The sequence below is a fragment of the Mus caroli genome, unplaced genomic scaffold (genome assembly GCF_978045245.1).
Source record: "Mus caroli unplaced genomic scaffold, Mus_caroli_1 scaffold_4, whole genome shotgun sequence".
Lineage (NCBI taxonomy): Eukaryota > Metazoa > Chordata > Mammalia > Rodentia > Muridae > Mus > Mus caroli.
In genome coordinates, this window is record NW_028227259.1 from 35792685 (window position 1) to 35935003 (window position 142319).

Below are 142319 nucleotides of genomic sequence, written 5' to 3' on the forward strand. Positions count from 1 at the left end.
GACTTATTACAATTGGTTTTAATGGCAACCTGCCACAATTTATATTCACCAATTGCCTTTATTGGTATGGGTGGCACCTTCTGGTAGGAGCCCTGATTTTTTTTTTCTTTTCTTTTCTTTTCTTTTCTTTTCTTTTCTTTTCTTTTCAAAAAGTGGTTATTTCAGAAGGAAGTTTGTTCTGCCTTCTTGCTGCCAAGCTGATTTGCCCATTGTTTCTGCTGGTGGTTCCTTCATTAACTGGAGAACTGGTGATTCCAGGCTTTTATTGTGGGATAGGGACTAGTGGCTCTCCAGAGCCCTTAGGCTCCCAGCACCTGATTAGGACTCACGAGGCTTCCTGTCTTGTGGACTGAGTGACTACTGATCATAGCCTTCAGTGAGGGACAATTACTCTGGAACTACTACAGTTGTTGAGGTTCTAAGACTAAAGGACTGAGTACCAGATTCTTTGTGTCCCAGGTGTAATTTGGCCACTGTTTATCCTGAGACATTGTATGTTGAAAGCATGCAACTTGGTTAGGTTTTCCACAGGAGGTCATAGCTAAGAGTTTGCTTTGACGATTACAGGACTTTGGACTTTTAAGCAATGTTGGGACCATTTGGATATTTGTGGAGATAGGTCAAACGCACTGTGACAGATGTAAGTCTTCAGGAGGCAGAGGCAGAATTCTACTATTTGCCTATTGTATTAGTCAGGGTTCTCTCACAGAACTTATGAATAGTTTCTATATAATAAATGAATTTATTGATGACTTATAGTCTGCAGCCCAATTCTCAACAATGGTTCAGTAGTAGCTGTGAATGGAAGTCCAAGGATCTAGCAGTTACTCAGTCTCACACAGCAAGCAGGCGAAGGAGCAAGAGCAAGACTCCCTTCCTCCAATGTCCTTATATTGTCTCCAGCAGAAGATGTAGCCTAGATTAAAGGTGTGTTCCACCACACCTTTAATCCCAGATGACCTTGAACTCAGAGATTTAATCTTCTGGAATCCATAGGCGCTATGCCTCAAGATCTCCATACCAAGATCCAGATCAGAAACTTCTATCTTCAAGCCTCCAGATAAGGGTAACTGGTGAGCCTTCCAATTCTGGATTGTAGTTCATTCCAAATATAGTCAAGTTGACAACCAGGAATAGCCACTACACCTATGCAGTAGCCTGCCCCCACTTAAAGGTTTTCACTGGTGCCCCCTTGAAGACCTGGTTTTCACTGGTGGCACTCTTGAGAAAAGACTGGATCCTGAGGGTATTAAACAGGAGCCCTAAATGAGTAACTAGGAGGTGGGGTTTAGTTGAAGGAAGGGGGTACAGAGACTATGCTTTTAAAGAACATACCTTGTTCTTGAACCTTTCTTCTCTTGGTCTCTGTAAGAAATAATTCTTTATAGTCCATTTTAGTCTTAGATCACTCAAAGCTCATCAGAGAGAGTCATAGGATGATAAGCTGCAGGCATTAGGTCCTTCCCAGCTGCAGCTGGCCCTGCTTTTCTACTTGCTCCCAGTCCATCCTAGGGTTGAAAAGTCACAGGCAGTCTCCTACGTGACAGATCCCAGGATCACAATCATCCCAAGCTCCAGTATACTCATTAACTAAGGCCTTGTGCCCTGACTCAGAAGGATACAGATTTGGAGAGGGTGCTATGGTAGACAAGTGCAAAGATTATAACTCTCTGGTGTACTAGCCTATGGGAATAAGAGGCAGGAAGTTTTCATGATCAGAGACTTAAAAAAACAAAACCATTATCTCATGTCAAACTAGGGCACCAGCCATCTTATTCTTTTTTCTAAGCTGATGTCCACTGTTTCTGCAAAATCAAGAGCACCAGCCATCTTATCCTTTTTTCTAAGTTGATGTCCACTGTTTCTGCAAAATCAAGAAAGTAAAACCTATTCATCTTTCTGCAGTCTCTTGAATGCATTACAATTGAGGGCTCTTGTTTCTCAGCCTCTACACAGCCACAGAGAGACACCTTACTTCCCCACGTATTCCCTGCCACGATGTTCTGACTCACCACACTGAAGCCCAGGAGCAGAGGAGCCAGGTGGCCATGGCCATAGATTAAAACTTCTGCAAACCATGGGCCAAACTAAATCTCTCCTTCCTTTTAAAGTCCCCCCCCCCCGCCTCAAACATTTTGTCACCCAGAGAAAAATAGTTCCAATGGTTTTATCTCCAAATACAAGAAACTCTAAAAGAGTGATTCTCAGCCCATGGGTTGCAACCCTTTGGGGAGTTGCCTAGCAGATATCATGCATGTTGGATATTTACTACTGTTTTAGAGAGAAGGATCCAATCAGATTGTGTAAGGTCTACAGCTTCAGTGTACAAACTGTTACTTTACTGTTGCTGAACATTCTCGATTAAGTTCAATGACTCTAAACATGATTGCTTGGTGTGCAGATGAGCAACTAGGAGTCCGGAGACAAACGGGAAAGAGGCTCTAATTAGATCAGTGTGCTTTTTACTTAAGATGGTTTCACGCTACAATTTAAGATGGCTGACTTCTTGGGTTCTCTCTCTTCAAGACAAAGACTTGGTGGGCTTTCCCTGACTCCCACTGTTCCAGAGGGAACTGTTGAGTGAGACTTTCAGTGCCCTCACTGGAGGACTCCTGTGATGGGAACCAATCAGTTGCCCTATGTATGGATCATACAATTCCCTGCCAGAGCCCAAACCAACTAAAGGAGAGAGGGGACTCACCCCATGCCCAAACATAAAATCTCCCTACCATCTGAGCAGACTCTGGTGCCATCTTTTGGTTCCCTCCCTACTGAGGAGACCATCATCTTTTTGTGTTTTGTCATGCCTTTGTGTATGTGCTTCTGCTTTCAACAAAACATGGTTGAATGGTAAGGCTTTGTTTTTCCTGTCTTTTTATTCTTTAAATCAACAGAATAAGAATTCATTCCTACAACCCTAGACATACCATCCTGACAGCATCAGAGACGAAATATGTTTCTCTCTTTGGGTTAGTTTTGAATCCAGGAAGCCACAAAGTTGGCCTCTAAGGGGGCCAACTTCATATATTACAGCCCTGGACATAAGAGTCAGACAGAATAGCTACAGAGGGGGATATGTAATACCACTGTGCAAATGTGGACTGGAGGACTCACAGTCACTGATTTCTTCATCTAATTCTATAAGACTAAAGACTAACTAGGGGGAGGGAGGCATGGAACCTGCATGGGAGATGGTACCATCTGAGAAGGGGCACAGAAGATCTGTGAAACAGGAGAATCGCTGTTGAGTTCGAGGCTAGCCTGGTCTACATAGAGTTCCAAGATAGAAAAACAAAACAAAGATCCAGTTCTGTAAAATACAAAAGACAACTTAATCTAGAAGTCGTTTCCTAAGGAATGAAATGTAATTCCATTTTTAATTTTAAAAGCAGGTGAGGGGGGCTGGAGAGATGGCTCATGGGTTAAGAGCACAATGCTGGTCTTGTAGAAAACCCAGCACCCATGTGCTTCTCTCACAACAATCTGTAACTCTAGTTCCTGGGGATCTAACGCTCTCTTCTGGCTTCTGCAGAAATCATGCAAACGTGAGGTAGGCTCAATTCACAGAGGAAAAAAAAGCCATTCAGTTCAGATAAAGGGTTTCAGTGACCCCCAAGTTTATTGTCTGACTACCAACAAACGGCCAACTTGAGTTCAAAATAGAAGAATTAGAATGTAGGTAAGAGGTATGATAACTAAGCAATCTCAGTCAAGGTGTGATCTGGTTGATAGTCACTTCAATTCTGTTTTTTCAGGTGGTTTTTTGCTGTAGGGTGAAGCCTACATCACAGATAATTGCTTTCACTTGGGAGCCCTGGAAGATCAACGTTGCTTAGTTTATCAGAAAGATGTTAACTGATCTTATTATTGTTCCAGGAATCCAACTTGACTACAAGTTTAGGTCAGGGACTGGACACCTTCAGACGCCTTTTGGACCCCAAATCAAGGATTCATCGCTTTTTCACAAATGCAGTTCCCAAGTGTTCCTTATGTTATTTCTGGCAGGAAAGCCCAGCTGCTCGGTGGCCCCTCCCCGTCTTATTCTATTGTAAACATTCTTTATCTTTTATTGGGAAGCCCGCTCTTGGACTCCAGAGCTGTTAATCGGCGAAAATGGAGATGAAGGAAAGTAGTTCCCGGATGGCAAAAACCGCACCCCTAAGTGACCACTCAGAGATAACGGCCACCGAGCGCTGAGGCAGGGCCTGTGACCACTACGGGAGGCGACTTCGGAGGTGTGTGTGTGGGGGGGAGGGGGTGCGACCACAACGTGAGTCGTCTCAGCCCCAACTCTCGGAACGTCCATGGCGTCGGGATCCCCGCTCTACTAAATCCTTATCTGCGGCCTACGCCAGCGGACAATTCAATGAGGAAGCCGCTCTCTAGAGCTGCCGGCGATTGGTCGAGTCCGTGAAAGGTGATTGGCTCTGGCCTTCTTCCGCTCGGGAGGCTCAGTGACATGATTGGTGCAGACTCATAGCCGCTCCGCCTGCTCCGGTACGTAGCACGTCACTATCCGGCGTGCCCCGTACCCGCCTCCTCCGCTCGGCCGGCCCAAGATGGCGGTGCAGGAGTCGGCGGCCCAGCTGTCCATGACCCTGAAGGTGCAGGAGTACCCGACCCTCAAGGTGCGTTCTAGGCGCGGTTAGGGTCGCCACCGCATCTTCGGAGGGGTCGCGGTGGTGCAGGGGCTGTGTCGCTGCCGGAGTCGCTTCTGAAGGGACTGCACGGCCGGGGGCGGGGTCGGGGGCGGTGGGGCTGCGGCTCTCCAGCGCGATGGGCACGGGCCGGGGCCTCCCGATGGGGCCAAGGGGGACCTCTCGGTGTACTGTGACCTAGGTGGTGAGGGGCGACAGAGTCAGAGGGCTTCCGAGGCCCTGGCGGCGGGGCCTGAGCCCTGCCTCCCACCCAGCCTTCAAAGCCGAGAGGCTGCGGGCCGTGCGAGTGCGGGCAGCGAGGCCACGGCCCGGGCGGCGGGCACTAAAGAACCAGGGGCCCTGGACGCGGAGGTGGGTCGCGGCGGCCCCCGGGCGTCCTTCCGGAAGCTCGGCCTGGGGCGTGGCGGGCATGCCTCTGGTGCTAATTAGGGGGCCAGTGGGGAGCACTGGCGACCCGGTGGCACCCCGCCTCGCTGGGCGTCCCCCGAACTCCAGCGCAGCTCCTGCCCTTGGTTTCCGGGGCGTGACCTTGGGTGGTCGCTGCGCCAGAGCCTTCCTTTAGGACAAACGTTCATCCCCGCCGGAAGACTGGGAGGCTTCAGTTGCTAGAGGGTTTGATGGTACCGGATGGACTGCGGTGAAGTACCTGGGAAGAAAAGCCTTAAGAGGAAGAAAAAAATTCTTTGGTTCCAAGGAAGGCCGGCAGAGCCTTCGTGTTCTACATTCCTTGGCTGAGGTCTGGGCAGCTTTTCTTCTGGAGTGCTTGGCACCTCATCCATTTCTGTGGTGACTCAGTGGTCGCTTGGTGGTGGGTGGGTCGTTTAGCTAAGGTTGAAGACAACAGGTTCTAGGCGAGACCGCTTTTTCTGTGCTCAGGGAGACCCAGATTGTGTATGGGAGGCACCTGACTTCTGCTGGTGTTCCCTTGTCAGATGTAAGCCCTAGGGAGCACTTGTTTTCCTCCCCGAGGGTGAAGTGAGTGAGCTTATATTGCACATGGAAGTCTTGGCATTCCCTGGAAGGCATCTCTTGTCATTGTCCCTGTGACATCTGACTGCTCTGGAGTAGTTTGTCTTCACAGGAGGGCAGAAGCAAGGCCCAGCTGGCCTTCTTCTATAGTTGGTGAGCAGCCATCTTTGATCAATGTTTTGTATCCTGTGCTTTATTTTACTAAGGAAGGGAGCAAACACCACCAGTCTTTTTTGTCAGATGTTCAAAATGTATGGTTTGGGGGATGGAGTAGGAGGTACTTGTGACAGACCTCGGTCTTGTACGTGCTAGGCCAATGCTCTGCTACTGAGCTACACCCTCAGGCCTTCTTTTCTTTTTTCTTTTTTCTTTTTTGAGACAGGCTTCTGTAGGCCATGAATTCTCAATTCTCTTTCTACTTCCTCCCGAGTGCTGGGATTACAGGCGACTCTTACCAATCCTGTAGTTTCCTGGCACTCTTGGATTTCTGTTGATTGACAGATGGAAACCCTGAAGCTTATCATGGTCATACTTGGGGCCTTCTATCACTAGACCTGTAACCACTGACTTGGGCCTAGCCAGGGCTTCCAGGCCTGTTGCAATGAGGTTGCTTTGGGAGAACGTGGTTATTTGTTCTGGCTTGTGAATCTGGGACCCACAGACAGGAAAGGTTTCAGAGCTCTCTCCCTCTCTGGCTTACTGAATGCATTAGGCAGTGAAATGGATGGTCAGGGTTCCTCCAGTCCGTCCTCTGGTGACCAGAAATGCACTCTGCATTCCAAAGCTATTGCACAGCTCTGACGAAAACGATTCTGTGGATCCCTGTGCAGGTACAGAGAGGTGGTGGTGTCATGTAAACAGAATCACACCTTTTTTTTTTCTTTTTTTCTCTTTGAAGAATGATAATAAGAAAAGTTTTTGTGAGTAGAAATGCTACTCCCTCCAGGTCCTGCAGACCCTTGCCTTATAACTTCTCTGCTTTGTTGACAGTGTATCTTTGCTTTGTTAATGTTTTTCCTTTACATTGTTGTTGTTTGGCTGGTTTTGACTTGTTTTTTTGAGACAGGTCTGTTGTAGCCTTGGCTGGCCTGTAACTCACTGGATAGCTAAGGATGACCTTGAGTTTCTGATCCTTCTCACTGTCTCCTGAATGCTGGGATTCCAGGCAGTGCAGTGAGAGATATCAAATCCAGGACATTCTGCATGATGAGCAAACATTCTGCCAACTGAGATGCATGCCTAGCTGCACTTCCTGTTCTTTCTCAACAGTAATTGATGATGGGTACTTTATACTTTGATTCAGAAGTGTTTGATGACAGAATCAATCAGAATACCAGGAGGGAGGTGTTTGTGGTCGGTCCTTAGGAAGGTCCAGATGCACGTATGGCATGTGAGTTGGGATCCCTCCCGGAAGTGAAGACTGGTGGCTGGAGGGCTCCCCAAAAGCAGTTGGGGCTGCAGTATACTGGACACATTTTTTAAGATTTATTCTTTGAACATTTCATAATTTATATATGTTTATTGACAGATTGTTCACCTGCAGAGCAAGACCTCTTCAGATGTGTAGGCTTGGGATCTGGCAGGTGGCTTAAGCAGTGGACCTAGATGTCTGTATTGCAGTCTCAGGCACCTAGCAGCCATCTCCTTTTCCTGTGAGGGGCTATGGCGGCATCCCCTGACCCTGGGCATGGCTCTTTTCTGTTCCTGTGTTTCCTCCATAGTGGTGGCCTGGCACAGGCTTCTTTATAAGCCTTGGAACCTTTCAGCTTCATTATCCCAGTGGTATCCCTAGCCTCTACCTACCAGGTGTAGGAGTATCCCCAGAATACCTCCAGACATTGCCAGGTTGCCTTGGATACAAAGTCACCAGTATGAGGACCTCTGGACTGAATGTTGCTTTAGGGAACTTGTTTCTGTGTTTTTCAGAGCTCTGGGAATGTGGTTCATGAGACATCCTCTTGTATTCTGACTGTAGCTTTTTTTCCTGTTGAAGTCTGACTGGTGCCAGATTGAAAGTGACAGGTCTTTGAAGCAAGGGGAGACTAGGATTCATGGCCCAGAATCATAAACTTAGATCCCCTGTTTGAATTATTTTTTTAAGCTTTTTGTTGTTGTTGTTATAAAGGGAGATTTTTCTTCTTTAGTCTACTGAAGAGATCATTCCATTAATATTTCTACTATTTTTTTTTTTAAACCCCCCTTCAGATAGCTGTAGCATAGTTTTGTGTCACCTTCTCTACTTGCCACCTAATCAGGTGGCAGCTGTCCAGTGTCAGGACCTGAAGATATTGGGGTAGCCAGCCCTGGACCCCAGCTTCTTTCTGAATCTCACCCTGGTGGTGTACCTTGATCCTCTTTGGAGCCCAGTCAGGTTCCCAGCTTCCAGGGTTCTCTTATACACAAGGACACTCAAGTATACACACACACACACACACACACACACACACACACACACACACACACCACACAAGTATACACACACACACACAGCTGCTGTTGCTGCTGCTTTACAGAAACCTGGGTACAGTATTCTCAAGCATAATCTTTCGTGTCCTTGAAGTTTGTTCTTACAGAAATACTTCCTTGCCTTTCCTGCCTTCCTGATAACAGACCAAATACTGCTTTGGAAATTCACAGCCTGAATTATCACAGAGAATGTGAGTGTGAGTGCCTAGTGCATACCCTGGATTAAACTTCTAGAGCAGTTTTGCAAACCTGATCTTGGCTGCGTTGGGAGGATCATCAAGTATGAGAAATGTTTATAGCCATAAAAGTTTGGCTTGGGACATGCACTTACTGCTAGGTGGTGGCCATAGTGGAATCCTAGAGTAGGCCAGACCTTTTGATATGCAAATTTGAGCCAGCTGTTCTCAGTGTTCAGGCTGTTTGATACTAAGGATGTTTGGTCCACTCTTTGCCCTTAAGTACTTAGAAAACTGTAATTTTATTCATTTACCAAACCCTGCCACCTTTCAACACTCAGTGTGTTCTACTCTGAAGCAGCCTCCTTTCTCTTCCTTTTAGATCCTGCCATTTGTCAGTGGGCCAGTCTGAGTTCCTTTTGTTCTTAAGGACCTGTGCCCTGATGCATGTGTCCTACCCCCTCAATCACCTTGCTTTTGATTTGTTGGACATTTGAGTGATTGTGTGTCCATTTGGCATACCTCTGTCCTTCTGAAAGGCGGATGTCTACTGAGGTTAGAAAGTGCAGACTTGAATACCTGCTGGGTTTGTTTTTTACATGTTATTGTCTTAAACAGATTTTGTGGGTTTTTTTTGTTTGTTTGTTTGTTTGGTTGGTTTTTTGAGACAGGGTTTCTCTGTGTAGCCCTGGCTGTCCTGGAACTCACTCTGTAGACTAGGCTGGCCTCAAACTCAGAAATCCGCCTGCCTCAGCCTCCCAAATGCTGGGATCAAGGGCGTGCGCCACCACTGCCCAGCCTTAAACAGATTTTGAGTTAGGAAAACAAAGTGCTTTGTAATACCTAGTTCTGTGTCGTGGGTGAACCATGTCAGAGGCACTGCTAAGTTGAGGCACAGAGTGGCAAGGGACTTGAGCAGGCCATATCCAGGACAAGCCCTTGGCCTTTGCTGTGATAGTAGTTGTTGATGAATTTCCTATCAGGCCTTTCGAGGGCCCTCAGGTGTTATGAAAGGTACTTGTGCGTGTCCTCTCGGAATTCATACCCTGCCTGAGGGAAGCGTTTAACAAGGGAGTGTTTAGTATATATAGATCTGTTAAAGGTAGCCAGGATGGGCGATATGGCTCAGCAGGTAAAGGCGCCTGCTGACAAACCTGTGACCTGATTTTGATCCCTGGAAGCCTTGTGGTAGAAGAAACCCAATTCCTAAAAGTTGTAATGTGACCTCTACTTACATGACGTCTGCATATACTCTGGCACTCATGTCCTCTCACATGTACAGACATAAAAAATAACTTTTGAAAAAGATACTACTGAAGCCAAAGTGAAGTTGAGTAGTGGAAGGGGACTGGGTTCCTTTGACTGACATGGTCAGCTAGTGATCATGGAAATAGTAGCTGGCGCTCTGAAGCCATGGACTGTGTAGTCTTAGCTGACATTGCCTTAGAAGGCACATAGGCCAGCAGGATGATAATGGCTGGGAAAGACCTAGACAGTGTGTGAGGCTGTAGGCCTAGAAGAAAGAAGACTGACCAGCATCTATACCCAGTGTGTGTCCATCTGTGGAAGTCCCTTGACTACCACTAGTCTCACGGGGCTCAGTGTCACAGAGTTCAGGCTCTGCCAGTGCTGCTGTGTATTGCTACAGAATCTTTAGACATAGGAACCATTCCTTTGAAAATTTGAAAAGAAGTATTCACTGTTGTAATAACTAGTAAGTATCTGCCAGAATGTGACTGAATGGAGAAAACACTGGGCCTGGTTTTACTTTTCTGATTGTGAACTTCTGGTGCTACCCAGTACCTGCCTCCATCTCAGGCTACCTTCCCTCCTATCCTGTTTGTTTGTTTGTTTGGAGGCAATGTCTCTGTAATCCTGGCTGTCCTGTAGCTTGCTATGTAGACCAGGCTGGCTTTGAACTCAGAGATCCACTTCTGACTCCCAAGTGGTGAGGTTTAAGGTGTGCACCATCATGCCCAGCCTCTTCCTGCTGTCCTTTTAGATACTCTTTCCTACTCATCTGTCTTCTACGACCTTTACCAGCTCAGCTGTCAATGCCTATCATGAGTTATGGGTTCCACATGTCCCACTTTAACCTAACTTTAGGGCATTCGCTTGTGTTCCTGCTTTTCTGTTGTGTTGCACTTGCCCAGCTCCCGCCTTACTGGGGTGGTCTGTGAGTATGTAGCCAACAGCTGTTGCTGCTCTCCCCATCTTCTCCTTTCTCTATCATACTGCTCTGCCCCACTTTTCTCCAGGTTTTCTCCATCCTTTTCTGGGTAGTCTATTGGTACCTTTACTGTTTCTCCACAATCAGGAATCATTTTTGCTTGCTCATTGGTGTCACCAATTAACCTTGAGAGGTGAGGTGGCCTTAGTGCTTGATGTCAGGCTTCTGCCTCCAGCTAGGCTTCTCCAGCTCTCAAGCAGTGGCTACTGCAGTGTATGTTTCTTTGGTTATCTGGGAGGTAGGTCAGGAGTGCCACTTGCAAAATGAGCAATAGATACTGGCCTTGAAGCCTCAGACCTACTGCTTACCATCCTAGTTGAAGACAGTGTCTTCTTGACTTGTTCCATGGCGGGCTACAACTCCTAGGTTGTCACTCTACCCTTTCAACACACATGGAGTCACACCTCCAAGTCTCCTGTTCTCTTTAAAATCCTTAGTTAATAGTAGCTGCTGGGAGACAGGCTTCATGTCTAGCTGGGAAGGTTGAGAACACTGCTATGCCACGTGGACCAGTTTCCTGTGGGGCATCTTTCCAGAATCCCTGTGGAACATTTATAAACATAGACTGGCCACATCTATCTAGACTTACATAGCCCATTTGTAGCTTACTGTTGCCTAAATAAAAGAGAGATTTGTGGTCATTTCTTAGCCTGTTTTTGTTTTTAAATTCCCATTTGTTTGTTTTGAGATAACTCTCTATATATATCTCTGGCTGTCCTGGAAGTCACCATGTAGACCAAGCTGGCCTCAAACTCAGAGATCTATTTACCTCTGCCTCCTGAGTGCTGGGATAAAGGGCATACACCTCTGCATCCTCCCTATTTATAATTTATTTAAGTTTATTTATTATTATAAATAAGTACACTGTTGCTGTCTTCAGACATACCAGAAGAGGGCACCAGATCTCATTATGGATGGTTGTGAGCCACCATGTGGTTGCTGGGATTTGAACTCAGGACCTTCAGAAGAGCAGTTAGTGCTCTTACCCACTGAGCCATCTCGCCAACCCTATTTATTAATTTTTAAAGGTTTATTTTTAGTTAAGTGTGTGGGTATGTGCTTTTGAGTGCAGGCTATTTGGGAAGGCCAGAGGTGTCACCTCTGGAGCTAGAGTTGCACTTTGAGCCGCCTGGAGTGGGTGCTGGGAACCAAACCTCAGGTCCTCTGGGGCACCAAGTGCTCTTAACCCTTGAACCATCTCTCTAGCCTCCCACCCCTTCCCTGTTTTGGTTTCTTTTTAGTATTAACAATTCAACAGAATTACCTACACTTGTGGCCTTTTTTCTCCTTCTCTTTCTATTAGACATCTCCTTTAGAATATGTGTTGGTCACTGCTGTATCCCTGCACATCCAAGTACCTGGCACAGAGTCATGATAAACAGCCATTGGCCAAATGAAATTCTCCACTGTCTGGTTGGAAAATTCCTTAAAACTTAGTGTCACTTTTGTTCACTTCTTGAATTCCAGCATGCTTTTCTAGGCAGGCACATCCCTTCTTTGTTTCCTTTAAATTAGTCTTCTAACCTACTTGTGCCTGATTGCAACATCAACCTCCTGTCCATACAGGTCTGGCATTCTTACTGATAAATTCCAGTCTAGAGTTAGCCATCTGTGTGAACTCTGCATTAGCCCAGTAGTTGCTCACTTCTGGGGGCCCTGGGGGCTCACTCAGAGGGTCCCTTGCATCAAAGAGCTGTTTCATGTATTGCTCTTTTCATTCGCCTTAAGTTCCTCGGCTTGTACCATACCCGATGGGCTGTGTTCATGGCTTGCTTTTCATTTGCGACCTGTTTGCCTATACTCATTGCCTTGTTCCAGTGACTTTGAAATAAGTCATCTGTTCTCTACCCCTGCTCATCTTCATCCCTCGCAATTAAAAGATTCGCAAATAATAGCTGCCTTCTAGTTATCCAGTGAACAAAGTGTCCCATTTTCTCTCCTCTTTCCCTCCCTCTCCCTGAGAACTGTCTTTAGAATAGCCTCACTTCTGTTCTTACTCACATTGTCCATGGTCATGCTGTTGCTAGGGCCACTGGGCAACCTTATAGGGCTGCTCAGACCCTTTGACCACATGTCCATTCACAGCAACCTGCTAACAGGTATCCTGGTGTTCATCTTGACCTTTTCAAGCTAGTGACTTCTCTGTAGTCTTGAGGTACATTCCTGTTTGGCTTCCCCAGGCTCACAGCCAACTCTCATTCTTCATGATTGAACTATCTGCAGAATACTGGAACAGCACCCAAGCGTGACCCTGGTAGTTGTGTTCTTGGTGATAAGGAATTCTCTATCCACTTGGCTGATATGCCCTAGATCCCTGCTCCAGGAGCCTGAAAAGCATTACCGTAAACTCTGTAAGTTGCTTAGTTTAGAATGGTTAAAGTGGGTTTTTAAAAATCTTTTATTTTATGTTTATGTGCATTGGTGTTTTGTCTGCATGTATGTCTGTGTGAGGGTGCTGGGGATGGGACCTGGAAGAGCAGCCATTCTCTTAACCGCTGAGCCATCTCTCCAGCCCCAAAAGTGGAACTTGTAAATCTGTTGTGGGGTTACTTTTGAAACAGGGTTTTGCAGTATGGATGAGGGAGGGACTCTTGAGGTCCCATCCCCTTACTGAGGAACTGTTGGCAGTTGATAGCTGCTGCTGGGGGACGTAGAATCATTCTTCTTTATAGGTGTGGCCCAGGCTGGCCCTGAGCTCTTCAATCTTACTGCCTTGGATGTCTGAGTGCTGAGTTCTGCTATCTTGGTTTAGGCTTTAACTTAATTGCCTTCCCCAAATCCATCTCCCACTTTCCTCCTACAGTAAAGGACAGCCAGTGGGGACAGAAATTTGGAGGAAGCTTTGACCCTACACCTGTTCTTGGATGTATTTTATGAGCACCTGAGTGGGAGCCTCCTGCCTAACTCAGGTGCTGCTGCTGAGAATGGGTGGGGCTTCAGCTCTGCAGAGTGCATGTGACTCCAGCTCTGCAGAGTGCATGTGGCTCCAGCTCTGCAGAGTGCATGTGGCTCCCAGGGGGTTGCTTGCTCTATCTCTGCCCATCATATCCTTTTGCAGATAGCTTACAGTTCACAGGCCATATAGTTTGCCGGGTGGTTCCTTAAGTAAAGGTCAAGAGTTTGAAGAGGAGTCAGCCCAGCTCTTCATGATGCCTTTCCTCTACTACCACAGCAGCCTCTCTTCTCAGCCCTCTGTCCTGTCTCCTGGTTTCTCATTCATGTCACCTACTGAAATGGCAATTGTGCTTCTTTCTGCCTTCTCCTACAACCAGTACTTCATCCACTGCACTGTGTTGCTCATGGAAACTCTGCTGAAGGGTAAAGGCAATTCTAAGTATTACTCTGGCCATTCTACCGGTGCAGTGGCATAAGGCTCAGAGGACATCAAGAGGCACTCATCAGCACACACCAGTATAATTGATTACCTGCATAGGACCTGCAGAAGATCAGAGACTCAAACTTCCTGCATGGATAGGAAAGGAACTCTTGAGGTCGTCAGTAGCTCCTGGGGAAGTAGAAGAATTCTTCTTTGTAGGTGTGGCCATTAATAGGTTCCCCACTCTCCTTTGGATGGCCCCATACCCATGCACATAACTGGATTTACTAGGTTATGAGGGATGAAGGAAGAAGAAAAAATAATGAAATTGGGATGAGTGTATTAGGGTGAATATCATATTTCATGTATGCATGTAAAAAGTTCTATAAGAATAATCTTTAAAGCGTAGTCCAGACAGAGTAGGTAGGGGTCATATGCTGAAGGATGAGTATATACTCTAAGTACGCTCAATATGAGTGGAACAAAAAGCGTCTGGAGAAGAGCAGACAAAGCTAGTGAGGTAGGCAGCTGTGAAGGACCTGCAGTAGATGCTGTGCTGTGTTCCTGCTTTTCATATGGGAAGTCAGAACTCCAAACACTCCAGTGCTTCTTAATATCCCCAGTCCAGATAGAAGATAGAGTTCTTTGACTCATCCTAGCTGAGCAGGACCCTGTGGCAGGTTCTGGCCAGTGTGCTATGACTTGGGACCAAGTCTCATTTCCAGGGCCAGGGCCTACGATGGCATGATTCTCAAAGTCTTGCTAGGATGTCAGGCTTTGCAGACCTTGGTTGCAAATGAGAAAACAACCAGAGGTTAAAAAGGCAGAAAGTACATTAATGTTTGCCCAGACTAGAAGAAATAGAATTATAGCAATCTATTCGTGAGATTAAAAGCATGTTTTAAAAAGAGATTGTAATAATAAATGCAGTTCTCTGTAAACAAGAAAAGTTAAAGAATCATAGTCGCTAGATGAGTGAACTTTGAAGTATGAATAATGCCTCAGTAAAGTTGCTGGAAAAACAAAACAAACAAAAAAGTATGAAGTAGAAGTTAGGAACAACTGTTAGGAAAGTTTAGTGGGGAGCTGGAGAGAGGGTTTAACAGGAGCACTTGGTTTTTAGAGGACTGGATTCAATTCTCGGTACCCATATGGCAGCTAAAAACCAGCTGTACCTCCCGTTCTAGGCAGTCTGATGCCCTCTTGTGACCTCCAAGGGCAAGCACACATACTGGCAGGCAGAACACCCATATACATATAAAACAACAACAACACAAAACTTGTAAAATAAAGTTTAGTGGTCAGCTGGCCATGCAGTAGGCACTGAGCCCAGCCACTGCCCTCTGTACTATCAGTGGCCAGTTGTATCATATCCTGAGGAGATGTCTATTCACGACAGCATGCCAATTGGAAGAAGTGGCCAGGGTGAACCTTGGGCTGACAGTGGTGATACTGAAGGAGTTTGAGAAAGAACACAGCTGGTGGAAGACAGGCGTTAACATTGAGTGTCTTGCTTCTGTGCGGAGTTAGTAATGATGCCCGGTGCATGTTGTGCATTGGACAGTGCTTTTTACTTAGAACAAGGGAAACACCAAGAAGAGCAGAACGCTACTGACCCCAAGAGCCCAGGTTACTTGGGACTGCTGGTGGGCTCTGTGTTACCTACAGACTGAGAGTAAGCCTCCCTCACTAGTGTGAGGTGTCACTGGTGCGTTAAGGCTTGCTGTAGGTTGGTTCATTGAATTGTGTCAAGGATGAAGACTTCTGACCACATGAGACTGGCTGTAGTGCCTTTTGGTGTCATGCCATGCCAGCTTTAGCAGAGCATGCTATGCTGCATTGTGCGCTGCCTGTGTGTTACTCTGTTTGGGTTTTCCTCAAATGGACTGCTGGCATAAAACAGGTCTGCATGTGACCAGTGGGTTATAAATGGACATGGTAAGGCACGCCTTTAATCCCAGCACTTGGGGGGGGGGGCAGAGGCAGGTGGATTTCTGAGTTCGAGGCCAGCCTGGTCTACAAAGTGAGTTCCAGGACAGCCAGGGCTATACAAAGAAACCCTGTCTGGAAAAAAACAAACAAAACAAAACAAAAAAATGGATATGAAGGTGGGCCTAGGAAAAAGGAGCGATGATGTGGCAGGCGCTCTTTCCATTTTGATCTTTGTCAGCCACATTGTATTATGGCTTCTTAGAATTAGACTAGAAACATGTAGTTGTTTTTTAAAGAAGTCCACTTGAAGTAGGGGTTTAGGCTGTTGCTGTCTGTCTTCATGGTGTGGCCATACTTGGAGTAACAGCTTTGGGTAGCACAGAACTTCTGTGATTTGCTAGAGATGCTATTTGCATGCTCTCTAGGGCACAGATGATATGGTTGGCTTCTTAGCAAATGCTTGGGATGCTTACGCTGAGGCTTTTTTTTTTAAGGTTTATTGCTATTATGTGAATGAGTGTTTGCCTGCATACATGTATATTCCTATGGAGGTCAGAAAAGGGCCTGGGGCCGGGCGTGGTGGCGCACGCCTTTAATCCCAGCACTCGGGAGGCAGAGGCAGGCGGATTTCCGAGTTCGAGGCCAGCCTGGTCTACAAAGTGAGTTCCAGGACAGCCAGGGCTACACAGAGAAACCCTGTCTCGAAAAACCAAAAAAAAAAAAAAAAAAAAAAAAAAAAAAAAGAAAAGGGCCTGGGACTCCTGGAGTTGACGTTAGAGATGGCTGTGAGCCACCAAATGAGGGATAGGAACTGAACTCAGGTCCTCTGGAAGAAGAGTTAAGTGCTTTTAACCTTTGAGTTATCACTCCAGTACCTTTGAGGTTTCTTAATTGTGAGCAATAAATGCCTCATGTCATCAACAAACAAAACAAAAACAACCCCTTCCTTCCTATACTGGTGGAAATGGCTAGAAACACAATGACAAGCTAAAGCACCTTCTTTTGGCCATGGCAGTGGGGAAGGGGAGTATTCAGCAAATGATGTCAGAAAGCTCAAAGCAGGTATGGGAGACAGCTTGAGGAAAGGAGGCCCTGAAGTAGACAACAGAGTGCTGCTTGGCAGGTGGGAATGCAGCTGCTTCTCTCCAGCCTCAGCAAGTCATGTGTGCATGACTGGGCTTCCATGGTGGAAACAAGGATGTTTGGTAACTCCAACAACAGCTAACTAGAGAGAGCCTGACTTTAAATACCGAGTTATCATATGGGGGCTGGAGTGATGGCCCAGGTTAAGAACAGCTATTCTGACAGAACACCTGAGTTCAGCCTCCAGCACCCACATGGTGGCTCACAGCCATCAGTGGGCAATGCCCATGGTGTAGGCAAACCACTACTGTACATAAATCTTTGATTGTTGTTTGGTTGGTTTTGGGTTTTTTTGTTTGTTTGTTTGTTTGTTTGTTTGTTTTTTAGACAGTATTTCTCTGTAGCCCTGGCTGTCCTAGAACTTGCTATGTAGACCAGGCTGGCTTCCATCTCAGATCCTTCTGCCTCTACCTCCCAAATGCTTAGAATAAGTAAATATTTAAAAAAAAAAGAAAAAAGAAAAATATTGTCACTGACTCCTGCTACACCCAGACACATTGAGAGATATCAAGTATGTGTACTAAGTATAAAATTTTAAATATTGGCACAAGCAGATAAAATAAGACTAAATTGAAACTCAAATATAGTCTTCTAAACAATCCTCCAGACATAAACTAAGAATTGATTCAAATGTATAAGAAAAAGTAGGACCTTTGTTTCTGTACAGAGCTGATGGGGGTACAAACAATGTGTTATCAAAGGAAAAACGTATTGAGTTGAACTATAGAAAGTGCATTTTTATTCGTTAAAAAGCAATAACTAATGACCCTGCAATATGCAAAGGCAGTTGTTTAAAACTTCCCAGTTGCCTGGAAAAGCCCAGTACTGGATAGCTTTATTGGTGAATTCTATTAGACATTTTAAAAGGGAATACATCAACTCTACACAAACTTTTCTAAGAAATAAGGAAGAAAGGGCATTTTTTAAACTTCATTTTTGTGAGCCTAGTATTATTCCTAGCAAAGTCAGACAGTAACACATGGAAACTATAGAACAGTGTTCTTTATGAATAAGTACAAGCTAAAGCCCTGGCAGTTTCCGCATCTAAGCTAGGCTGGTATCCCAAGCACTTGGAAAGTAGAAGTAAGAAAATCAGATCAGGAAGTCTATAGTTAGTCTGGGCTGACACTCCTCAAAATACCAAATGAATATTACCCCAGAAATGCAAAGTTAGTTTAACTTGTGGAAATCAGTATAATGTACATATTATTGGAATAAAGGACAGAGACCGCGTGACCAACTAAAGAAATGCAGAAAAAGCACTTGACAAAGTAACACCTATTAAAGCTAAAAACACCAACTTCCTCAGCCTTATAAAGGGCTTCTAAAAAACCAGCATGTTAACATACTAATTGTGTTAACAGTAAATTAACTTAATTGTGAACAGTAAATGCCTCATGTCATCAAAAAACAAAACAGAAACAACCCCTTTCCTTCCTATACTGGTGGAAATAGCTAGAAACACAATGACAAGCTAAAGCACCTTTTTTTGGCCATGGCAGTGGGGAAGGGGCTAGGGGCATTAACATACTACCTAGCCGGGTGGTGGTGGCGCACGCCTTTAATCCCAGCACTGGGGAGGCAGAGGCAGGCAGATTTCTGAGGTCGAGGCTAGCCTCGTCTACAAAGTGAGTTCAACATACTACCTAACGGTCAGAGTTGAAAGTGCCCCTGAGGTCAGCAACAGCACAGACACTACTCCTTACCCACTTACATTCTACCCTTGGTCTGTAGGTTGTAGCCAGTGCAGACAGACAAGGAGGCCAACACTGCCAGAGCAGAAAGAAAGAAGGAAGATGACATGATCATGGGTGCCTAATGCACGTTATCACACAGTTAGACTTAATAATAGTTCATCGGTGTTGCAGAGTACAGAAGCAGTGTATAAAAATAAGCTGTATTTCTGTACCCTAGAAGTGATCAGCCTAAAACAATTTTTGATTTACTGTAGCACAAAAATAATACAGCATGTAGGAATAAGACAGTATTGTTAGGTTAGCATTACTTCCTGAACTGATGCACAGGGTTAGTGTGAGCTGCATCAAAAGCTCAGCTGGCTTTTCCCCCCTAGAAATTGGCAAGCTGCTTGTAAATCCACAGTATGAGTCAGGAACCCAAACCAGCCAAGATAACTTCATAAATAGTGGTTATAGAACTTGGAGTTTTGGGTTTCAAAACTTCTTATGGAGGTGTGACCAGGTGATATTTGCAAAACAATAGACAAATCTACCCAGATTGAGGGTAGGCATTTATTTATTTTGCATTGCTGAGGTTTGAGCCCAACACTGTACAGTTTGAACTCAACACCTTGCTGAGACAGCTGGGTTTTCACATACAAAGTAAAGTTGGGTCCCTACATCACATCATACACAAAAACTAAAAGTCAAAGAACTAGATGAAAGATCTAAAATTAAAAAACTTGTAGAAAGCTAGAACAATATCAGCAATAGCTCTGACCTTGAGTCTGGATTCTCAACCCCTGAGCACAAGCCTGGGTGGAAGACTGCTCTATGGGGAGCTGTGAACATGAGAAGACTGGTTTTGGAGAGAGTGTCTGTCTCCATCTTGAGATTATACATGCTAAATAAAGGCCCAGGTCTTGAGCTATGGCTTTGAGAGCTGATTGGATTTGGGACAGAGCCCCAGTGATAAAGTTAGGGTTCTTAGGGTTTGTATTTCTGAGAGTCTTCTGCAGCTCAGGCTGATCCTGAAGTATAGTTTATGTCCAAGGATGATGAGGTTTTTACGTTTTGCATTTTTACTTTAAACATACTTCTTTCGAGTTTTATTTTAACCCCTTGTTCCATTTGCCATTTGTTTGTTTAGGATTTTTTTGACACAGGGTTTCTTTGTGTGGCCTTAGCTGCCCTGGAAGTAAGTGTATACCACACATCTGTGCTCCATGTCTGTGGAGTCTAGAAGAGAGTAGGGGATCCTCTACAACTGGATACAGACAGTTGTGAGCTACCACACATTGGTGCAGTAAGTGCTTGTAACTGTTGAGCCATCTCCAGCCCTCCTTTTGAATATAAATATATTTGTTCATTTTCACCTACTACCCTCTTATCCCCTCTTATCCTATCAAATCTATCTTCTTTCAACAAGTCCCCCTACTTACTTTGTTTTATATTTTTGTGAACTAGTAAGTTTAATTTAGAGTTGCTTGCACGAGCATGGGAGGGAATTATCTACTGGAGCATAGGCAGTATACCACTGAAGAAAGAGATACCCACTCCTGCAGCAACCTCTAATTGCCAGCAGCTCCTTGTGGAGTGTAGGGCTTCATGAACTTCTTCCCAATCCATGATGGGATACTAATGGGCCCCATCTTGTGCAGGTAGCCACAGCATTCTTCCCCATCCTGTGACTCTTACATTCTGTCTGCTCCCTCTTCAGTGTTCCTTGAGCTGTGGAGGGGGTGACACACAGATGTCCCATTTAGGGCCCAGTACACAACAGTCATGTACTCTCAGCACGTTGGTCAGTTAAATGAGTCTTTGCATTAACTCTTGCTAGCTACAAAGAGAAGCTTCTCTGACCAGGACTGAGAACTATAGTTATAGTTCTATAGTTATAGTTAGAAGGCAGTGTGACAGCATGGCCATTTAGCAAAGCAGCTATAGTAAGTTTCCCACTAGGGAACCAGCCATAAACTTTTGACCAGGTTTAGAGTACCGACTGTCAGTTCCTGCTGTGTTGTGGGTCCAAAACCCAGTCAGAAAATGGTTAGTTATCCCAGCGAATTCCACACCACTATTGCAACAGTGCTCAGGTCTTTCCTGGAAGGGTGGTAGTGTAGCACATGGGTTCCACAGCTGAGTAAGTCTACCAATGACTAATTTTCCTCTCTAGCAAGCAGGCTATGTAGCACCTTCCAGCACTCTATGAAAGCTAGCCAGCAAGAAGGAAGCTTCCAGCTCAGTTCCATCTTGATTTTCTATTTCTGCCACCAGAGTGTGCGGTATTTTCAGCATTGGGGTCTTAACCATCCAATTCTGATTCACAAACCATGAGCAATGGCAGTAGAGCCTGTATTATTTTGGGGACAACTGGGGAGGGATCCCACATCTGGCACTGGAATTTTCATTTACTAACCTATGGCTTTGGGAGCAATATTATTCACCAGTGCAAAGTGACTACATTCAAAGTGTTTTTTAAATTTTTATTTCAGTGTTTAATTAGCTTACAAAATAGGTTTTCACATGACTTTTTAATATACCCTTAGTTTTGGTTAACCCTCCCCCACCCCTACTCTTCCCCATCTCGCCTTAAACCTTTCTGCCCAAATCACTTCCCTGTTTACTGCCATATCACATGTGTTCCACTATCAAGTGATCTTGAAATTCCATTCTCCTGCTTGAGTACAAGCACTCGGGCATATGCCACCATGCTTGGTTCTGTGTGCTGCTGGGGATAGAGCAAAGGGCTTCATGCATGGTTGTCAGACACTGCATTCTTGTGCAGCACTGGTCCTAGCCTGGATTAATGTGGGCTTATGTGTGGCGTGCATGAGTGGAGATCAGAACAGCATTCAGTTCTCTTTCTGTAATATGGGTCCTAGGTATCAAACTCAGATGATCAGGCTTGGGAAAAAAGCCTTTTACCCACTGAGCCGTCTTCCTCTGCGCGCATACCAAAAGAAAATGTGAGATCATGAGATCATAACTAACCACCAACAAGAGTATCTTTGCCAGACTTAGCTCAGCCAGTCTCTCAACCTTGCTCTGAGACTTGCGACCTTTTTAACTTCATGTAGTAAAGACTGTTTGTGTAAGCTTCCTGAGATGACCAAAAGAGCTGCTTACAAAATAGGAAGAAACATTTGCAAATCACCTCTCTCGTAAGAGCTAGTATTTAGAGTATATGAAGAAGTCTTACTGTTGAGTAATAATTTAAATTTCAAAAATGAGCAAGCATAGTAGATAAAGCAAAGATTTCAACAATGCAAGCTAGAAGACCAGAGCTCAGATCCCCAGCACCTCCCCCATAAAGCCATGATGTGGGAGCTTCCTTGTAGCCACCTAGTCCTAGAGGCTGAGACAGGGTATCCCAAGGCAGCTGGCTATGTAGACTAGCCAAATGCCCTGATAAAATAGAGAGGGATTAAGAAGACACCATTAATACCAGTTTCTAGCCTGTACATGCTGGCCCTGGGCACCTACATGCATTCCAAAACCTAAAACAATTCGAAGGCTTTTTCCAGAAAGCCACTGGGACATACTGTTTCCTTCTGCTAGAATGGCTACAGAAGAAAGATGTGGAGAAATTGTAAACCCTTAGACACTGTTGATAGGAGTGAAAAACAGTTGTGCTACCTTTTGAAACAACCTAGGCATTTATTAAGTAGTCCATACAAGGAACAAAAGCCTTACTCATAATGGCCCCAAAGTACATGTGGTCTCAATTTGTGTACATAAACTGAGTTATTAACACAGGATTATGCATCCAGACAGAGCATAGAACACTGTTCATCATGGTAACATCGTGGATCGGTTTCTGAAACAACATTAAGTCAAAGGTCAGGGAACGTCCCTATAACCTAAGGTTTCAGTTGTGTGAAATTCCAAGAACAGAGACAGTCGTGTCTGCGTGCTTGTGTCTTGAGGGATGGCCGTGGCATGTTTATGAAAACACTCTCCGAGTAGATAGTCGTAATGACCTCACAACCTTGCAGTTCCACTGAAACCTTGTAAGTGGTACGTTCTAGGGGGAGTTAGCGTCTGTGAATCATATAAATAAAAATAACAGCATACTCCTTTTTTTTTTTTTTTAATTTGGTAAGGATTAGCTTTACTGACAACAGAAAAAGGTACAGCCTGGCTGATTGGCTGGTGTACACGGCTCTGCATAATGAGCAATTTTCAGAATAGGTCTGTGGATTGATGGGGTCAAGAAACCAGGCATGATCTGTGGCTCACATCACATCTGCTCCACTTGTGGCCCTTGCACATCAGTAATGTGAGTCTTAGACAGTGAAGAGTTACTCAGCACATGTGTGTGTGTGTGTGTGTGTGTGTACTATCCTCAATCAGGGAAGCTATGAACACTGGGAATGTTATTTGCTCTGAGGTAAGAGGACTCTGCTTTTAAAGACATAGTATAAAGAGGGGGAAAACACAATTTGATTGTATATCTAAATTAAAATATCTGGATTCCATTGAATTAAAATATATTAAGAACAGATTTCACTCTCCCACCACGGGGTGTTGGCTCACACCTTTAATATCAGCACTTGGGAGGCAGAGACAGGTTGATGTCTGTGAGTTCAAGGCTAGCCTGGCCTACAAAGCAAATTCTAAGACAGCCGGGGCTACACAAAAAATGCGTGTATGGAAAGAGGAGGGCTTCGCTTCCCTGCCCTGCAGACAGCCTTGCTGTGTAGCCCAGGGTAGCCTCAAATGTATGATTTCCCTGCTCGAGTGCTGTGAGTAGCTGGGATAACAGTCATATGCTGCCTTGCCTGGCTTCATGTAACTTGTATTATGATAACCAAAGCTGTGGGTCTCATGGTGCTTTGCTGTTTATAGATGTCTTACTTTATGATGGAGGGGGGTGGTCAAACCTGGAGCTCAGTTCATGGTAGCTAGTGAGCTATTTTTTTTTTTTATTTCTGATATCCAGCATTGTTTATAAAAAGAAAGAAGTAGTTGTGGTAGTATATGCCTATAATATAAGCACCTAAGATGCCAAGGCACAAGGATTATGAGTTTAGGGCATCTTGGGCTACATGAAATCCTGTCTGGATTTATAATAATGGTAATGCCACAGACTTAGCCATACTGTCTAATTTGTCCCATTTCCTGTGTCTTTTTTCCCCTTCTCCTTCATTTCTTCCCTTTTGGTACATTGATAGGGATGTTCTTTTGTTTGTTTGTTCCTTACAAAACCATAGTTCACAGCCATATTCAGTTGAGGCAAATGAATGCCTAAAACATTGTCAGATGCAGCTGGGTGTGCAGTGCCCAGAGGAGTCCTGCTGTTAGTTGGTCTGTGAGAGAAGAGCTTCCCAGGGAGCTTGCTTCTGTGAGCCTAGTCTCCACTCCTTTATACAACAGTGGTTAGTCCCTTTGACTGACAGTCTAGTTCCTGTGGATGGGGCACCATGGCTTCTTTACTGTCATCCCTGTTGATGAGCATTGAACTGGGCCGTCTCTTCCTTCCTCAAGGATGGGGTTACTGAATCATCTGGTGGGAGTCTCTTTCCATGAGAAACTGCCCAACTTTGCAGAGAATTATTCAAGTGCCAACAGGGGTCAACTGTTTCTCAGCTTGATTGAATTGCTCTTTGAACCAGAGTTCTCTAGAGAACCAGAATCAATGGGATGTGTTTATAGAAATATTAAAAATAGTGAATTGCCTTGTGGGAGTCTGAAGGCAGGGAGATTTCAAGATACCTGGCAAACCAGGGCGTGGTGTATTCTCAGAAAAAGAAGGTCCATGGTAGAGTTCTAATCCAAAGATGTGCAGATCTGAGACCTATGTATGATAGGCCAGAAGACCGACAGCAGCGGCAGCCCAGCTGGGTGCACACGGGGTTTGACTTATGCACTCTGTTTACTTCTTCACCTGGTTGAACACAACCCACAGCTAAGAAGCCATCAGCTCTGCTGAGGACTGGCCTGCTGGCTCATCCAGAAACATGCTCATGAAAAGGTGATACCTAAGGGTAGCCACTGTCCATTTTCTTTTCTATTTCCTGTGACAAGCAGCTATGTAGATCTTCCGTATGTCATGGAAGGCATTTCTTTTGAGCTCTCTGACTTGTTTTGAGAATGGGGTTTTTGCTATCATAATTAATTTTTTTTTGTAGGCATTCCATATTTTCCTTGGAAGGGGTCATGCTAGATGTGTAAATTTCTAATGGCTTCTTTCCGGTGTCTGATTCTACTCTCTTTGCTTAGGTGGTTGTCTGCAGGGCAGAAGCTTGGCTTTGGTGAAGACTGTTAATGATGAATTTTCATTTATAGTTTGTGTGGTTAGTGTCATTTACAACGCTTGTGTCCTCTTCAAGGTCATGACAATGGCTTGTTTCTTCCTTAGATGATTTTCAGGGAGTTTTAGCTTTATGTTTAGATCTGTGATCTGTTTCAGGATGGTCTTGGTAGATAGACTAGGCATGGCTTGGTTTTCACTGCTCTCAGGGAGTTCCTAGCCCTAATATTGTTGCAAAAACTACTGTTTCCTTTGCCTCGTGGTTGGACTTGTATGGGTGGATGTGGAGGTGGGTTTTCCACCTTCATTTGACCCATAGCTAATCTCAGACCAGCACATTGCTAAGGGAATAGAACAACTATTGCTGATAGTTATTTCTTGGCCTTTGAGAGATGAGATGGCTCAGCAGTTAAGAGTACTGACTGCTCGTCTGAAGGTCCTGAGTTCAAATCCCAGCAACCACATGGTGGCTCACAACCATCCGTAATGAGATCTGACGCCCTCTTCTGGTGTGTCTGAAGACTGCTACAGTATACTTAGATATAATAATAAATAAATCTTTTTTTAAAAAATAGTTATTTCCTTATGTTGTGGCGTGGCGTTGCGTGGTGTGGTGATGATGTTGAGATGGAATTACTTTTATGCAGCCCAAGCTCAAATACAGTATCCTCCTGCCTTGGACTCCTGAGTGCTGGGATCACAAAGGTATGTATGCACCGTGCTCAGGAATAATAGTATTGATATCAGGTCCCAGTCTATCAGGTTGTATTCTATCAAAGTCTTAGTTGGTTTCTTTTGCCTCAGACTCATTATATAGTCAGCAAGGATCTGATCTTGAACTTCTGATCCCCCTGCCTCCACCTTTTGAGTGCTGGGATTACAGGTGTACACCACCACTATGCACAATCTGTTTTTGTAATGAGTAGGGATCAAAGTCAGGGCTTACTATTGTGCTGGACAAGCGCTGTCAGCACCAACTGAGCCACATGTCTGTCTGTCTATCTACCTGTCTATCTGTAGTGAAAGCACAGCTTAGAATTGTTACATGTTCAGCTTGTGCTGTTACTTGCGTGTGCCCTCATGGTCTCTGGAACATTCTATTTTGTAGAACTGAAATTCTGCCATTAGAGAGTTTGACCATGCATCCTACTTTTGTTCTCTAAGCGCTTGATCTTTTTAGGAATCGTGTTCAGTGGACTGAAACCTTTGTCATGCTGTGATCAGCTCATTAACACGATACCCTTAGGTCTCATCTGGATCGTGGTGTATGGCAGGCTTTTCCATTGTCAAGCTGGATCATGTGTCTATGCTGCGCTTTCTTGGTTCGTTTGTTGGTGAACACTCAGATGGGGATGTTGCAGTGAGCATGTATGCAAACATCTTGTAGAGATGTGCTCCTAGTTGCATACCAAGAGTAGGCCTGCTACTAGATGTAGTTGTCTGTTCATAGTAATCCTCTGATGGTTCAGCAGCGTTCCATCCTTACCAGCAAGACACTTTGTGGATACATTCTGTGGTTTGAGTGTGATTTTGTTGTTGCTGCTTTGAGATAGGATCAATGTCTGGAATTTTCTGTAGATCAGACTGGGTGTACAGTTAATACTAGCAATACTTGACAGTAGAGATATGAGCTGTGGCTGTAGCTTAGCCTGTCACAGAGGTGGGGCATGGTGTTCAGGCATAGTTTACTTGTGTTGTGCTCACAGTTGGGCCAGGAAATGAGTGAGAAGTGTGGAGAGAGAGTTGTGGCAGTGATTCTCTGGAAAGGCAGAAAATACCTTATTCCTCACATTGATCTCTTCTTTATGTGGGAAATGGGTTGGTTTTGTTTGTTTGTTGCAATCGCAATAAAAACATTTTCATAGAAGAGAAATGTTAATGCTCATATGTAATTCCACATGAAATATGATGACTTCACATCAGCCCTGGATGATATGAAGCTTTTGGACTCATCCTGACTGTCCTGTCCCTCCAGTGTGATCCTCACCTCCAGTTCCCCACTGCCAAATGGGGAGAAGCCCCCTTCTCTTACCTCCTCTTTGGTCACTTTTTAAACTGTTTTTCTAGATGAACTTTGGAGTTATTTTGTCCATGGGGGGGGGGGGGTCTGTCTGTCTGTGTAAAGACTGTGGCCTAGCACTGCTCAAGGGCTAGGGCATCATGTGCCTGTCTTAGGTCAGCCTCCCCTCCAGGCTCTGGACTGCCTCCAGTCATCATACTTGTGGATCCTAGTCAGGGTGCTGTGAGCTGTTTTTTTGAGAGCTGAGAGTTGTAGGCTGCCTGTGCCAGATGTGCAGGGCTGTATCTATGTATTGAATGTGCAGGAGGCCCATGTGCAGGGCTGTATCTATGTATTGAAGGTCAGGGCTGAGGTTCTTTGTGCCTTTTCTTGTCTAGGTGCCCTATGAGACACTGAATAAACGCTTCCGAGCTGCTCAGAAGAACATCGATCGAGAGACTAGCCACGTCACCATGGTGGTAGCTGAGCTTGAGAAGACCTTGAGTAGTTGCCCAGCTGTGGACTCTGTGGTCAGCCTATTGGATGGTGTGGTGGAGAAGCTGAGTGTCCTCAAGAGGAAGGTTTGTCCTCTGGGAGTGGGCCCTGGCTAGGAGATCTGAGACAGGCAAACTGTGGGCAGGATGTCCTGGCCTCATGCTGCTAGAAAGAGAACTGAAAATGTCCTAAGCCTGACCTATGAGGAAGCTAGGACTTGCAGAGACTACTGGTGTTTCACCCTAGAATTTCCTGGAACTGTCAAAATGACCTAGCCCTGAGGATGAAGACATGAATAGATAGTCCTTTAAAACATCGTCCCAAAGGGGTTAGAGAACTCAGACAGCAGAAGAGAATTAGCAGTCTCAGTCACAGATAGGAGTCAGATGTAAGAAAAGGCCAGAGGACTGCAGCTGCCTTGGAGCATTATCTGAACATGGGAAGTGACTTGACAGATGACTTTGGGCACCCAGGATAGTGGGCCAGAAAACAACTTGAAAACCTATAGGAATCAGAAAGTATAAAAGTTTATTTAGAGTTTTAAAAAGAATGAGTGAAAATGCCAGATTTAAAAAAAAGTTAACCAGGGCTGAATACTGTGGCACACACCTTTAATCCCAGCATCTGGGAAGAAGAGACCATCTGTTTGAGTTTAAGGCTAGCTGGTCTATATACTAAGCTCCAGGCTAGCTAGGGCCATATAGTGAGACTCTGTCACAAGCAAATAATAACCAGGCTTAAAGTATTAGCTCAATACCAAGACTTGGAAAGTGGTTCCAAAGAGATTGTGTAGAATACAGTGTACATAGAAGGGCAAAACATATTAGAGATCATGGACTTTGGTGTGGTTGCCCAGAGAAGGGTAGAGACAGGACAGGGTGAATGATAGGGTACTAAAGTCATTGGCTCATAGACCTGTACAACGGGTGGAGATAAACTTACATAGTGTGTTACACAGTGAGACAAAGAGTTCAGACTGAGCAACCTCAACAGTAGCCAAGGAAAGGGCAGAAAGTGATGGTGTTGGAGGAAAGAAAGCCAGTAGGGGCCTGCCTTGTGGTCTCTTGCATTTAGCTATTAGCTATATGACTATTACCCTTAATGACATGAGACCTGGTTCCTTGGTGACACTGGTCTTTGAGAAATTCAGTGACACACAGGGTTATGACAGCCATGTTGGGCAATGGTGCATATTGAAAACATTTTTACCTAGGATTTAACTTAGAACTAAGTTGACTTTTTAAAGTATATATATGATTTAAAAAACAGGCTCCGCACAATGACACATGCTTTTAATCCTAGTATTCAGGAGACAGAGCCAGAAGGAATTTTTGAGTTTGACGACAGCCTGGTTTACATAGCAAGTTCCAGGTTGCCTAGGGCTACAGAGTTGAATCCTATCGCAAAATGAATGAATGAGTGAAGAATCACTTCATAGTAAATAGTAAGAGAGGAAGTACAACAAACTTCCGATTTTAAGCATCTGACAATGCAGCTTAACCAAACAAAATAGATATTTATGGTAAACCTTTCTGAGTGAAGTGAGGCCTCCCATGTGCTTGACAAGCACGTGGTCGGCGGTGTGTCATGCTTCTCTCGGTCATCACTGTCTCATACAAATTCACCCCAAAGAAAGGTAGGACCCGATTTCTTTTATTTCTGTATCTAGTCCAACAACGTCCCCAGCTTTTACTTTTCCTTGCTTATCTTTTCGTGAGCCTTCAGAGGAGAGGCGCATACATATGTTTTCATGGTTGGTAGTGTGGTTCATGGGACAAACCATCTCAACTGTGTCTGCTGTGACTTAGGCAGTAGAGTCCATCCAGGCCGAGGATGAGAGCGCCAAGCTCTGCAAACGTAGGATTGAGCACCTCAAGGAGCACAGCAGTGACCAGCCAGCAGCAGCCAGCATGTGGAAGCGGAAGCGCATGGACCGGATGATGGTGGAACATCTGCTACGCTGTGGCTACTACAACACAGCCGTGAAGCTGGCTCGCCAGAGTGGCATCGAGGTGGGCTTTTCCAACTCCCAGGCCCCTGCCGGGGGGGTGAGGACTATTGCATTCCCTTCTGTTCCTACCTGTGGTGGGTGCCCAACAGTCAGCGACAGTCACAGGATACAATTGACTTGACAGCTTGAACTTGTTAGCTTTGTGGTGGCCAGGAGGTTGGTGCTCTTGACAGAGCTCTCTTGAATCAATGACATGGACATAGCTAGGGAAAGGCCCCTGATCAGACCACTGTTAGGGCCACTGCTGCTAGACACTGAAAACCCAGCCTGTGCTTGGCCACCACAGAGTGCATCACTGAGCCCATGGGTTACCCTATTTTTTTTCTTGTAATCCATTTTTTTAAACTTTTTTATTAAATTTATCATGTCATGATGAATTTCTTGGGAAATTTGCATATCTTTGGGCAATCATGAATATCTTTTGGGAGTCAATTTAATCCTACCATAGAAGTTGTGGAACTTGAACTCAGGTAGTCATGCTTGGTGGCAAGTGTCTACCCAACTGAGCTATCTCACACCATCACTCAAGTCTGCTTATTAAAATTGTTTATCTTGACATGGAAAAAGATAGGAGATTTTTATTATGATTTCTTTTACTTAAAGGCTGTGTCTACACCATGTTGAGCAGATGGATCTGCATGCCCCGCATAGCCATCCTCTGGAAGGAGCGTCCCATAACTTCAGCTCCCTTCCCTCCCCTGGTCATTGTCATGCATGTATAGTGTCCAATGGTGGCATATGATGGTGACATCAGGTCTCTGTAGATCCTAGCCAGAACATACTGCCTATGGCTCAGCTAGAAATTATCAGTTGTTTTGTGCTGGTATTCTCCTTGTTAGTTGAGAAACAGTTTTGTTAGAGTACACCTCAGAAAGAAATTTTGCTTTTGAAATGATGTTTTCAGGCTGGTGACATGGTCTAGGAGGTAAGACACTTGCTGCCAAGAAGTAACTGATCTGGAGCCCTATGGACTACCTGGTAGAAAGAGAGAGCTGGCTCCTGCAGGTGGTCCTCCGTGTGTCTGCCCACCAATAGATACATCAGTGGGATTTTTAAAAATCTGAAGGCATATCCATTTTCTTCAGATAACTTTTCTGCTTTTCCTGTGATGTGCATATATCTCATTAGCCCAGCCCCTCATTTTTGCTAATCTTGATGGACCCTTTGATGTAGAGGGGTCCTGACCTTGGATGAATCCTCCAGAGCTCAGCAGATGATCCATCTTTGGCCCTCTTCAAAGAGCATAGGTACTAGGGAGAGTGTTGTATCACACACACACACACACACACACACACACACACACACACACACACACACACACACTCTCTCACTCACTTTCAAATGTGTTCAGAATAGACAAAGCAGAACATTAGTGTGTAGGCTGTAGAAGCATTGTACACCTTCTGAGGACTTGGAGGAGGTTATACCTTATGTTGGGGACCTGGTGGGGGTGTTAGTTATTTTTGTTGTTGCTACAACAAAATGCCTGACAAAAGCAGGTTAGTGAAGGAAGGGTTAACAGAGTTCCAGGAGATAGTCCATCCTGTCAGAGAAGGCGTGGCAGCAGAATCAGGAGGCAGCTGGTTGTGTGTATACACAGTCAGGAAATGGAGGTAATTATTAGGGCTCAGCCTGCTTTCTCCCTTTTTAGTCTTGAGACTCGTAGCCCTTGGAATGGTACAAACCACATTTTAAGATGAATTTTCCCATCTCAGTTTACCTAATCTACATAATCCCTTAAAGATACGTGCAGAGATTAATTTCCATGGTGATTCTAGATCTCATCAAGTTGACAAGATTAAACCATAGAGAGCCTGAAGCCTGCTGGGAGCCAGTCCTAGTGTGCATAATGCTTGTGTTCCTTGTTGTTCCTTTACTACAGCAGGATGGTTCTGGTTCCCCTAGCCAGTAGGCATCTGCCATATGTCAGCTTCCCAGTCCTCGTGGACCATTTTTCTTCCCTGGAATCTTACTGCCTTGTCTATGAGCAGTGCCCTAGACAGTTTTGACCTAATGTAGGGAGTACTACGGCTGAGCCTAAACTCAGGGTGGGAGGCTGGAGTGAAGATGGTAGAAACTAGTTGCCCCTGCTTGTAGGCCACAGGCACGTTGTGACCTGAGCTGCCCCTTCCTCTAAGGACCTTGTGAATATCGAGATGTTCCTGACAGCCAAAGAAGTGGAGGAGTCCTTGGAGAGGCGTGAGACAGCCACCTGCCTTGCCTGGTGCCATGATAACAAGTCCCGACTCCGGAAGATGAAGGTGTGTGAGCTTTCTGGGCTGGGCCTGGTGGGAATGGATGGGTCTCTATTGGAGGAGGGGCCAAGGTTGGGTGGAAGCTGTGTCACCTACCCAGAACCACCATGGCTTCACCTGCTTGTGGTCTTTTGGGTTGGTTTTAGTTTGGGAGGCAGAGTTGTTGGGTTTGGGGTGGGGTTCGTGGTGTTTGGGTGACGGTGCTTCCTTAGGAGTAGCCTCTTGTATTGGTTTGCAGCCCTGTTAGGTGTACAGCATGTTCACTCCGCTGCACTTAAAGTTGAGGCAGCCTGTGGATTCCCCACACCGTCAGATAAGGGCCGCAGAACTCTGGACTGTGGTGTCTACCGAATATACACTTAAAGCACAGAGCCACAGAACCTAAACCTGCTCTCTGTTTTGTAGCAGAAATGTGTTAGCTTTAATTAGTAGCCCTGCTTCCCCCAGAGGAGCTATGTTTCTTGTGTTCTAAGCTAAGCGTTGCTTTAACCCATCTGGTTAAGGTTGTTGGGGTGCATAGAGTTACGAGCCAAGAATGACACTCTGCCACTCAGGGCTCCATAAAGAAAGGATCTTGGTGTAGAACTCCTAAAAGAAATGCCAGAATTGACACATAAGTCTGGCCTGCTCGGTTCTGCCCGCCCGCCCCTCTGCCCGCCCTCTTCTGTAAGCGATCTTCCTAAGCTTTGTTCTCTTCAGGGAGCACGTCTACAAGCTTGCTAAATTTACTGTAGGTGTTTCATGTGGGCCAGGGATAGACAAAATTGAGGTGCTGAATGAGTGCTGAGAGAAGGGGTGAGCACTGCTTTGGGGTCGAGAGTCAGATATAAGGGGATGTTACCAGTTGTCCAGAAACTCTGTGACGGTGCCTAGGGACAGGCCTGCCATCACAACTGCCTGTATAATCGGAATGTGCACATGCACGTATGCTCTCCTCTCCCATCAGTCAGGGCAGAGAGCCACACTGCATGTACTAAGGTCTTACAGATCAGACACTGATGGATGGGACGAGGAGCATCTCAGACTCAGTTTCACTAAATTGGGAATACCATATAACAGGGCACCAAGAGATGATCTCTAATTTAGCTTAGAACTCTAGATTTGGCAGGACACTAAAGAACAACCTGGCCGGGCGTGGTGGCGCACACCTTTGATCCCAGCACTCGGGAGGTAGAAGCAGGCAGATTTCTGAGTTCGAGGACAGCCAGGGCTACACAGAGAAACCCTGTCTCAAAAATACAAAACAAAACAAAACAAAACAAAAATCTGCTTTTCCTTTAATACCTTTGCTTTTAAACATCGCACTGGTGCCCACCAACTGTAGAAGGAACAGTGTTATTCTGAAGCTTACAGGGCTCTACTGTGCAGACTTGTATGGCTTTCAAGTGAACAGAGAGCCACAAGCACCTCTCCACACATCAGTGGGGCCAGACTGGCCCTGTGGAGCCTTGGAATACCCTGTCTTTTCCTGATCATTTCAAGCTTGCTACCCACCACTCAGGACAGTTCCTGTTCTCTGGGTTAGACTGTGCTGTGCTTCCAGCCTGCTTTGCCTTCAGCCTCGGTGCAGAGGGTACAGTGCAGGGATCAGAAGGAGTCGACATTCCCCTTCATCTTGGTTTCCTCATGCAGAGCAATGTGGGTACGGTTACGTTGTATTGATGGAATACGGTGTCAAAGCAGCTGCCTTGTGTAGCTGTGTGGAGTGTGTTCTGCTGGGGTTACACTGAAATGGGCCATGGTACACAGAGTTGGGTACACAGAGGCAGCTAGATGGGAAAGGATGCAGCACTGGGGGATTGAATTTAAGTCTTATATGTGGTCAAGGACATGATAATTAGTCTTAGACGAGGTTTTATGTCCTCATTCCTGTTCTGGCAGGAAAGTATTTTATGTGTGCTGAAAGTTTTGAGTGGCTTTTAGAGGACATTGCCCAGGCTAACCTCAGATTTCCTGAGGCCTTACCTCCGGCCTCCTAGGTGCTGGATTGATATTGGTTTTGTATATGCTGGGCAAGTGCTCTGCTGCCTGTACCTGAAGATCTTTAGATTCTTGCTTGCTTCTGTGTGAGGTGGTAGCAGCTGAACTTTCTGCTGGCTGGCTTCCTTTGTTAAGGAACTTGTGCTGCACTGGATTGTAGCACTGCTTTCAGAGTCAGCTCGGCTCTGGGCTTCTATATAAACTGCGTCTACCAGTTCACTTGTACTGTCTATCCTTAAGAGTCACTTCAGTGCTGACCTTAGAGCTTCCTCACAACTGCAAATCTTGGAGCTTCTGCCATTCACAGGACCCACCTATTCTGGAGCAGCCACCAGCTCAGGCAGTTACAGGACAGACAAGAAATGTGCTGAGTTGAAGCCTGGTGGTAATGGTGGGGAGGGCACTTCATTTTATTTATTTACTTATTTATTTGAACAAGTCCACTTTACACAGCCATGGCTGTCCTGGAGCTAACTACTCACTATATAAACCAATCTGGCCTTGAAATCACAAGGCTTTGCCTGCCTCTGCCTCTCCTGAGTGCTGTGATTAAAGATGTGCACCACCGTGCCAGCTGGAGGATGTATGTTTAGAGGAGCAGTGCTCTGTAGTATTTGTGCACTATGGGACCTGGAAGACCTCTGGCCTTTGGGGAGTTGGCAGGGTTCCCTTAATGTAGTCAGTCACCTTATCTGATGTACTCTGGGAACTGATTACAGTCCTTGTCTGCTGCCCATTTGAATGCAACATGGCTGCCTCAGGGGACTAGGCTTATCTTCTGCATAATGCATTGGCCCTGCCAGAAGAAAACTTTTGCCACTTCTGTCAGAATAGAGGCTGTGGTAATCACACTTCTTCCCTGCACCCTGAGCTTCAATGGTAGAAATTGTGAGACCTGTGGATCCTAGGCCATGGCAATGCTGACAGGTGGCACCTTCTAACTCTTGTCTTTTCCCTCAGAGCTGCCTAGAGTTCAGCCTCAGGATTCAGGAGTTCATTGAACTTGTCCGGCAGAACAAGCGCCTGGATGCTGTGAGGTAGGTAGGATATGCCATATACAAGGTTTCTATGGTAAGGCAGGATACTACGTGCCATTGCCTCTTCTCCACCCTCATGGTTGGAGTGCTGGACAGGGAAACACATGATGGGCACTTCCAGTTTGATGGCCTCGGTCGTGCATGCCCACTAAATCTCTGTGTTCCCAAGCCAGAGATTAGGTTGAGGTCCCCTGCTCATCAGGCAGTTTCATGTGGCACTGTAGACCCCAATAGCTGCCAAGTGAGTTAGGCTGGCATCCCAACCAACCACCCATGTAAACCTGTGTGATCCTGTGGGTTAGAATGGTGTCCTGCGTCTGGCCCACCATGGGACTAGAGCTGCTCATGGAGGTGGACTCAGGAAGTTTGCATGCACTCCATGCCATTGTAGGGCAGCCATTGTGCTGTGAAAAGCCGTAGAACACAGCTCCAGGGGTGGGGATACGCAGTCTGAGGTCCCCTAGGAATTGCTGGTGTTGGGCTCAGACTCTCGGGTACCACAGACACTGCTGGGTGCCTTGAAAGATCTGGCTCTGGGGCCCCCAGGTTGTACGGAGGCCAGGGACAGCAGGTTCTCATTCTCAGACACTGCTGGATGCTGCAGAAGAGCTGAGAACAGAGTGGGGCCTGCAGGCGGGCTCTAGCCCAGGGCTGAAGGGAGAAGGGTGGGAAAAGAAAACTCTGGCTGATCCCCTCGGGGAGGAGAGAGTGTCCTGGGCTGCTTGGCTTGGTGGAGACTGTGTTTGGGAACACAGGGAGGCCTGGGGGGTTGGGGGATGGGAGATTAGATGCATGGCTCTTTAGAGGAAGACCTTCTCCATTGCTCCAGCACAGTGGTCCCAATGGGAAGAGGCAGTCCATGGTTTTAAGGCATTTATTGTCCTGGTGGGGAAGGAGAGCTAAGAGGGAAGTAGAGGCTGGCCATGGTCACATGGAAAGAGGGGAGGAAGGGCATGTGGAGAGAGGGGGAGCAAGAGGGCAAGAGAGAGAGACAAGAGTAAGAGAGGGAGGAGGGGACAAGAAGCCTCTTCTATAGTAGGTCAGGCCTACCTGGCTGTTGGCAGGTAACTGTGGGGGGTAGAGTCCAGACAGAACACCAGGAGCTTGGGGTGTTGCCCTATGGGACTGATGGCCACAGAATTATGGAGTTGAAGCCTCATGTCAGGAGCCTAGTGTCTGGGAGTGTGGCAAACTTTCTTCCATCCCTTGCAGAGTTATCTTCTGGGTCTCCGGGGTTTAAACCTAGCTCAGCCAGAAAGCAGGCTGCCTTTCACGGTCCCACATGATCTTGGCTCTGTGTCTCATCTTTTCCACTTGGGAAATAGTCTTCAGCTTTAAGTAACAAGTATGCTCCAAGGGAAACTGAACCGGTCAGTTAAAAGTTTCTGTTGTGATGTTTTCTACATGATCATTTGAGAGCATGCTCACAGCAGGAAGATTATCTGAGGGCTTTCTGCAGGCATATCTGAGCTTCTGAGGTCTATTTCTGCCCTAAAGGTACAGGAAAGAGTGGCTGGCTGCCCATGTGGCCTCTACCCTCACAGGTAGTCTCTACCCTCACATGGGTCTCTAGCAGTCATCAAACATAAGGCCAGCTGTCATTCCTGCTTACTCTTGTTTGACTGAAATGTCGCAGAGAGTGCCATGCTCCAGTTTCCATGTGGCAGTTTCCTTCTCCCGACCCACTTGCATTTAGTCAGCTTTTAAAGCCTTCCTAGTGTCTCTACCAGGTGTCTAGTCAGTACATGCCAAAGCTGGAGCAGTAACTTCTGTAGTTGGGGTTCTTCAGTTCTAGCTTTTCCAAGGCTTCTGCTCAGTCCTGGAGTGTGAGCAGGGAAGAACATTCAGGTGGCCATGAATAAAACATCAGACCAAGCAACTGAATTGGTGGGCATACTTGTTACTTAAAGCTGATTACTATTCCTCAGGTGGAGAAGATGGGACACAGCCTGATCACATGGTTTACATGGTTTGGTTGGGATGCCAGCCTAGCTCACTTGATAGCTATTAGTGTTTAGACTGCCACATGAAACTGTGATGAGCAGGGGACCTCATGTGGTTGACCTTGGACTTGTGCTGAACTGGTGACATTTCCACTGTGATTGCTGAGACTCAGCAGTAACATGTCCCACCAGAGAGTCCTGCAGGCCCAGCCCAGGTGTAGCTTTTAGTAAACCCAGGACTGCTCTTTCTTAGGAGCATGGGAGGGTGAGGGTAGGGCAGCTAGAGCTGGCTGTGGGCCTTACTTCACCTTATCTCATGCATTTGTGACTAGGAGAGCATGGCCTACCTACACAGTCAGTGTCCTCCTTTGATCCCCTTCTTTCTGGGCCCTGAGCATGGTAGGCAAGTGTTCTATCACTGAGTTAAAGACTTTGGTCATGCCAGGAATAGTGGTATATATCTCTAATCCTAGCATTTAGAAGGTTGAGGCAAGTGGATCCTGGTGAGGTTGGTGATAGCCTAGCCTGGTCTACATAGCAAGTTCCTCCCATTTAAGGAAGAAAGAAAGAGGCTCGCAGTGAACTGCCCAACCTCAGACTCCTGAGCTGAAGCAGTCCTCTCCTCAGCCTTTGACCTGAGACTTGACCTGTGTCTCCACAGTGGTACAGGGGACTGTCAGTCTCCACAGAGCTTTCAAGGGCTGGCTGGCTGGCTGGTTTGGGTATATCAGTCTCTGGATGTCTCACACTCTGGTATTCAAAGAAAAATTTGACATCACTGTATGTCAGTTGTCAGTTTTACCACTATGATGCATACCTGAGGCAAACACCTTTGTGGGCAAATGGGCTCATGTTGGCTTGTGTTTCCTGTCCATGGTTACTTAGTCCCATTGCACAGGCCTGTGGTGAGAAGGACCTGACGGCAGAAGTTATTCTGCAGCACAGCTGCCTAGTTCACGGCAGTCAGGAAGTACAGAGTGAGAAGGGGCCAGGGAACCACCATTCCTTCAGGAACATACAGGTGACCTAACTCATTCCTAGGCTCTACCTCTTAAACTTTCTGGTACCTCAAATCGTGCCGCAGGCTGGCAACCAAGCCATCAACATGTAACCCCTGGGAAACAATGAAGTGTCAAACAGTATGTTTTGTTTTGTTCTGTTTCGTTTGAGGTTATTTTTTTCCTTATACTGTTTGTGATGTACATTAAAGCAAGGTCAGTTCTTTTGCCTTGAGATTAAGATGTCAGAGTCCTAGGCCTGATATTGGTCTCTGTCCACTGTTTCTGTTGACTGGAAAGTTATATCAACCAGCTGGCTATGTCCTAAACCTGAACATGCCTCCCTCTTCCTCTGGCTTTGTGGCCATCTTGCTACTCCTTGGGGGACTGTTTGGTAACATTTTCTACCAACTTTATTCTCTAAGCATACATACACATACCTCAAGGCTGCCTCAGGTTCCCAGGACCTCTAGCTCTTTTTTTAGCATAGGGCTGATCTCCATTCAGACTTGGTTCCTTGGGTTCTGCTGTGTCACTGGCCACTGTTTAAATGGTCTGGTTCTACAGGAAGGACTGGGGGTGTAGAAGATATGACAGTGGATGAGGCCTTATGGGAAGATGGAAAACCTAAGGCCCTCAGGGTCACTGGCCAGAGAGGAGACTTCTTATATTCCTCCTCCTGGCTGCCCAGTCCTTCCATGCTGGTCAGGAGCCAGCCATATGTGTCACAGTCTGAAAGGTCAGACTGCATTTGTGGGCCTGAGGTGCTTCACACAACTTTTGTTTTTTTGTTTTGTTTTGTTTTGAGACAGGGTATCTCTGTGTAGCCCTGGCTGTCCTGGAACTCACTTTGTAGACCAGGCTGGCCTCAAACTCAGAAATCTGCCTGCCTCTGTCTCCCAAATGCTGGGATTAAAGGCGTGTGCCACCACTGCCCAGTGAGATTTTATTTTTATTTTATGTATGTGAGTACACTTGCTGTTGTTGCCTTCAGACAACCAGGAGAGGGCGTTGGATTCCTTTACAGATGGTTGTGAGCCACCATGTGGTTGCTGGGTATTGAACTCAGGTCATCTGGAAGAGCAGCCAGTGTTCTTAACCACTGAGCCATCTCTCCAGCCCAACAACTTTCTATGGAAAATACTGGACTAGAAGTCCCTGGACATGAAGGGTAAGCACTCAGGGCAATTGGAGTAACTCAAGGCTCAAGCAGTAATTCTAGTCCTAAGTGAACCCATCTCCTGATATCTTGACCATGCACACACACAGCTCCATCCTCACCCCCCAGCACATGGTATTCCTTTGTGTCAGACTCTGAAAAACCTGTTAGTCCAGATCCTTAAAATTGGAGGTTTGAGCCGGGCGTGGTGGCGCACGCCTTTAGTCCCAGTACTCGGGAGGCAGAGGCAGGCGGATTTCTGAGTTCGAGGCCAGCCTGGTCTACAAAGTGAGTGCCAGGACAGCCAGGGCTACACAGAGAAACCCTGTCTCGAAAAACCAAAAAAAAAAAAAAAAATTGGAGGTTTGGACCTTAGAGGGAGGGTTCAGCAGCAGACAGCAGGCTTGCCTCCAAGCCTGACACCCAAGGTTAACCGCTGAGAACTACATGGTAGAAGGAAAGTTCTAACTCTTGACAAGTTGTCTTCTGACCTGAATTGTTTGTTTCATTATTAAAAAGTTGGGAATATAAACCTAAATGTGCCAAAATGTTGATTTTTAGACATGCAAGAAAGCACTTCAGTCAGGCTGAAGGGAGCCAGCTGGATGAGGTCCGCCAGGTCATGGGCATGTTGGCCTTCCCACCAGACACACATATCTCCCCATACAAGGTAATGTTCATGTCCCTATTCATCTGTGTTCCTGCTGGTCCTTGGAGTCAGGAGTCCTGTGGGGTGGGTTAGAGAGTGCTGGCCAGCTCCTGGGGCTGGCCTATCTGCTGCCATAGCTTGTTCTACTCAGCTGTGCTGCTCTCGCTTCCTTCCGATCTAGGTGGTGAGTGAGAACGTTGAGGCAGAGTCCAGAGGCTTCGGCCTGAAAGGGTCTGGGTCTCCTCCCCCTGCCAGCCTTCCTTGGTGTTCTCTTCTTGTAGTCTTTCTGTCATGTCAGCAGCCTGGCCTTCTTGCTTTTTCTGTAAGTCCAGAGTTGTAGGTCTACAGAGCACTAGAGGGTCACAGTGGTGACCTTGCCCTCCTTTGGCTGCTCCTGGTCTCTTTCCTTGGTGCAGGTCTGTTGCTTTCAGCCCCTGTTGTCTGGCCTGTGGTGGAAGAGGTACAAACCGCAGCCCGAGGGAGCAGTGAATGGTGTCTCACCAAGCAGAGACCTCAGAAGGCGTTAAGTGCAGGATTTGCTCATAGAGTTACATACTCTGTTCCCTGAGCCTTGAGACTGGCCTCTGTCAAAGACCTTTGTGTCTGCCCTACAGCCTCATCCACAGTTGGTCCAACTCTAGTAGCCAGCAGAGGAGAGCTATGTGTTCCTTCCCCAGATAATCCAGTTAATACTGCTAGGTTGGCTCTGGGCCCTAGTAAACCCATATAACTTTCCGATGTGGGACATCTTGTATTGAAATATCATCAGGCCAGAGAGTGTCAGAAATACCTAAATTCGTATTTTAAATTAATGTCTTAAATTTCTCTTCACTGCATTGGAGGTTTGATTTGGGCCTGAGGCATCTGAGTTGGAAGATGAACCATCTCTCAGAAGCAAGGTGTTATGGTTCAGGGAGGATTACAGCAGGTACATGGTACATAGACAGACACATGGTACTTATACCTGCTGTCCCACCAGTGAGCACAAGGAGAAGCCTGCTCATGGGGTCAAAGCTAGCAGGGTAACAGGCTTAGCCCATCAAGTCCTGTCAGTGACAGATTTTTGGTGACATGAAAGAGAAAGACCAAGATCACACCAGAAACCCTAGTCTTAGGGGCAGACAGGAAATTTAGGGTACAGAGAGCTAAAAGAGAACTGAAAGAATGGCTTTGATAAGTTAGGGAGGGAAGAACCAGGGCATTAGTGAGGGAGGCAGAGGAAGCTTCCTTTAGAGGAAAGTTGTGTTTGAACCTCAGAAGGGCCCTGAAGGCTGATGCTGTCCCTTTTATTTAGAGCTTGTCAAACTGGGCACCGTCCTCCACTGACGGCATCTATAGAAGTAATGCTGAACAGTGCATTTATAAGAAAGGTGGAGGTGAAGTGTGTTGCTACCCTAATGATCTGGAGGCTTTATCTCTTGCTTTGTACATGTGCATACCGAATCTGCCTAAGTCACAACATTACCCAGGGATAGTTCTGAGCTGAGGTCATTTGTTATTGTCTGTCTAGCATTTCTTCTCTGGAGTGACCTCTCTTTCAGCTTTAATTCTCTGCAATTCTGTTTCATTGTTTCAAGACCACAGGATACAAACCAGGGAGTGTTGTGGAACATTAAGCCAGCAGGTGTCTTGTATGGCTGTTGGGGCATCTGTACTGGCTGGGCCTCCTAGTAACTGCCAGGGGAGGGTCCCAGCACCTCTGCTTTGTCTTTCAGGACCTCCTGGACCCAGCCCGGTGGCGAATGCTGATCCAGCAGTTTCGATATGATAACTACCGGCTGCACCAGCTGGGAAACAGCTCCGTCTTCACCCTCACCCTGCAGGCTGGGCTCTCAGCAATAAAGACACCGTATCCTTCTTGCTCTACCTTATTCTCTGGGGTAAAGCTTGAGAGGGCCTGAGGCCTAGCAGCTTGGTCTTTCTTTGGTCTGTGTGACCTCTGTGGCTTTTCCATTTCAAATGTTGCTGGTATCTGATACTGGCTTCCCAAGAGACCTGCAGACTTGTCTAGCCAGTTTGACTTCTCAGCTTGACTCATAATGGTCAGGACTCCAGAAAGGTGGCAGCCTTCCTCTGCAGGAAAGACAAGAAAGGCTGACCCCTCCTTGTTTATATTTGGCCTACTATACCAGGAAGGTGATTGCATCCCTTGTATGACTCCCCATTGCATAGCTGACCTATTCCTTCCTGTGATGGACACCTCCCAATCCTCCAATCCCCCACTCTGACCCCCCCCCATGGTAGATTTTCATCTTTGGTGTGGCTGATTTTGTTCCTTGTATGGTTGCTTCTTGCTCATATGTTTGATTCCCATCCCTTGTATGGTCCCTATAGTCAGAACTCAGGCTAACCTCTTGGGTAAGACACCACCACCATCATCACCACCACCACTGCCACCAAGGGTGACTCTCCTTTGTATGGCTAAACCTCTCTGACTGAACCTGTCCCTTGTGTGCCTGGCCTGATTGCTACATGTAGCCAAATCCATTCTGTATGATTGTCCCACAAGGTAGTGACTTTTCTGGCATCACAGCTGGTACCTGTTATGCTATGCTCCAAGCTAAGGCTCAGGGACCATCCTTTTCACCATCTCTGGTGGACTTGAGAGTAGGCATGTGCTTGCCTGCCACCTTCTGGCAATTCACCAGAACATCCCTGTCTCACACTTTGCCTGCTCTCTGAAGAAATTTGAGTTGGGTGTTAGGGTGCCACCAAGTGTACTGTTGTGCCACTGGGTGGCAATACCAATGGCTTGTCTTGCGGCAGGTCTCTGTGAACATTGATAGTGAATGACTATGGCATTCTTTTAACGTGGAGGTTAGCTCTGTTTGTTTTTCTGCTTGGTATCCCTGTGGTCATAAGGATGCCCTGTGGCTAGAGTCACAGCATTCCTGCCTTGTTGCTGATTTGTTGGTACAGCCTTTCCTTAATCCTGTGTACAGACAGTGCTACAAGGAGGATGGCAGCTCTAAGAGCCCTGACTGCCCTGTGTGCAGCCGCTCTCTGAACAAACTGGCACAGCCCCTGCCCATGGCTCACTGTGCCAACTCCCGCCTGGTCTGCAAGATCTCTGGTGACGTGATGAATGAGAATAACCCACCCATGATGCTGCCTAATGGCTATGTCTATGGCTACAATGTGAGGGGCCCGAATATCAGGGCTGGGCTGGGCTGGGCTGGGCTGGGCTGGGCAGGGTAGGGCAGGGCAGGGCAGGGCAGGGCAGGGCAGCTGTGTGAGGGTAAGGGCACCAGGGTGGGGCTATGTCACATGTGACAGGTGTACCTTCAAGAAGTGACTTTGTAGGATTAGATGGCTCCATAGTGAAGAGAGTTTGTTGCTCTTGCAGAGGACCTGGGTTTGGTTTCAAATACCTGCTTGGTGGCTCACAACCATCTACAGCTATCTAGTTCCCTGAGTGACTTGAGTTCCATGGGGTCTGACCTGCTGTTCTGATTTTCACAGGCATCAGACACACACATGCATACATGCAGACAAAATACTCAGAAGTAAATACTGTTAGTTGGTTTATTCTATGGTAGCTTACTTTTTGGAATGAACCGTAATTCAGATCTTAGTTTGCATGGCATTTTCTCATTTTAATGTGTAACTGTGCTCTTGTTTTCCAGTCTCTGCTTTCTATTCGTCAAGATGATAAAGTTGTTTGCCCAAGAACCAAAGAAGTCTTCCACTTCTCCCAAGCTGAGAAAGTATACATCATGTAGGCCCTGCGTTGCTATGGGCACGCCCTTGGCCAGAGGCTGTGGTGGGTGGGAGCCATGCCCTCCTGCCCTGACCCCTGACCCCAGACCCCAGCCTGCATCGACATTTGTTTCTTGCGACCAAAGATCAGTGAGCAACGACAAATACTCTTAGAAAAAGAGGAAGTGAGATTTAATAAGTCTGTGCTTGAGAACAGCATTTGATTGGTAGGATTTGTAACATAAGTCGACGATGCCTCTGCAGGGTCTTGCACCTCTCAAAGGAAACTTTCTCCACAGTGTGACCTGGAGGTTCACCCAGGAAATCCAGAGCATCTCAGAAGTAGGAATTGGTTCATCGGTTATTTCCCTGTGTTTCTCCGTTTCCTTCCTTTTGCTAGTGATGGGACTCAGGGGAGCTTGAGGAGCAGGCTGGTCCTTTGCCAACTCCTGTTGGTCACAGCTTGGGCAAGGTGCTGGCCACACCAGGTTGGCTGCAGTGACTTGTGACGTGGTGCCGAGGCCTTTCCTGACTTCACTGTCTAGCTGCTGCCAAAGCGCCGTGCACCACATGCACCTGGGCTGCTACTTGAGGAGGCTCTGCCCACGTGGCCAGAGTGTCTGGGGCTGTGTCTGCACAGGTTCAGTATCTCACCCTCCAGCACCGCCTTATCTCCTGCTTTGAGAATGTATTCACGGGAAAGCCACTGGACTGAGTTTCTGCAGAGGCCTTGCCAGGTGGTTCCGTAGTCCTAGAGTGTACATGCTTTTCATTACAGAAACTGATAGTTCAGCTAAAATAAGTACTGACGGGTTTTCAAAACAAATGAACCATTGTAATTCACACACACCCATATTGTAGAGGTTTGTATCTAGCGCTTATTTTTGCATGTTGATGTTGATTAGCTAATGAACTGTAAATGTAAAGTGTGTTAATAAAATAGCTTTCTATTTCTCATTTGTGTGTGAGGTGTTTGTAAGACCTCAGGTTTCTTTTGCTAACCCTGCCACCCAGTAGGCCATGCAGCACCTCTGTGGGACATGAGTTTGTCTGTCATGACAGGGAAGGGCACTCAGCATACCTATTTTGATCCAGTATACAAAACATTGTCTGCTAACCTCCAAAGGGCTTCTCTAAGGAATGAGGGCATAAATATCTCAAGTCCTAAGGTAACATTTGGCTCCTGCTGGTCTAGCCAGTGCCCACCTGGAGCCAGACAGAGCATTGCAGGCTTTCTTGCAGGACCAAACTGGATCTTGATCTCTGTTCTTGGGATCTTAGGAACCAGGGTTGGAGGCAAGGCTTCAAGCTGTACACAGTGCCAAGCAGGTGCTCTGTGTGTTCTCTTCACTTTCCCTTACCTGGGCGGGTCCTTCTCTGACTCTCTTTAACCCTCTCTTTAACTCTAGCTCTGATTCTTCCTCTATGGCAGCTGCATTGGCCACATCACCTGCTTCTGCCAGTGTGGCCAAACACAGGTACCCCAGTTCAAATTGGTGAGGGTACCCACTGCTTCCCAGTGCTCTCTGGGGCACCTTTTGCCCTATTTTGGGGTCTCTGTGACCTAGCACCAGTTGACACCTATCATTCTGAAGTCACAGCCTGTCTGGGGCCGCCTTCTACCTGTGGTACCAATGAGAGGTGGCAGCAGAATGACCACAGCACTTTTTTTTTTTAAACCTCCTTGCAGTGTAGCTGTCCTTTGGGTTGAGTTTGATTATTATGAAGTTACCTGACACGACATTCATGTGATTACGAATATTAACATTGTCCTGGGGAAAGGGAAGGTTCAGGAGTCGTCTCCCCTCACCGAGGTTCTCCAAGGTAAACGGATAAGTGGGAGAGTTACAGCTGCTTACAAGCGACACAGGGAGGTGGTGGCACATACCACATAATCCCAGCACTCGGGAGGCAGAGGCAGATAGAGCTCTTGTGAGGTCTAGGCCAGTGTGGATTTCCAAGATAGCAAGAGCTACACAGAGAAATCCTGTCTTGAAAAACAACAAACTACACGGGGAGCTTCTTGGTACTGAAGCTGCCTTCATGTTCCTGGACGTAGTGCACGTAAACTCATTGGTTCGTGAACCTGTACTTGAATCCTGTCTCTGGTCTGCTGCTGCCTTGGCTTTTCCTGTAGTGTAAGTTGGCATGTCCCTCTGCTGTAGTGGCAGTTGCAGGATTTCTGCTTTGGGTGAGAAGACATACAGGTGAAGCTGAGCTTTCTGCCTTGCAGGATCCTGCCTGCGTGAAGGACACATGGGAAGGAATATGCAGGTGACATGCTAGCTTCTGAGTTGGCAGGAAGTAGATATTAGGACAAAATTAAGGTACCGACTTGGTTACTTTTTTATTGCCATAAGATACCAATGGAGGCAATCTACAGAAAGCATTTGAGGGCTCGTGATTCCAGAACATTATTAGAGTCCATGACTATCACGGTGGGAGGTATGGCAGCAGGCAAGTGTGCTGGAGCAACACCTGCCTGAGAGGTCACATCTTGTAACCATGAGGCAGAGAACTAGGGATGTTATGGGCTTTTAAAACAAGACTCACCCCCAGTGACACACCTTTTCCAAGAAGGCCACACCTACTAATCCTCCTTGAACAGTTCCACCAAGCATTCAGACTTGAGCCTATGATAGCCATTCTCACTCAGACCACCACAGATTTGTATGAGTATAGGTATGTGTGTCCTCATTGGAGGTTAGAGGATAACGTTATCATTCTTGAGGTATGTTACCATGACTGTGGAGGTAGGAGCTTTCAAGATGGAAATTGCTGCACTCACACTGTGGTCAGTGTTGCCTGCAGGTGAGGATATTGCAGGGTGATCCAAGCTCCCATGTTGAATTACATGTTTGTTGGTCCCTTCTAATTAGCAAAACTTGGGCTTTAGTGGATAGTGGGGCCAACTCTATGGTAATACCCAAAAGCACCAGGAATAAGGGTTATTGATAAAGAGTACTGGTTATTCTTGCAGAGCACCCAGGTTTGGTTCCCAGCATCCACATGGTAGCATCTTTGATGCCAAGTTCCTGGGAGTTTAGTGCCTTCTAACCCAGGGCACCAGGTACATGCGTGGTGTGCACATACTTGCATGTAAAAAAATACATAAAATATTTAAAAATTAAAACAGGAAGGGGATTTACCATGCATACAACCTTTTGACAACCCAGCTTGAGACATGTTTGGGTAAAAAATGTGTATGAGTGTTTCCCTTTATGTGGGAAGCCACATGTGCCGTTGCAGAGTGGCGCAGGCTTCTGCTGGCCACCACGCATAAGTTTGGGCAAACGACCAATGCTTACTTGTAAAGTTTTTTGCCAAAACACTGCCTGGCCCGGGCATGATAATGAGGCTCTGCAAAGTACTGAGAGAATAACCAATCAGATGTGAGACATGCAAATGAGGTATGTTAATGAGGTACTGTGAGATACTGAGAGAGAGAGTAGCCAATCAGATGAGGAACATGCAAATGAGGCATAGTGCATAACCAATCCGGGTGTGAGACACGCCTCTCCTAGGCCTATATAAGCAGCACCAGTTCTGGGCTCGGGGTCTCTTCGCCTCTACAATCAAGCTCTCCCAATAAACGTGTGCGGAAGGATCCTGTTGCAGCGTCATTCTTGCTGGTCGAGACCGACGCGCGCAAGACCTACATGTGTGTATACAGATGTGTGTGTACCACATGCTTACAGTGCCCACAGTTGCCAGAAAAGGGGATCAGATCCCTTGGAACTGGAATTAGATTTGTGAGCCACAATTCCCATGTGCGTGTTGGGTTTGAATTGAACCCAGGTTCTCTGCAAGAGAAGCAAGAGCATTTGAGTGCTGAGCCATTTCTCCAGCCATCCCCCCTCCCTCAGGCCTTTTGAGCTTGAAAGTGTGATTAGGAAGCTAGATGGATCATAGAGGGATAGACTGGTGCCTCCAGTCAGCGGTGCTGCACCCAACGAGACTCTTGACAGAATAACTCATGTACGTGATGGGATATATTATTACTATAGAGCTTGATGGCTTGTTTAGTTTCCTCATTGTCTCAAGACCAATTCTCACTTGCTTTGAGTGAAAGGCAGTGGACCTTCAGAGATCCTGCCCACCCTCTATATAAAGGCCCTATTATTTAATGCTAGCCTTAAAGTGACTTTCGAGTTTGGCAAAGCATCTGGAAGAACAGCAAAAGCAGCCTTTAAAGACATTAAAGGTTGTGTCAGTGGGGAAAGGATTAGGCCTGAGAACAAATAGGGTATTGAAAGAAAATCTCAGTGCCATGGGCAAGCTACCTCATGAACTGTTGGCCTGGGTGCCAGTGAAGCCCCCACATACAGGCCTTTGCCTTTGTTGTTGTTGAAACAGACTCCCTCTGCACTCCCTATTCCCTAATTGCTTTAGCTGTCCTGGAACTCACTATGTAGACCAGGCTGGACTTTAATTGCACCTGCCTCCTGGGTATGAGAATTAAAAGGCAGGTGCCACCATATCTGTCTTTGACTAGTAACTCTTCCTATTAGACTTAAGTCTGTTATCTGCTACTTGTTTCTGATTTGTCCCATCTGTTCTTTGTTCCCTTTTCTGTTTTCACCTGTATCCATTTTGTTTATTTTAAATTAATCTCATGGGGAAGTCGGTGAGACAGAGTTTCTCTATGTTGCTCTGACTGTCCAGAACTCATTCTGTAGACCAAGCTGGCCTCAAACTCACAGAGATCCACCTGCCTCTGCCTCCCGAATGCTGGGATCAAAGGCATGTGCCACCACACCTGGCCTGTCTTTGCAATCTTACAAGTGATGATCCACTTTTCTGCAGGATCAAATCTAGGGCCTCACACAAGCTGTGTAAATAAATGTAAGTAAGCCATTCTCTGCCCTGCTGCATCTAATTAATTTTGTTACTTTAGGGGTTCTCTTGATGATAGTGGTATGTTCTGAGAAATGGGTCATTAGGCAGTTACATCGTTATGTGACCATAGTATGTACTTAAACATCTGCTGTATCATTAGGTGTCTAATTTGGTTTGTCATCAACTGAAATGGCATCATATACTATGTGACTGTTTATCACAATATACCTCCGAGCAGTTAGTATACTGATTTATGTAAGAATACAACTCTTGGAACATATATTACCATTTCCTCCCTCCACATCACTTCAGTAGCTGTTGTCATAATTTTTTCCTCAATATTGAACTTCAAAATCTATTGAACTGTGGCTTATAGAAGAGATTTGCAATCCTTTCATCCGCTTTATCGTTTCCAGTTCTTGAGTTGCTCAGAGTCTGGATCTGCTCTTGTTTCCTTCCCAGGACCCCCTGTGAAGTGCTGGCAGGCCACTTCTTGCTCCTGTCTGCAGCAAGCTCAACTTTTGAAGGATGGCCCCCTCCCCCGCTGCACATATGTACAAGCCTGGCTTGACACAACCTTTTCTTGTGCTTCTTTAAAAGACATTTTACAACTACTGAGATCACGCAGCTGCTAAGCCTGGCAACTTCCGTTTGAGTAGTGGAACCCACATGGTGGAGAGAACCACCTCTCAGAAATTGTCCTAGAAATTGACCCTAGGGAGGGTCCCACCTTCTAACCCCCCAATGAAAAAATGTAATAATATCTTAAAGACATTTCATTCTCTTTAAATTTTGGGGGTGGGGTGGGGGCAATCTGTGCATGTAAAATGAGAAACTACAGTCCACGATCAATCCCACGGGTGTATGAGGACTGGGGCCTGCCACGAAGTGGTGGGAAGAGCTCAGATTCCAAGCACCACAAGTTGAGTTGCCAGATCCTCACATATTGAACACAAATGAAGGGGGGGGGGGGCGTGTCGGGGGAGTCCAGTTGACTTTGTTCACTGGCCCGGATTCAGGGAAGGGTAGGTAAGTGGGTGGGGCAGTAGGCACACCATGCTTTTAACAGTCTAGTCCAGAAGCTCAAGACCGTCCTGCAGGACACACAAACTGGCTGAATGCCTGCTCTGTGGGTGCAGACCCGAACCCCAAACCGGATACACAGGGAGACCGGTGTATGCTTCTCCTTTGCTAAGCGAAGCAGGAGCTGACAGCGGAAAGGCAGAGCGAGTTGTGAGCCGGCTAAGGCGGCAGTGTCCGGGGTCTGTGCGTCCAAGAGTTGGGCTGAAGCAGCGTGAGGTTGGTAGGGGCCAGAGTTCTGAACACTGTGAGGCTGTAGGAAGGGAGCAAGCAGCTCTAGCCGAGAACTGACATATCTTTTACAATCATCTACGTTGAGACTGAACTGACATTTGAAAACATCCAATCAGTGCAACCACCACTACCCCAGGGCAGCCTTGCAACGGTGCCTCCCACCATAGCCTGTCCTGGGGTGGACAACTGACCCGGTCAGGGAGACGGGTCGACCCTTCCCAACCGGACTTGCGCCCAGATTCCCTTCTGAGCTTTCTTAGCAGATATACAGAGGCTGTACATAGGCCGCGAGCCTCCTGGTGGCCAGAGAACTGATCCCCAGATCAAAACTTCTTCCTGCACCTCAGTCTCAGACTCCTGACCCAAAGCCACCGCCCCTTTAAGAACTTGCCGGGCCCTCCCGCCTCCTTTTTCTCGCGCTTAGTTCTTCTCGATCTGCCCCGCCCCCTGGAGGCGCGTTGCGTCACCGCGTTGCCGCGTCCTCGCGCCTGCGCTGTGGAGCCACTCCGAGCAAATGACGGAGACGGGGGCTGCCTCATCTGAAAGGGACTGGACCAGAGCGGGCGCGTCGCGGTGACTTCCGCTCCTGCGCCGCGGGTCTTCGCGAGTGTGTGCCCGCTGCTCTCTGGGGCCTGTAACAGAGCTCTGTCTACACCGGAAGGGGTGGGCGAAACAAGCTGCTGCATCCTGCGGGCCGTGTCACCGGGGCTGCGGGACGCTGGTATTACGTCTCCTGAGGCAGCGAGTGCGGCGGACTGAGGGTCGTGGCTGGTCAGATTCTCGGCCCTTTGGGTCGGATCAGTCGCCCCCGCAGTTGTCCAGAGACTGTCGCTTGCAGAGAGCGAGTTTCTTGTGCGGCCAGTTTTCGTAAAATTTAGTGACATTTCCCCTTAGCCCGCGGTAACGTCACCTACACAGCTGACCGAAAGACTGCCGGAGTTAGTCTCATCTTTAAAACCTTAGCTAATTATCACCGAAGGGCTTGATGGCCTTCCGTGGGAATGTGGTGGCTAGCCTTCTTCGCCTGGGAGACATCCTACAGAGGCACCCTAGGGCCTTTGCCGTAATCCCCAGTATTTGGAGTCCCCCAGAAACTTAAACCTAAGACCGTGAAGTATTTATTGTATGTTAACTCAGCATCTCCGCGTCCCTTGTTTCTAGATATGGATCAGAAACTTTCACAGTTGATAGAGGAGCTCACAACTTCAGGAGAATCCCAACTCAATGCTCAGAAAATGAAGGAACTGAAGAAAATTTGCAAGTATGTATTGAGGGGACATGTGCCAATGTCCCCTGAGCACCCACACCGTGGAGATTGTGGACCCTAGGAAGGAATCGTCTGATCACCAGGGCATGGTGGCATTTGCCTGTTGTGAGGTAGAGTTGGGAGTAGCATGAGTTCCCCGCAGCTTGGGCTACATAGTAAGGCCTTGTCTCAGGAACGACTAAAGGATTTCTGGGGCTGTAATCCTGGTGTACCTAGGTCCAGAATGTCGCGCAAACTCTGAACTTGGTGCCTCTGACGATTTCTGTAAGGTATAAAGCAATCACACTATGTCAGTAAAAGTATATCCTCTTCTTTTCTGTTGGAGTAAAGAGTTCATGATTGGGTCAGTGGCTCTGGCCTCCCCGCCCCCGCCCCACCCCCATGGATGAGCTCAGGAACCCCAAGCATGCTGGACAAACTGTACCACTGAGCTACCTCTATTATTATTTTTTTTCTCCTCCTCCTTCTTTCTCTCTTTCTCTCTCTCTCTGACAAATTCTCATGTAGCCCAGGTTAACCTCTTTACTATGTAGCTAAGGCTGGCTGTGAATTTCTGATCTTCCTGCTTCCACTTAACTGTTCCTTTGGGGTCATAGGCATGTACCATCATAGAACCCAATATTTTTTTTAAAGATTTGTTTATTATTATACATAAGTACACTGTAGCTGTCTTCAGACACCAGAAGAGGACGTCAGATCTTATTACAGATGGTTGTGAGCCGCCGTGTGGTGGCAGAGATTTGAACCTCAGAAGAGTGGTCAGCGTTCTTACCCGCTGAGCCATCTCTGCAGCCCGGACCCAATCTTTAAAGCAGTCATTCTCATCCTTATTAATCCCTCGGAAGGAAGCACCGCGATGCTCCCTGCCTTGCTACTCGAGGCAGTCTTATTTGGTTAGGAAGCAAAATTCCTTCATTGCCTTGGTCACTAGTGAGCCTTTGTTTATAAAATGAGAGAACTTAAATGATTCTTTCTGAAGTGGTAGAGTATTCACATTGCAATAATTCTGGACCTGGTTTAGCTGTACACCCCAGAAAAACCTCCAAGTGTGATTTACATAGGGTATGGAAATGGGAATAGAGGAGCAACCCAGAGGACTTTGAAAACCTTTTGCTCCATTTCCTGTAGAGGATTCTGGTCTATGCACTCAGGCCTGTCTGGCTGACACTGGGGTTCAGAGGGCACCTCTAGAGGGGTTCTAGGCTTTCATGTATCAGAACAAAGATTGTGTAGTAGCAACTAAAGCAAGAAAGTTTCTTAAGAGTGAGTGAGTATCCTTCCAAGGGAGAAAGCTGGCTCAAGCAGGGAAAAGTTTAACAGCTCAGATGTCTCTGCTACACAAAGAGTTGGGCTTATTATATCTTACTGTGAGCATTTGCTGCTCTGTCTGTTGTATTTCTACATTACCACCTCATGCATTCCATGTCTGATAGTTTGAATGAGAATGGTTCGTGTATTTGAGTGCTTGGCTCCAAGATGGGGGAATGGTTTGGAAACGATTAAAAGGTGTGGCCTTGTTGGAGGAGGTCATTCATGGTGGGCTTCAAGATTTTAAAAGCCCACTCTATCTCTAGTTAGCTTTCTACTTCATGTCTCAAGATTTGAGCTCTCGACTATTGCTTCAGCACTGTGCTTGTCTGTCTGCTGTCATGTATTCCCCCATGATGTTCATGGGTTCACCCTCTGAAACCATAAGCCCCAATAAACTCTTCCTTCTCTAAATTGCCTGGATTGTGGTGTCTTATCACAGTAATAGAAAAGTAACCAAGACAATGCCTCATTAGCATCCTGAGCCCCTCCCCTCCCCGGGAGGTACATGTCTTAGTATTCTATTGAGCTATAGATTATTCCATAGATTATTATTATTCTTTTTTTTAATTTTTAATATTTTTTATTACATATTTTCCTCAATTACATTTCCAATGCTATCCCAAAAGTCCCCCATAGCGCCCCCCACTTCCCTACCCACCCATTCCCATTCTTTTGGCCCTGGCATTCCCCTATATTGGGGCATATAAAGTTTGCAAGTCCAATGGGCCTCTCTTTCCATTGATGGCCGACTAGGCCATCTTTCGATACATATGCAGCTAGAGACAAGAGCTCCGGGGTACTGGTTAGTTCATCATGTTGTTCCAACTATAGGGTTGCAGATCCCTTTAGCTCCTTGGGTACTTTCTCTAGCTTCTCCATTGGGAGCCCTGTGATACATCCAATAGCTGATTGTGAGCATCCACTCCTGTGTTTGCTAGGCCCCTGCATAGTCTCACAAGAGACAGCTATATTTGGGTCCTTTCAGCAAAATCTTGCTAGTGTATGCAATGGTGTCCGCGTTTAGAAGCTGATTATGGGATGGATCCCTGGATACGGCAGTCTCTAGATGGTCCATCCTTTCATCACAGCTCCAAACTTTGTCTCTGTAACTCCTTCCATGGGTGTTTTGTTCCCAATTCTAAGAAGGGGCACAGTGTCCACATTTTGGTCTTCATTCTTCTTGAGTTTCATGCATTTAGCAAATTGTATCTTATATCTTGGGTATCCTAAGTTTTGGGTATTATTATTCTATAGATTGCCCTCAAGACACTCGAGAGTGCCTGTGTTAGTGATTCCAGTCAGTTTTAGTTGGTTTTAGGTGAGAGAATTTCAGTTTTCCTCTTTGCCAACTTTTCTTTTTATTCTAATTATGTAAGCTTTGTATAAGCCCTTTTGGACCTCACTTTCCACTTGAGATCTATGGATCTAGGAGTCTTTTAGGGAAGCTAAAGAATGATAGTCTGGTGGCCTGCTAAGATGGCAACCTGAGTTCAATCCTAGAAACCTGTGCAAAGGTAGACAGAAAGGGCTGGCTCCATAGACTTGTTCTATCTTCTTCACACATGTGCTGTGCAGTGCACACCCACACATACAGTCAAACACACAATAATAATTTTTCAAGTTAAAAAAATCCCATCTAGCTTCTATAAGTGCTTCCTTGATAGCTCAGGCCATGTAAGAGGGACCACAAGGCTGCCGTCCAGTGACTAGAGAGAAGAATTTGGATTCTCCAGCTAAAATTGTTATAGCTTAGACCCACAGTGAGCTGGGTCTTCTCACATGACTTGCCTATAGGTCAATCTACTAGAGGCATTTTCTTAATTGAGGTTCCCCCTTCCCAGATTAACTTAGCTTGTGTCAAGTTGACAAAACAAAAACAAAAAACTAACCTAGCCAACATGGGCCTCCAAAGGGAAACCTCCAAAGGGAAACCATGACCGCGTGTTTGCCCAGGAGAGCCATCTTTGTGCTGCTTGTTCCCAGTATATTTGAAATACTGCTTTAATCTTGTCTTAACCTGTTGAACCAAACTGGCATTTCTCTTTGAGCATTAGGTAGGCTTACCTCTGGGCTTTTGTTAGCACATCAAGAGCCATCAACCTTTGGAGGACAGCTGACCTCATCTTAACTTTTGAGTTTAGGAGTGAGATATATCCCTTAGGCTTGGAAAAGAAAAAACTATTGATGATATATTGAAAATTTTACAGGGTGCAAAAGAATAATTTCAAAAAGGAATTCACCGTTAGAATAGAGTAAGGAGAAAATAGCGTGTGGTTATAATCATTGAATTTATACTATACAACAGTATAAAAAATGTAATGAAGGGCAGGAGAGATGTGTTAGTTGGTCAGATACTGTTAAATAAACATGAGAGCCTGAGTTTGATCCCTGCCGTGCATGCAGAAATCTGAGTGTGGTGGCATACATTGTAATGGCAGTGCTGGGAAGACAGGCATGAGGATCAGTGGCATTCGCTGGCCACTCAGCCTGTGTTAATCACTGAACTTCAGATCCCAGTGAAAGACTGTGTGTCAAAAAACAAAGTAGCATCCGAGGAACAACATCTGATGTTGATCTCTGGCCTCCACATGCTGCACACACACATTCATGCATATACACACATATGTGTACATATGCACATGTACATGCACCTACACACATGAACAAGGAAGCCCACCTGCATATATCCACACAAGTAATGAAGAAAAGCATAAGGTTACAACGATTGATGGATTTGTAAATAGGACTTACCCTTATATTTAGGAAGTTAAGACACTTTTTAATTTATTTGTCTGGAGAGATTTTTTTGTTTGTTTGTTTTTTGTTTTTCAAGACAGGGTTTCTCTGTGTAGCCCTGGCTGTCCTGGAACTCACTCTGTAGACCAGGCTGCCTCTGCCTCCCAAGTGCTGTGATTAAAGGTGTGCGCCACCACCGCCTGGCTTGAAGAGAATTTTTACATTTAAAAAACAGTTTGCCTTTGTAAACAAGATTGTCTTTAAGGCATTCTTATTTATTTATTTATTTGTTTGTTTGTTTGTTTGTTTGTTTATTTTTTTGGTTTTTCGAGACAGGGTTTCTCTTTATAGCTCTGGCTGTCCTGGAGCTCACTTTGTAGACCAGGCTGGCCTCGAACTCAGAAATCCGCCTGCCTCTGCCTCCTGAGTGCTGGGATTAAAGGCGTGCGCCACCACGCCCGGCGCTATTTTTTTAAAGATTTACTTATCTACTGTGTATGACTGCTTGGCTCACATGTATGTATGTGTGTATGCACTAAGTGTGTACTTGTTGAATTCCCTGGAATTGGAGTCACAGATGGTAGTAAGCCACTACATAGGTTCTGAGAATTGAACTCAGGTCCTTTGCAAGGGTAAGAAAGGCTCTTAACCACTGAGCAATCTCTCCAGTCCTTCTTTAAGGTATTCAGGAGACTGTGAAGACTCAAAACAGGTTTTATCCTAGAGACTAACTTCTTTCATTAGTTCATTATTAGACATCAAGAGTAAATTCTTAAGTTCTTTAGTCTGGATGGAATAGGCCTCTGTCTACCCTGAGGAGTTATCAGTAAACAATGGAAGGCGTTACATCTTTAGCAGGCTCATGTCTGAGCATTGCTGTGGCTGGTATCGCTTGCAAGTACCCTGGATATCCACATTCTAGCCTAGCTGTAGAAGTAATCTATGGATATAAGAAAGCTCCTAACTTTTAGGCGAGGGCCCCCCAGTGGTGTGCTTGCAAAGGTTATGGCTGAAAACAGTACCTCCTTTGGCTTTCGAGCATTCCCATCAACCCTGGTTATGCACAAGTTTATTTAGTGGGGATCCGGCATTATTGCTTAAAGGCTGTGTTTTACTTTTCTGTTGCTGTCATAAAAACACCATGACCAAAAGCAACTTGCGGCGGGGGGGGGGCGGGGGGGGGCGGGGGGGGGCGGGGGGGTTCATTTCATCTTAAAACTCTCGGGTCACATTCCCCACCGAGGAAAAGCAGAGCAGGAACTGAAGCAGAAGCCATGGAGGAATGCTGCTTACTGGCTTGCTCCCCATGGCTTCCTCTGCCTGCTTGCTTATACAGCTCAGGACCATCTGCCTAGGGATGGGACACCAGCAGTGGGCTGGGCTCTTCCATATCAGTATTAATCAAGAAAATAGCTGCACAGACTTGACTACAGGTAATTGGATGGAGACATTGTTTCAACCTAGGTTTTTTCCAGATAACTCTAGCTTGTGTCAAGCTGACAGAAAACAAACAAACAAACAAAGAATCAGGACAGAAAGAAAACAAAGCAGAATTGGAAATAAAATTAATATCCACATTAGTCATTTCCTGTTAAATGAGGTATGTCACCCAGCAGGTTTTGAGGCTCCCAAAGCACCCTGCCATCCCCAGTGCTCTCTCTGCCTTCTGTTTGTGGTTTAGGATGTGAGTGCTCAGCTAGCACTCCACCATTGTGGACTCTAGCCCCAACTCTAACCCTGACTCTCTAAGTCACCTTTGTTGTTGTATCTTATCACCACCAGAACAGTGACAAAGACATGGAACAACTTCTCTGGTCTGTTATAGTTAACAGGTTTCCTAAGTTTTCATCCCTACAAGGAGGCTTTCTGTCACCAGCCTACATCTGTGGGTCCCTGTTGGAGTATCATGATCCCAATTGGTGGGTTCCTGATCTGGGAGGATATTCACTCAGAATGGACAGACATGAGAGTTTGAATAAATAATTTGTTTCTATACTTCCTCTTTTCTTCCAAGATCCTCTGCTTTTTGTCATGAGTACAAATATAGAGGACCAAGTGGAGATCCTTCCAACCTTTGGCCAAACCTCCCACCAGCCAGCCTGTATTGAGACCAGAAGATGTTACAGTAAAATATTAGCCCCCTTAGGTTCTCATGATCAAATATATTTCTTTATTTACAGTTTTAAAGTTTATTATTTTGTAAATGTATATATGTGTGCACACATGAGTGTATGTGTGCATGCATGCAGGTGTATGCAGATATCACTGTGAACTTGTGGAGGTCAGAGGACAACTATGTGGAGTTGGTTCTTTCTTTCCACCTTTAGGTTTATTCCAGGGATCAAACTCAGATCTTCAGACATACCCAGAAAGCATATCTACCTGTTAAGCCATTTCAGCAGTGTATGATCAAATGTAATCAGTTCTTGAGGATGCACAGTAGCTGGGCATTCAAAGTAACATAGGGTGTGTCCTAAGAGGAGAGACAAGAAATAGGCTCTGGGAGTAGGAAGTGCCTCCCTCTGTATTGTGTAGAATCCACTAGGATGCTTGCCAGATTGGGGTGTCCCCAGTCTATCATACTCTCTGGGGGTTCTGGTGAATTGAGTATAACTTACCCAAGGGTTAGAAACGCTGCTTTGAACCACCAGCTTTTCTGTTTCTCCTTCTCAGCTAGAGTTGGAGCCAGTTGGAGACAGTGATGTCTCTTCAGGAACCTTGTCCTGCTTTAACTTTGCAGGTAATGGAATGCAAGTCCCTGCTACAGGCACATTTCTTTGTACCTCAGTGAAAAGAGGCTTCTCACCAGAGCTTCTACAACGTCCCAGGCAGCTAGGTTTGTCAGAGAAGTTTGCCTGCATGGGTAGCTCTGTGTCTTTCCCGATTGTCATTGAGATTAAAAGTGGAAAGGGGCAAATTTTTTCTTTGTCTTTGGGCTCATGTGTAAGGGGGTATATATAAGATATTTGGGAAACTCAATTAGTGGCCTTAGAGATGGACTGTCTACTGGAAATGACGAGGGAGGACAAGGTGAAAAGGGGTAGAATGTGAGATGGTCTGCAATGGAGGATAAGGCTGGAGAGAAGCAGCCACAGCTTCCATGATGCAGGGACGCACCAGGAGATAGCAACATGCACTAGAGCTCGTGACCAGAAATGTTCCAGACTGGAGCCACAGCACTGTTGCCACTGCCCAAGCGCTCGGGACAGATGCTTGCATGATTGAGTCTCTGAGCATCCTGCCAGCACCCTCTCTACCCTAGGCCCGCCATCAGGAAAGTAATTGCTGAGCTGTGTGTGGGTGTGGCTTAGTTGACTCTTTTGAATTTAACCTTTCCAAGGAGTTGCCACAGGACAAGGTGATATGTGACTTTATTTTATTTTATTTTATATTTTATATTTTGATTCAGAGTCTCACTATGTAGCTTTTGTTGGCTTGGACCAGGCTGGCCTCAGACTCTTAGAGGTGCTGAGATTAAAGGTATGCACCCGCCCCACCCCCACCCCCTGAATGTGACTTTAACAGCACACGTTGATTCATGAAGGGCTAACTCCTAACCTCTGCTGATGTCTAGCCAGACTCTCTTGTGATAGGTGTGGCATGTTAGTGGCTCAGTGGGTAAAGAAACTCACCTTACAAGCTTGACAGCCTAAGTTGGCGCTGGGAATGAGAGAACTGAATCCTGAAAGTTGTCTTCTGACTGCCACATGCATGCCATGGCATGTGTGTGCCTGTACATGTCCTGTCACATACAGTTCTGTATACATCTTCACATAGTAGATGACTCATTAACATCTTAAGTTTCCACCCAGGGTCGTGTATTTTAGTATTCTAATGAACTTTTGGCTATTCTCAGGCATTCTGGAGTGCTTCTGTTCCTGGGCCAGTAGCATCAGCATGTTTCAGTTGGTCTTAGCTGAATTTTTCCAACTTACTTTTTCATATGCTAATCTTGGGAGGCTTTGCACAAGGCCTTATTCCCTTACACTGCCCTATTCTGTCTTATTGCTATCCTGTGAAGGATGTGTGCATGCTGTGGATGTCAGCTGTCAGAGTAGCTGGGGACCATCCAAGGGTAGATGTGTTTCAACAGAAGCCATTGGCATTTTTTTTATTACATTTATTTTATGTGTACAAGTGTTTTACCTACATGTATGTTTGTGTACCATATTTATGCCAGCTCCCTAGGGAGGCCTGAAGAGTATGTCAGATCTCGTGGAACTAGAGGTAGGGATTTATGAGCTGCTGTGTGTGTGCTAGGAATCGAACCCAGGTCTTCTAGGAGAGCAGCTAGGGCTTTTAAGCACTGAGCCATCTCTCCAGCCCCTGACATTTGATTTTTTAAAAAGATTCATTTATTTATTTAATAAATATATATGAGTACACTGTAGCTGTCTTCAGACACACCGGAAGAGAGCATCGGATCCTATTACAGATGGTTGTGAGCCACCATGTGGTTGCTGGGAATTGAACTCAGGACCTCTGGAAGAGCAGTCAGTGCACTTAACTGCTGAGCAGTCTCTCCAGCCCCATTTGATTCTTTTTTTTTTTTTTAAAGATTTATTTATTTATTATATGTAAGTACACTGTAGCTGTCTTCAGACACTCCAGAAGAGGGCGCCAGATCTCATTACAGGTGGTTGTGAGCCACCATGTGGTTGCTGGGATTTGAACTCTGGACCTTCGGAAGAGCAGTCGGGTGCTCTTACCCACCGAGCCATCTCACCAGCCCCCCATTTGATTCTTAATGTAACGTTTGTATTCTTTTGTGTTTTCACCATGTTTATCCTTACAGTGCTGGAGGTCCAGCTGAGAACCTCACATAAGCTAGTCAGATGCTTTACCACTGTGCCACCCCAACAGCTGCCTTAGCCATTTGAAAATGTAGAAAATGCTCTTGGCTCCTGGGCAGTACAGAAACAGGCCAGAAGTGAGCCACACTTGGTGCTGAGACTCTGGTATGTCTACTCAGCTTTAGAAGGGAAGAATGAGGATTGGATACTGAGCGCAGTCCCCCCCTCCACACACACACAGACTTGTGAATGTAGTGTCCCCACCCAAAATGTGACGCTGACTTGTCTCTGCTGAGTGAGTACTCAGTTAGGCTGGCCTGTGTCCCCAGGTCTTCCGAGGAGCAGCTGAGCCATGCCTACCGCCTGCTGATCACACAGCTGACCCAGGGCCATGCTGAGATCCGCCTCTCGGCCTTCCAGGTCGTGGATGAGCTCTTCACCCGCTCTCATCAGTTCAGAGTGCTGCTTGTTTCTGACTTCCAGGAATTCCTCGAGCTCACACTGGGCACAGATAGTGACCGTCCCTTGCCACCCCCTCGGGAGGCAGCTCAGAGGCTAAGGCAGGCAGCCATGCAAGCTGTGGAAGGTTGGAATGAGAAGTTTGGGGAGGCCTATAAGAAGCTAGCCTTGGGCTACCACTTCCTAAAACACACCAAAAAGGTAAGTGGTTCTTGGACAGTAAAGTGCTCTTTGCTGGGGTGAAGGGACAGGCCAGCCAATGAGTGAGAGAGCTCACTTCACTGAGTGTTTGGCTTTGCACAGGCTGGGTATGCAGGGCAGCTGCATCAGCATGTAGAATGGACGAAGCTCCTAAAGGTCAGAGCAGCCTCAGGGTACCTGGCCCCTGCCAGGGAGGAGCTGAGCCTATAGAATCATAATCCTAGATGCCTTCTGCTTTAGGGTGGGCTCCCCCTTTCTGGGACATAGCCTTTTCCTGACAGTAAGCAATGCTCAGTTTTTGCTGCGGGCTCCGACTGGTGCTGTGCTTATTAAAACACCACGTTCTGTTATTTCTTTCACCCCTCCTGTCACTACCCTCATGTGGCCCTGTCCCTGTCAGCAGCACAGGCAAATGGCTGGGCCATTCTGCATGGTTGTGGTCCCTGTATGGTGTTCCCTATTCTCTGGGGTTCACTTCTGGGTGGTGGTTAGCCTCTGGGTCTATCTGGTAACCCTGGAGCACATTGTTTCCTAACATGTTACCCTTGGCACTGGATGTCTGGTGGAAGATGTGGCAAGATGAAGCAGCCTTGTTTGAAGTGCTGTGGACTGACAACCATTGAGATCCTGGCCTTGTGTTGATGACCATGTGTCTTTTTCCCCCTCCTTTGGGTTTGTGTTTGTTGTAGGCAATCCTAAACCTCCTTCTCGATTTCTCAGGTAGATTTTCGGGATATAAATGTTAGGACTGTGGCAGAAAGGAAGCGAGAAGAGGAGAAGCAGAAGCACCTGGACAAAATCCACAGAGAAAGTGCAGACCGGGCTAAGAGGGAAATGGAAGGTAACTTCTGAGGCTAAGCCCTTGATACTGCCCCCATGACCCTGTGTTTGTCTCCTAGTTGTTCTCTAATCTAATCTGAGACCCACACGGGCAGGTTTGCAATTCAAGAGTGGTTGGGGTGGGGTTGAGCCTTCACAGGGTGCCTGTAGTGTTTGTGTTCTCCTTGTGATTTGGTCCGCCTGTAACTATTTGTCTTAAGACTCCCTGAGCAGAGAGGCTGAGTCTAGGTGTGAATCTCAGAAGAAGTCTGCACTAGCAGGAGGCCATCTTGTCCTTCTCATGTCCAGCATCTGTTCTTGCTAGTTCCCTTCCCCAGATCCACATCCTTCCTGGGAGCTAGTCCTTGTGAGATGGGTCAGCTGCTCTCTGTTCTCAGATACAGGTCTTGGGTTCTTTCTGTGTCCAGAGCCTCCTTCACACCTGCCCTAGTTGTCAGCCTCAGAAGCCTCGGCCTTGGAGAGGGCTGCAAGCAGACAGTTGTGCTATGGATGGCTTACAGGCCTCTAGGAGGGGGTACTTTGGAAAGTGTGTGATGGTGATGGTATAGAAGTGTGGCCTCTTTGGAAGGTTGGCCTTCAGTGGTCATGTAGGCTTCTGTGAGCTGCCACACAACCATAATGAGATATCTACTTCAAAGACTAAGTTTCTGTGTTAGATAGTTTATTAAATAGTTGAAAGTATGGTTTATATGCCAGTCCATTTGGCTTTTTTTTTTTTTTTTTTTTTTAAATATCATGACCCCTTGGTGTCTTGGGAAGCAGTCTTGGCCATCTGTTGCTCTTTGACTCAAGATGACAGAGTAAATAGGTATCTCAATGTCTGCAGAAATGTCTGATGAAATTGAATGCTGCCTGACAGAAGTGGAGAACTGCTTTAAGTTGCTGGTGCCCTTGGATTTTGTACCATGCCCAGAGGATAAGTTCTTTGGTGAGGCGTCTAGCATGACAGAGGGCCATGCTCCTTGCACCTTGAGCCCGGACCTGGCCACTCCCCGTGAGTCTGGTCTCTCTGGACCCCAGGATGAAGAGCAGCCATGCTGTAGCAAGGACCTGGTTGCCTCTGCATACCATGTAGGATCTGTTGTTGGTCTGAAGGCACTACCCCAAACAGCCATGAAAGACCCCTCCAGGGACGAGGACGAACCCAGCAACCCGGATGATTTCCTGCGGAGCCATGGACTGGGTTCCCACAAGTACACGCTGGATGTTGAAGTCCCCTCAGGTAACTGGCCACTGCTGCCTGCACCCTCTGCTCTAGTCAGGTCTGTAGCTCTCTCACTACAATAAGCAATGGCTTATCCCATGGTAGAATTGAGATGTACAGACAGCATCTCCTTGGGTTGGACTATGCGGGGTAGAGGGACTTCCATCTAGTTAGCCTTTCCTGCTGGGATTCTCTGCTATTAGAGTCCTAATCCAGTGAGGCTATGATCAGGGTATAAAGTCCCTGGCAGGCTGTATGGGCATCCACCTGGAGGTCCACCAGGGCCACCTGCTAAGAGGAAAATGTGAGCAAAGTATGATTTCTTGCTGTGTTTAGAATGACAGCATGTTACAGACAGCATTGTGTTTGTGTTTGGCTGTGGATTTCAGCCTTGGGCTACAGAGGTGTTCTCTCTCTCTCTCTCTCTCTCTCTCTCTCTCTCTCTCTCTCTCTCTCTTTCTCTCTCTCCCCCTCCCTCCCTCCTTCCCTCCCTCCCTCCCTTTCTCCCTCCCTCCCTCCATCCCTCCTCTCTCTTTCTTTTCCCCTTCCCCTTTCTCTTTCTTTTCTTTTTTTTGGTTTTTCAAGACAGGGTTTCTCTGTATAGCCCTGGCTGTCCTAGAACTCACTCTGTAAACCAGGCTGGTCTCGAACTCAGAAATCTGCCTGCCTCTCCTCCCAAGTGCTGGGATTTAAGGCGTGGGCCACCACTGCCCGGCTACAGAGGTGTTTTCTTGTTCATCCATCCATCGTTGCTGAATCGGGTATCCTCATAGGTGCATGTGTTCACCATGTGGGATATGGTTGGAAGGGCCTGGAGCTCTCCAAGTTCCACAGCTTCAGGTTTGTGTCTCTGAGGCACTGCACCTTGCCTTGTATTCAACCAGGTGCTAGAGAGGTCCTTTCTAGAGGCCCTTCCTAGCAGGGCTTATGAAGGAAATGAAGGACCTGTCAAGGAAAGGCAGAATGGCAGGGGTCACTGAGACCCTGGGACTAAGGTGAGGGCAGTCCTGAGAGAAGAGGCAAGAGAAGGTGGCTCTGAGAGATCTAGCCCTCTGAGTGGGAAGCCATGTCTGCATGGAGCCAGAATGATTGAGATTAAAGACTGTTTTCTCTCAGTGTCTGAGACCAGCTAGGAGTCACGTTTCCAGTGGGTTTAATGGCCTCTGCTATGCGTCCAGCCTCAGCATCCCTCTGTGACTTTCTGTCTTAGTTTGGGGATTACTGCTGTGAGCAGACACGATGACCAAGGCAATTCTTATAAAGGACAACATTTAATTGGGGCTGGGTTACAGGTTCAGAGGTTCATTGTCATCAAGGCAGGAGGCACAGCAGCATCCAGTCAAGCATGGAGCTGGAGGAGCTTAGAGTTCTACATCTTGATCCAAAGGCAGATAAGAGAAGACTGGCTTCCAGGCAGCTTGGAGGAGGGTCTCCAAGCCCACCCCCACAGTGACACACTTCCTCCAACAAGGCCATACCTCCTAATAGTGCCACTCCCTGGGCCAAGCATACTCAAACCATGATACTTACTTTGCCTTGTTTTAGATGGTCTGAAGGTTCAGGAGAATGAAGACAACCTTGCTGTGCTCCATGCTGCTCGAGACTCGCTCAAACTCATCCAGAACAAGTTTCTGCCAACTGTGTGCTCCTGGGTCCAGGTGAGGCAGGGCATTCGGGCTGCAGCAGTGAACTTGGGCTGAAAGCCCAGGCAAGGCAAGGCTGTGGAAGGCGAGAACACTGTCCTGGGTGGAAATGAGCATTCTCCCTCTCCCTGGTACCCTGTCTCTTCCTACAGGAAGGGGCATGGGCTGTCTGGGGACTGTCTGGAACCATTGTGAGTCATCCTTTGTTTTACAGCGGTTTACCCGTGCAGGGACCTACAGTGCACATTTAAAACAGGCCATTGACCTGAAAATGGAACTGGAACTTGCTCTGAAGAAGTATGAAGAACTGAACATTGAGCCTGGGAGAGGACAAAGGAGCAGGGTGAGTTCAGTTCATGGAGCTGAGGCTGAAAGGTCCCAGGACTCTTCACTTGGCCATTTGAACAGTCAGGCGTCATCAGATTCAGAGGATTCTGGCTTTTTCCTTACTAAGTTCTGTGATGGGAGTCTGCTCTTCTTGGCTTGGGATTCTGTCCTGTCCCTCAGCAAGTCTTCCCGTGAAGTCATTCATGCCATGGTCGCTACATTTCTGCTGTTGGTGTCTGTTCAGCCAAGGATACTTTGAAAGTACTGAAAACCCATGTGTCAAGGGCTCCTCCCAAGACCCCCAAAGAATCAGGCTGTGTTTAATAGGTGGGGACTTCTGGGGAGTAGCTAGCAAATAGGGACTCGTGTCTTTGGGCAGGTCGGACAAAATGAAACCTACAGAGTGCTCAGGTGCAGTCAGAGGTGAGCATGAACACCTTGCACTTTGGGTGGAGACCTGAAGACTGCCTGTCTGTTAGGCCAGGTTGTTTGTGAGCAACAACAGGGTACTCTTGTGATTCAGGGGGCTGGCAAGGTACTGTATCTCCCCGAGTGAGGATCTGGCGTTAAAATAGATCAGAGAGGGATACATGGGTCTTTTTGCTGAGGCTAGAGAGATGGGAGTCCAGGCAGGGCCAGAGAGAGGTGAAGAGGTGTAGGCATGTGTTGTGGGTGCCAGTTGTGAGCAAAGACACAGTCCTGTAATGACCTCGGGGTCACAGAGGCCGTCCATGTGAGGTACACTGGAGCTGGCTGGAAGGCAGAGTACATTGCTGCACCTGGAGGAGGCGCTGCCTTTGGAGGAGTAGGAGTAGAGTGCCTGTATCTGGGCTACCTGGGACTGGGATTCTGCATAGGTGACCACAGAGCTGAAGGGATGGCTGGTCTTAGGGGAGTTGGGTCTTGGAATTTAATTGAAAGATACAAAACTGTCACAGTCCAGCCTCTCTGTGTCACCCAATTCTTTCCAGAGCTCCAAGCTCATCATCATCCCATGTTTCTCTCAGCTCTCAGTTTCTCTCAGTTTTAACATGTGTGTGTGTGTGTGTGTGTGTGTGTGTGTGTGTTCTCTCCTTGTACCATGTAGGTCCAGGGACAGGACTCAAGTCCTTAGCAAGTGCCTTTTCCTGCTGAGACATCTCACTGGCTCCTCTCAGCTGGTTTACAGAGAAAACAGACATCAGAGCTGCCACATCCCCATGGACTCCTGTTCTGAACCCAGATCCCAAACCTGAACTGTGAGCTTAGTCCCTGACCTTGCCTTAGTGAAGTGATTTTCAACATCTGGGTTGTGACCATTTGGGGGGTCAAATGGCCCTTTCACAGGGGTCACATATCAGATATCCTGCATATCAGATATTTACATTATGATTCATAAGAGTAGCAAAATTACAGAAGTGAAGTAGTAAGGAAATAATTTTTTGGTTGGGGCCACCACAACACAAGGAACTGTAAATGGCAGCATTAGGAAGGCTGAGAAGCACTACCTTAGAGGTTAGTGGGTCAACTGACCTGGGTAGTCTGACTTATAAATTCTATTTTGGAAAGTAGCTTTGAGGTGGACTTAACTCTGTCTTTACTGAGGGAAAGATCAGATTTGAAGCCATCCATTGCTCCAGCCTAAAATCAAGAGCACTCCATGTCTAGCACCATGTTGACCAGTCTGTGGCAGCCAGTAGGTACATTGAAATAACAGTTCAGGTGCTGGAGCCAGAGGACACAGGAGGGAGCCCTTGACTTTTGCAGCTGTTTGATGGTCCCAGCTTTGCAGAGGGCGTGTGTGATGTGGGCCAGCAGAGGGCGACCTCGGTCCTCTTTCAGTCAGCCAACGCGCTTGAGTTTATGGCAATCATGGGAATACAGTGCCGTAATTGAGGCTGTCTTGGCAGTGTGTGGTATGTGTCGTTAACAGCTTATGAGAGTTACATTTTCTTGTGTTACCTAGCTAAGTCAACTTGTTAATTTTGAGCAATATATTTACAGCGAAGAACATTTCTATAGCCACGAGGAAAGTGACAGCTCTGGCCCTCACTGCAGCTGTCAGGAAGTTTGTTTTCTCTCTAAACTCAGTGTCCGTAGTCATCAGTGATCAGTTTGGCCAAGGCTGCGCCATATGGGGCTACCTTTCAGGGTGACCTAACAACCAGCCTGTGAAGTGAGGCCACCTCATTATGTTGTGTACCCCAATTCCTCCCTGAAGAACTTATTCTGTGGGACAGTCACCTTGCTAGAGGGCCTTGGCAGTGTAGGAACATCCCTGGATAGCTAGTACTCCAGGGAGTGACCACAGAGCTCTGAATACTCTTGGGTAGCACAGAAGGGTTTTGCCAGGCCTAGGTATTGCTAGCCTGCATTTCCTTACTGGGACCAACAGCAGTGTTGGGGCAGGCAGAACTGCAAGCCCTAAGGGTCTTAGCAACCTGGCTGTTCTCCTTGTCTTGCAGCTTTGTCAGGAAGATAAAGCTGGGTGTTGTGTGCTGTTGCCTTACCCTCATCTCTTATCTCCATATTTCCTGACTGCTGAGTGGTTGGCTGCTAGAGGAGACCTGGGCAGTCTTCCTCTGACCTACAGGGCACTCATGAGGCCTTTATGGGTGATGGTGAAGACATGCAACCTCCTGGGTCAGGGTTCTGTGTTTAGTTCAGCCAGCTTCAGGAGCAGCAGCTTGCATTCCCAGAGCCCAGGTTAAAAAAAAATCCATGTTGTGTGCTTATACCACAATGTATGGTAACAGCCATGCATTCAAGGCAGCTGAGTGGAAACTGGATCTGGATATAGAAGCTTGTCTTCCCAATTACTTGAAAGACTGAGGCAGGAGGATCATTACTTCAAGACCAGCCTTAGTTATAGAGTGATTTCAAGGACTGCCTAGGCAATTTAGCAAGCCCTTGTTTCAAAATACAAAGAGTCCTGGGGATTTAGCTCAGTGGTAGAGTGCAGCTTAGCATGTTTGAGGCACTAGGTTTAATCCCTAGTATTACACCAAAAAGGGACTAAGTAGCTTGCCCTGACTCCTCTTAGCTGTCCTAATCCAGCTGCAGTCCTAGATTTCTGTTGTGGCGTAAGGGATACTGGGCTCATAGTAAGTCATCACTGGTCATAGCATGACTATGTCAGGACTGAGGGCAGTTTCACTGGCCATCTCCTAACGCCCATGAGACATAGACATGAGAGTGGACACCCAGCACTGTAACACTGTGAATGCAGTTTTTCTGTGGTACACAGTGGGCATTCAGGTTGATGTGATGATACCCAGGGTCTGCCCTCTTTCCACTGTCCACTCAGTAGCTGCTAGCCTGTTCCTACCCAGATTAGTACCCCTTGTGCATCTCAGCAGATAGGGGCAGCCCTCACAGCTGAAGTCTGGCTACTTCCATTTGTGCCTGCAGGACCTGCTGTGAAGGCAGGCCCTTTACAGTGCTATGGGAGTCCTCTGGTCACATACATAGGTCAGCACATTAGCCCAGGCCATCCTGTGGGTATGTAGAGCTGCCCAGGCCTGAGAAGGTGGTAGCCCTTGGATTGATGATGCCCTCCCTCCCTTCAGGAGGAAGGCAGGTATTGCTCAGCGCTGCTGTCAGTTGAATGGACACTTCCCAGACCTGTCTCTACAAACTGATTTTTAACGAAAGGCACTGTTCTGAAGTCCTTGGAGATTTTGCTTGCCGCAGCTAGAGAGCGAGTGAGTCGCTGTCTGTAGATGAAGTGATTGGCGGCTCCCGGTCTGTGAGTGGCAGCGCCCAGGCTCAGGTGAGCAGTGCTTCCCAGAATAGATACAGCAACTGCCTATCTGCACATCGCCCGCCCTTCCTGCATCTGGTGGGCAGCTCCTTGCAAGGCTGCTGCATCACAGTGTCTTGTGGGGGAAGGGCATGGAGAGGGCTAATGAATGTCTGTGTTAATTAGAGCTGTTTTAATTAGAAATCATGATGAGGTGTTCACTAATTTCCAAATAAAATTTACGGAGGGTTGAAATCATTTCCTAGTGTTTCCCCATTTAGCACGGGATTGGCATCGTTAACTCCTCATGTAGAACAGGCTGAGCAAGGGACACTAATTCAATAATGCATGATTTAAACATCTTAGAACTTCTAACAAATGTGTGAGATTGAAACAAATACAGTACTACCAGTCATAAACAGCAGGTGAGACTTGGTATGGGTGCAGGCTGTCTTTGGAAGGCTGGGTGGGTACAGGCTGCGCTGGTCCGGCCTGTCCCCCCCTGGCATCCCTGGAGTCCAGCCCCTTTGAATGTTGCTATTTGTTTCTGTGCGGTATTGCTTTCCTTTTGACACAGATGGTCTGCCTTCAGAAATACTTAAACCAGTTTAAACACGTCTAAGCATTTGCCTTACAGAGTGTGCTCACTTCAGCTCAGTTTGAAGGCAGGCTGGGGATAAATCTCGAGCGGATCAATGTGCAGGGCCATTTGGTCGAGTTGGTTTCCACTGCTCTGTTACAGAAGAGCTGTAGTAATCCATGGCGGCCTCATTATTTACACTGATAAAAATCCTTTGAAAACTTTTAAATTGCCTGCCTTTTCATTATGTAGCTCTGATCATGGTTACTTTGTATTGTGTAATTAACAAAATACGAATTCCCACCAAGTGGTGCTCAGAGCGGTGACTTCAGACATCAGCTTGTCTGACTTGTCAGCAGCTGGTCTTCCTTCCTGGACTGTTGGTCTACTTGTTCATGTGGTTATAAATGCATCTTTGTGCAAGCCAGTCCCGTGGGCCATGTGGCAGCCACCCTGATGGATCCGTGGTCTCATCTTCGCTCTCTCGCAGCAGTGAGAATCCGTCTGTTTGGTGCACGCTGTGCAGCGTTGCTTGTTTTTCTGGGTTGGGTGCTCGCCAGCCTGCCTTTCAGATCATTCTCACTCCCAGGCTTATGGGTGCTACACTGGGAGCTCCCCAGGCCCAGATCCTTTCCTGCACAGTGTTAAGAAAGCTCCCTGGGCTCTGCAGGATTTGCTTCTTGTAGGTGAAAAGGACAGAAGCAGAAAACCCCAGGGAATGAAATGTTGAACCGTCAGGCACACCCGGGGAAAGCAGGGAAACTAAATCAGCCTGCGGGACCTTGTGCAGCAGCAGGGCCTGTAAACAGCCTCCTCCTCAGAGCTATGCTCCCTCCATCACACTGAAGGCCAAGCACGCCCAACAGCAGAGAGTTGGGAGGGGGTTGAACACAAGTTCTTATGAGGTCAGCTCACAAGGATGGCAGAAAACAGCTCAGCAGCCTCGTACCAGCCCATACCCTCCCACCCCCCACTGTATGAATCTAGTCTTGGTTTCCCTGGCTCCAGTGTCCAGCCCAATCATTTGTCTTTCCAGAATGAGCTAGCTCTCAACACCTTCTCACATGTTACCTCTTTACTCTAGGAGTACCCCTATCAGATTATCTCCTCCATTTTACAGTTGAGAAACCAGGATGTATGAGTCCTGGCCCCTCCTGAAGCCTGAGATGCCTAGTGGAGAGGATGCCTGATGAACATGGCCCAGTATCTTTGAGGCAGGCCACACAGCATAGCATGGCCTCATGTTTCCAGAGGCTAGCCACCTGCTCTCACCTGAGATGGCAACCAAGGCACAGAGAGCGACCTGCTCTAACCTAGAAGGAAGCTGTTAGTTGTAGGCCCACACAAGAGAGGGCACTCTTCTCTCTTGTGTGGTCGGCCATCTCTGCAAACTCCTAGGAAGAACGCTTAGTGCTTTCACATTTCATTGGATGGTAAAGTGTGGAGTTCACATAACCTCATTCAGGATAACTCTCCCTGCCTCTGACCACTCATACAGCCTTGTCATTGAGAGCATGTATATATGGTCCCCAGAACAGGCTAGTTACATTAGAAAACCCAGAGCACCTTGCCAGTGGCCACCTAGGCTACCAGCCCTCAGTTTGATTGACAGCATGTGATTCCCTAGCTGTCTTGCTAACTGCTTGTTTGGATCTAGCCGAGAATTCTAGCCTTAGCCTTGCTCCGGAAATGGACTTCTAGGCATATGTGACCAGGTTTCTTGCCTCATACTATGTAGTAGGCAAACCTCAACCCTTGGGCCCCACTTCTAGGAAGTTCTCTGACAGTGGGGTTCTTCGTCAAACTGAATTCTCAAGGGTAGATTTTTGTGGACTGTTCTAGGAGATTAGGAGAGAGAGGAGGAGGAGGAGAAATGCCTGCCCCTGTGTGTCCTGCAATGCTGTTTGTTGTGAGATCTTTCTTGTGAGTGTGGTCTTTACACATTGAGAGATGGTCATTCCAGAAAATGATGTTTTGCTCCAGCCTAGTTTTTTGGACTTGAGTGTATGCTCTGGTGCCCTGCTTGCATCTGGGCAGATTTGACTCAGTGCTGGCCCTTCTGGCCACCAGGTGCCTGTTCTGTGTTATCACGTGGTCAGCACCACAACGCCCTCTGTCCTCTGAAGGTGCGTCCCTGGCAGCCGAGATGCACATGAGATATTGGCCTGGCCGGGCAATTTGCACGGCCTTCCAGGGAGGGCATTAGCATATAAATAGCAGATGCAATGACGGCCATCACAGCTGAGCACGTTTAATTTTTAGTTTATAAGATAGAATGGGTTTTTAAATGCATAGCCATCAAGCCGCTGAAAGACAAATGCAGTTTGGAACTCACTTGTCTGACGAGGCCTTACATCATTTTTTTTTTAAAAGGGAAATAGACACACATAAAACTGAACAAAAGTGATTTCTTGGGTGAAAAGTAATTGAGATTGCGCACCAAGTTAATTAGATCGCACAAAATTTATTTAATGGTTCCAGCTGTATCTGTAGGCTGTGAGCTCGGCGGCCATGGGTTTCTGGACGTCGAGACGCTCTTCCCATCCCTTCGCAAATAATTAGCACTCACCACCCCACTCCTGTAAACTGATTGCGTTGTATATTTTAGCCGTTTTATTGCTTGTTTAATTATGATCATGACGACTCATTTTTCTAAATCCTTTTAACTGTGGGTGAGAATCAATTTGTATAAAACCAGCAGTACCCCTACCACACAACAGCGGTGGGCGAAAGCTTGTTTCTGTTTTGTGGGTGGATGAGTTGGCCCTCTGTAGGGGTGGGTCTGTTGCTCCCACTTGAGGGCCAGCTTAGGAGAAGTCTTCTGATTGGCTGGAAGGGTTTCTGACCACCTGCCATATCCCTCAAAGGCACCCAAGGATTTCACCCATCAGAAGAGGTCTGAGTGAGAAAGGCAGCCTGTGCTGGTGTGCGGTCCCCTGTGCAGGGCTCACTAAGGCTTGCTCCTCCTGCCTGGTTTCACACAGTTCATTTTGTGTTCTTTCCTCACAGTAGAAAGCTTGGCCCTCGCCTGGGATAAAGGTAGACCCTTCCTGAGAACATTTCAAAAGTCTGGTCTCATTTTGAAGACATCACTAATCCTGATGCCTTTTTAGCAGGTGTGAGCTCTTTCCCAGGACTCTGGCGTCTAGGTACTTTATGCAGACGCCCTCTGGATGCTGGCATCTGTCCAACTTCCCCTGTGACCTTAAAAGCAGGTTCTACCACAATGGTCACGACCTCTTAATTATTTAAATTCCAAAGTAAGTGAGTGGAGGCTAGTCAACTGTGATTCAAGATCACTCCAGGAAAGCCTTCTCTCTGCACTGTGTTACCTTTCCAGGGACTGTCTTTTGTGACAATATTCCTGGTCAAGCTCCTGAGCAGGTCAAAGGAGTGTCCCGACAGCTAGGGCTCAGAACTTTCCCACAGCAGAGTAATTTTCCATCCTTCAGTATGGCTCATCTGTCAGCTGTCCTTGGTAACATCAGCACCAAGAATTTGCAATACTAGTATTTACCAAGTGTGAATTAAAATTTCACTTTAGTTTCACTTAAGTATTAACAGTGACATCTCTAAATTGTAGTTGTTGCAATTGGAGTACTCCATCTCCGAATAGTTGCTAAGTAAAGTATAGGAATGGCTGGTGGCTCTCTCTGTGGCTCCAGAGAGTGCCTGGGTCTCATGGGGGGCAAACACGTGGTGGAAAAGCAGCCAGAGGCCTTTATCAGTGCTAATTTAAGAACAAGGAAGAACCTGGGGCCTCAAATTTAATCTAAAAATAAATGACTGTAGTTGGGAAGAAAGAAGATACAGTTAGAATAGTTAGCAGTTGAATTTTTGTTGTTGTTGTTTATTTGTTTTTTGTTTTTCTTTTTTGAGACAGGGTTTCTCTGTGTAGCCCAGGCTGTCCTGGAACTCACTTTGTAGACCAGGCTGGCCTCGAACTCAAAATCTGCCTGCCTCTGCCTCCCAAGTGCTGGGATTAAAGGTGTGCGCCACCACCGCCCAGCGAGTATTTTTTAGGGAATAAAATTTTGATAAAAAGTCCCCAGCAGAATTCAAGGGTGTGGGCAATAAGCATAATATTTTATGAAAATGACCCCCATATTTAAAACCTGGCACTATATGCTATGCATTGTAGCACCCAGTCCACATCTACCTTTTAGAAAATTAAAACACATAAATTCTGTTTAGTGTTTGATACGCACTGCACTAGCTGAGCCCGTAATGCCCTAAAACCTTGGGCTGCTTTCCACCTTTCATAAATTCCTGGGTAGATTCTATACAAAAATAATTTTCAGGTCCGCGGCTCATTGTTATTCAAACGTGATTGATCGTCGTCATTTGCTCAGCTCGGGAGTTAAGTGCCCCTGTCATTTCCAAAGAGTATAATTGGGACGTTTCACAGGTCAGCGGTGGAGACAGGCTTCCCTTTTGATCAGTGTTAGACTGATAACAAAAATTACAGTTTCCGATGATTAATGTCTCCTGTGCTTCCCAGATGCACGACTGTGGGCTGCACCAAAACAAAGTGCATTTGCATCTGATTATGCTCTCTCTGGGCAGCAGTCTCCCAGGCTGGGGCATGGGGCCAGCAGGCATGACCAGATGTGGCTGCTGATGCTTCCTGCAGCCCCAGGAAGGAGCCCGGCTCTACCTGGGCGGGCAGCATGCTGAGCTGGGGCATAAGTAGGTGATGCACTGTAGTCCCTCCTCCATGGTGACTGTCATCTGCTTGGCGTGGCTTCCAATGCACAGTAGTGCCTGCCCTGTGACTAGAAGCTACTCCTTAGATGGCCTTTCTCCCTTCAGGAAAGTCAGGAACATGAGGGAACATCTGTAATTCAAAATTGCTATTGGGAATGGTTTTAAAATGTACTGTTTAAGTTTTTCAGAGTTTTTCTTATAATCCTATGAAGGTCCCATAAGTTAGCATTCCCTTGACAGGGACCATCCTTGTCTCAATTTTGCCCTGAAGCTGCCTCTGTCTGTCTGTCTGTCTGTCTATCTATCGATTGATCTATCCATCTGCTCTTTGAAACAGGGTCTCTCTATTATCTCTATTATGAAACTATCCAGGAACTTGCTACATACACTGAGCTGGCCTTCTCACCTGCCTCTGCCTCCCAACAGCCCAGTCCACTCTAAGACATTGATGGATACTCAGTACAATGCTCCTGCTGGTCAACCAGGGCTATGTGGATTGCTGTTATAGTAGAATCTTCTCTTTATCTCAACCCTTATACCTTCCCCTTTATTTTGTACACAGACACGCCCTGAGATTAAAGGTGTGTACCACCATGCCCAGCTTTGGAAGCTGCAAGAGCATTGAAACTTAGCAGGGGCACCAAAATTCAAGGGGCCACCACAATCTAAGGGGTATCACATCCCTAAGGGTGTGGACTTCCTTGCCTTAGTGAGCTGAGCCTGTCCCTCATATAATAGGTTGGGTTTCTGGCTTCCTATCCTGGGTGTGGAAGATTCTGGAGAAATAGGTCAGTGGGAAGTAGGGTGGGAGGAAACTTATCAGAGGACATTTCTGCAGTGAGACTGGAGGGCAGTGGGTCTGAGGCATAGCAAGTGTTATGACCTATGAACTTGGTGGCTTCCTTGGGCATGGAAGAGCTGTAGGTAAGATGGCAGCACCATTAACTCATGCTCTGCTGCCTGCCTAATGGGGATGAGGCATCTGTGCAGGTCCTTGGTGATGCCCACTGCAGCAGGCACAAGAGGGTTGGTGGTAGTTAGGGAATAGCTCCAGGTGGGAGCCAGGCCAAGGCACTGTGATTTAAGAATAAGAGCAGCTTTAGAGACATTGTAATTAAAGACTATCAACATCTGTTGTTGAAGTCCTAAACTAAGCCCTGTAAGAAGTGACACCTGTCCTCAGTCCATGGACAGCTGCTGTTGGGTACTACACTGGTGACTTATTTGTATTTGGGATTGTTTCCACAGACAGAAGCACTGGAGGACAGCGAGGATGAGGATCAGGACTTTGTGGAGGTCCCAGAGAAAGAGGGTTATGAGCCTCGAATCCCTGACCATCTACGAGCTGAATATGGTGAGCTGTGAGTCCACAGGGGGTAGGATTGGGCATCAAGGGTACTGGAGAGCCAGGTTCCCACTCTGGACAATGCCTCTAGGTTGTGACATTGACCCAAGGAATTTAGCTGTGAACTTCCCTTGTACAGCTGTTGTGTCAGTAACTGTTGCTTGTATTTAAGTTGTAGAGTTTTTCTTTTGTGCCCTGAGTCCCCCTGTGGCCAGAACATGGCAGGATATCACATAGGGTCTTCTGGGCCATTTGATGCTCTGGCTGTGGGTCAGGGATGAAGTCTGATTGGGATGCCTTTGCCCACATAGGGCCTACACCAGGGTGGAGGGGAGGCAGATATCATGATCAAAGCATCCCTGCTTCGTGTCTTTGAGGTCACAGACATGGCCTCTGACTCAGGAATGTCTGGACCCCATGGCAAGAAGCAGCTTGTCACACATAGAGCACTACTGTGACATACAGGCATTTCCCATCTAGGAGCTTCCCCTTTCCCAAGATAGCTCTAAGCCACACTCTGTACCCTAGATCTGTGCCCTCCAGAGAGCAGGTGTGGACTTAAAGGGGATCCCAGGCCCAGGTCACAGCCTCAGATTACGGAACCACTTATGCCAAAAAGAAGCAAGTAAAATCAAGTTGTCTGGCTTCTGTGGGGTGTACACAGTGGGTTTGAACTGGTATTTATGGGGTGGAATTTGAATTTGTTAAGAGAATTTAGATGATTAGATGACTTGTGTGTAAAGCCATGACCCATTAGGAGTGTCAAGCCAAATTAGCCTAGGCAGACTCACCCCTCACCCCTCAGTCCTCAGCCCTTTGCCTAGTGCCATCTCCTGGGCAGGCCAGGTGCTTGGGAATCAGTGAGTGTGTGATTGTCAGGAGGAACCTCCCACACTCAAGGGCTACTGGTGACCCCTTGGCTGAGCACAGTGGCCTGGTCTGGCCTACTCTGCAGAAGTCCCAATATTCTGATGCCCCATGAAGAGCTCCCTGCCTAGTAGAGCTGTCCTCTTATGCCTGCTTGCCTCACCTGCTGCTTGTGGGCAAGCCTGCCTTGCTGAGTTGTGTATACCATTACAGTTTCTCCAGGCCTCAGTCTCACAGTGCTCTCCTGGGTTCCTCAGCCTACAAATCCCATAACCTTCCAAACCTCTACTCACATGCTTCTTCAAGCACCAGTCTCTACCTGAGGTGGAGTTTATTGTCTCCCACCTGATAGGATATATGTCATGACCAACACCAGGAAGTGCTTCAGGTATAATGGACAACATGGCCATCCTCCTGTGCCCAGGATGGTTTTTGCCTCCTCTTTGTTTTACTCTCACCTGGATGAGATCCTTGTCTAGCAAGATGCTGGTGTGGCTGTGGCTGAATCTGAGGCCACAAGTCTTGAACTGTGGACAGTGAGGGCAGGGATACTCTCAGGGTCCAGACAGTGTGGTTAGCACCCACCTATGTACCTGAGTTCTTAGATGCCATGATGTCCTCTGTCCTCCTTGGAAGCCACACTTTCATCCTTAAGCTGTAGGACTGGCTCTGGCTCTTGGAGTCTTCAGGAGATCTTGGGAGCCAGCACTGACTCAGGGGTCATGGTTGCACTAGAATTTTTTAGCTTGGGCCTCTGCATCCTGTTCTGATGTTCCATATCCTTCCAGCAGACATGGTAAGTCTGACTGTACACAGGTTTTGAGTGGCTCCAGGTCATATGTAGCAGGGCCAAGGATTATCCTCAAAGAACAAAACAGATTCCTTTCATCCCAGGAGAGGATGTCTTTGGCCCATGGCTTAGGAATGTCCAGTGATGGTGCCTATGAGGACAGCAGCCCCTGTTCACAGATGCTTACTTAATGTCACTCTGGACGACAGCAACACACAGTGTTCCCTTTCCAGCCACCAGTGGAAATAGACAGGGCTAGAACAAATCCTTTAGTCCTCCTGATCAGAGATAGCCCCGTGTCTGCCAATATCTAGATGGCTTCTGACTGTTGGCCATTTGAGTCCAGCAAAAGAGGCTTTGAAGCATCTCCCACTGCCACTTGCTGGGACACAGCCATGAACAGCCTGCTGTGAGGCTACACAGAGAAGTCACAAGTTGCTCTGGTTTGGGAGTTACAACCCACATTTACTCATGATCATCCCAGCCTGGCTCAGGCCCCACAACAGAGTTGTGCTGCCCTGCTACCTGTTCCTAATATAGACTAATCCATGGTTTTCAATAGAATACTGCAGGTTCCACTACTGAGTGTGGGGTGATTTCTCACACAGAAGCAATATCTATGTTGTCCAGAACTCCAGCACCCAGTGCCCATCAGCCTGTGTGTCTGTCTTTTCTTCAGAGCCTTCCACGTACACCTGGAAGTGCCTACAAAGCTGCTAAGGGGCTTCCTTCCGCTCAGCTTAACAGAAAGACAGAGACTCTGGTGGCTTGCTTCATTGTCTGTAATTATCTGTTCTTGGAAAGGCTCTAGGCAACTGTTTGAAGCCTAGAAAGTAATGATGGCCAATGTGGTCTGAGCCAGCTGTTGCTTTGTATTTCACAATGACATCAAGTGGAGAACATGATAGTCTGGGAGGGTTGGCAGAGTATACGGATAGACCTGCAGCACCCACATTAAGTACACACAATCTGGCTGATGGTGCCACCATTAGGCTGAGGGCCACAGGAACCCAGGAGGGGTTGGTGAGCCCTTGAGGCCAGGGACATATGACATACCTAGAATTCCTGGAGCATTCATAGGAGGGTTAGGGCAAGAAGGGCACTGGCCCATGGGCAGGACCTGTGGCATGGATAGAAGTGGGATTCCCCCATCATTATACTAAATGGAGGCTCCCTGGAGAACAGTAGCCTAGGCTGGAGGGTCCGGACAGACAGACAGTGTGCAGAGAGCTCAGTTCATAATACTAGTTTATAGTCCATCACTGTTTTTCCAATTAAACACAGGCGAATCTCAAGTGTTAGATTCAGTCTAAATCCACACGGCTGAGGAAATCAGGCTCTTTTTTCTTTCTCATTTCTTTCTCTGAATTTTCACTGAGGGGCTTTTATCTTCCCCTTAATCCTACCATTTCTGTCAGGACATAATCTCTTTCTCAAATTTACATTTTAATTACAAGGCCAGCTGAACTAGGTAAAATCAATAATGTCAGCGCGCGGCAGCCTAACTTTGTGTGGAGCCCCAGCCTCTCCATTTCCTCCTATCGATCCATCTCGCCCGCACTGTCTGCTTTAGTGCTTCAGGCAAATAGGTGCCACTTGGCCAATTTAAACAAAAAGAGGAGCTTTGGACATTTTTATGACTCTTTCTAAAAGCAACTATGGGAGTACATTTTGGCCAAGGGACTACTGGAGTCAGGCCCTGCAAGGCAGCAGGGGCATGGTGGTCAGCAGGGTAATGTCTCATTCTTTCAGGGTCACGCACCCTCCGGCCTGAGGAATGTGCTCTGCTTTTTGGGTTTTAACTTTGAAAATATGTCAGTGAGATTGATTTTCTACGACAGTGTGAAAACAGTGGTGTGTTCAGGCCCTGAGTGTTTGCCTTGCTCTAACACGCTTACCCATCTTCTTAATGGTTTAAAACAACAAATCAATGAAAAATATATTTCATTCTTGTAACTCTTAGGAATTCTCATATTGATCTTTTGGCTGCGATTGTATCTATCTAAATGTCACATTGTTCACTTACCAGCCTCGCCTCCCTGCTGGGTATGCATGTATGCAGGGCTCGGCTAACTGCTGCCTTCCACATTGCCAGTGACATTATGCTGAGAAACACGGGGAGGCATGTGTTTGCCACCAAAACCTGGAACACTGGTTTTTGTTGTTGATTGTTGTTTGTTTGTTTGTTTGTTTGTTCTCTTTGTTTTGTTTTTTTTAAGACAGGGTTTCTCTGTGTATCTATCTGTGGCTGTCCTGGAACTTACTCTGTAGACCAGGAAAGCCTAGAACTCACAGAGATCTACCTGCCTCTGCTGCCTGATTACTAGGATTAAAGGTATGAGCCACCACTGCCTAGCATGGGACACTTTTTTTTACAGTTGGCCTAGAGAAGGATCAGCCTGGTATCTTGTGATACACAGTGCAGACCTTGGGACCCAGAGCTCCAGAGCCTGAAGGTAGCTGTCTGTGACTCCACATCCCTCTCAGAGTGGACCCTGCCCAGGTCCTCTGTTCCCCACCCATGAGAATCCAAGAGCCAGGGACCCTTCCCTATACACAGGGTGATCTAAAGCAGAGACAACAAGTGTTTCCATATAGGGACACAGAGGAAATATTTTGCCTGTCTGGGCTGCATCAGGTCTGTCATAGTTCCACTCTGAAAGTAGCACAGATAAATGGCTGTATCTAGGAACATTAAAACTTGGCATAGAAGAGTAGGCAGTGAAGCAGATTGGGCCCAATGTCTTCAGGGCCCCAGGAATCCCTAAAGAGCAGCTGGTTGCTTCTGTGCCATGCCAGGCTAACCTCTGCTACAGTAAGCCCATGATGAGTCTAGAGCTCCTAGTGGCCTTTCAGAGCTGTAGGATTTTCTTTTTCTTGACAGATCACCTATGCGAAGAATGTTCTTAAAGAATCTGCAGGGAGAGTGTCCATAAGACTCCCTCCTGGACCCGTGATGGGCATGGCAGCTCAGCTGGGTATTCTGCTGTAAGCTTGGTTCATCTTCCTATACACTTCCTTTTTTCCTTTTTCTCTTCTGTGGCACTGAGGATGGGACACAGCCGTACATATACTGGGTACATGCTCTGCCACAGCACTACACCCCAGCCCGTCCCTGTGCCCTTCTAGGTGACTTATTAAGGCCCCGAACTTGCTGCTTGGCTGAAAGTGTGGCTGCCATTTTTCCTTGTTATTGTTAATGTTCTCTAACTTCCTCTTTGAACCACAGCTGCCCCTTCACCTTCTCTAGCATGCAGGAAAACTATCTCATTTCTTCAACTGTTTCCTACGTTCCAGTTGTATTTTTTTTCCCCCTCTGGAATTCCAGAAACAGGCACCCCAGCCAGCACCTGTGTGTCTGCCCTTCACATCACTGCGCTGTGCAGTTTTGCTCATATGCACTCCCACTGCTTCCTCTGCTCTTCAGGCACCCAGCAAGCAACCTCTCCAGCGTTCCTGGCCTCACCTCTGGTTTTGTTTTTGTTTTTTTGTTTTTTTAATTTTTATTTTATGTGGTGGGTGTTTTGCAAGCTTGTATGTTTGTCACCATGTGTGTGCCTAGTGCCTGAGGAGGCCAGAAGAAGACAGCAGGTCCCCTGGGAATGGAATCAGGTAGTTGTAAACTGCTGTGCAGTGCTGGGAACTGGACCTGGGTCTTCTGAAAGAACAGCCAGTACTCTGAAGTGCTGAGCCATCCTTCCAGCCCTCCTGCTCCTCAACTTTGATAGAAGATGTCTTCAACACCCCTTTCCTTTCTGACTGCCAGAATGGTGCTGTGCTGTCTTCCCCAGGTGACTTTTCCTTCTTGCCCAATCTCTGCTGTGAAGTCTGCCCAGTCTCAGAAATGGTGCATCATCTTCTCTGCCTTTGGTGACAGGGTACCCAGAAGTCTGAGCTTTGGTGTCAGTACAGGGCTTGCTGGCAGGCACGGCTAGTGTCCAGCTGAGGTTGCTCCTGCATTGAATGTGAGAAGTCAGGTAACAAGTGGATGGTGCCTCTGGAGTCCCAGTTCCGACAATGCTCTGGGGCCAGCAAGGGTCAGACTTGGCCCTATATGTACCTGCTAGGAGCCAGACCCAAGAGTGGGCAGGAACAAAGTGGCAGGATTCTGCCTCTGGGATGTGAGAATGAAAATGGGCTATGATTGGTGTCATCTGTCATATCCTATAGAAATCCTGGTGTCAACATCACAACCTCCTCTAGCTGGTAGGAGGTAGGGCAGGTATTTCAGGGTGGCATCCTTTAGTCAGGGGCTTGACATCTGCCCTACAGCCACAGAATACATATTGCAGCCACATGACTGAGGCCTGGCTATAGGCATCCTTGTGGCTTTTGAGGTTCGGGGCAGAAGTTAGGAACTGCTGTGGTATGTGTTTCTTCTGAATCGTGTCATCTTCACACAGAGGCTGGGTTGCTCTTTGCCCTGTACCCTACATAAAAGTGTGGCCTGTATCTGACTGGTCAGGATGACAGGCATCTCTTGTGCTGTCATGCATGGAAGCATCTGAGGCCTGACCACATGGTGCTTCTCCAGTCTTCCCTGGGTGATAGAGAGATGTTAGAGTGGACATGTGTCATTTCAGGGCTGGAGCCAAAGGCCCCACTGAAGACTCTGGAGAAAGGTACAGCTGTATGTAGCTTACAGGAGAGGACCAGGATGAGAAGGGAAGAGGAGGCCTCAGACCCCACCTCTGCAGCTGCCCAGATGTTGCGGCTCCAGGACTGCTTGTCATCTCCCTCTCCCTCCTCTACCAGGTGACTCTAGGTGTCCCATGTCACTGGGCCCACAGCCTAGTACTGCCACCACCTGTCAGAAGCACTGGCTGGCCTGAACAGGTTGCCCAAGAACCCTCCTTTGAGAGGTATCCTGGAATGTGTGTAGCCCTAGCCAAGTAGCACCTGCTAACGTGGGGCGTGGTGCTTAGCTGGGACTGTAGCAGCCCTCTGGAGATCCTGTAGCCAAACCATATTCTTGAAGGAAATGTCAGGTGACCTCTAACAGGTTCACATCACAGATCAGAGCCAGTATTCAGCAGGGCCAGGTCATTTGCTGAACATCAGCAGCCAACCTGACAGCTCAGGCCCAATGTAGTATATTAATGCTGATCCCAGGCTTCTGAACTGCACTGGGATGTGGAAGGGAAAGGCAAGTAGCCACACAAGGAATGGGTAGCCCATATGTACTGATCTGTTTTCAGGGTACTTCCTGGGCCAGAGGAAGCCCAGAAGCAAGCAGAGCGAGCCCGAGCACCCATTGTACCCTTCGGAGTGGACCTGTGTTACTGGGGCCAGGAGCAGCTAACAGCTGGAAAGATTCTTAAGTGAGTCTATGGTATCTGGTTCCTAGGACTCAGAGCACAACCTGAGGATGCTGAGACTTGAGCCTTACTATTGCTTCTTTGGGAGGTCCCCATGAAGGTTATCTATTAATCAGTGTGAAGGAATAGCTAAAACTCAGTTCTGAGATCCTCCTAACAAGTGTGGCTCCTCAAGATGCTGGAGGCAGATGGGTCCAGGGTTAACTGGGTCAGAAGCTGGATTCTTGTTCCCAAGAGCCTTCTGAGTGGGTCTACTCCAGCACAAACCAGGCTGCAGATAGCTAGTGGAAGATAGAGGGAGAAAGACACATCTAGGAGTACAGGCGAAAGCTTACCTAGGAGGAGGAGGGAGTCGGGTGGCTGGAAAAGCCCAGGCTGCATTTGTTGGCACTGTACTTAAGAGCTAGCACTGGGAGTCTAAGACCAGTAAAGCTAATGACGTGTGAACCTCAGGCTGGGCTGCCTGGATGCTAAGCTTACAAGGCAGGAATTGGGACCTTGAGACGCCTAAGGAAGAGAGCCAGGTCCCCATGTGAGAGTCCTGGTTCATGGCTTTGCCCTGAGGCTCCATGATGTTAAATATTGGTACAGCTAGGCTAGTTGTGAGGAACTTCCCCAAGTTCAAATCATAGCCAGCCTGTGTTCCCTGGTCAGGGCTGTTTCACCCACCTACAGTTCAGACTGCTCAGGATCTTGGGCCCTATCACTCTCCTGTCTGCATGTGCCCCATCATCTCTGAGCAATCCACAGAGGGCCACTCTTTTTTTTTTTTTTTTTTTTTTTGGTTTTTTCGAGACAGGGTTTCTCTGTGTAGCCCTGGCTGTCCTGGCACTCACTTTGCAGACCAGGCTGGCCTCGAACTCAGAAATCCGCCTGCCTCTGCCTCCCGAGTGCTGGGATTAAAGGCGTGCGCCACCACGCCCGGCGAGGGCCACTCTTGAGGCAGCTGGCATCCATGTGCAGAGCCCAGAGAATATCCAGAGAATATGCTATGTGTTGTTGGATCAGAAGTTGAGCCTTTGCCACACTGTGGCATTCAGAGAAAAGTGGCCTTGGTGATGGACTAACTCGTCCGTAGCTTAGGTATAGTGCTTGCCTAACATCCATGAGGCCCTAAGTTCAATCCCTAGTACTGTCAGGAAAAAAAAAAGGAAACAAGGTTTGGCAGTGGGCACAGAGCAAAAGCAAAGCCATGGTTGCAGGGCCCTGGAGCTGCTGCCCTGCTTTGCAAGGGGAATCTAGCCCTAGGCTAGTAGTTAGACCTACCATCTTTGGCTGGTTCGTGAACATGAGGATTTGAACCCAAGTGTATTGATCATGTTCTTTAGTCTAGGAAGGCCTCAAGGCCACCCTAGGCCAGTGCTTCCCCCAGGATTGAGGGGTAATTGGGGTGCATTGGGATTGGGCCAGTCCCCTTCTTCTAGTCCAGAGGAGCTACTTTGAGGGTTTCTGGTGCACCTTGCAGATCTGACTCTCAACACCGCTTCTGGAAACCCAGCGAGGTGGAGGAAGAGGTGGACAGTGCCCATGTTTCTGAGATGCTCCATAGCCGACACATTACCTTTTCAGGGACGTTTGAGCCTGTGCAGCACAAGTGCCGGGCCCTGAGGCCTAATGGCAGGCTCTGCGAGCGCCAGGATCGACTGAAGGTAAGGCCAGTAGGCAAAGCTATGGACATGAAGTTATACTTACCCAGGGAGAGGCTGGGCCATGACTAGGGGCCTGGGAAGTGCGGCCCTCTTTGCCTCCATTCTAGACCAGGGATATTCGTGAGCCCTGAGGGGCCCTGTAGAGGAAGGTTTATAAGCAGTGTCATAATTGCTTAGCCACTGCCCATCAGAGAATCATGTGTGGGGTTCTTTGTCCTAGTGCCCGACATTGACTTCTGAGAGACCATCTGTTATAGCCAGAGTACTTTTCTTCAGCTAGAGCTGTATGTGGTCTGAGACCTGAGGTTGGGAAAGTACATACATGATGCAGAAGTAGCAGAATAGAGAGAACTTGCTTTGGATAAGCAGACCAGTTCTTAGACTGCTGATGCTGTCTCTCCCCAGATCTCCCCCTCTGTGAGGAGGGCACACAATTAGAGGGCTTGGCTGTACCACCCTCCCCTAGAGCTATTTGTGTGATCTCCTAGCCATCAGCTGCTCTGTGCTTATTGTATAGTGCCCATTCCATGGGAAGATCATCCCCAGAGATGACAAGGGGCAGCCTCTCAACCCAGAAGACAGAGCCCGTGAACAAAGGCAGCAGCTTCAGCAGCAGCAGGCGCATCCAGGTAGGTGTGTGGGAGCAGGAGAGGGGCTGCAGGCATAGCCCTGGAACTTGTGGTCACCAAGTTGCAATTTCTGTTTGTTTGAGTAGCAGGTTGGAGGCTCCCTGGGCAAGGTTGGGTACACATGGCTGGTGAGGTATTTATCTTGAAGGCTCACAACAGGAAGTGGATACTTCTGACTCCATATACCACCCTGTCAACCTCTGCAGGAAGGGACTGGACCCAGAGTTTCATATGGTAGATGAGCACTCGACCTCTGAGCTACAGTCCCCAGGTTCTGATTCTCACGCCTGCTTCCTGAGCAGACGATGAGCAGCAGCTCTCCTGGTACAGTCATCTACTCTAGTTCTTGTGCCTAGACGCTAGGTGGTCTCGTCTGCCGGCTCTGACTCGGCCAGCTCCAGCCCCTCTCCTGCTCCCACACGCCTACATGGGTGCTCAAACTCAGCCTAGTGTCTAAACCTATTTCAGGGGCTGTAGTCAGCCCCTGGAGGGCCCTTCCATAAGGGGATATGTCTGCAGGTCCCTTCATAGACGCAAATACTTGTTTCATCTTGTGCCCAGAGACAAGTCTGGGTTGTATAGCGGTGGGGAGGGCCTGACCTGTTCATCTGCAGGAGAAACCTTCCCTGGTGGCTCACACTCAGGAGCAAATTAAGTGCCTATTTTTGTGTCAACCCTGAAGAGTATCTAGTTTTCCAGCCCTTGGTGGCTTGTTAACAAACAGGTATCAGGCCACGGGCCAAGCCTGGTGCTGGCCAGTCAGATGTGAAATAGCATCTCTTTACTAACTGCAGTATTGATCCCGCCTCCCTCGCACACGGGGCAATTTTCTTTTCCCTGGTGCTAACCTCAGTGACAATGCACACGGTGCTCCAGGGCCCTTCAGCGCCCAGGAAGGCCGCACAGCCCCAGCGTCTATTGATTTTCTTCAAAGGCTTTTAAATTGCTCCTTCATTTTCCTGAGGTGCTCATTCCATCTCCACTGGATGCCAGCATTTTTTCGTTGTGTTTAAACAATTGCTCCATTCACCAGGTTCCTAAACTGTGACGCCTTCTTATTACTGGGAGATAAACTGTTTAGACAGTTTTCCTTAATCTTGGATTAATCGTCCCTGTATCTGAATCGTGCAGTCCTGAGTTCCTTCACTTCAAAAAAATCAGTTTGGAGAGGCCACGCCATCTGTCTGTCTGGTGTGCTTGCTTCTCCCTCAGTGGACGTGCCCCTTACAGTCTGGCTTTGCGGCCACTCTGTTTCCAGGCACGCTGTCCACTCTGCCCCAGCCCATGGGACCTCTTTGGCATTTGGATGCCCTTGTAGTAAAGAATGCCAGGTCTCTGCCTGCTGGGCTCACCCATAGGCCTAAAGGGTTCGGTTTACTTTGCTTTTATCTGATTCACTAGACTGTCTTTCCCAAGCCAGGCTGGACTGGTGTCATCCTAATGGGACTTAGGGGAGCCTGTGGAGGTGAGCCAGCAGACTGAGCAGGGAACTCAGGAGTCCTGGGCGCTGACTCCCAGAAGGGCCTCGTATTTATCTACATGACTAATAATCTCAGCAGCCCTGCACATGAGCAGTGATTACACCAGGGAGCTGGCCCGGGACTCATGAGGCTGCTCAGTGGGCTGCGTGCTGTTCAGTCCCTCTCACTTTCCACCCTTGTGACTACAACAGCCAGTGCCCAGCTTACAGGTGGGATGACTCTGCTCTGCACTCGGAGGCCCAGAATTCACACTTGCTGTGAATCAGAGAACCCATCTGCAGCCTACCATGCACCTCAACTGGATACCCTAGCTTCACATGCCAGTTAGGTACCAGATATGTCTGAAAGCACCACAGTTGGCCTGAGTGGCAGGGAAGTAGCCTGAAGACACTCTGACTCCATGGCCAAAGCCTTGACCACTGTCCTACCTGAATGGTCAGGAATGCCAGGAGTAGTGGCGGTTGGGGTAGGCCTGCCCGGACCCTTCCAGCCTGTTCAAGTTGAGGGGACCCTTGGAATACTAGGGGACTAAGTGACAGAAGGGGATAAGGAAAGAGATGTCTCTGAGTGGATTTCATTCCAAGATTGCTATGTCACTCAGCACAGACCCTCTCAGACTATGGTACCAGGGCATGCAGCAGGCAGGCTCCAGCCCTACATCCAGAAGAAACCCACAAGGGTTACTCCTGGTTGGTGCCAGACATCTTTTGAAATTATCAAGTTGTGCTCAGATTGGCAGGACCCTGAGTTTCTGAAGGACGTGGAAGCAGCCACAGGGGTGGACCTCGGTTCATCCAGGTACAGCAAGAAAGGCAAAGGGAAAAAGAAGAAGCACCCTAACCTCACGGATCTGCGAGAGCGTGCCAACACCGCCCGGGCCCGCCTCGAGAAGAAGGTCTTTGCCAAGTAAGAGCTACTCACTGGTCCAAGGCCTTAGGCTTTAGGATGTGTGGGGGGAGAGCCATTGAGTTGCTAGCCACTTCTGGTGACTGTATTAGTCAAGGTGGGCAGGGACAGGCCATGCCAAGAGCTGGTGGGGAGCAGAGCTGCAGCTGTGTGCCCTGAGCACTCTTCCTAGGAGTCTACAGCCACCTCTCTGTAAGTAGAGCTGGGTACAGCAAAATGGCCCTAAGAGGCCAAGTACTGGCTTTGCTGTGCCATGCTGGGCTAGTGCCATGCTGTCTATAGGAGTAACCTCAGAGAAGACAGGCACGATGTCAGGCACTCCTGGAGCCAGATACTTTATCATAGTACTGGTCGGTAAGCTCCTTGGTCAGCCTTGGGGTGGGGTGGGGGCTGGTCCACATAGGCCTCCTGCTTTTTCCTACAGCCCTTTCTAGGGGCCCTTACCTCTGGACCTGCAACCCATGTTCAGCTGTGCCTTCGCCCTAGAGTGCAGCCTGGGATTAGCAAGCATGGGATCTTGCAACTGCCTTCAGTTGCAAGGAGACATAGCCAAGACCTGTGGTGGGGAACAGACTGGGTTCCCCTGCTCTGTCTGAGCACTACCCTACAGAAGTTCCACTGGAAACCTTTATGAGGTCCAGAAGCAGCAAGCCAAACTAGGACTCCAGAGTCCTGTCAAGTCCTTAGTCACTTCTTACTGTGCTCTCTCCATAGGGCAGCCGTGCAGAGAGTAGTTGCTGCCATGAACCAGATGGACCAGAAGAAACACGAGAAGTTTGCAAACCAATTTAATTATGCGCTGAAGTAAAAGGGTGTGGGTGTGCTGAATATGCTGTAGTCCCCTTTGGCCGTCAGCTCTTCTCCGTCCGTTAGCTTACTAGGATAGGAAGGAGAATAGACTTAGGTCTGAGTAGAATCCGAGCTTGTTTTTTCTGTATGTAACAATGGAGTGATGCATTAAAATACTCTCCAGGAGGCCAGGGGACATGGTTTAGTGGTGAGGCCAGCGTTTGATTCCCAACCATTTTAACCACACATGTGGTACCTCACCTGTAATTCCAGCACTTGGACATAAACAGGACCTGAATCCTAGGCCAGTATGGATTACAGAGCAAGACTGCTTGAGAAACAAGAACAAAAAGCCAGATGAGGCGACGCACACCTGTAGTCCTTACACTTAGCAGGCAGGGCAGGAAGATCAATACAAGTTCAAAGCTAACCTAGTTGCCAGGCATGGTAGGCATATCTTTAATCCCAGCACTGAGAAGGCAAGACAGGTGGATCTCTGAGTTTGAGGCCAGCCTGTTCTACAGAGTGAGTTCCAGGACAGCCAGGGCTACACAGAGAAACCCTGTCTTTAAAACAAACAAACAGCTAAGCTAGTCTAAGTTGTAAATTCTAAGCCAGCCAAACTTACATAAGCAGAGTATGTCTCTGAGGGAAAAAAAAAAATCCCTTCAGGATAACGTACCTGCATTGGAGTCGGATAGGGGCAGGCACTCCATCTGGTCAGCCCTTGGGCAGTGAGTGTGTCCCTAGTGGTGCTATGTATTTTATGATGCCTTCAGCAATCCACCCTTTCATGCATATGCTGTTTAATACACATGTCCAGCTCCTGGCACCACTCTGGACCAGGTGTGTTGAGCCCTAACTCACATACCATGTAGTCACCCAGGTTATGCACAATGTATAACGAGTGACTCCATCCGCTTCCAGAACTTTAGTATTCAGACAAACTGCCTGACCACCTCGAAGCCCTCTTTCTCTTTCCATGCCTGTGCGTTTAGAGTAATTGGGTCTGCAGCTTTTGTTTTTGTTTTGAGATGTGGTCTCTTTATGTAGCTCTGGCAGTCTTAGAGCCCACAGTGTAGACCAGGCTGGTCTCCAACTCAGAGATCCTCCTGCCTCTGCCTCTTCAGTATTGAGATTAAGGGCATGTACCATGACTCCTGGCTGAGTATGCCCTTCTGTTCCAGCTTCTTTGCCTTTGAAGGTTCTTCTGTGTTGTGATACCAGTATTTCAGTCCTGTTTCTTACACATACAGACCACAGCAGAGGACGAGGGAGGTGGCTCAGCAGGTAAAGCACTTGCATGTAATTATGAGGACTGAGTTGGAGTCCTCAACATCCATATAAAAGTCAAGTGGTTATGGTAATCTGCATGTAATCCTGCCCTTGGTGAGAGGAGACAGGATCTCTGGGGCAAACTCAGTAAAGAGACTAGCCAATCAGTGCATTCTGGATTCAGCAAGAGACTCCGCCTCTGTAAATAGAGTGGAGAACAGTCAAGGGAAACACTCAGCTATAACCTCTGGCCTATAATATGAAAATTCACATATGCCCATAGACATCTGCCCACACATAGGCAAACACACACACAAAATCACAGTGAATGGAGTCATATTTTGTCATTGCCACACCCACCCTCTCATTTGAGACATGGTCTCTCTTTGGAACCCTGCCTGTCTGGTAACTCATTTTGTAGATCAGGCTGGCCTCCAATTCAGAGATCTGCCTGCTTCTGCCTCCCAAGCCCTGGGACTAAAGGCGCCACCATGGCCTGTCTCCATGGATTTGTTATTGATGTTTGGTCTGTTCCTACCTTAGGGCTACCGTGAATATCTGTGCTTTGTTTGTGTGGACAACTGTTTCTGTGCATCACTGATGCATATAGTAACTTCCTTGTGAGGGGCTAAGCTGTTGGATGGTGGCTGCATCATTTACACTCACTCTGCTCTGCTTCCTTTATGCCATTACTGGTGTCTTTGTTTCTTTTGCTTTTCTGAGAATTCTATACAAGAGGTCTGTGCTCACATCATTTCCACCTCTCCTGCCTTCTCCAGGTTCTCCCATGCCCTTTTCTCAAATTCATGATCTCTTCTTTGTCATCACATATGAAGACAGTTGCTGTTATCTTTAGCAGTCAGTCTCACCGTCATGTTCTGGGAGTCAGCTAAGGGCAACAACATTCACCTATGTCATTTTGATAGTCTCTTGACTCCCTGGCCACACCTTAGGAGATTTCCTGTTCGTATACATGGACTTTTGTTAAATAGTGTCTACTTAAAGATTTTTTTAAAAAAATCACATGATTATCTCAATAGATGCAGAAAACACCTTTGACAAAATCCAATATAATAAAATAATAAAAGTCCTAGAGAGACTAGGAACAGGGAACATGTAAAGGAAACCCATCAGGACAACAGCTGATTCCCAGTGGAAGTTGTAAAAGGCAGAAGAGTCTGGACCAGGGTACTTCAAGGTCTAAAAGACCATGGATACCAACTTACAGTACTGTACCCAGCATCACTTCCTGCCATAGTTGAAGGAAAGAGGAAACCACTCTGTGGTATAAACACTCCAGAAGAATTCACGTCCACCAAACTGGTCCTAGAGAGGATACCAAAAGCAATTCTTTAGACTGAATAGAGGAAAAAGGACAAGGAAGACAAGTGAAGCTGTAATTGCTGAAGCACAAAAGAGGATGAATGCAAAGAGCAAACCAGGAGCCAGCACACACCTTAAACCAGAACGACGTTTTAATAATATCCTTAGCTCCCCAGTCAAGAAACACTGGTTTGTTGAATGGATTGAGAACAAAGATTTAAAGATTGGGGCCACCTTAAAGCACAAGGATAGAAAAAAAGTATCCCAAGCAAGTGCAAAGAGGAAGGAAGCAGGTGTCACTCACTACCTTATTATTTTATTTTTTGAGACTGTGTCTTCCTACTCAGTCCTAGCCTGCTATATAAACCAGGTGGGCCTTGAACTCACAAAGATCTGCCTGCTTCTGCCTTCCAAATGGTGGAATTAAGGACAAAGAGTCTTTGTTCTAATCAAGAGAACAATTGACCACGAATACATTACAGTTCTGTATGTACCAAGCTCTAGAACACCCAATTTCATAAGAAACATGCCATTGAGCTTAAAGACACAGATTACTCCAGTTCCGTATTAGTGGGTGATTTCTGTACCCCACTTTCTCCAGAATACAGGCCATCTGAACAGCAACAACAAAAAAGAATAGAGATATCAGAATTAAGTGATGTCATACAGCAAATGGAGCTAACAAATATGTACAAAATGTTTGACCCAAACACTAAAGAATATACATTCTACACAGCAGGCCAAATACCCAAAATAGATCATATTGGCCAGGAGGTGGTAGTCCACACCTTTAATTCAAGCACTCAGGAGACAGGGGCAAGCAAATCTTGAGTTTGAGGTCAGACTGGTCTACAGAATGGGTTCTAAGATAGCCAGGGTTACCCAGAAAATCCCTGTCTCAAAAAATGAAAATAATAAACTAGATCACATAATTTGACACAAAACATTATCTTAAGTTCAGATAATTGAAAAAATTTAATATATATCTTATCAAGCCACAACGCAATAACGCTTCAAATCAATAGCAAACAAATTCCTGGTAATTATATAAATTCATGAAGATGGAACAACACATTACTAAATAGTGAATGGGTCAAAAAAGAATCAAGAAAAAATGTTTTAATCCTGAAGTCAAATACAACTAAAAACACAGCAAAACCTCTGGATACATAGAATGGCAACCTATGAGGCACTAACTCTACCTATTAAAAATCAGAAAAAGCACAAATAAATGACTTAATGATGTAATTCAATGATTTGTAAAAACAGGAACAAATCCAAATTGAGTAGAGTGGAATACCTAGTAAAAACAACATAATGAAATTGGAAGAAAAAAGAAACAATGAATCTAAGAGCTGGTTCTTTGACAAGTCATTGGCAGATTCTAGCTAACCAGCTAACCAAATCAAAATAAACAAAAATAAAGACATGATTCAAATGAATAGAATTCAAGTTGAACTGGAACCATCACGGCACCAATGAAATCCAGAGTCCTGTAGAGGAGTACTTTAAAAGCCTAGTCTCCATTAAGTTAGAAACTAGAAAAAGTGCACAAGGCACGCATGTGGTGCACACACATGCAAGCAAAACATTCATGAATTTTAATTTAAAAAAGGAATGGGGGCTGGTGAGATGGCTCAGTGGGTAAGAGCACCTGACTGCTCTTCCAAAGGTCCAGAGTTCAAATCCCAGCAACCACATGGTGGCTCACAACCATCCGCAACGAGATCTGGCGCCCTCTTCTGGAGTGTCTGAAGACAGCTACAGTGTACTTACATATAATAAATAAATCTTAAAAAAAATAAAATAAAATAAAAAAGGAATGGATGAATTTCTAGATTAATCCTAACTACCAAAGTTAAACTAAGAAAGCGACAACCTAAACAGACCTATAAAGCGCCTCCTAAGCAAACCTGTCACAAGGAAGGAGATTGGAACAGTAGTTTAAAAAAAAAAAAAAAAAAAAAAAAGCCCAGGCCCAGATAGATTCACAGGAAAATTCCACCAGATTTTCACAGACCTATAGCCAATTCTAAAAAACAAAACAAAACAAAAACCAGAAGGAACATTTTTAATACCAAAAACCATGTAGGCAACAACAGTATCTCTGATATAGGCAAATATCTCTGATGGACATAGATGCAAAAATCTAATAAAACACTGCAAGCCGAGTGTAGCCATATTAGTAAGTTCACCCAAGAAAGGACTGGATGTAGGTGATGGACACTTCAGTCATGAAAGAAGACAGTTAACTCTTCTTTCTAGTTTTACCTCTTTTGTGTGTGTGGTTAAGTGCATAAAACAATATTTGATGGTGAAAGTGTGGAATCCAGTGTGAAGCTCCACAGCTTTCATTGAGATGGATAAACTTTGGGTCTGGTTAATTTCACTGTGTGATGTTTTTTATAAGTTTTTTTTGTAATAAAACTTTTCCTTTTGTTATTGCTGCTGGTGTTTTGTTATTTTGAGACAGGTTTTCTCTGTGTAGCCCTGATTGTCCTGGAACTCACTCTGTAGACCAGGCTGGCCCCAAACTCGGCGATCTGCTTTCCTGTCTCCCAAGTGCTCAGAATCAAGGCCTGCACCACCACCCAAATGGCTTTGTAATGAAGTATTAATAATAAAAAGATCTATTATGATTATAATAAAAGGTATATATGACAAGCCCACAGCTAAGATCATCCTAGATGAAAAGTATGAAGAAATCCCACATTTCAAGCTGTATTACAGAGATAGAGCAATGAAAATAGTCTTGTACTGGCACAAAAGCAGATGTGCATCCATGGAACAAAACAAACTCAAACATGAGTGCACATGCCAGCTAATATCCAACAGAGGTCCCAAAAATACACACTAGAGAAAGGATAGCATCTTCAGCAGACAAGGACTGGAAAACTGGATGCCCACATGAACAAGAATGAAATTAGACCCATGTCCATCACCGTGCACAAAAATTAACTCCAAATGGATCAAGACCCCAGTACGAAACCTGAAACTTTGAGGTGGCTGAAGAAAGCATAGGCTGCATCCTCCAGGTTAGAGCTGTAGGGGACTCTCTGGATAGGGCTCCTTTTGCTCAGAAATTAAGACCAACAATTTATGAATAGGATCCTATAAAACCACAAAGCTTCTATACTGCAAAGGAAACCAAAAATAAGCTCACAGGATGAGATAAGACCTTTGCTAGCTGCACATCTGGTAGACAATATCCAGTATATACAGAAAAACCAAAATAACCTAGTTTAAAGAGTTATGTAGATCTAGACTTTCTCAGAAAAAAAGAAAAATGGTTTTAAAAAGTATTCAGTATCTTTAGCAATGAGAGAAGTTCACACCCAGAGCACTGGACTCAGCTCCCAAGTCATGAAGACTAGGGTCATTGTTTCCTCCTCTTATCCTATTTTTGTTTGGTTTCCGAGACAAGGGCTCACTGTGCAGCTGTAGTTCTGAATGATCTAGAACTTGATGTGTAGTCTAGGGTGGCCCTGAGCCCAGCATAGACCCACCTGCCTGTATCGATGGCAATGTATGAAATGTGTACGTCACCGTCCTTGGCTCTTTAGGAAAAAGTGTGTATGGGTGTGGGTTTTTTTTAAAGAATTTCAAAAAAATTATGTGTATGGGTGTTTTGCCTGCACATATGTATCTAAACCATGTTTCTATCCGGGTACCTACAGAGGCCAGAAGAGAGGAGTCAAACGGCCTGGAACTGGAGTTACAGTTGGGAGCTGCTTTGTATGTGCTGGGAATTGAACCTGAGACCTCTGGAACTATCTTTCTAGACTCTCATCTTGTTACTTTTTCTTTCTTTCTTTCTTTTTTAATATTAACAATCTTAGTGGAAAGTATTACTTTATGGTTTTGATTTTCATTTTTCTAGTGACTAATGGTAGTGTTTGTGTTTATTAGCCACTTATATGTGTTCAAATAACTTATTTTCAATTAGTTGTCTTGTAAGAGGTTTTATATATGTTCTAAACACCGCATCCTTAAATGACTTGGAGATGTTTTCTCATCTTTTCACCTTGATAGTGTCCTTCAAAGTTGTTAATCTTTTAAAATTACAGTGTGTATGTGTGTGTGTGTGTGTGTGTGTGTGTGTGTATGCGCACGCGCACGTGAGTGTGCCTGTGCGTGCTCATTTAAGGAAGTCAGAAGATAGCCTTCAAGAATCTATTTGCTCTTTCCACCGTACAGGTCCTAGGATTGAACTCAGATGGGAGTTCACTTTTGAACTCAGTTGGGAGTTCACCTTTGCCCACTGAGCCATCTCACTGGCCCCAAAGTTTTTCATTTTAGTAAAGTTCATTTATATTTTTATTTTGTTTCTTGTGCTATTGGTATAATTTCTAATGTATACACTAATTATATAATATACATATAAACACACATATTTCTTAACTTCAAGGCACACTGATTTACTCATAGGGTTGTTTTTTTTTTTTTTTGAAATTTTTGTTTTTGTTGTATTTTTTTTACATAGAGTCTCTATGTAGTCCTAACTGCCTTGGAACTCACTATGTAGGCCAGGCTGGCCTCCAGCTAACAGAGATTCACCTGCCTCTGCTTTCCAAGTGCTATGAGTACAGACATGTGCCACTACAGTCAGCTTTCTTCTGAGAATTGTCTAATTTTAGCTCTGACATGTACAGCTTTGATCCATTTTTAATCAAGTGTGTGTGCTGTGAGGTAACGTCGGCTTCGTTGTTTGCATTTCGAATTTTCATTGTCCTTGAATCTTTTGATTGTTAGCCACTGGGAGCCTTGACCACTGTCATACTAGGTTTACCATAACTGTGGTGAAGCTTGGGGAGGGAAGGGTTTATTCAGGATCCAGATCACAGTTCATCATCAAAGGAAGTCAGGACAAGAACTCAATTCAAGCAGGACAGGAGGAACCTGAAGGCAGGATAGGATTCATGAACTTCTGATAGCATTCTATTTAATTGAGCTGTCATTTATTTTTAGTATTTTACAGTTTTTTATAGGTCACCTATATTAAAAAATGTATTCCTACATGCTTTAATGCTTTTATAAATGTGATGGTTCTCAGAATTCTGTATTTAGATTATTTATTGCTAACTTATAGCAATACAGTTAATTTTTATTTTAATCTTGTATCCTGCAGCTCTGTGAAACTTATCTGTTAGTTAATAGCTTATGTGTTTGTGTATGTTAGAATTTTTTCTGTGCACAATCCTGGTATCCTTAGACAGACATGTCTCCTTTCTCCTTTCCAGATTTGGAGTGTGCTTGCTTCTCCGCACGCACGCACGCACGCACGCACGCACGCACGCACGCACGCACAGCACGATCCACCCCATGCTTAATTGCTCTGGTTAGCATCTCCAGTCCACTGTTGAATGTTGAATCTCCTGTCCTGACCTCCCACATAGACACAGAGTGTGATACCAACTGTGGAGTTTTGTAGATGTCCTTTTTCATGTTTCTTCATTTTCATTTCAATGAAGTCACTTAGTTTTTCTTTTGTTGCTTATAATTTTGGTGTCATTTCAAAGAAACCATTGCCTAAGAACCACAAAGATTTGCCTGTTTTTTTGTTTTTCTGTTTTTGTTTTTTTATTTTATTGTTGTTGCTGGTGGTGGTTTTTTTTTTTGTTTTTGTTTTTGTTTTTTTTTTTTTTGCTTTGTTTTTGAGAGTCGATTTTTTTGTCAATGTTTCTTTTTGGTTTTGTTTTGAAACAGGGTTTCAGTATGTACCCCTGGCTGGCTTGAAACTCAAGAAATTTACCTGCCTCAGTGTCCCAAATGCTGATTAATGACGTGGAGCACTCACTACGCTGGGCCTTGTGAGAGCTGTACAGTTCTAGACCTGTATGTGTAAAGGCTTTCATCTATTTGTAAGTCAGCTTTTATGTGAGAGTTTTGTCTTAAAAGGTTCAATTTTGTAAAATAATTCCCCCCCACACTTCTAAAAGCTTTTTCTGTGTTATTTATTGAGATGGACTCAATTGTGATTGTTTAGAGAGATGTGATCTATTATATTCTAGCCATATGTTGAACTAACTTTGCAGTCCTTGGATAAACTGCCTTTGCTCATGATGTCTAATGATTTCCATATACCCATCACTTGTCCAGTTTTTCTTGGTCACCTGTAGTTTATTTATTTATTTATTTTGAGATAAGGTTTATCTGTCCTAAAACTTGATCTGTAGACCAGGGTGGCCTCAAAGTTAGAGATCCACCTGCCTCTGCCTCCTGAGATTAAAGGTGTGTGCCACCACTACCTGGCTAGGTTTTGGGTTTTGTTTTCTTGTTTTTAAATTATAGTGTTTTAGTTGTGTTTACTAGTCCATGATATTTTTCCATTTTTTTATTCTACAGACTTTAATTATTTCTTTTGGGTTGCTTTGGATATAATTTTTCTCTTTTCCTATTTAAGTTAGAAACAGTTATTGATTTAAAAATCTTCATTTTTAGTAGAGTTATTTATAGCTACAAGTTTTGGTCTTAACATTATTTTATGTTCATCTTTTATGTTTTTTATAGTATATTTTGTCTTTTACATTTTTGCTTTGTTTTTGAGATGGGGCCTTCTGCTACCCAGGCTGTGTTAAACCCTGCTTCTTCTGCCTTCATCTCAAATACTGACATTCCAGGCATGTGGCCCCCACACCCTGGACTTTTTTTATTTTAATTCAAAGAATTTTCTGGTTTTCCAGTTATTATTTTCTCAATTAATTAGGAGTTTGTTGTTTAATTTCCATAAACTTGTGGCAACCCATATTTTAGTGATTTCTTCAAGTCACCCTAAGCACATTGAGCTGTGTGTCAGGGAACCAGCCACTGTTCAGGTCTGTCCTGTTGCTGCTGGGGAGGCTCTGTGATGTCTGCAAACTTCACCTACCTTAGCAGGCTGCCCGGCTTTCCTATCAGTCCACTGATGTGGGGTGTAGTCTTCAGACACCCCTTACTCTGTTCGTTTTGGTTTCATGTATTTGAGGGCCTGTGTTTAGCTCTTCTCTTGTTGCCCTTTCTTCCAAATGGATGGCCCTGGGCTTTGGGCCTAAGTCTCCCTCCTCTGGTAACAATGTAGCCATGCTGCTGGCTCTGGAAGACTGCTAACATGGAGGATATTTTCCCACCCTTTCTTCTTCATTGGGTTGGGGACAGGTGTGGTCTTTGACCTATTGTTTTCTGTATTTCTGTGTTATGTTAAACAAGTTTGTAATTCCTCATGACCTCTCTTTTGGTTGTCAACAGCATAGATGTTTGTTTATCTCCCAAGTCCAAAGCTTCTGCCTCCACAAGATTCTGGAGTTCAGAACCCCAACCAAGTACTTAATACCACAGTCTCCAAACACAAGCTATTGTTCTAGAGTTACAACTTGTCTTGGAGGAGTTACTTTGACATTGACCACACAACACTTAATTTCTGGTGATTGACACTAGCTCCTTGGAAAGTGTGTTTTGTTCCAGCAACTGTGTTCCCAGTAACATAATGGAAGTTTTCAGCTACTAAACATGCCTGGGCCACCTGTCCCTGCCACTCTGCTGAAGGTTGGAGATGCAATGGAGAAGACTGAAGGAGCATCAGAGCCCAAGAGGACCAGGCATTCATGGAAGTCAGACAGAACTGGGCTGGGGGCTTGCTCTGGTTTTCTGGGCTTTAGGTTTGTGAGACAAGGTCCTGGTACATATACTTCACGTTGATCTGGAACTCGAGGGATCTCCTGCCTCAGCTTCTTGAATGCTGGGATCCCAGATGTGTGGTACCAGACATAGTTGTATTTGTGTATGTGTCTGTCTGTCCTTTAAAATTTTTGCTTTGCTTTTGAGACAGGGCCTTCTGCTACCCAGGCTGTGGTAAACCCTGCTTCTCCTGCCTTCATCTCAAATACCGAGATTCCAGGCGTGTGGCCCCCACACCCTGGACTTTTTTTATTTTAATTCAAAGAATTTTCTGGTTTTCCAGTTATTGTTTTCTCAATTGATTAGGAGTTTGTTGTTTAATTTCCATAAACTTGTGGCATCCCTTATTTTAGTGATTTCTTCAAGTCACCCTAAGCACATTGAGCTGTGTGTCAGGGAACCAGCCACTGTTCAGGTCTGTCCTGAACTAAATTGAACCCAGGGCCTTGCACATGCTGAGTGTGTGTTCTGCCACTGACCTGCACCCTACCGGTCACAATAAGCAGCAGGGCCTTGGGGTGGGCAGGTGGGGGTGGGTATCAGAAACCTTGTTGGCTTCTGGAGCTTTGAGGTATGTTTTTGTTGGTTGCTATGGTGCCCAGTGGTCCTCACTCCCGCTTCTTGAAGGATCTCCCTGCAGGACAGTGTTGTGAGGATAAGGCTGTCTTCAGTCTCTGCCTTGCATCTGTCCTTACCCATTTCTGCATGCAGGTGCACACCAATGTGGAATAGGAGCTGCTGAGCCCAGGGGTTTGTGTGATTATTCCTTTTTTTTTTTCCTTTTTTTTTTCTCTTCTATTACTTTTGTGCATCCATATTCACCTTTAAGTCACTGACCTAAAAAATATGAACTAGGAAATACCATTTTTACAATTCAGGTAGCTGGCTGATATAAACCTTTTCCCAGGTTTGAAAGAGCAGCTGCCCTATGTGTTAAACTCCAGGTTGCAGTGGTTCTGGTCTGGCCCTTGAGCTATCTACCTGTGAGATACATGCAGCCTTTTTATTTATGTAGCTTCGTGATGCACTTGTAGGTGAGAGAGCTCTCGTATATTTCTGTCTGAAGGTGAAGTTGCAGCATCAGGGATGGGGTAGAAAGAGAACGTGTAAGGTGTGGCTCAGGACTGACTGGTTACTCTGGCCATTTCTATATTCTGTTTTTCAGTGGATCTCCCGACTCACCTCAGTACAGGGGAACGCCAGGGCCAAGAAGTGGAAGTGGGTGGGTAGGAAAGTGGGGGGGGGTATGGGGGACTTTTGGGATAGCACTGGAGATGTAAATGAAGAAAATACCTAATTAAAAAAAAAAACAAATAAGAAACACTTGATCACTGTTAACTTGACCTATACTATACATTTGCCCTTTACCCAGGAACTCATAATTGGTAATAAAATGCCCATAATTGGGACCCATTAGTGAATAAAAAAAAAAGATTTGCCAGTGTGACTGTCAGGATGAAGCTGCCCTGAGCAGGACAAGGGGAAGGAAGGGTCTGTGCAGCTGGACTCTATACACAGGGCTTCTACCCAGCTCCTCGCTGCCACCACCCTCCCCGCCCCCGGCTCACTGTCATTGCTGTGCTTCATGGCCTCTGAGTCAGGAGAAACAGGTCAGAGTATCTGGGTCCAAGGTGTATGGGGGGTGCTCAGAGCTGGAAGAGAGGCAGCTGCTGACCCTTGGAATTCAACAGCTTCTTCACTCGCTCAAGGCTGTGGGTCCCCAGGGTGGAGTTTGGAGATGGGAAGAGGCAGGACTAGCAGGCTTTTGGGAAGGGCAGAGGGAGCCAGCTGCAGGTTCATAGATAATATCTGTTAGGGTTGTGATTAGGGTTGGCTGGATCCAACCCTCAAGGGCCAGACTGAGCAGCTGTAGGACTGCCATAGGAGAGTGCAGACCTGGAGGTGCTGGGGCTGGTGCAGACCCAACTGGTCAGGCCACAGGGAACGCAAAGCACACAGTTATAAAAGTGAGTATCGGAATGAAATTGAAAACTAAATGGTAGGTTTGAGATGTTTCTGTCAGAGGTAATGCTGGGCTTGAGGAGGCTACATGACACCATTAGGATCTGATCTCTTTCCATACCGTGGGACAGCAGGCAAGCACACAAGCTTTATCTTCCCAAGCTACTCCAACAGCCTGAGGGATCTGGCTTCAGTCATCACATTGTCTACAAAGAGGAGAACAGAGTATCTTATCTGCTTTCTGAGGCTTGCCATGAATCACCTTCTGGTGTCCTATCCAGCACACATCGCTGTGTGGCCGGAACTTAGCCCATGTGCCCCTTCAAAGAAGCAAAACTTAGTCTTGTTTTTGAGGCTGAGTGTCATGTATCTTAGGCTGGCTTCAAACCCACAATGTAGCCAGGGACAATCTGGAACTTTAAATTTGCCTGCCTCCGCCAGGTGAGCCCTAGGGTTTACATGAACCCTAGGGTTACAGACATGTGCTACCACATCCAGGGGCCTCGGGTCTAGTTAAAAACTAGACAAATTGTGCCTGTACAAGACTGATCAAAGCAGAGTTGTAGGACTCTACAGTTAGAGGCCTCCCCAGAAACAGTACAATCTATACCCCAAACTCACCAGATATCACATATGGAGAAAGCCAGCTGAGAGGCCAGAACTGAGCAACCCTCTCAGGCTCCTCCTAAGCCCTGCCCTGGCATCCTCTAACCCTCTAGATTTCGTCTTCTGTCACAGACAGATGACCATAGTTCTGTGCTGAGTAGCACACAGTTTCCGCAGAGACTGAAACATTCCATTCTTCAAGAAGCCATTTAAACAGGAAGGTGAGCAACACAAAATAGCTTCAGGAAGTTCCTATGAGGGACCACCGTCACTAAGCCCCTCCTTCCCACAGTAAGCAATAAAAGATGAGAGCCAGCCTCAGCTGAGCTGCTAAGAGACTCAGATAACCAAGCTACAAATAAGACTCAGACCAGTTCAGCTTCCTGGAAGAAGCCTAAGCCAGCTAAACTTCCTGACGAGGTTTAGACCAACTGCACCTGGAAAAGACATTCTTCAGCCTGTCCAGCTGTCTGCAGGCTGTGCAGTGTGATCCAGGCTCCCACGTTTTGAGAGCAGCCATCCATGCTGGGGTGAACCTTGGTGATACAGCTGTCTTTGAGTCATTTCTGCTCCTGTAAATAACTCCTCTCCCACACTCCTGTAAGTAACCGCAATAAAACGCATTGGCTTACCAGGCGATGACGGCACATGCCTTTAGTCCCAGCACTCATGAGGCAGAGGCAGGTAGATCTCTGAGTTTGAGGCCAACCTGGTCTACAGAGTGAGTTCCAGGATAGCCAGGACTGCACAGAGAAACTGTGTCTACACACACACACACACCTGCCTCACTGGCTCACCAGTTGGCCTTTGGTGGCACCTGTACTTTGCTCTGTCATGGGATCTCTTTCTGTGATGAGTAGATGTGTTTATTGCATCTCTCTAGAAATGTCTTGTCGCACAACATTCTATCACAGGCAAAGGGCTGTATACGGAGGCCAGCAAGCAAGACTACAGGGACTCAGGGAATGCCAGGAAGTAGCCACTACTCCATGTTGTGGCCTGTGGCATTGAACCTGGAGATGGAAGGGAGGTGCTGTGTGTGGTGGGCTCACTGCTTCCCAGCCTCACAGGCCCTGACCCACATTCTCTGCTCAGTTCCAAAGCCTTCTGTAGATGCCAAAGGCACCATGAGTACAAGTAGCCGAATTTGGGACGGAGCCTCGGCAAATGAGCTGACCCCCACTCCCAACCCCCATTTGGATGTTGAAGAGCCCTGTCCAGCCAAAATTCATTACCACCTGCCGGAGTAGCTAGGATCCCGGGAAGCACAGCTACCTGCTCTACCTAGTCATCTTCCCAGGAGAACTGGAGGTTGGACCAGCATCCTCGGCTCAGCTCAGCATGGCTGGCAAAAGGAAACAGGACTGGAAGGGGGCCTTGGGTCTTTTTCTAGGGTCAGCTGGCAGCTGCTTTCCCTCTCATGCACAGGGTCCCCTGAGCACAGACATGGAGGAAACTTGCAGTGAGGCCACTGTCACCCTCACCCCCCACTCACACTCAGTGGTATCTTGCTGTGTGGGCGAGGGTTGCCTGTGTTGGCCTGGGAGAGAAGATCACCATGCGTTTTGGAGGTGGGACAAGATAGGGCAGGACTATGGTATGTCCTCTCCTATTTATGGAGGCTGTGGCTTCTGGCTGGGCAGCCCCTGCACAGGCCAGGCTTCTAGTGATTTAATTCCAAGGGTTTTCTGGAATCTTCTGGGGCCTTTTAGGACTTCCCTGTCGGCAACCTATGTCTTAGAGGCCCAGCCCTCAGCAGCAAGGCTGTGAATATCCTCCAAGCCATCACCTCTCACAGTTAAGCCACTTCATACATGGCTCTCACTCCCTGACCACAGGAATAGTAGTAGTGCACCACTGAACTAGAAGGCTGGACCAGGTGCCCACCTAGGGCTGGCAAATAGCAGGTCAGGACAGGAACCTCTAGGCCTAGAAGGTCTGGAAGTGGAATGTGGGCTGGCTGGAATCTGATACCGGGTCTCTCCTGGTCAGTGAGGGAAGCTACCATTCTTCAAGGGGCAGGTTGGCTTCCTTGCCCCCTCACTGCCAGATGCTGCTCTTACCTGCCTTTGGCTTTCGGTGAGCATGAAGCCAGTTTTGCGCACTCTGACCAGTGCTAGTGACTGCAGTTCACTGTCAGCCTGACTCCCAAAAGCAGCTCGCTTGACTAGGGTCAAGACCCCGCGAAGAGCTCACTGTGCTAGGAAACAGGAGGATGCCTGAAGGAGAAGCCAAGCCCCACAGTGGAGCACAGCAGGCTCTTTCGTTCTTTCTAGGGAGAGTCAGGGACCCTGGAACAGAACAGTTGCCTCCCTGTCCCTCCCCACAGTCAACCCCCTTTTCCTTCTCCAGTCTCCACCCCTACTGATGTACAAAATCTTCCAAAGCTGGAACAGGCTGCCATGTAGTCTCCCTGTAGTCGTAGATGGTTCGGTATCTGCTTTGGGGTGTGTGGGCCACAGCTTCGGGCCACTCCTGGGCTCCTTGCGTTCAGCGCATAGGGACTACATACATACACACACACACACACACACACACACACACACACACACACACACACACAAATTGTTGTGGAAGAGTGATGCACCAGAAAAGGTCAATGGCCTTCCATTCTGGCTATTAGACTATCTGGCAGGTGGTTACACCTCAACCCTCCAGCTGCCTCCTCTAGGAAGGGGGATGTTTTTCCTGCCCACAAGTAGCCTGCTTGGGGGTGGGAGTGGGGGCAGTTGGTGGGACCGGATGTGGAAGACAATGAGCAACAGCCAATCGCTCCATTTGAAGCTCAGCAGTGCCAGGCTGCAAGAAGAGGGGAAAGGGTCTCACTTCGGAGAGAGCGGGAAGGGGACTCAGACCCGTGCTGGACCCAGGGCGATCCCCAAGACAGAAAGGTGTCTGAGTGCAAGCTACTAGAGTGACCATGAGACACTAAACACTGACAGGAAACTATACCTAACCGCTCTTAAGTCCCTGCCCAGGGCGACACACAGATGGATAAGAACCGGAGCGGACAGGAAGGCGGGATCGGCATCCTACGGCGCCAGAGCCTTCGGGAAAACGCCCGCGTGGCTTCCTGTGCTTTATTAAGAGTTCTACAAAGTGCTTGGAGCAGGCCACGGGAGCCTCCCGTTTGGCCCCTGCGCACACTCGTTTATAAATTTCTCTTCTGTAGGAACGGCTATCTATATACAGGACCAACGACTGAAACCTTAGAAAAGAGACGCCCGTGCTCGCCTTGGGTCCTCTGGCTGTGAGGCCGCGTGGTGCGGGCCCCACCGGGGTCCTGGCACCGAGATTCAGAGGTGGGGCGCATAGAAGGCGGGCGCGCCGTACGTCTGCGAGCCCAGCACGAAGGGCGAGAGCACGGCCGGGCTGGACAGGAAGGGCAGCTGCGCAGCACACACCAGCCCTCCGGGGCTGTGCGCCGGGTACCCGGCCGGGCCGTGCAAGGCGAGCGGAGCGCCCATGGGCGGCGAGGGGCTGAGCGGACTGAGGCCGCCGGGCAGCCCCGCGCCGGGCCCCGCTCCCGGGCCGGGGCCCCCGCCGCCGCCGGTCGGCGCGCTGGTGTCAGCGCCTGGGTTTTGCTTCTTCCACTTGGTTCGGCGGTTCTGGAACCAGATCTTCACCTGCGTCTCAGTGAGGCTTAGCGACAGCGCCAGGTTGAGGCGCTCGCACACCGACAGGTAGCGAGTGGCCTTAAACTTGTTCTCCAGCGCCACGAGCTGCTCGTAAGTGAAGGCGGTGCGCGCACGCCGCGGCTTCCCGGACTTCGAGTCCGAGCCCGTGCGCTTCCGCTTGGGCTTGGTGGCCACGGCGGCGCCCTGCGGGGTGCTCCCCGCGCTCCCCGCTCCCGTAGCAGCTGCAGGCGGGCCCGGGGCTCCGGGCGAGTTCCCGCGGGGCCCTGGGGCCGCAGTATCGTCCACAGGGGAAGCCTCGACCTCGGCCGCTCCGGGACAGCCCGACCCGCGGGCCCCGAGACCGCCGCTACCTCCCCGAGGCTCCTCGGTGCCCTGAGCATCCTGCACCTCGGGCGCTTCTTCTTCGTCCTCGTCCTCCGGCGCTTCATCCTCACTGTCCGCGGTCGGGCTGTGACCGCTGCCGCTGCTGTAGCCGTTGGCCTCGGCCTCGTCCGCCCTGTAAGAGTCCCCAGCACCTGCGGGCGGCGAAAAGGAAAAGAACAGAGGGTCAGGCCCGCTGCCAGCCGCCCTGCCCGCTCCCCCCAGGAGAGATTCTCTTTTAACTGTTGTGTTTCTCCTCTTCCTCGTTTGCCCCCTCCCCAAAGATTTTCTTTTCCTTCTTCCTTGCCACAGTTCCTCCTTGATTGCTTGCATTTCCTCTCTGCCTTCCTTCGGAAGGACCCACTCCGTGTCGAGCTGCTTTTGCTGCCCCATCCGCAGTCCTGGCCTCGGACTTTAGGGCTGCGGTGCGCGGGAGGCCCTCGGAGTGTACAGCGGAGAAAGAGCTCCGATCGATTCACGGGGCAGATGCAAACTTAATTAAACTCATTTTGTGTAATGTACAAACTAGTTAAAGTCCATTTAATTTATTTGGGCGTATATTACCTTCCAATTACAGCGGGCGCGGGGCCAGCCAATTACCGCACAGTTAATAGCTGGAGGGGCGCGAAGCCTGGGGTGGGGTCGGCCGTCTGTGAGGAGGCCACTTCTGAAAACCAAAATCGGTCGTCTGGGAGCTGTCCCTACCTCAGGCTTCAGGCCCTGAAAACTAGGCGTCGCAAAGTGCTGACTTCCCTGCAGACCTCTGGGGCCCACCAACCAGCTCCCCAGCGACTCTGTCTTAAGCGGGCTCCAGCTTCTCCTGGGCTGGTGGAGTTTGGAGGCTGGGAAAGCGCATTGTGAACCTCTAAGCAGGGCCCTGGGAGGGAGTATGAGCGCTAATCCCGCTGCATCCAGAGAGACGCAGCCGCCATGACTGCATTTTGCCTCTGAAATTTTGCAAGGCTGTCTGTCTGCTCTGCAGGAATCTGAGGACCGTTCATGCCCCTCACCCACAGGTGGTCTTTAAATGCCAGTGGAGGCCTCCACGTTTTCCGACCCAGGGCCGGTGTTCAGCTCTCAGATCGAGTTGGCTCTGACATACTGGAGCATAAAATCGCAACTCGCAAATAATGACCAGCTCAAAATGACCCAGGTCGCATGAAGAGTGCGGGTGTCCTGTCCTCAACTCCCAGGTCTTAGCAGGACAACTATTCCCTCAGGCGACGTGTAGCCAGTCATCCCTGCCCCAGCCCTGCCTGGCTGCCCTCTCCCAACTGTGCAGCGCTCGCTCCCTCCCTACACAGCTCCAGCAGGCAGCCGCGGGTTCCTCGTAGACAACCCCTTGGCGGAGAGAGGGGTCCAACTGCAGCCTGCATGGCCTGCCCTTCCTCTCTCTAGGAACGGAAGGTCAGTGCAACCGCGCTGGTAGAGCTGGCGGCCCCAGTCCAGTTCTCCCTGAGCGTTCTGGTCCATGAGAGGCGCAGGGGCCAGGAAGTTAGAGGGAGGACGGGGGAGGGGCACAAAAAGCAATCAGGAGCTGGTCGAATGCAATTCGCGATCAATAGCGGCCCCTAATAAGTGTAATAGGTTTTAATCGAGTAATTATCCGAATTTTGACCCTATAATTTAGATGTTCGGGGGGAGTTTGCAAGGTGCTTGAAAGAGATATGCATGCGCCGTAATGGGATATCGACCGCAAAGGGGGCGCGGGCCGCCCCATTACCGGCCGCTTTCCGCCGCTAAGCACATTTCCCTTTAACTGTAATCGAAGGGATTTAATTGTTTTTCCAGAGATAACCAGCGTTTTGTCACAATTAGTCTGATTTGTCCAAAGGGGGAGGGCCGGGAAGGCCACGGTGGGGGTGGGTAAGTCACCAAGCCAGCCGCCGCATGTCCCTTTGCCTCCAGCACCAACTACCCTCCAACACCAAAGATTGACTAGATGAATCCTGGACCGTAGTCGCAACCCCAAAGCCCCAGATTTGGCCCAACAGAACCTTTCCAGAAGCGTGCAGCAGTGAGGGCCCTAGAGTCCGGGTCGGGAGGAGGCCACGGATGCTTGGGGCGGACCCCGCGCTCTGCGAACTTTCCACTGAGCCCGGCGGCGCTGGGTCAGGCCCAGCTCGCCGAGGGATCCCGGGAGCATAAACATTCCGGAGCTGTCGGTGTCCTCGCCCCTATCACCAACCCCTTATACTCACTTGTAGGCTCAGCTCCCGCGGCCGCTGCGACTCCTGTGGCGGCGGAGAGGGCTCGGCGTTCTAGCTCTGCGCGCGGCGAACGTCCGGAGGCAGTGGGGACCGCGACGCACGCGGCCGGGGCGCATGGGGCACACGTAGCGGGCACCACAGGGCCCAGTAGCACGCAGCGGCGTCTCCTACTGTTGAACTTGTTGGGATCTAGGATGTCCAACACGGAGAAGGAGGTGGGGCGCGGGGGCGCGGCGGGCCGGGCCGCTCCAGCCCCCTCTGGTACCGCGGGAACAGTGTCGCTGGCCGCGAGCGGTGGCACTCCAGCCCGGGGAAAGATGGGCAGCTCAGCTCGTCCGTCCATAGTGTCCCGAGCTGTAGCCGCAGGAGCCGGCGGTGCGGGCCCCGAGCCGGGCCCGGGCGGTGGCGGTGGCAGCGCGGGGACTTCCCCAGGTGCCGCCGGGCCGCTGGTACTCATGCCGGCCTCGGGCCGCTCAGGCGGCTCGGGCCCCCGCTACCTACTGGGATCCCATCCCTGCGCCCCGCAAAATCAGCCTCAGCCCAGCTGTTCCCGGCGCTACGTCCCGCTCGGCTGGTGCTGCCTGGCCTTGCCTCCGCCACCGCTTCAGGCGCCCGCCGCGCCGGGCCAGTGCATTTATGGCGGCCCCGCCGGAGGCGCCCACGCGCCCACACGCCGCACACACGTGCGCCCGCAGGCGGCCGCAGGGTTCCGCTTCCCTCGTTAGCGCTCACGCCTAATTGGCTGCGAACGGTCCCAAGCGGAGTAGGCGGGCCCGGTACGGGTCTCACGGACTGAGCCGCAGAGACGGACAGACAGACGCCCTGCCCGGAGCCAGAGCACAGTCCACTGGAGGCTGGGGTGCTCAGCACCGTGCCGCTGCGCCTCCGCGGGGCTGGAAACTGCGTGCCCGCCTCCTTGGCGAAGGGGGAGGAGACAGCCGGCTTTTAAATAATTGCGGGATCAGTTGGCTGTGGAGGGCTGCAGAGGCCCCAGGACGTGGGAATCCATGCGCCCCGAGTTGGCCTGGACATCCCAGCTCAGGGTACCGCTAAGGCAGGTCTCTCCTGCTGCCGTGGCACGCGGGGTTCTGGGCTATCCTGGCACCCGGGGCTCTTGCGCCTTCCGCTGCTAGGACGGAAAGGGAGAGTGGGGTTCTTGCGGGTTCTGAGTCTCTGCCGGGTCTTCAGCCCCTTGTGGGGCGTGTTCCCAGGGTTTCGGTTTCCGCTGCCCTCGATTGCTGTTTTTCGTGTCTGGAGCAATCTGGTCAGAATCTCTGTCCCTCCATCCTCACTAGCTTTGACTCCCGCCCCCTTGGCTGGATCAAATTAGGGACCACTCGAAATCCCCCGCAAGAGGCGGGGCTGGCGCCCGCGAGTGACGCTCATTAGAAGTGGAATCGAAATGAGTAGGGCTAGACGGCCGTCCTAGTCCCCGCCCACCCCCAAAGGGTGACCGAAAAATCGCACAAATAGCAGGTGGCCTACATAAAGATCGATACCCTTCATGTAACGGGAAAATATGTGTTTCTTCCAGAAATAATACGGAAACTGTTCTCTTCCCCACCCCTAACAAATCAGAAGGGCCGTTTGAGGCCTGAGCATTTGTGCACCGTCTTGTCCAGTCAGGAGATTTACAGGACAGTCTCGGCGACCTCGGAAGGTCGAACCCTGCTTTGGAGGGTGAGGGTCAGGTAGCTGATGCGTTGCTTCCTCCTCCTCTCGCTCAGGCCAATGAGCTGACCCGCCTCTGAAGGACCCAGGTGGGACCCGGCAATGGAGCTGGCGTGCCCAGAGTGTGAGTGTGTGCGCCGACGTGTGCTCCAGCGGGTATGCATTCCTCCTCCCACTATGGTCCCGAGAGCCTGCTCTGCACAAGGACGGTCCTTTGCAATTACCGCGGGCAATGATCCTTCGGAAGCAGAAATTAAAAGTTAGGAGAAATAATGGGGGACCGATCGCCTGTAATTTGGGCCAAGCTCGGACATGCTGAGCCTCTGGGAGGCTGGGACGGGAGGCAGAAGGGGGGGGGCAGGGCTCTCCTCCCCTCAGTTTCTTCCCTGCCCCCTCCCACCCTCACCGCGCTGGTCCATCCTGAGATTCTAATCAGACCCACAACACTGTGTCCTTCCTTGCCAGGACCTGATTATTCTTTATCTTTAAATTATAAATCACCTCTGGGGAAGGAGGGTGGGTAATCTCTCATCACAGTGAGGTAATTATCTTCTTCCCGCCCCCACCTTGGTCTTTGCTCCCTCCCTCTTCTCAACTGAGTTTGAATATAGATGTACACGCCCCATTCTCTTACACACACACACACACACACACACACACACACACACAGAGTCACACTCATTCAGAAGCCGCCAACACACAAGCAGGAATTCATTCATGAGCACCCATACCCAGTCAGAAGGTGGCTCAAAAGGGCAGTGCGCTGCACCCCGTCACCCCTCCCCCATCTGCTCCTCCTTCCACTTCCTGTCTTTTTTAAGTCCTTTGGTAAGGACTGCACACAGGCCGGCTGCCAAGTCTCCATCTTCTTTGCTTCCCCAGGAAGCAGAGCCACTGGGTGCAGAAGGGAGCTTCTTTTGGGGAGGGGAGGGCAGGGGAGGACAGGCCTCATGTGCAGAGCTGGCTCTGGGTAGTGGAGACTCTGGGACATCCCTACAAGCACCCCCTCCCCCCCCCACATTTGTCACCAGCACAAGTTAGCAGAGGTGAATGTTGGCAAACATTTAACAGCAGCTGCAGCACCCACACCTTACTGGGTTGGAGCTGGCCTGGCTGCACCCTCAGCCATGACACCTGCCTGTGAGGAAGTACAATGACCTTTCTGTGCAGTCTTCCTTCAGGACAAGCAAATGCAAGCAAAGTGGCGTTTCCTAGAACGTGAGTTGTAGACTGCAGCTAAGACACAGACAATGTAATACAACGTGTTAACGGGGGATATGAAGTGAGATAATGTAACACATTATAGAAAAACAGGCAACTGGATGTTGTGTTTTGTTGTTGTTATTGTTGTTTTTCACCAAAACTCACAATTGGCCCTGCCAAATGACCTGCCTGCTGACTGGTCAGAGCTGGGCAGAATGCAGAGAAAGCACCTTGGCTGTCCAGAAGTTTGTATGCCCCTGGTTTACTTCCCCTTCCCTTCCTGCCCCTCAATATTCTGACATGAGCTGTAGCAGGCAGAGTAATGAACAGCTAAGCTTACAGCCAACTCTGAGGAGTAAGGTGAGCCCGAGGGTCCTCTGGAGCTGAATGGGGCCACCGCTTCTCTTCTTCCTTTGGTCTGGGACAATGCTGTGTGGACATAGCTCACTGAGAGACTGAGACAGCTTCTTCTTCTGTTCCCACCTTACCTCTGAGGAACAACCAAATCAGAGGGATGCCCGATGCCCCTCCTCCTCTCCCAGAACTCTAAACAACAGCCCTCTTTCAGCCTCAACCAGACTGTCTAGGGCTATAAGGACGTCCTTTAGCTCCTAATCACAATTGATTGTCAATTAGACCCTCATTTGTGCAATCTCTGCCCATCTGCCATCTCAGGTTATCTCCAACCTACCAGCTTCACTTGTGGGGCCCCAGGTGGGCACTGACAGGTGAAATCCCAGCCTCGAGTGAAGATGGCTCTGCTTGTGCAGGATAGGAAACATCCCCTTTCCTGCTGAGCCCCCACAGTGGCAGGTCAGTCAGGGTGATAAGTCATGTTGGACTGGGGTGTCGAGGCAGGAACAGATGTGGCAAGGGTGAGAGTATGACCAGGGGACTTATGACCAGAGGTCTGAGAAGTAGGCCTAGGAAAAGGAGGGGGTAAGCTGACATTCTCAGCTTCCTTACCCCTGATTTGTTCATTTTGAAATTCTGAAAGAGGCAAGAGAGGGAACCCCCCAGCCTCTCTTGTTAACTCACCTTGGATAATGACTTGTCTCCACTGTGTAGTGGTCTCTTAGATCCCCTTTACTTCCCTTCAAGGATCCAAGGGCTCCAGTAACAGCCACTTACTCAGAGTAAGGGAATGGTGACTGGTGGAATATCCTTCATTTCTGCTGCTGGGAGCTCTATGGACAGGCTGTAAGGGCTGTAGTGTTCAGGGTCTTTATGGTTGGGTACAACCACAGACAGCCTTTCACTTTGACTGCTGTTTTCCTTATGTCCTGTTAACTCCATCCCCACTCTGCCAAGTGACCAGGCCCCCCCAAAACCTTTCTGAAACATGCAGAGGCAGGCACTTTAGTCACCTGGCTCACCATGTGTGGACTGAGGGGCTGCTGGTATTCTGCAGTCTCTGAGTGGGCTGCCTCCCCATTGAAGGATGCAATGCAGGAAATTAGGCAGACAAGAGGACAGGGGCTTCCATGTGTCTTTCTTTGTTTGTTTGGGTTTTTTTGTTTTTGTTTTTCTTTTGTTTTTTGAGACAGGGTTTCTCTGTGTAGTCGTGGCTGTCCTGGAACTCACTCTGTAGCCAGGCTGGCCTCGAACTCAGAAATCCGCCTGCCTCTGCCTCCCGAGTGCTGGGATTAAAGGCGTGCGCCACCACGCCCGGCTCCATGTGTCTTTCTTGACCCCCACCCATATCAATATATGGTACCCCCTGCCACTCACCAGTCTGGAAAATGAATAAGCAATTCTGCTAATTCGTTTTCTCTAAGATGTATCTCCCTTTGGGTCTTCTATCCCCTCAAGAATGGACACAGCACATTCAGAAACTCAGAAGAAAGAGCTCGGGCGGCTGACCTATGCGTCGCCTTCGCCCGGAGGCCACAGAGGAAGAACCACTATCAGCACTGCACACAGCGCCCAACCAGTAGGCTGGAGGTCAGTACCGCGGACAGCTCCCTGAACCATGGTGAGAGCATTCGGCTTCCTGCCAGGTCAGTACCGCGGACAGCCGCTCCGCTCCGCCCTCTCCCTCTTCCCCAGTCCCACTCTTACCCCCTAGCCGACCTCAGCTTCCAAGAGACTACGTTACAGACAGGTTCAGCAACTGGATCCAGCCAGCACGTTTCTGCTCTCCACTCATGCACTGCCCTCACTGTCTATTACAAATCCGCCCATTTCAGAGCTTGCTGGCAATCTTTGTGGGGACAATGTGGGTGTCTGGACCCCTTGTACATTACACACCCAGTTGAGATGCCCACCCATCCACCTCACACCAAAGGGCTAGGGAGTTTTACAGGATCAATGGCTGCTGGATATATATATATAGCCATGCACCCATGCACGAGTGCACGAGTAAACACACACACGCACACACACGGTAGTCGCTGGCTCCTATAAAGAGGTATACACCAGGAACATCTCCAGGGCTGCAGGAATGTAAAGTGCTGTTCATGGAGAAGGCTGCACAGGCAGGAGCCAGCTGGCTCCCTCTCTTGGACACTGCTCGTTGAACTTGTGACCTAGAAAGGTTTACTAACTGCAAGACAAGATAGGGTAAACTGAGGCCAAAGAGGACAATGATGTGCTCAACGCGATCCACCCAGTAGGTGGTGGGGTTTTATTGTGAACACTGGTACTCCTGACCAGTGTTAAAGTGAGAGGTCACAGGGGTTCAGTTTCTCAGTGCCAGGGGGCAGATGGCCTGGGCGATGCAGAGGCTGAGTCTGACAAGGGGTCAGGAGATTCCATGTGCCTTTCTCTACCCTTACTCCCCAACCTGCTGATTACCATCCTGGAAATTCCAGGGTGGAGACAAGTCTGTTCATTCATTTTCTCTAAGATCTCTCTCTTAGGTTCCCTTGGGGTGCTTAGAGGAGTCCTCTTCTCACAGGAATCTGCCCCGTGTGTTATCACCATCCTCTCCTCTACTCTAGACTTAGCTAGATAGAGCCACTGCCTTCCTTGAAAGGTTTTAAGCGAGATGTCCAGGTCAGAGCTTACCCAGAGTGCCACCTGCCCTACTCTCCAGGGCTCCCAACAGTACACAAACTCCAGACTTCTCACCGTGAAAAGCTGTGAGTCCTGTCTGGTGCACAGGCTTTCCCTTAAGGGAAAGTTTTCCGTGTTGTACGAAGGCCTGAGGTCAGGAGACTCCTTGAGGGGGAGCTGGGAGTGCCTTGGTGCTTTGCTTCATGAGCTTTCTGTTTTGTTCGTTTGAGAGAGGGTCTTTTTGTTGTTGTTGTTGTTTGTTTGTTTTGTTTTGTTTGTTTTTGTTTTTTGAGACAGGGTTTCTCTGTATAGCTCTGGCTGTCCTGGAACTCACTTGGTAGACCAGGCTGGCCTCGAACTCAGAAATCTGCCTGCCTCTGCCTCCCGAGTGCTGGGATTAAAGGCATGCGCTACCACTGCCTGGCCTTGAGAGAGGGTCTTACTCAGCAGCCCTGGATGGCCTGTAACTCAAAGATCCTCCTGCCTCTTCCTGGGATTAAAGCACAGCGCCCCATTGCTCACTTCTTACTGCCTGCCCCCTCCCCCATTTATCTTCGGTCCTTCTTAAGAAGTGTGATTCACCACAGCTTCCTGAGGTTGACATGGTCTGAGAATTATGCCTGGGCTGAGTGACCTACCTACGAGACCCTTTGGGTCATCTGAATGACCCACATCTGAGCCCCAGCCCCAAGGTCCTTTCTGATGCTAACTGCTTGAACTACTCTTCTCTAGCTGTCCAAAAACTTCAGACCTGGGAGCACATCAGTTTCTTCCCAGTGAGATTGGCACCATCACCTGCCCCTCATCGCAACCCCTTGTCAGACTCAGTCTCTGCATTGCCCAGGACATCTGCCCCTGGCACTGAGAAACGGGTTATCTGTGACTTTTCACCTTATTATTTTTAAGATTTCTTTATTTATTATTTTATGTATGTAAGTACACTGTAGCTGTACAAATGGTTGTGAGCCTTCATGTGGTTGTTGGGAAATGAATTTTTAAGACCTCTGCTTGCTCTGGTCAACTCCAATCACTCCGGCCCAAAGATTTATTATTATACATAAGTATACTGTAGCTGACTTCAGACGCACCAGAAGAGGGCGTCAGATCTCATTATGGGTGGTTGTGAGCCACCATGTGGTTGCTGGGATTTGAACTCAGGACCTTCGGAAGAGCAGTCAGTGCTCTTACCCGCTGAGCCATCTCACCAGCTTCGACTTTTCACTTTAAACACTGGTCAGGAGTACCAGTGTTCACATTAAAACCCCTCTGCCTACTGGTTGGATAGCTTTGAGCACATCATTCTCTTCTTTGGCCTTAGTTTACCCTATCTTGTCTTGCAGTTAGTAAACCATTGCCATGTCTTACTCTTAACACATGCAGGGGCATTTGTCTGTTCACGTGGCTCTGGCCAAACTGGGCTCTTGAACACTGTGTGTGACTTGGTCCTGTGCCTCTCATTAAGATAGAGGTGGAATGCAAAGTGCACACTTGCACACACAAGGAAAAGAGGTCAGCATTGGGCAAGTGTTTCAACCAAGGGTGTGTGCCTTGGCCATCAGACTAATATGCCTAGCTCCTGTGGGTAGAAAATGTCCCTGGTGACTCTTGGCTCTGCCATCCACTCTGCTTTGCCACATCTTCAGAGTAGCCTGGCACTGGGCACTCTATGGTGCACCTACGGCTGCAGGTGAGGCCTGCCTATATCCAGGCATGGTAGTGCATGCCCATTTTGACTGGCTGTTGTCCGTACCATTGTCTGGAAGGGATGTTGCTCTCAGAGAGAATTGGGGACAAGGAGGCTGGCATGAGTCACTCCAGAGTTCCCTTCCAATCAGAGTACATGGACTTTCACAAAGAAACATCCGTTCACAGTTTACTATACCCTCGTTTTGGATTTTTTTTTTTTTTGTCTTCGGACTATCAGGCATCTGCCTTAGGCTCAGCCTTCCCAGAGGCCATAAGAGACCTGGGAATTAGCCTGCATGGGGTGGAAGGGTGGAAGGCAGCTTTCCAGCACCACACAGTTCTAACACACAGCCTCCAGGGTCAGGTTGCCTTGTGCTGAGCCTGATAATGCTTCTTGTCCCTCCTCCCCAGTATTAGCTATATTACCAGGGAAGCTTTAGTCAGAAATGTAGCAGGTTGGTTCATTTGTCTGTAATTCTTTATTCTTTTCATCTTCGCACTGCACCATAGCCTTCTGGAGATTGTCTCTGTCCTGTACTCTTGAAGCCAAGCTTGGCCACAGGACCAGTGCGGGCTCAAGCTGCAGAGCTCTCTGCTTCTTACACTACAGCCCCACAGCAGCAGCTTAGCTGCTGGAGGCCCAGCAGCCTGGAGTCAGCATGTGACCTGTCAGCACCCAACCCAGCGTAGAGAATGGGTCCACCTCACCTGGCTTCTCTGCCTCGGTTCCATTGCCCATCTCTGTCCTGTCCAGTGGTTATGGGCCACTGGACACCCCTACAGACAGTGTGACTCACATGATACTCTAGGGGCTTTCTTCCATTTATTTAGACACCTTCAGCTCTTCTCTTGTGAGGGTGAGTCTGGGATCAGGGATAAGTAAGATTGGCACAGTCTTTGTTATGGGGGAGGCTCTGGTGCTCCTGTTACCAGGGAGAACGTCATCCCATTCCCATTGGCTTTAGGGAAGGCTCTGGAATGGAGACAGTGGGGGGGGGGCTTCTTTGCTCTACTGCTGAGGAGGGCTAGCTTGTATTAGACTGGGGAGTCTGGGAAGCTGGGACAATGGGTAAATAGAGAGGCCCCCTGGGGAAAGGGAGAGATGAGTAGGAGGACTTCTAGAGACTGTATCCCAACATTAAAGAGGGGCAAGAATGCGAGGGAAGGAGCTCAGGTCAAGTACACAGAAGGTGCTCAATAGATGAACACAATGAAGTCTTCCAGCTGGCACACACACACACACACACCCCTAAGTGCCCACAGGGCCACTTGGGTCAGAAGGGCATGTGGAGAGGAACTGGTCACCAAACAATGAGCTTAATTGAGGTTAATGGCTCTAGCGCAGTCCTTGATTATTAAATTATTACTATGAACATGAATCATAATTAGAAGGCTGAGAAACTATTTTACATTACAGGAAACCAGGAAGGGGGATTTTGAGATCCAAGGGGAGGAGAAACGGCATGTCGTCGAGGTCAAGGGATGTATTGTCAGGGTGGGCGTTATCCTCCTGACCAGGGTGTCCTGAGGAGAGACATATCCTTGGGGTGAGGATAAGGGACAAGTTTTCTGGGTGAGAGAGTGTCTTGGGAAGGGGGCATGTTGTCGGAGTAGGAGGATGTCCAGGTGTCAGGGGACTTTATCTTCAAGAGAAAAGTGTCTGCAGGGGGTGGGAGTTAGGGGGTTGGGAGCATGTCATGGGGTAAAAGGTGTTCTGGGGAAGGAGTGTGGAGTGCGGAGAGGCGTGTCCTCTGGATGGGGGCGTGTCTGCGATGTAGCGGGTGTTTCATGGTGGATGTCGGAGACCTGGGTGCTTGAGTACCGAGAGGAGACAGCTCACTAGGGAGGGCTGCGCCACTGAGGGGCCCTGCGACTGCCCAGGTGAAGACACACGGTCGCTTCGCCCACGGCCCCCGCCCGCCCCCTGCCGACACGGCGCAGAACTGCAGCGATTCGTGTCGGCGCTCGGGAGAACTGGGTGAGCAGGACAGGGGTCCCGAGGCTGGAATCCAAACGCCTAAAGTGCAGTCAGGCATGCATGGATCGGACTGTGCAGAGAACACGCCAGAGTCCTGGCACCGCATACCGGTGCGGCCAGACCTGGCTTTGCGCCTGCGTTCCTGGGCGCGAGCGCGCGTGGCTGAATGGGGTGTCGGTCTGTGGGGACCCCCACCCTTTGCTCCGCAGCACAGGGGGCTGAGACCGGAGAACCCCAGAAAAGACCAATACGAGTGCAGGGACGAGCCCGTCACCCCTGCGCTCTCCAGGGGTGTAGGCCGTCCCTCTCCCTCACGTCGTCCTCCCCCCTCCACTTCTCTATTTATTTCCTTCTCTGTTGCTGAAACATATTGAAGGGGAGAAAAAGGAAACATTAAGATCCGCTGTGAGCCGAGCGGCGGTTTAACGATTTCAAATGAGGCCGGCCTGGGTGAGGCCTGACAATCCCGTCAGGATGGCAGATGACGGCTAAAATTACCCGGAATCAATATTCTCACCGGGTGTCCTGGGCTGATAAGCTCCGCCAAGACAATGTTGACTATTAAAGTCGACAGCTTGAGATATTACACTATTAGTTATGCTATTTTTAATAATCTATAATATTTGGGCGATAATTAATTAATTATACGGGTCAGATAATATCTAGGGCTGGAATGAGGTCTGAAGGACCCATTACAGCGGTAATGAGAAAGGAGAATCTAATCTGGGGCAGGTGCCGTGGTCCTGGTGCTGGGGCCTGAGGCGTGATGTCTCCTGTGCCCAGCCCTGCCACCAGCCTGGGTCCTGGCCAAGCCTGGCCCCACAGAATCGAGGTCAGCAGGCCAGACAATGCCTGTCTCTGCTTCCTGGGGCTGGACAGAGTGAGTGCCCAGAGATCTAGCCTGGTCAGGCGAGGGCCAGGTCCCTGGGTGTCTTCTATGGCCTGAGCTTGCTTCCTGATTTGTTTTTGTTTTTTTTTTTTTGTTTGTTTGTTTTGTTTTTTTTTCCTGATGTGAAGGCCTCGACAGGTGTGTTCTCTGATGGAGGGGTCCCAGTTCTCTCCTCATGGCCCTTCAGTATCATCGCATCAGGATTAAGTCCAGGCTGCAGCCTCAGCCCACAGCAGCAGTGAGTAGCTACACCCCTCTTATTTCCCACTTTCTTCCCAGGAGGCTTTCTTGCTTCTACTGAATAAACCAGGCCCATTCCTGTCTCCAAACCTTTACACTAGATGAACCTTTATCCAGAGTCTTCCCTCCTCGTTCACTCACCATGACGCCTTCAGAGACTACCTGGACTGGCTGGTCTCAGTAACCACTGCCCAGAGGACCTAGGGGAGGCTTGCCTTGATTCTGTTGTTCCCAGAAGTGTGTGTTTCAGCAAGCACAATTGTCTTGCACTTAAAGTCAGGATGTGAGCCCCTGGTCCAGGGCAAGGGTTGGCCACTGCTTGCCTGGGGACAGCAGTGCTGTGAGCAGCAGCTGTCAGGAGCTGGGCTTTCTGTCTTTTCTAGTGAGTACAACCCTTCACCTGTAGGGTTCTAGGGAAAAGAAGGCCTGAGGTGAGGCCAGGCTGTGACTGTAAGCAATGGCCCTGCCCAGTGGTCTTCTGGGGACCAAGGGAATTTCCTGGGAGACTATAAGCCCCTTTGGGGGCTGTAGCCCTTTCTCACCCCTGCCAGTCCAGCTTTCTGGACTATGCTTGGACTAGGAAGTGGATGGTGCCCTTCAGGACACACACGGGTGACCAGTCTGTCTGCTTCTCACCACCCATACTATGATTCCCAAGCGTCTGATGGACACTCCCTAAGAAGAAATGTGTTGGTCTAGTTCTAAATACTTGCTGTGGCTACTGGAGAATTTTTGTGTGTATATATATGAAATGTGTACACAGACATATGTTATATGTACATAAACTTCAAATTGCAATTGCTGCTTGTTGTAAGGCTCCAGCTTCTACCAGGCTCCTGTGATGGTGGCTACAGGGGTCAGTCCTAGCAATCTTACCTTTGTTGGAATTCCTGTGGCCTCCCACTCAGTTCCTGTCTGTCCCCACAGGTCCCACCTTACCCTCGGTGCTGAGACTCATATCAGAATAAACACGTAGTCAGTGATGGGAGAGATGAGGGTGCCCAGATTTGTGACAGCCCTGTTGTAGGTGAAGCCACTCCCTACTAAAATTCACCAGTGACAGTGCCTGAGCCCTGCCTTTTTTAAAAATTAGTAACTATGAATTCACAGGACTGGACAGTTTATCATTTCTTGGGGGAAGCTTAAGAGTTTGTGAACTAGCTCAGCCTTTGAGTTTTGTGCATGGAGCACCCACGGGATGTCTGTGATCTCTTGAGTTGATGATGGCTTCCCTCTTGTTTCTGTGGTTGGTAGCATTTACCTTCCTTGTGGAATGCCCTCTGATGACTGTGAGCTCAGGACTTATGTTCCCTTCCTTATTCCTGGAGTTGAAACCCACTCTCTTCTTCATGGAGTGCTCCCTGAGTGTATGCTGTTCTGTAGTGATGGCTCTTCTCCTCAGTGGTTGGGGAAGAGTATCTTACACCTGGTGTGCACTTTGGCTCTGGGTGGGCTCTGTAGTAACTGCTTCTGTCTTGTTCTCCTTGGGAACCTTCCTGCTTTTGCTTTGTCAGCCTGGCTGAAAGGCTCTTCCATTTTATTAATTTATCCAAAGTCTCAATTTCTGACTTTCTTGATCTTTTACAAGGTTTTTCTGCTTAAAGTCATTGATTTATGCTTTACTCTGTGTCTCTGTGTGTCTCTGTGTGTCTCTGTGTGTGTGTGTCTGTGTCAACTGTTTCTGAGCATTCACTCACCTGTGTGCGTGCATGTGGAAGCCAGAGGCCAGCATCAGGAATGCTTTTTCTATCACTCGCTACCTTGTTTGTTGAGACAGGGTTTCAGGGAACCCAGAACTTGCCATTTCAGTTAGACTGAGTAACCTGTAGGCACTGAGCCCCCAAACCTGCCCTTCCTCACCCCTGCCACAGTGCTGGTCCTACAGACACAGACACAGACACAGACACACACACACACACACACACACACACACACACACACACACACACACACACCCCAGCTTATATGTGAGTGCTGAGATTTCAAACTCAGGTCTCCATGCCCTGCCACAAACACATGCCAGTGGCTCACCCACCTCCCTGCATTGGTATACACTTGCTTTTGGTTAGGTTGGCTGTGGGTTTTTTGTTTGTCTGCTCTTTTTTCTCCCCTGATTTCTTATGGTAGACGCTTAGATCATGGATATGATTTCCAAATGTAAACATTTTATGCTTAAAAATTCCCACTAAACGTCACTATAGTGGTGTTAAACACTTTTTACATATATTTTTTGAGTTAGTTATAAAGGTTTTCTAAGCCAAGCGTGCATGCCTGTAATCTCAGTACGGAGGAAGCTGAGCCAGGAGGATTGAGAATTTGAAACTAGCCTTGGCTATGTAGGGAGGCCCTAAAACACATTCTCCAGACATAAAATGATACACTAATGTGTATGCACATACAACATAGACATTGCATATGCAGTCATGCATATAGTTATATACAATGTATTGGTCATGCATATAGTCATATAACATAGATGTTGCATATACAATCATGTATGTAATCATATACAATGTAGACATTACATATACAGTTATGCATAAAATCATATACAACATAAAATTAATAGTAACTGTAAAAGTAAAAATAAATGTTTTATTAAAAAAACAAACAAACATTGTAGTTCTGGCAAAAGAATAACATGCCAACTTTCTGTCACCGTGACAAAAAACAGAGACAACTTAAAAGGAGGACATGTTTGTTTTGAACTGTCACATAGCCAGGCTGCTTATGGCTGTGTAAAGGCATTTGACAAGAAAGCATGGGGTGGGGGAGAGGAGGCTCTTTACCTCATGGTGACCAAGAAGATACAGAGACAAAAAGGGGCAAGGGCCCACATAATCCCCATTACACCACCTAAAGTTCCCACCACATCCAACATAGAATCTTGTGGAGCCATCCAAGGCCAAGCAACAACACAGGTGTCCACAGCTGACAGGGTTGGCAGCATACCTTGATGGTAGAGCCCTTGCTTAGTGTGCATATGTTCTGGGTTAGATGTCTACACACAAGAAAAGACATGGACATCAGTGGGCCAGAGTCATCTTGCTTTTGACAAGGGCATTAAGTGGCTAAGGAAACCACTGGTCCTGGGGCTGGAGAGATGGCTCAGTGGTTAAGAGCACTGTCTGCTCTTCCAGAGGTCATGAGTTCAACTCCCAGCAACCACATGGTGGCTCACAACCATCTGTAATGGGATCTGATGCCCTCTTCTGGTGTGTCTGAAGATAGCTACAGTATACTCCTATACATTAAATAAATAAATCTTTTTAAAAAATAAACAAATGGTCCTGAGAAAATGATATCCACACTAAAAAGGACAAGGTGGCACCCTTACACATGAATAGAACTTAAAATGAATTTAAAAACATGTAAAAGCTAAAACTATGACATTTTTGAACAGAGATACATTGCCATGGTCTCAGGTTTGTCAGTGACAATGAAGAACTGGGTTCTTATGAGGTTAGCAAACATTTTCCTTCAGATAACACAATCAAGAAAATGAAGAGTGGGCTGGAGAGGTGGCTCAGTGGTTACACGCACTGGCTGCTCTTCCAGAGGTCCTGGATTGGATTCCTAGAACCTGTATGGTTCACAGACATACATGAAGGTAAAACTTGCAAATAAATGAAAAAATAAGTGTTTTTGAATGAAAAAAAAAAAAGGTGGCTCAGACACAGCAGAGCCCTGTTGCTCTTGCAGAAGCCCTTAGTGTCATTCCTCATACCCATAGCAGGTGGCTCCCACTGCCTGTAACTCCAGCTCCTAGGCAGCATCTAAAGTGCTCTTCTGGTCTTCAAGGTGCATACACATGTGTACATACCCACACTGACACACCCACACTGACACACACACACACACACACATCACAGCTCTCATTGTAGGAATCGATTCTCTCCTGCCGTGTGGGTTCCGAGCACTGAGCTCAGGTCATCAGACTTGGTGGCAAGTACTTCACCTGCTGAGTCTTCACCTGCACTGACTCTTTATATTACTCTATTTCATTATTTTAAAATGTTGAGGGAGTGCTGAGAGTCTCTATAATGCCGGGTAAGCGCTCACCACTGAGCCATGCTTCAGCCTAGAGGTCTCCATTTTAAACGTTTGTTTTTTTTAAATTACTGCATTGTAAGAATTCTTTCTCTGTTCTAGTTACAATTCCTTGTCAGATATGATATTCAGAAGTGTTTCCTTTCATTTTCTGCTCATTCCTGTGCTCACCTTCACCCTTGCTCTCTCTGTTGTCCTGTGGATTTAATCTATGTCCCAGATTCATTTTCTTAATTTTCCAGGTTTATCTTATTTTTAAGTGTATGTGTGTGTGTATGTGTGTGTGTGTGTGTGTGTGTGTGTGTGTGTGTGTGTGTGTATTTGCATCATGCACGGGGTGAAGGGTATGTATGCAGGGGCCCACAGAGACCAGAAGAGGACACCATATTCCTTAAAGTTATAGGTGGTTACGAGACCTCTACTTGGGTACTGGAGACAGAACTCAGGTCCTCTGCAAGAGTAGCCGGTGTGTTCTGTATCAAGGAGGCAGAGAGGATGCACTCTCCTTTGTAAACATTGTTTTTGATATTCATTTGGACCATTGTCTGTAGAATCCTGAAGGTGTCCCAGAACGTGAGATCAGTGATGGCAGCCACCATCTTTACACCGTATGGAATCTTTCCGTTTGCAAACCTGAGGGTCTGCCCCCACCCCAAGCCTTCTTCTGACTCAGACATTTTGTGTTTTCAGCTTTTGAGTCTTGCAGATCCTCAGGAGAGTTTATTCCTACCGTAGTTTATTCCTTTTGATGCTGCCGTAAATAGAGTTATTTCCCCAATTTCATTTCAGATGCTTTATTAACTTACGGGGTTTAAACTTCATTTCTTTGATTTGTAATTTCATCCTTTTTTCCCTTTATGCTAAAATTCTTGGTTCCTAATGATACCAGCATAATTACTTGTATGCTTCAGCCTGCAGCGTACCTGCAGTAATTTCAAATAACAGCATCAATGTTTCCATTAGCCATAGCATCATCAAGTGCAGGATTTCTGCATGCCGTTTGTCCTTAGAATATCCTGTTTGGCTTGTGTGCACATGCACACACACACACACACACACACACACACACACACACACACACGACATAATTATTTTTTTTTCTGTACAGCTCAGCCCATTAGTTCCAGTTTGCAGTAAAATTGTGTGGATTGATTTCCCTTTATGTCCAAGTGGTTGGGCTGCCTTTTCTTCTGTGGGAAGGAAGCTCCCAGGGGATCAGGTGGAGCCTTTCTGGATCTCTGTGGTCCTGGAGAACGTTAGGAGACTGAGCTTGAGGTTGCAGCCCAAAGGAAGATGCTCTGTGAGAGACCAGTGGATCATTCCTAGGCTGGGCTTCCTGTACACAGGACTTCATCCATCCCCTGCTCCCAGTCAGTGGTAGAGTGGAAGGCTGTTGCGAAAACATCTCACAGTCAGATGATAAACCCTCGTGGGGCACTGATCATAGCAGGAACAGTGGAAATTTCATCCCATGATCCCAGACAGCCAGAGTTCTCACAAGCCTTATGCAGGAGTGAGGTGAAGGGGGTAGGAGTTAGTGGTAGTCAAAGCAGGAGGTGCCCTCTGGTGGGAGGAGGTGACCAAGGGTTGAGTTGGGCCACCATCTATAGGTTTATTGATTTCTGGTCTCCAGGCAAGCTGAGTTCGTTTCTGTGTGTGCTGAGGGTGGGGTCAGGTGGAAGTAGCCGAGATCAGGGATGGGCCGAGGACTCTGGGGCCACAGTGAGGTTTTGTCATTTTGAGTGCTGTGTCTAGCCATGTGGTCACTTTGAGGAGATAGCTAGATTTAGGAGGGGTGTCAGAAGCTTGGGTGAGGGTCTGGGTTGGATGTGTAACCTAGGAGCCATTATTATGTAGGCTCCTTATGTAGGCCTAGCCATGAGTGACAGGCAGCCAATAAACACGAAGTGTGCTTGTTGAGCGGCAGGCTTGTTCGGAACCTCATCTTCAATGGCAGAGGCCCCATCCTCTCAGCCATTGGCTTTATCACGTGTGCCTTGTACCTCAGGGTCCCCATGTCCCTCCTCTCTCACAGCTTTGCTGCCTCCTCAAGCCAGATACCAGAACTGCAGGGCAGAGAACAGATTTCAGTGTCCCCAGGCCATACCACATCCTTAAGAGCCAGCGGTCACTTGGCCATGGAAAGGCTGTGGCCCAGGTGTAGGGGTCTCTCTCCTGGTACTGAGGGAAGGTGCTCTGTACTGGTCAGCTGATAAAGGTGACCAGCCTTGAGGTCCTGTAGAGAAAAACAGCTTCCCTGAAGAGAAATTCATATCCAAGCCAGTGTTGGGCCTACTGTGAGTCTATCAGGCTACCTACCTCAAGAGCTGCTCCTGTGTGATACACTACAGTATAGGCAGCAGTGGGAAACACTGCTTAGGACCGGAGATCACCTCAAAGGATGCAGACCCTGTCACTCTGAGGTCCTCAGACATAAATGTGTGGTAACTACCTTGAACCCCGAGATCTCAGCAGAGGGAATACTGTGAGAGCCCAGCAGACCCCACTCAGCGTATCTGTGATACCAAGAGTCTTTGCTGCTTGGCAGTTGCTCAGGGGCCTGCTACCATCCTGCTTTAAATCAGAATCTTGTTAGCGTTTCCCAGAGCCGTGTGGGGAGTGGGAGTTGGGAGTCCTGCTGGAGGATGTACAAGGAAAAGAGCAACAACACGAAGCCTGAGTCCACATCAATGCTGAACACGGTTATTTTGATTTTGCAGTTACAGAAAGGACGATAAGAGGGACCAGAGAAGCAGGGCCAGGTCTCGAATTGATGGATAGATAGGCTTCCAGGAGTCAATTGGGATCCATCAATTGCCTGCAGCAAAAAGCCGGCAGCCCCCAAGCCATGGAATTTATTGCCTTTTGTAGCAAAGAGAAGGCTCAGTATGAAAGCCAAGGTCAAGCCTTGCACTGGACAGGCTGGGCCAGAGGATGTGTGTGTGCAGATGGGAGTGTGCAATCACACACACACACACACACACACACACACACACACACACACACATACACACACAGATGAACTCACACACTCAGAAACACACTTAGGTAGGATTACACACTCAGAAACAAGCTCAGGTGAACTTGCCCAGATACACGTGGGTGTATGTACACGTGGGTGAGCGCTCAGCAGACCTTGCATCAGATAGAATGTACCAGAACAGACTTACTCTGAGACAATCCCATGTAGTAAAGTCACACACATGCTGTGCCAGGGTCAGCCCTGGAGCCTCATTCTCTGACAGGGACAACTGGATTAGTAGGGTCAGGTTCTTGCCTGTGTGACTATTGCTCTGGGTCACAGTGGGTTGTAGCTCTGCATTAGGCCCCCCAAAGGAATAGGGTCCCAACTGTGAAGCTGCTGCCCTTGCATCTTCTCTATGGGGCTTTCCTGTCCCTAGACACTTCTGTCCCCCTTTGTGATGACTAACTAAAATGTCTTCTCTTGCTCCCGGTCTTCTGGTCCCAGTACCCTGCCCCCCCCCTAGAAGCTATTCTGAGTTCCAGGCCTATCATCTTACACTGGCCCCTGAACAGGGAGTCCTCCACAGAGCAGACCCCATTTCTAGCAGCACACCCCTGGAGAGCCGTGTCCTCCCAGTCCTGGCTTCATCTCTCTATCTCTCCGAGTAGCTCTGGAACTACACAATGAGATGTTACCTCTTCTTTGTCAGGGTCTACCTTAGTCTCCCCTCTCTCAGTCGCACATCTCTGCCTCCCCCAGATGCCCAGACTTCTGCTGTTCCAGGTCCATCTCCAGCACTCCACATGAGTTGGTCTTGTTGGGGAGGTGAGGCAGGGTTTCTCTGTGTAGCCCTGGTTGACCTGGAACTCACTCTGTAGTCCAGGCTAACTTCGAACTCAGAAATCTGCCTGCCTCCTCCTCCCAAGTGCTGGGATTAAAGACGTGCACCACCACTGCCCAGCTAGACCACGGCTTCTTAAACTGTAGGTTATCAAACTAAATGTGGAGGGTCACAAAAAAATTGGCAACAATAAAAAGGATTCTGAATGTGAATGATCAAAATTGAATTCAAAGCCAGGCATGGTTGTGTACAGCTGTATTCCCAGCACTCAGGAGGCTGAAGCAGGTGGGTCTTTGGGAGTTCAAGGCCAGCCTGATCTACATGGCAAGTTTCAGGTCAACCAGAGCTGCATAGTGAGACCGTATCTCAAAAAATGGACTAGAAATCCAGTGTTTCTGGTGGGATATCACCATCAGCACCATCACCAGTATCATCACCATCACCATCGTCACCAGCAGCGGCATCACCATGATCATCACTTTCTCCACTGCTCTCTTGATGCTGCGATAGCAGCTGATCAAGGATCCTGTGTCTGGCGCACACTGTGTGCTTGCTACCTTTTCTCCCTCATTTGTAACACAGCCCAGGCAAAACAGTGCCCTGAACCCATCTCTCAACCTGGGTGGGGAACAGAAAACAGAGAGATCTCTGAGTGTCCCAACAGAGCATAGTAATCTCCCAGAGACAGCCAAGGCAAGCCCCGTCACCTCTGGTCTGGATTATCTGGAAGATCAGGTGTGAGCTGTAATGTGCTTGTGGGTATTGTCCAGCAGTGGGACACATGGATGCTGAGCCCTCTCTCTCCCTGGCCTGTGGCAAGGCTGCTGACTGTCCTCTCTGATGTCATCTTCGGTTGGCCCCAGCCCTCTCCTCTCTCTGACCACCCTGGCTGCTCTTGCACCTGTCCTCCCTGTATCAGGGATGGGGGAGTTGGTGGTTCTGCTAGCCTCCGGCAACTGTTTCAGACCCTGGTTAATAGGCTCAGTCCCCTGCCATGGTACTCAGCTATTTCACTGAAGTAACTGAGGAAGCCTGGATTTTCTCAGTATGGGTGACTGAATGCTTCCTTGCTGTCTTCCTTCCTTGCCCATCCCACCTCTCTCTCTCTTTTTCCAGGGTGCCCCTTGGGTCTGATTTTTTATGTTGAGAGTGTCAGTGCTAATTGGCCTGTATAAAAAATTTTGTTTTCTTTTTTAAAATTTGTGTGTATGTATGCATATGTGTGTATGCATACGTAAGTATGCATGTGTGTGTGTGTGTATGTTTATGCATGTGTGTGTGTATACACAATGTTGGGTGTCTTCCTCAATTGCTCTCCACCTTATTTTTGGAGATAGGCTCTCTCCCTGTGTCTGGAACTCACCTTTGGGCTAGAGTAGTTGGCCAATAAGATCCTAGGATCTACCTGTTTCTGTACCCCCACCCAATTTCCCCAGTCCTGGGATTACAGGTGTGTGCCACTGTGCCCAGCTTTTATGTGGGTGCTGAAGACCTGAATTCAGGTCCCCATGATGACACAAGCAGGTCGCTATGGGACCGCCTCCCCACTCCTGATGCTGTGTTCTTTAAAACATTTACTATTTTATAGACATCTAAAAAATATCCTCTGGAGCCTGGATTGATGGCTTAGTGGTTAAGAATGAGTACTGCTCTTAAAGAGGACCCGAGTTCAAGTCCCAGCTCCTAGTTTGGGCAGCTCCCTACCCCGTGTACTCCAGCTTCAGGGTTCCTGATGGCTTTTGAGGGCACCTGCACTTGGGCACACGAAGCCCCTCACAGATGCACATGCATGCAATCATTCTTTTTTTTTTTTTTTTTCGAGACAGGGTTTCTCTGTGCAGCCCTGGCTGTCCTGGAACTCACTTTGTAGACCAGGCTGGCCTCGAACTCAGAAATCCGCCTGCCTCTGCCTCCCAGATGCTGGGATTAAAGGCGTGCGCCACCACGCCCTGTGCATGCAATCATTCTTAACCTTTGCCTCCATCTGCTTCTGTGTAGCATATGTACATAGTGCCCAGAGGCCGGGAGATGGCATCAGAGCCCCTGAAACTGGAGTTGCAGACAGCTGGGAGCCTCGTGGCACTGGGATTGCTCCTGGGTCCTCTGGCAGAGCAACCAGTGCTCATCACTGCCGAGCCATCTCCCCATGCTCAGGACTGTAATTTTTATCTCATGCTCTGGCCAGGAGTGTGATTGCTGGTCCCCGTTGTCTGTTGTTTCCTTCCCCCATCTCTGTTCTCTTTGGGGTGTAGTTTCTCAGAGCAAATGATGCCTACGCTGTATGCTGGCCTGCACTGGTCATACTCTATTCACATTGTCCCCAGTGTGTCCCCAGTGGGAGGCCCAGGGCCCAGCTGCTCGCCTTCTGACCCGTGGCCCACTCACCTTCTTGTTTTCTGTCTTTCTAAAGATTTTGTTTTCGCGTTTGGTTCCTGGGGGCCATTTTATCTGTAAATCTATGAATTTGCTTAATGACAACGGCATTGTCACTGGAAGTTACTGAATTCCATAAAGAACACACAGTAGCCTTTATCCAAATGAAAGAACTTTGGTACACGTATATAAGATCTGTAACAGAGATTTCTCTCTCTGAGCATTGATGTTTTATTTTGAAAATAGTTACTTGGGTTGGGGAGATGGCTCAGTTGATAAATCCTTGTAAGCATAGGATCTGAGTTCAAGTCCTCAGCATCTATGTAAAAACACCATCATGGTGTGCGTGCTTGTAATCCCAGCACTGGGGAGGCAGACACAGGGAGATCCTTGGGGCTCACTGACCACCCAGCCTAGCCTAGCTGTCAAGTTCAGGACAGTAAGAGACTCTGTCACATAGAGGTGGGTGGCGTCTTTGAGAATAACACTCGAGGTTGTTCTTCAGTTCCTGCATGGATGTCCACACAATGCATGCACACCTGTGTGTGTAGAGCTGGGCGGACAGACTGAGTGCTCTTGTCATCTCTCAAGGATCACACATCCTCTGGTTCCTGCTGCAGTCTGCTCCAGACCTCTGGCTTTGGGACACAGCTGGGCTTCCCTAGGTCCCCTTTTCCTCGTCCCAGAACTCATCTCACTGACTCAAACTCATTCTGTGGCTCTTTCCTAGCCAGTCTTCTCTGTCTCAGCCCGAGCCAGCTCAGCTCCTCCCACCTCTTCCCCATGTGTCTGCTTCCTGCTTTCTTCTGTGTGTTCACTGCTGTTGCAAAAGCAGCAACAAGCAGCAAAGGGGTCCCAGCTGGGCACCCTGGTAGAGTCCCTTGAGGCAGGGCCACGCTCCATCAGTGTGGACCTCGGTCTTTGACACAGTTTTGCACGGACCGGACATTGTGACAGCCACTGAATTATAAGGAACAGCCCTGTTCATTCATGTATGGTACAAAGTGGTCATCAGATCAGCCTGAGCAAATCTGGACATGTCACCTCATGCACTGGTGGCTCTTCTATGAATATGCGCACCCCTCCCTGTACGCCACAGCTGTGTGGACGTTTCTAGCTCCCAGGGAGGAAGAGAAAACCCAGTCTTGCTCATGGTGAGTTTGGCACTGGGCACAAAATGTTAAAAGAGGCCGTCCAGACTGTTCAGGAAGCTGTAGAAGTTTCCCTGCCATTTCCAGCCCCTGGATGCTGCCCACATACCCTTTCCTGCAGCCCCTCTCTCTCCAATGCCAGCAGCGACCTCTGCCTCCAGCATCACACCCCCAGCTCTGCAGATTTTTATAGAGAACTGTCTGGCAGTGGTTTTATCTTTCCTGTGGTGAAATCCTTCCAGTAATCAGTCCTGCATTTTCTTCCCTGATGCACCTCCCTGTCCCTGTCACTCATCCTGCAGTGTGTGGAGTCAGTGAGCCTGGGCTGAGGTTGGGGTTGGACACGGGGAAGCACAGGGGTGTCCTTACACCCACACAGTCCCAAGGACGTTGAACCTTGTAGAATCTGGCTCTGGTCCAGGACCTAGAGAGCCCTGGTGGGGCTGTGATATGCAGGGTGATATGCAGAGATTTAGTCTCTATGGGGTACAATGTTTGTCTGTGTGTTCTTGATGTAGGGTATGTGTGAGACTTGAACTGGGCCTGTGGCTGTGTGTTCTACGCATAAGATCCATGGCCCTGGTACTGGGCTGACCGGCATGGAGGAGAGGTAGCTTACCTACTGCTCTGCTGTGCAGAAGCAGACATTTCCAGGCCTGTGGCTGCTGAGGAAATACCCTTAACAAGAAAATGAGACCCTAACACTCTCGGGGAGCCACCACTGTTCTGTAAACACTTAAGACCTCATGTTCCCTCAGCTCCTGGCCCTCGCCATGTTGGTCTGTGAAGGACAACTACATTCATGGCCTCAGGGATCGGTTGACATGGAGGAGGTCTCAGGATGTGGGGGCACTGTTATTTGTGAGAGAAGGTGAGGACTCAGCTTAGGGCAAGGTCTTAGGAGGCTCCTTCCTGCCCAACAGAGCCCTGAGCAGATGTCTTGGCAGAGTCAGGGCCTTGGGTGATTATAGTCTGATAAGTCCCTGTGCTCAGAGGGGGGCACCAGAGGGACAACATGCAGAAGGGCAGTGGTGTCAGGAACAGAGAAGAAGGATGCCCTTCTCCTGGGGAGACTTTGACGGCCTCAGAGCCCAAGAACAGTGACAGAATAGTGCAGCCAGGTCCTCAGGGCCTTTGGCTGGATATTCATCTTACCTCCCAGCAACCTGCAGAACCTCACCCTCTTCCAGGGCCAGATTGGATGGGATCTCAGAAGCAGGGCCCGATACACACACCCTTTGACCTGTGTATGGTGTCCCTCACCCCCTAGGCCTCTGTGCCCATGGACGTTTCTGAACTGTCCAGATGTACCTTTCTGTGTGACAGGGGAGGAGCTGACACAGGACCGTGATGGGCATCAGGCTAAGGCCATGGGCCTCCCCTCAGTCCCGCCAGTCTTCCCACTCAGCTAAGTGCTTCTCTGTACTGCTTTCTGAGTATGCCTGGTCCTCCTGCTGTTTTTCTGACCTGCTGGCCGGCCCCAGGCTTCAGGGTACCCTCTACTCTCTGCTCCTGTCCATATCAAAGACTTGGCCACAGCAGCAAGACCAGGACCTCAGGCTGCACTGGGGTCCCTTCTTTCCTCTCCTACCTGGTACTGCCCAGGGTGTGTGGGCATTCACGGTGACAGGTTCTGTAGCAATCCTGAGAACAGTGTCAGGACCGTAATACCAGTAATACCAGGGCTCCTGACGGAATTTGGAGGGTGCTACCAGAAGAGAGAAAGGTTCCTGCCCCACTAACCCAACCCTGCCAGCGGCCTGGACAATTGCCCCCAGCTGGCTGGCTGTCTCCTGTCTTTGGCATAGAACTAAGTACCCCCTCTTGGTGTAGGGGATAATGTGTGCCCCCCTCTCCCCACAGTCTTCACTCTGGTTTCCAGCAGAGCTTCTACAGAGTCTGACCCACCTTGTGGCTGCCGAGTTCACTTGTTCCCTATCCTGTGGTAGTGGGGAGGGGTGAAGCAGCAGGGGCAGACAGAGTAGATGGGTTCGTGCTCAGGAAATCTCAGTGTACTACAGGGGACTTCCTACTGGAGGAAGTGGGTGTAGTGGGCTCTGCCCCACACCTGCCTGTGGGAACTCCTCCCCCCAACCCTATCCAGGACTTCTTGGCTCTCAAAGCTGTCAGGAGGAATGGGCTTGGTGCCACCCCAGGGAGCCCACCTCCCACCCTCATAACTATTGTTAATTAAGACTGTCTCCATTATAGAGCTAATTAACAATTAGCATAAACATAATTAGCCAGCACTGACATTTAACTCATTACATTGTTTAAATAATTTTCAGAAATTGCCCCGAGCTTTATTCTGTCAGCTTGCAATAATGGCAGCACTTTGTCATGTAAATTAAATGACATTTGTGTTGTTACTGTCCCACACTGTGGGAGATAGTCAACCAGTAGACACTCTGCCTCCTTTCACCCTGTCAGACCCCAGCAGCCTGGAAATCCCTCCTTCAGAGCATGAGGGGCCTAGAGAAGAGTTCAGCTGCCCTAACCTCTGGGCCCTACCGCACCAATTCCATGGGTGGTGTTGGCATCAATCTCAAAGACACCAGGGAGACCACTGGTGTCCTGAGAGTGGGAGAGTGAAGCTTGGGCCCCAGGAAGTGCCTGCATCTTAGTTTCAAGAAAGCTGTAAATGCCATGAGCCCCTGTAAGCCCAAATCTAAGTCTCTGCAAAACTAGTCTTCCATAGAGCCAGGCCTGCCAAGCTCTGGGACTAAGGGGCTTCCAGCCAGACAGGACTGCTTACCTTGCAGGATGTGTGGAGGCTCTCTTCATCAGCAGGAGACTCTCCTGATGCCCAGGCAAATGGCTGTCCTTCTGGGGCCTGGGGACCTGACTGGAGAGGGCAGAGCTAACAGGGGCTTCTCCACTTCTCTTCCCCTGGAACTGCCCTCACTGACCCTGCCCTGGCGACTGCCCTGGAGTGTTCTCAATTGGTGACTTTGGAATTGGACCAAGTTTGCTCTCTTGGCAGGGTGTTGGAACTCAGATCCAGAGAAGCCAAGATGCCAAGCGACCATCACACATGAAACCCTGCTAGGGGTCAGTGAGACCTTCTCTGGAACCTGGTCAGCACACAGCCTTGATGACCAGGCAAAGGCATCCCAGCCCTGGCTCCTAGCCAGCACCCCCTCCCGACCTGGCTGCCTCCCCCTGCCCTGGCCTCAGCACAGCACCCAGTTGCTCATTCTTGGGGTTCTTGACTGTTCTTAAGGAGAAGATGGCTCAGTCAATATTGGGCACGAAGTCATCCAGGATATGGTCACTACTCTTGGGCCTCAATGACTTCAGTTCATTTTAGCCTTCAGTTCAGCAAGGACACTGGCTGTCCTTCTGCCCTGTCCCTGATTGATGCTTGATCTCTGAGTCCCACAGGTGCCACCCCACACATTTGGGCACCTGAGAACTGGATCTCAGGTCTGTAACGCCTCTCTCCCCAGCTCTGGTGCAGAGGCTACCAGGCTCCTGCTGTTGGCTGGCATGGATGCTCCTGTCTGCCTCCAGCTCTGGTGCAGAGGCTACCAGGCTCCTGCTGTTGGCTGACATGGATGCTCCTGTCCCCAGCTCTGGTGCAGAGGCTACCAGGCTCCTGCTGTTGGCTGACATGGATGCTCCTGTCTGCCTCTCTGCTCAGTTTCCTCTTCATTAACTCATTTGCCCCCTTTCCCGATTCCTCTCTCTGCCTTTGTTCTTTTGTGATGCTGTGGGCAGCCCTTGATATAGGACTCGGTGCTGACCTCCCTGGAGGGCTCAGGGCTCCCTTCTTGGTCCTGCACACCCTGGGGACCCACTTGCATGGCTGTTCAAGGTTCTGCTTGCCAAGTTTCCACCCAGCACATGCATGTGGTAGTCACTCCAAGCTAGGCCAGGCTGATCTCACCTGACAGTTTGACTTGTGATCTCTTCTACGACTGAGCTGTCTTCCCCTGCAGCTAAGCCAGATGGGCTACCTGGGTGTCCCCAAGGGTGAACAGCATGTACTTCTTCCTTCAAAGGCAAGTGGGACTCCCTGGAGGCCAAAGCTCTGGAAGGGAATCCAAGGCTAATCCCGCTCTTCCTACAGGGGAGCACCTCTGAGTGTCCCCAGTTCCCACAGGGGAGCACCTCTGAGTGTCCCCAGTTCCAGCCGGGCAAGAACAGCCAACCTCCAGCTCTGCTTCCGAGGCAGACAGTGGCCTGCAGTGCCCAATGGCTAAATCAAATGGCCCCAAGAGTTGTTGGGGACTGTTCTGGCTGTTAAGTGCTTGTCAGCGTCCACAGGCATCTCACGACTCTATAAAATCCCTGAGAATTATAGGAGTGCAGGGTCACATAATTCATCGCACAGTAGATTTAACCTGGCGGCCAGTAATTCATATTTGTGGCGATAATATTGTTTTCCACTTTCTGAGAGTTATCGCCGTGTCTCCCTTCCAGGTCACTATGGATATCAAAAATCAATTTGGAAAGATGGATACTGTCAGAGTATAAAGCATGAAGGCAGAGGCCTCCCCCTCTGGCCGCTGCTGCACCCACCCCTGAACCTTAGCAGGGGCTCTGATTGCTCACCAGAGGACTCGACTTGGGAAGTCACGAGGACATGTTCGCTGCATGGCACGGGTCAGCTTCTCTGAAGCCTGGCCTCACATCCCCCTCCTCCCTCCTGCTTGTGTGTCTCCATGTTGGGAGGCTATCCCCTTTCCAGCCTTCTCTGGGTTCTGCTCTGTTGAGGCACATGTGGTGTAGCCTGGTTTTGGTTTGTGACCAGGAGGTTCTGGAGGGGGGCATCTTTGGGAGACTCATCCCCTGGCTCCTACCTGGGGGGGGGAGTTGCTGCTTAGGATTCTGGATACTGCCTGATGTAGTTGGGGGCCATATTGATACCTGCTCTGTCAGGATGCCTCATTTAGGCATTGCCTGAGTCTCCAGAGAAAGGAGTGGGCATAGGGTCCTGGTACACATAGTGGACAGTAACAGAGGCTCTCACTGGTCCCTGAAGGGACAAGTCACCCACACTGTGCTCTATCCTTGTTGCAACACTGGGCCCAACCTGGGAGAGAAGCGTTAATTCATGCCTGTGGCCTGGGCTGGTTCCATAATTCCCAAAGTCCAGTTCTCACTTTGTCTTGGGGAGCCACTCAAAGCCCAGCTCCACTGGGGTAACAAGACCTACTCAGACTTCTCAGACAAACCCAGGCTGACCTTAGGACCGTGTGGGGTCCATACCTGCTTGTAGTTGGGATTCCAAGCAGGGGGGAAAGCCAGAGAAGAACTTCAACTAGTTTTCAACCAAGGGCTGGGGTGACATTTTGATGAAATATGAGAATTATCTTGTCAGTCCTCAGTGAGCCACCAGATTGGCTTTTTCTCTGTTACTAAATAGCCTGGAGGTTTGAGGAGATGAACTACTGGCTCAGTAGCCACCTGAAACCTTTCTAGAAAGCCTGGTGTCCGGGGAGGGATTTCCAGAGTGTTCCTGCCCATCAGAGGTGTACCTTGTCATTTGGTAGTATTCCACTTGTGCAAGACAGTGTGAGAGGGTATGTGTGCAAAGGACATGTGCACCTAATGGTAGGCATGGTTAGTGTGAGCTGGTGTGGTGTGTGTGTGCATGTGCATGCGTGCTTGTGCATGTGTGTGTGTGTGTGCACGTGCGTGTGCGTGCGTGCGTGTGTGTGTGTGTGTGTGTGTGTGTGTGCGCGTGTGTGTGTGTGTGAAGTCTCCAAACACAGGATCCATGCTAGCTTTCTAGGAAGCTCCCGGGTACTGAGACAATGGGTGCTGGCAAGGGTCCGGAGAGGTTCTAGGTCCAGAACTCACTGGATCCTGTGGGTCTGAGCTATCTGTGCTCCCTCACCTTAAAGAAAAAAGGTTCCTACAACCTCCCAAAGAAAGGCCAGTTTACTGAATTATTTGAGGTGAGTCATTCCCTGGACCTCAGCCCTGCCTTTCCTTTCCCACTACTTCCCCGAGGCCTCTTCAGAAACCCATTTAAAGTCAGCTCAACAGAAGCCCTTCTGTGTAGCCCCTGTTCCATAGGAGCTAAAACCTCTCTTCCTCCTTCCCAGGCCTCCTTTCCCCTTCTGACGACAGAAGGGTAGGGCTGTGGCCCAGCACGGAGCCTACAACATTTTCACAGTGAATGAAGGGACAGGACTGAGGTACATGACAGTGTCTGGGCCTAGACTCAAATCTAGATGGTCTTTGCTGAAGGAAGTTTCTGGAACCATAAGGGACAGTTAGGTCTTATTGATTGACCTGTTGGCCTCTGGACTTTTTACCACAGTAGCACAGCAGGTGTTGTCCTGGTGAAGAAGGGACAGACAGCGCTCACATTTCCCACAGTCCCCAAGGTAGTTAGTGTCCTCTCTGCACTGTGGGCTAGCCTGAGCTCCCTCCCTACCCCACTCTCCTTCGGGCATATGCATATCCCATGTCTCTCCCCAGGTGCCTCTGTCCTCCCTCCCTCAGGCCTCCTCACTCCTAATGGGATCCTAGAGCAGTGGTTCTCAACCTGTGGGTCTCAACCCCTTTGGGGGGGGTCACATATCAAATATCCTGCATATTAGAAATTTACATCATGATTCATGACAGTAACAAATTACAGTTATGAAGTAGTAATGGAAATGAATTTATGGCTGGAGGGGTCACCACCACACGAGGAACAGTGTAAAAAGGCCATGGCATTCAGAAGTCACCGCTCTAGAGAGATTCTTTTTTTCTAGCTTGCGTGTTCTCAGAGATGACTCAAGCCTTGTTGCGTCCCAGAAAACTAAGAAACAGGATGAAGATGTGAGATTTCTGGCTCCAAAGTGGTTTGGGTGGGAGCAGCAGCCTTGGGGGCTGGTCCAGGGAGTACCTGCAGCCTGCGCTGTGGAAGGATTGGCTGCTGTGAACACCACAGTGCTGTCTGTCCTCCCTGGTGCCTGCCAGGACAGGGTGAGCGGACAGTTAATTAAAACACAGCTAATGACTGCTGAGAGGTCAGCCTCGAGGACTCTGGGGATATTGGTCCATGGATCACTGTCCTTCGAGGGCTGCCTGCCCGCCCAGCCCAGATGGGAAGAGGTACCCCTGTGGCGGGCCAGCACTGTTCCTGCCCCCGCCCAGAAAGCAATTTAATTCAGGTTGCATTTAATTAAGAAAAGATCACGCAGCAGAGTGCAAACTCGGAACAGAATTAGACTCTTTCATGGTTTCCATTAAGCCACACAGGCTGTGAGGATCCTGGGGTCTCTGAGGGACACTTAGGCTGTGTGGCTAGAAGGTCAAGGGCTGGACCCAGATCTCCATGGAGAATTTGCTGCTGAACAGAGCAGAAAGGCTGGTGGTCTGGCAGTGGCCTCCGTGCCCATGGTTCACGCCTTGCCCTTTAGTGTGTGGGGGTCTCCGGCTGGACATCTGTATGGGCATGCTATCCTCACTCAGTCTTAGCTATCTCTACTGGGCTCAGCAGATCTCCTGCCTGACTTCCCCTTTGCCCCCAAGATCTGCAAAGACAACCTCAACAGAGGGGATGTTAAGGAACAGCTCTGTAGCAAAGGGAAGGGACTGGATTAGTCACCCAGCCACCACCTCTGCAGTGCCCCAAGGACCCCAGGTGGATGGAACTTCCTGGTCTATCTTCCATCTACTGGCACAGAGCTGCCTGTAGCTGCTGGCCGTCCAGGGGTGAGGCCTTCCTGCAGTGCCCTCATGCTGAGTGGCTCCGGGTCACAGCCTCAGTCAGGTTACAGGCAGTCAGTATTGCCTTGTGTGGAGTGTAGACAAGGATAGCTGGCCAACTACTGTCATGCAGATGATCCTTCATAGCCCTTCTCGCATGGCTTCAAGGTGCTATGGCTGCTGCTGAGGGCAGAGAGAATGGGTCCTTCTGTGGGTCCCTGTTGCTCACTCTGCATGTCTGAGACAGCAGAAAAAGGCTGACATGAGCTGGGTAAAGGACCTGGGCCAAGCCAGGGTCCCTTCAGGGTAGTCCCTGTAGTGGCCACCCTCCATAACAACTATAATGGCTGTTGAGGTTGACTGAGAGAATTTACATCTCCTTATGCCTGACCCTCGGTCCTGCAGAGTGGAGCAGAGTTCTGTACTGGGCTTCAGGAATTTCATCCCAGCGTGCTGGAAGATGGGACCCTAGAGCCAGCCAGATCTGAGGGCCTCTCAGGGCCAGGGGCGAGCCTACAGACAGCAGATTCCCCTGCTAAACAAGTCACAGCAGTGTAAATCCACCCTAGCCTGGGGTTCAGGGAGACAACTGCAGCCTGCAGGACCGGCTGCCAGCTAAAGAAACCTGTCATGCCCACTCTGCCATAGCGAATGTCTCGTTTCCTCCCAGTTGGAATAATCTAATTGCTTCCAGGCTGGACCAGGGAGTAATGTCCACTGACAAGCTAAATGCAGACTGAGGAAATGGAGACAGGGAATTCCGTGATACCCGGGCAAGGAGGCAGCTCTTGTCCTTGACCATCACCGCCACCAGCAGGAGGGAGGTTGGGGAGTAGAAGGCTGGACTTGCTGCCTCACACCAGGAAGGGCCCTTGGCTGGAGTCCTCCCTAGCCTTCTCAGGCAAGGTTTAAGTCTGTATGCACAGTGTGTGTGTGCGGTGTGCGCTGTGGGACCCAGCGCTAGTACAAAAGCTCACTCTTCGAGCAAAGCCGCAGAGATGGCCGGAATGTTCAGCAGGCCTCTGCCCTTGGCATATCCCGAGCTGCCTCGCCTGCTGCACCTCCGTGTACCTAAGCTAGCATCTGCTCTGCTCACATCCTGTACACTGTTGCTGCCGTGTAACCGCTAATGTGGTTCCCAGCCCTCTTCCTCCAGCTGCCCTGTGTTGCAGCTTCCCGGTCCCTGCTTCCCAAGCCCACTCCGGCTCTTGCTTTGTGTGGAGCCAGTAACCTCCATTTGCTTCATGTGTGCCAGACAAGCCGTCCTTCCTCCATGTGAGCTCCCAAGAGCAGGGCCCCTTGGAGCCCAGGGCAGAACCTGGAATTTGGCTGCCACTGGATGCTTATCTGCTGAGACACTCGATTTGATTGCTACCATCCGTCTCTGAACATTGGATCTGGGAGGATCCGTGGGGAAGGTAGGTTGTGTGGAGGAAGCGTGTTTCCCCAAATGGTGGGGAGAATGGCCTGAGACCACTCAGGCCCAGCTGTTCAGAATCCATGCCCACCCCTTTACTTTAGGGATGGTGGCAGGAAGCTCTCCTGGCCAGGGAAGGCCTCTGAGAGACTGCCAACAGCTGGAAAAAGCGCCCCGTGAGCAGCTCTTCCCCTCGCCTGGCTGCGAGTTCATTTGCTTGTCTTTCACCTGGCAGCCCCAAGCTCTGAGCCTTGATGAGGCCATGGAGGGCTTCAAGGAAGACCCTATTGATTTTAATTACCCAGAAACAGCCCACAGGGACAAAGGACTTTGGCTGTTTATTTAGCGGGGCTGTGCTGCGCTATTGTGCAAGGAGAGATCAAATCAGCTGCCTCATTATTACTATAATAATAAGGCCAAAATGCTGCTCGGGGCCGAGGGCATTTTTTAAAGCAATAACCTCCCCGCTCCACCCCCTCACGCCCCTCCTCAGCAGGCTTGAGCAACAAGGAGCAATTACATGCTGTCGATATTAATTCAATTAAATCCAGGTTATTTATTGGGTATTATGAAAAAGGATTCTCTGGCCTTACAGAGATGGGGCATGACTGTGGAGTGAGAGCATCAGAAGCCGCAAGCAAAATATTATGGGCACCAGGCAGAAAACAGCGGGTCTGCAGCAGGGATGGGATGAGAGCAGCTTAGGGGGCACTTCTGTGGGGACTGGGAAGTCAGGTCTATAGAAATCAAGTGCTGAAGTCCTCGATCCTCAATCAGCTGGGTGGCTGTGAACGAGCCACTTAGTGACTTTGGCCTTTGACATCACAGCTAGAAATTGGTTTTAGAAGATGATGGTGATGTTGGCAACAGTGATGTTGACAGCAGTGATGATTCCGAAGCTCTCTGAGAGATTAATGGTGATGGTAAAGATGGTCTCAGTGGGGATAGTGATCATGACAGTGATGGTGATCTTGACAGGGTGGTGATCATGACAGTGATAGTGATCATGACAGTGATAGTGATCATGACAGTGATAGTGATCATGACAGTGATGGTGATCATGACAATGGTGGTGATCATGACAGTGGTGGTGATCATGACAGTGATGGTGAGCATAACAGTGGTAGTGATCATGACAGTGATAGTGATCATGACAGTGATAGTGATCATGACAGTGATGGTGATCATGACAATGGTGGTGATCCTGACAGTAATGGTGATCTTGACAGGGTGGTGATCATGACAGTGGTGGTGATCATGACAGTGGTGGTGATCATGACAGTGATGGTGAGCATAACAGTGATGGTGAGCATGACAGTGGTTGGTGGTGAGCATGACAGTGGTCGTGAGCATGACAGTAATGGTGAGCATGACAATGGTGGTGATCATGACAGTGATGGTGATCATGACAGTGGTGGTGATCATGACAGTGATGGTGAGCATGACAGTGATAGTGATCATGACAGTAATGGTGAGCATGACAATGGTGGTGATCATGACAGTGATAGTGATCATGACAGTGATGGTGATCATGACAATGGTGGTGATCATGACAGTGGTGGTGATCATGACAGTGATGGTGAGCATAACAGTGATGGTGAGCATGACAGTGATGGTGAGCATGACAGTGGTTGGTGGTGAGCATGACAGTGGTCGTGAGCATGACAGTAATGGTGAGCATGGCAATGGTAGTGATGATGGCAGTGATAATGGTGATGACGGTGGTAATAATGGTGATGATGATTAATGATGGTGAGTGACAGTGACAGTAAAGACAATGATGGTCATTTGATGGTAGTGGTGATCATGATACAGTGGTAGTGCTAGTGGTAATAGTGGTGGTAATAATGGTGGTGACAAGGAGATCAATGGTAATTATAGCAATGGTAGTGACCATGATGATAATGGTGGTGAGGGTGGTACGTGATGGTGAGTGTATGCATGAAAGGGAGGATGATGTCATCCTTGACCCATAGTGGCATCACTGCAATCTTTGTTTCTATCTCTGCTTGTCATACTGCCCTCCCACATGCCTTTGTGTCTCCCAGGGAAACTGGCCAATGGCTGAGGCTGCCCTGCTTCAGTGTAGCCTCATCTTAACTGATGATATGTGTGAAGACCCTGTTTCCACAGGTTCCAGTGGACATGGATTCTAGGAGAACACCCTTCACTGCAGTCAGTCGCTGCAAGGATATCCTTGCCTGGACTGATGCCCAGAAGACCAGAGTGCTAACTGCTGGAGCTGTGAGTAGCCAGAGAGGTCATTGCTGGTCACCCTTTCCAGAAGTCACTTCCAGGTGATGTCCTTTTATCTGACTTGAACCCAGCCACAACCCCAAATCATGGGGGAGAGTACCGTGGCTGTTGTGACCCTCTTGGTTGCTGCCTTTGGCTCCTGAAGTGGGCAGCATGCGGCCTCAAGCTGGACACCGTGTCTAACCGACCAAGATTGACCTGTTTGGGACTCCTTTCTGCAGCTGAGTGATTTGATCTGCACTCCAGACAGCAGTAGGGACAGTAATTGGATGTTATGAAATCGGAGTGCCACTCTCGGAGAAGGGGGTAGTTCAGTGGCCGCGGGCAGCGGGGGTGGGGCTCTGCTGGCAGGTGGAGGTGGGGTGCCGCTGGAGATAAGACCCTCATCCTCAGCCCTAATCTCCCACCAGGGTCATGAGCAGAGCCCAAAGCATGATGGAATGAGCATGGCCACAGTCTGACTACCCGCCCCCACACCCCGGCCTGGCTGCCTCCAGGGTGCCGTACAATTAGTTTTAAATATCAATTTCACGGCTGCTCAGGGAAGGAGACAATCAGACAGGCATCACCTGCTGCAAAGTTGGGTGTTTCTTGCCAGTTTCCACTCTCTGTAAAAGAAGGCAGAAGCTATCAGCAGTGTCTCTAGCCACAAGGCACCCATCAGCTTGCCTCTTTTATAGTCTTCTAAGACAGCCCTAATATCCAGGACCCCCACCTCCCCTGTTTCTTCCTCCTGACCCCAGTGCTAGTGAACCCCTCTCACACCATTGGCCACCCTCCCTGATCCTTGTCAGACCCCAGACTCTTTTACGTCTGGGAGGATTGAGAATGGAGAGGGCCTCAAAGACAGGGCAGGGAAGTGAGGGGCAGTGGGGGCTGCAAGATGTCAAGGGTAGACAGAGGATCACCATAGAAGAGAGGCTTTGACTGTAGCCTTAAAATAAGGGCCAGATACTATAGTCGGGGAGGGACACTTGCTGGGGTTCTGTGAGCAGGGACCAGGAAGGATGCCAAGGTTCCTAGCAGAGCTACTCACAAGGTCTCTGACTCCATAGGATGGATGTCTCCTGAGCTGGCCTGGCTGCAGAAAGGGTTCCTGGACTTAGCTGCCGAGACCTGGAAGGCTGAGCGTACTTCACTGTGGACCTGTCTGTCACCTCCAAGGCTGAGACATCTAAGATTGCTCACATGACTGATGAGTGGAGGAAACCATGAAGGTGCGGGACCTACAGGTGTCCAGCAGGTGTCCACACAGGAGTCCACACGGGGAAGCATTCATTCACTCAGAGTAACTACAAATCTGTGGACAGTGGTCACAGTGGGATGGGGAACAGTCTCCACTGGGACTAAAGGGTCTCAGCATCTTGCTGGCAGGCTGGTTGGGCTCTCCGTAGCCCTCAGCAGGGGCCTAGTACTTACTTTATGCTTACTGGGAGCCTCTGGGTAAGGGCTCACCCTCTCCCCAAGCTGACCAAATGTCACCAGTCATCATTGGAGAGAGCACTGGCCAGTGGGGGCGACCTGGTGTCCATGGCTGCCTGTGAGGCTCTCACCCGATGGTGCGCTGCAGCCGCAGGCAATTTATCTCCGTCTCGATGCTCTTAAAACGCTCTTATCAAAATTGGCGGTCACGCTGCGCTGAACCTCGGTGGCCTCAATCTTAACCGCTGTGCTGCAGATTTTAATTTGGGGAAGATTAACGTGCTGCCAGCGTTATACCTCCTGTTAGTTAGCATCCTGATGGGTGACAGCATCCCCACCACACCCTGTCCTCGTGCTTCTATGTCTTCCGGCTATGCAGTGAGTGCGTATGAACACTGAAGTGAGCCACTTGGATTTCCTCTCCAGGTTGTAACAGCCTGCCCCCAATACTGAAGTGCTGGCCCTGTGCAAATCAGAATGGCTGACACACCTCCAGATGCTCAATACAATGCTGCCCGGCTGCACCCCAAGTTAAAGGGCAGCAGCCCCTCTCACATGCTGACTTCCTGATATCACCTTCCCCTATTCTCTTGCTAGGCAGGTGACAGAGGCCTGCTACAACCCCACCTCATTTTGTCCTTCATCCCACAGTCATCTCAGCACAGAAGCCCAGGCGTGACCAGCCATGCCTGGGTGAGACCAGCTTTCTCCCCTAAGTGTCTACATAGACTCTATCCTCAGTCACTATCTCATGTCCCGTTCCCCTCCTCTGTTCCCCAGTTCCTCCTGATTGGCAAGTCTGATATATGTCTGGGTCCCACAGGTCCTGACCTGGGATGCACTTCCCAAGAATCCATAACTCTCCCTCTCCCAGGCCCTTCTCCCACCTGGTCTGGATAATGAGTCCTCTCTTGATCCCTCTATTTGAGCTTATGTCCCTGTATATCCTTACTACTATCCTTTGGTGTGTTTGTGCACTGGAGCTATAGACGCCTACTAAGGCATTTATCATTTTGCACCTACCAGATTCTTAGCCAGAGAGGGTACCCATTGTCTCAGACCCTCCTGATCCAATGTTAGGCTCCTGGGCACAGGGCCAATACTTATCCAGATCAAGTACCTAATGGATGCTAAGACTTTTACCCCGACCTAGAGTGGTTGATCTTAGAAAAAGTTAGGGCAGTTGTTCTGGGTCTGACTGCCAGGCCAGGGAGGGGCCCAGAGGAGGTGAGGGATCTGGTGGGTAGCCACTTTGGGGGAAGGCTGGATAGGAGTGAGGAGAAGCTGGTGGTAGAAGCCAGTAAGGACACTTTTGATCTGTGCCAGGCTCTCTGACCTCAGGAGTTTATGGGCCCATCTTGGAGGGTTCTCATGAGGAGAGGGAAGAGTATTAGCCATGAGGGGGCTTACACTGGAACTCCAGGCTCTGGGCAATCCCAACTCTCCAATTCTTCTGGATTAGCCTCACCTTACTAATCCTGGAGTTAGGGTGGGCCCTCTGTGAGCTCCCTTCTGAAGGTTCCTCCCTTACTGATACCCTGGGTACAAACCAGTTAGGGGTGCAGAACAGGATGTGACACTTCATACTATGGCATTCTCTAGTCACCTGTCTCTAGGCTGCTTCCCTGACACTCCAGTGCATGCTGCCATTTTGTGCCCTACTTCATATCTCTGCTAAGATGCCATTCCCTTGGTGGATTACCTTTCTGTACCAGGACTCCCACGATGCACACTGGC

The 142319-nt window shown here is 48.3% G+C and overlaps 3 protein-coding genes across 7 annotated transcripts; 2 read left to right on the plus strand and 1 right to left on the minus strand.

Moving 5' to 3' along the window:
- The first annotated feature begins 4522 nt into the window (after positions 1 to 4522).
- Positions 4523 to 43998, plus strand: Maea (macrophage erythroblast attacher, E3 ubiquitin ligase). The gene is made up of 9 exons (XM_021163057.3): positions 4523 to 4628; positions 27220 to 27402; positions 29125 to 29328; positions 31466 to 31588; positions 34523 to 34599; positions 39261 to 39369; positions 41064 to 41197; positions 42291 to 42486; positions 42975 to 43998. The coding sequence occupies exons 1-9, from the start codon at positions 4560 to 4562 to the stop codon at positions 43068 to 43070; spliced, it is 1191 nt and encodes a 396-aa protein (XP_021018716.1). The 5' UTR covers positions 4523 to 4559; the 3' UTR covers positions 43071 to 43998.
- Positions 43999 to 49695: 5697 nt separating this feature from the next.
- Positions 49696 to 91803, plus strand: Uvssa (UV stimulated scaffold protein A). 5 transcript variants are annotated; one of them, XM_029477455.2, is made up of 14 exons: positions 49696 to 49971; positions 50362 to 50461; positions 59637 to 59967; positions 60688 to 60808; positions 61634 to 62029; positions 63557 to 63669; positions 63869 to 63997; positions 74238 to 74343; positions 80575 to 80746; positions 81190 to 81312; positions 82775 to 82958; positions 83476 to 83587; positions 85800 to 85974; positions 86689 to 91803. In XM_029477455.2, the coding sequence occupies exons 2-14, from the start codon at positions 50364 to 50366 to the stop codon at positions 86780 to 86782; spliced, it is 2154 nt and encodes a 717-aa protein (XP_029333315.1). In that variant the 5' UTR covers positions 49696 to 49971; positions 50362 to 50363; the 3' UTR covers positions 86783 to 91803. The 5 variants fall into 5 exon arrangements, with proteins under 5 accessions (XP_029333315.1, XP_021019501.1, XP_029333316.1 ...); XM_021163842.3 differs by having other exon boundaries at positions 49696 to 49921; XM_029477456.2 differs by having other exon boundaries at positions 49696 to 49863.
- An 11075-nt stretch (positions 91804 to 102878) lies between these two features.
- On the minus strand, positions 102879 to 106247 carry Nkx1-1 (NK1 homeobox 1). The gene is made up of 2 exons (XM_021163969.1): positions 105782 to 106247; positions 102879 to 103735 (listed from the first exon to the last, which is right to left on the minus strand). The coding sequence occupies exons 1-2, from the start codon at positions 106245 to 106247 to the stop codon at positions 102879 to 102881; spliced, it is 1323 nt and encodes a 440-aa protein (XP_021019628.1).
- Between the last annotated feature and the right edge of the window lie 36072 nt (positions 106248 to 142319).

Coding starts and splice junctions, on each gene's coding strand:
- Maea (XM_021163057.3), top strand. CDS start 4,560: ATGGCGGTGCAGGAGTCGGCGGCCCAGCTGTCCATGACCCTGAAGGTG. Junction 34,600..39,260: donor AAGCGCCTGGATGCTGTGAG/GTAGGTAGGATA, acceptor GTTGATTTTTAG/ACATGCAAGAAAGCACTTCA. Junction 42,487..42,974: donor GCTATGTCTATGGCTACAAT/GTGAGGGGCCCG, acceptor CTTGTTTTCCAG/TCTCTGCTTTCTATTCGTCA.
- Uvssa (XM_029477455.2), top strand. CDS start 50,364: ATGGATCAGAAACTTTCACAGTTGATAGAGGAGCTCACAACTTCAGGA. Junction 59,968..60,687: donor TCCTAAAACACACCAAAAAG/GTAAGTGGTTCT, acceptor TCGATTTCTCAG/GTAGATTTTCGGGATATAAA. Junction 80,747..81,189: donor CCCTCTCCCTCCTCTACCAG/GTGACTCTAGGT, acceptor ATCTGTTTTCAG/GGTACTTCCTGGGCCAGAGG.
- Nkx1-1 (XM_021163969.1), bottom strand. CDS start 106,247: ATGAGTACCAGCGGCCCGGCGGCACCTGGGGAAGTCCCCGCGCTGCCA. Junction 103,736..105,781: donor CGCGGGAGCTGAGCCTACAA/GTGAGTATAAGG, acceptor CGCCGCCCGCAG/GTGCTGGGGACTCTTACAGG.